This window comes from Phoenix dactylifera, chromosome 3, assembly GCF_051530095.1.
Source record: "Phoenix dactylifera cultivar Ajwa chromosome 3, Ajwa_hap1_PhDact_Kaust_v1.1, whole genome shotgun sequence".
Taxonomy (NCBI): Eukaryota; Viridiplantae; Streptophyta; class Magnoliopsida; order Arecales; family Arecaceae; genus Phoenix; species Phoenix dactylifera.
In genome coordinates, this window is record NC_143192.1 from 3,619,868 (window position 1) to 3,764,046 (window position 144,179).

The following is a 144,179-nucleotide window of genomic DNA, read 5'->3' on the forward strand; positions in this document are numbered from 1 at the left end:
ATATAAACTAGATCAATATTTCTTCAACACTCATTCTTAACATTGTCCATTGCAAAGTGAATATTCTTCACAAACTAATGAGTGGCAAGAAGTTAAAGCAATCACCTTCCTTGAAGACATGATCTATTGATACTAGATCTATGTCTTCTCATATGTCGTCTTATGGCATTCATTCTAGAAGTGCCACAAATTTGAAACTTGTGCTTTCACATACCAAGGAGTTCATCAAACATTCCCAAAATGCTCTCTATCACTTGACTCATCATTGCAAACCCTGGATGGAGTGATGCATCACCCATCAGGACTTTTGTTCTTACACCAATTTGAGCTAATCTAGGCTAGGATTACAAGTTAAATGGTCACAAAGATTTAGGTGTGACTGTCTAAATATTGATGGTAATACTATTCAAATCCCAATCGATAACAAAATAAAATAGAATGGAAGAAATTTGATGCAAAAAAAAAAAAAGCCATTTCCATGGTTCCCATGGTTTAAAGAAATTAGATGTTACCAGAACCTTTAACATTCTACCTAGAGACTTGGCATGAGTCTCACATGTATAATGTCATACAGCAAAATAACCTCCAAATAACTAAACACTGGAACCATTTCTTAGAAGTATCATAAGCATAACTTTCAAGCTTTATCCCAACTATTTTGGGTCAGCTTCACAGACCCTTATTTGCCAAGTATCCGAATTAGCACTCCAATATTATTTGAAGCTTTTCCACATCTTCTCACGACTTCCAATCATGTTACTTTTAGGTCTTCCTCTTCTATTTCTATATTTTTCAGCATATGTTAAAGTATCCATGGTTATTAGAGCACCCTCGGAACTTCATAGTACGCCCACACCATTATGATCGGTTCTCCTTGGTCCTAGGCCTTCATACGTGATAAGACATCGCCACATGTCTGATGCCTCATACATACCTTTTTGTTTATAAAAGTACATCCCAATTAGCCTAGCTCTTGATGATGAGAGACAAACAAGAGTAAACCAGATAAAAATGAGGGTGCATCATCAAAGTTGGAATCACACCCAACAATGCTTCCATTATGTGATTACAGTGATCCATGTGTTCCTTCACATTATATTTTCCCAATAATATCTAATTTGTGCAACTCTTGTAGTTTTCTAATATCATACTCATTTGTCGGTCCAAGGTCTGTTGAACCAAGCCGAACCAGCCGATTCGAGGCATACCAAACCAGACTAGTCAGTTACCTGCACAATTCAATCCATTGATTCAAAACAAAAGGAAAGGGAGGAGAGAGAGAAAGAGAGAGAGGGAGGGAGAGGGCGAGGGAGAGGGAGGAGGAGAAGGAGAGAGAGGGAAAGGGAGAGGGAGAGAGGCCGAGAGAGAGAGAGGACTTGAAAGCCCTCATACATGAAGTCGGCAAACCATTTGCCGACTTCAGTTCAAAATCAGCAAACGGTCTGGCGGTCTGCTAGTTCACTTTAGTGAAGTCCGCAAACTATTTGCCGACTTCAATTCGAAATTGGCAAAAAAACGGTATGTCTCGAAACGGAACGATATGAACCGTACTACACTGCATCGATCGTCAACCAATACAAGCCCCGGTATTGCTGCGAACCTTGTAACTTGTCACTCTATCCTGGCCTGACCACATCAATCTTAGTTTTTTCATATTTTATATATTTAACTTGCTTTCCTTTTAACCCACTCCATTGCCCAACATTATGAGTTATAAAACATTGTAGGCCTAACTGTTATTTCATAAAATTTTCCCTTTAGGCTATGTTTGATTTTCAGAATCCAAAGTTCAAGATTCGCTGGATTTAATGGAGTAAACTAACACTCTATTTGGATGAAATTAATAGAAGAGAAAACAAGAGAAAAGCGAAGGGAGAAAATCAGAGAAAAGAAGAGAATAAAATGACTCTCTCCTCTTGTTTGGGGAATAAAGGAAACAGAAAAAAAAAAATCGAGCGTCTAGCTTCTCTTCTCTCCAAATCTCTCAACTTTCAAAGAGAAAAAATTGTGGGTTTGGAGAGAGATGATTTCTCGCCATTTCTTTTCTTTTCTCACCACTTTTTCCTTTACTTTTGGGACCAAATGAGTGAAACTTGATTTCTCTCTTATCCTCACCTTCTTTTCTCTTCTCTCTTTCTCTCAAACCAAACAGAGCGTAAGGGAAAAGTGGAGGGTTGACTTGTCTCACATTTCTAATGAAGTTATTCTGTGTACCAACTTTCAAAAAATGCTTGTTTTGCCTTTGAGAAAAAGTGATTTAACTAAGGCGCTTAAAGGACCATTTGAATAAGGTGGACAACTAGGTTAAAGTGCTCTTTGTTCCAACATAACCCCTACCTAGGCAAGCCTATTTATATTTCAAAAGCAACTCTCCACTTCTTCCAACCAGCTCAAATTCCATTAGATATCTCTTCATCATATTGTATATAGATTTTAGATAACGAAACCAATTACTCTAGGGTATCTTTTTTCCATCAATATTAATTAAGGCTTCATCTTTGTTTTTGTCTTCTCTAAAATTGCATTTCATGTACTTTGTTTTTGTTTTGCTAATTTTCATTTATCCTTTTAGGCATTTTTCCATAACCCAATCTAAAATTTAGTCAAGTTCTTAACATCAATAGATTGTACATCTTTTTGAATGCAAGCAGTAAGTTCATTTGTAATGTGAGCAAAAAAAATATGGTCTCAACTAAGGAATACCGAACTGACCCGAACCGGGCATTTCAGCTCATATCGAACTATACCAACACTGGCCCGAGATGGTTCAGCCATTTGGGTCAGTTCGTCTACAAAGACATACTCAATCCCAAAGTTTGCCGACCCGGTACTGTGCCCATATGATGCCATGCCGGAATGTACGGAACAAGGAGAGGGAGGAAGAGAGAGAGGGAGGGAGAGGGAGAGAGGAGGAGAGGAAGAAGGAGAGGGAGGGGGAGAGAGAAAGGGATAGAGAGAGGAAAGGCAAAGGTGGAGACATCATGGCACCGTGATGGCGTCGTCCTCTACAGCAAACCCTGATCCAACAAACAAACGAAGGTGGAGAGAGAGAGAGAGAGAGAGAGAGGGGGGGGAGTCTAACCTTGAGCGACGTCTAACGTAAAGGCCTTTGCGAGGCAGACAGAGCTAGCAAGAGAGTACAAAGTGCGGGCATGAAAGCAGAGAGAGTGGGCTAGAGAGCGGGGAGAGTGGGCGAGAGAGCAGAGTCCTATGCATCTCGAAGCTTCTTTTGAAGGAATAAAACATACCAATGGAACGTTTAATAGCCCAAACCTGCAATAGCAACCAAACCATCCATGTCGGCTTCAGTTCGGTAAGGGCTGAACCATCCGGTTCGAGTCAATTCGGCATTCCTTGCTCAGTCCACTTTGATAAGCGTATTCAAGAAGCAAGTTAGAGTCACAAAGTTGCTTAAATGATCAAATTTAATTGTGCTTTTAGTCCTTCATCTTCAACTGTGTCCAGAGAAGACTTTAACAATTAAAAAAGGGCGTCTGACAACTGCATCTTAAATAGAGTTAAATTTTACATCCACATCCATGAGTTCCCTCACATTTTTCTTTCTTTCTTCATAAACAACTATCCTTTAGATCAATAAATGGAGCTTAATTTGGTTTCCAACTTAGTAGGTAAATTTGATTGAATACTAATTTGCTGGACTATTAAGACTCCAAAGGAAGGAACTATAAGGGTCATATGCTGCAAAAGGCCTCCATGGGCCAGCTGAAAAGCGGAATAGAATGAAGTGTAAAAACCTCTAAGAAACCTAGTTAGCTTTCACTCTTCCATGATGTCAAGGACAGAAAATTTCCTCAAAAACATTTCATTCTTCAAATAGCTACCTACTTTAACTCAACTTACCTAAACTTCCAGTAGACATGGGTTACATCATTCAAAAAAAGGATATTGATTAGTTTGGAGAATGCCTTATTCAAGTATCATGGATCATAACCCTCATAACTACTTGACACCACTTTTACCAAAAGAAGCTTTAAAAGATTTAGGTTGTTTCAGCTCAAGTAGGTCATATCTATAACACCCCATCATGACAAAACATTAATAATACTAATCTCTTCCCAATGCATGTTCCTCAAAAGTCTTGAACATAAAAGAACTCTAGTTTCTCGAATTGCACTTTTAATACCCAGTTACCTCCTTAACCTTCAAGATGTCACAAATATAAGTAATTCCTTATTTCCTGGATTCCAATCTTTCAAAAGAACTTTTAAGCAAAATGTTGAAATTACTAATTCGGAAGGACACAACACTGAAAAGAAAATAAGTATGAATTGAAGCTTCCAGATGCAGCAAGGGGGGGAAAGCAATGGGCTATAAAAGGGCTCAAGATATTATGCCAATTTCAAAGGTCCTACCTCCAAATGTTGCTTGTGGTCATTAAATTCAATGATTTAGCACAGCCAAGCGCAAAATGACAACATTTTTTCAGCCATCTGTGGGGCCCTTAATTACATGAACAACAGATCAGTCCAAGAGCATATTTACGTGTAGCAGTGGGAGGCAAGGACCTCAAAAAGAGGGGAAAAAGGGTAAAGAAATGCCTATGATGCAGGTGTGGGATTGAGCTTCCAGGAGTCTTAAATTGAGTGCAGCCCTTAAGTAGAAACATTTCAGCTACTTAATATCAGGATTGGCTCCAAATCTCCACTTTTTACTACCAAAGGCTGGGTACAAACTTTGTGAATCAGCAATGTGAATGGAAAATTTGATAGTGGAGATCCTGATGTTGCTAGGTTTCATCGTTTTTGGTCCAACTATAGCTTATTTAACAAGAATACATATATCACGATGCCATGTTCAAAAAATTTGCAATTGGTTATAGAGCTGGAGTCATCAGAGAAAGATTACATACATGTTGACTCACCAATCTAGTAGAAGATGATGAGGGCAGAAAGCAGGATTTCTAATGCAGCAACAAATAGGTATTTACATGCTGAACACTGAGTATGTTTCATCCTCTCGCTCTCTTAAGCTAGTAAGGGTATCTTGCCCTGCATGCTACCATATCCACAAAGTCCTTGGCACATTCCAAAAAACTGTAATCATCTTAGAAATCTATATATTAGTATATTTTTCAGCTTGTAGAAGGTCATATTACAGTTCCATTATTCTAGTTGAGTGTCACAGCTTAGGATTTTATTTTTTTAACAATAGCTTTGTTCAATTATGAAATTTATACAAATCATGGTATCATGTGGATTTTTTTCATGAAAGAATAGATGCAGATATTGTTTGACATAATGAACTAATAGGAAGTGATGAGGGCACAATCATTATGTATGCCTTGAGAGCAAGATCTGATAGCCAACAGCAATAGTTGGGGTATCACATGGTGGTCATGGTTGTAATTAGCTAATATGCTATTTACTCTCTTACAACTCAGCGACAATATATTTCTGCCACTTACTACAATATCCATAAAGTCTTTGGGCATTCCCACTATTTGAATAATTCCAGTATAAGAAAATTTTAAATTAGTAAAATAACATATTATAGTCTCTTTTTCCGTTGACTCTCCTGCAATGGATATTCCATTAGAGGTCTCAAAACTTGCTTATGTAACCAATTGCATATCCATCCTCTGTTGGTTCCTGATTCATTTCTTCTATGCATATATCTAGTCAATATCCTAGAGTTCTCATTTTATTTTTTTTTCACAATAAGAAAGATGAATTCAAGAATGAAACACGATTCCCACTCCCACCTCATATAGTCATAGGCAATTACTCATACAGTCTGAGTATACAATTTCTAAAGTCATTTCAAGAGAAAGTATGTTTTTGGCATCCATAAAGAAACTAAATTTATGGAAGAGAAAAATTCTCAACAACGATCCTACCTGGACCAAGTACGCAAACAAACACAAGATGTTTAACCCAAAGAGATGCCAAGACAAACATCATTGCATGCGCATTACATGTTTACACGGATAAAGATTACTGTCCATTCACTTACTACTCACAGCTTTCCGTACTAGCATCCATCAAATCAAGGCAAGGCATTACATTCTATGGTTCATGAACCAGAGCAAGCAAAGAAGGAATAAACAAACATACCTCATCTTCGCTATATCCTTGTCCCTCCTTAGGTGTAAACAACATGTCACCAGTTGCAAGCTCAAAAGCAATGCAAGCAAAAGACCATATATCAGCTGAAAATGAGTACCCTGCCCGGAGAATAACCTCAGGAGACCTATACTGCCTTGTCTGAATATTATCTGTAAACTGCTTATCCACCCAACAAGCATTCCCAAAATCCACAACCTTGCATCTCAAATCAATCCCATCCAAGCTCCTTTCCCGCTGTGTCGGCTGCAATGTTCCTCCCATTGATGATCTTCTCCCAGATATCCTTGCTGCTGCCCTCCTTGCTTTTTTCTTCAGCTTCTTCTCAATGCTACTGGCCACAAGTGCCCCATTTGCATTGCCCTCAGGCCTCTCAAGGATTGGGGAAAATCCAGATCGCACAGGATCTTTCAAAGGATCAATGGTAGAGACAAGAAGAACATTTTCCAGTTTCAAATCTGCATGAATGAGACCGAGCTCCCTGTGCAAGTAATCAAGACCCAACAAGATTGATCTGCATATGTCTCTAACCCTGTTCAGGCCAATGCCCTTATATCTGTTGTACCGGATTAGCCGGAGTAGGCTGTCACCAAGGAATTCAAATACCAAGCAAAGATGCTGCCCATTTGGGCCAGCATGCTTAAAATGGTCCAGAAGACGAACTATGCACTTGGAATTTGAGGGATCTCCTTTCGCAATTGCTGAGAGAATCTCAATCTCATGAAGAGCAGCTTGAGCAAACTCTGCTGCACTTTTTTGAATTTTCAGGGCTACAAATCTCTGCAAAACAAATTGATTTTAAAGAAATCTTTAGATTGGACATCACGTCTGGAGAGAGAGAGAGGGGGGGGGGGGGGAGATTTTCCATTTATTATAAAACTAAAGTGGAGAGGGTCATAAAGGCAAGTCCATGAAGGACTAAAACACTGATTCAAATATAACATCTAAAAGAAGATATTCTTGACGGTAAGCATCAACTTAAAGTGATCAATCTACAAATATAAAATGAAATGTTAGATGCGGCGAAATAAAGAAATTACATTGATCAAACTCATAAAAGCAAAGTGAAATAAATATGCAGTCCTCCATCAGCATCCAGCACGAATATTTAACACTGATAAAGGTGAAAATTGAACAAAAAGACACAAAAAGCAACAGATCTCTGCAATAAGAAAAGACAAACGCATATATCAATAAACGAAAGGAATAGAATTTATTGAAATTTGTGCATCTTTCTGAGAAATCGAAAGTAAAAAAGAAAGAAAAATATCACTATTTTATTTAAAATAGGATCCAAACAAAAAGGTGGGTAATAATCACAACAGTAAAACAAGCAGATCACTAGAATCCAAGGACAGCCCATACTACATAACAGATTAAGAAGACATAATAATGAAAGAACGACCCAGGGTTCTCGATTGGACAATAACAGTTGAAGCAGCTAATCTCAATCCATCATGAGCCGACACAATAATTTAATCAATTGTCGCACGATTCATGCGCATAGCAATTCAAAGTAAAAAACCAAACGGAAAAAGGACAGATCGTAAAAGATGAGATCTTTAAAGCAGAAATCGCGTGAATTCCCAGAAAAAAAAACTGCCGATTATAAAATGAGGAAATCCACAATAATCCGAATAAATATATCCAAGATGAGATCTTTTCCATCGTTTTGAAGCAATCGAGGAAGGCTTGGGGGGGTGGCGGATCGAGTACTTTGCATCGGGTGTCGAAGGCGAGCCAGACGGTGGAGAAGTGGCCCCATCCAAGCTTCCGCTGGGCGATGTACCGGCCGCCGGCGAACTGGTCGCCGACTCGGACGGCGTGGTAGCCGCCCTTCCGGTAGGCGTCGACGCCCTCGTCCTCCTCCCCCGACCCCGACGACGACGAGCACGACATCACTCTCCCTCTCCGCCTCTCCCTCGATCTCTCTCTCCTCTCCTCCCTTCGCTTCAATCCCACTCTTTGGTCGCTGGAGAGAAAGAATCCCACCACCTAAGAAGAGGCGGAAGGGGGGTTTTCTTTCTCTCTCTTTTTCTCTCTTTTTTTCCGAGTCCCGGGTTTCTCCTTTCCCCTTTCGTCGGTTGGGGAAACGGGGTCGTGGCTGAGTTTTTTTAACGTGACGCCGGATCCGACTGTGAAGCGATCTCAAATGCTATTTCTGGGTGCCTCTCTAGCTTAACATAATCTGCCCCACAGGACAAGGGATTTGAAGGTTTGTGGATGGTCCTTCTCAACGTTTTTATTAGCTGATAGCTATGGCTTGCGGCTGGGCGCGGGCTGGTGCTCATAGAAAGTGGGACCCAGTCATTGTGGAGCTCCAGCTGTTGCAGTTTGATTAGCCAAAAAGGATTGGCAGCCAACCTGAAAAGTATGAGTTACTGTTTGTTTAGGGTTGTGAGGGCAGGCTTCTCAAACTTTTTATTAGCTGATAGCTCTATGGTTTTAGTTGTATGAAATTCTTGCAATCAAAAAATATGGAACTTCTGGTCTAATTCAGAATCTTTGGCCTTTACAAGACAACAATGGTAGGAATTTACTGTAATAAAGGCTTTGTTGCCTGCCTCTCTTTTGAAGAACTCTTTATTGGTAGATTAGTATTAGTCAATTGCTAATTGGAGTTTTATTAAGAAAATAAGATACTTTGCCCTTCCTAAGCATGCAATATCACATCCTTTTACTGAATTTTATTATGTTGGTTATAACATATTTGAAATGGATTTTGTTTTACCTAAATGAACTAGTCAAGCTAGCCATCTTACATTATGCTGTTAAGAGACATGTAGATGCCATGAGGTTGGAGAAACACCCTTGATAAATCTGTAATTTATAGTAGCTTTGAGTACCACTCTAACCTTGGTGAAGCTAATTCATATTAATTTTTATTTATTATTTAAGATTAGGAAGGGCTATTCCTCGTCGTTTTTCTAGGAAGGGTTCACTTTAATTTCAATTGAACCTCTATACTTTGCTCCAGTGGCAAGAAGTGATACCACCTAGGACTAACAATAGGCTCATGTTAGCTTGAGGCCCATCGACCAGGCCAGCTTCAGTGGGGTTTTGGCCCAAACTGCAGCATATTCAAGTTAGGCTAAGGCCATAGTTTCAGCCCAGTCTAAAACCTAGCCTAGTTGATGTAGGCAAATGATCCAAGGCTGCCACATGCTTAAACCAACATTACAAACATCCAAAAAGGGGCCTCATAAGTGTAATGCATATGATAGAAGACTATCCAAGCTAAAGAGAATAACATGGCTATACTTGAAGCTGTGAGCTTGAAGGTTAATTGTTTGAGAAACTTGTAAAGAGCTTCAAGAAAGAACATAGGATGACACTTGACTCGCATTTGTTTAATGAGCTTAGATTTTGAAATTTACATCCAGTCTATTAAAAAATGAAATGCAACACATTTCAATCTAAAATAAAGCTCCACTAGCATCAGTATGGTCAAAACTTCCAGATGAAACATTATCTTATATATATTTAGTAGTCTTTTTTCGTTATATCTTGAATCATTCATAATGGAGGTCGAATAAGAAAAATATGGACGATTTATTGAAGAAATGCTAGTGATACCAAACTTTTGGATATTTATGAAAATACCATTACATGGTCAAATAATTTAAGATGATTTTTTTCTCTATGTTGCAATAGGGTTTAGAAAGTTATTTTCTACCATTTACTTTGATGTTTATCATTTTATCTTCTTTTAGAAAATTTATATTCTGAGAGCTAGAAAAAGTTTGTTGATTTTAGAAAATTTCCCATATAAATATCGCAGCCATGTATTTAGTTTTAACACAAAAATTAATAAAGCTTTTCTTTTGAGAATCTTTTTTAATTTTCTTATATGGTAAATTGAAGAGCTTGTGGTGGGATGTCATGGTTTAGGAGAAGACTTTGTAAAGAGGTTTGGATGTCTTTTGGTGAGACCCTATGAAGACCTATTATGTGAAACTGAAGGTCTAGTGGAACGGAAAGGTGGCATGTTTAAGGTAAACCCTAACCTTATTTTCATTGGGTTGATGGATTATTGTAGTTTTGGTACAAATTTAGGAAAAAACTTAGGTCTAAGTCTATGTCATCAACTATCTCTAGTGAGTGTCTAGCGGCATAGATTATACCTTTGGAGTCCACTTATTCTAAGGATTCCAACATGACCAATATCATAGTTTTTGGAGATGTGTTTTAATAATTACACACGATTATTATTACATAGAAAGCTCAGAACTAAAATTGACATCATTTATCAAAATCACTCAATTGGCCAAAATTAACATAAATTAGTTTTTCGATTTATTTGGAATATTTAAACTAATTTTTATTTTTTTGGAATTTTATTTTGTTAATTATGGAATGTTGAATATTGCATGGAAGTTTGGGGTTAATTAGCTTGAGAAATAATGTTGATTTTGATATGGTACTTAGGCTTATGCTAGGGCTCTAGTGGCTATACTTTAGTATACATGTGATTTGTAATTGTTAAGTATTAGAAAAGATTTGATTTGAGCATAGCAAGTCTTCATTGGACCTAGGTATTTGGTAACTAACCTCCTACCTAAGCTAAAGTTGTAACTCTATATTTTCTAAGGCATGCCCTTGCTAATTAGTCCTTAAGGTACTTGAAATAAAATTATAGTTGAATGCATGTGATAACTTATCCTCTAAGCATTCTATCTTGTTTTCTCATAGAATACTATGTTAGATAATTTATGATGTTTCATGAAATTGAGAATCATTATTATGTGAAACCCCGTTTTGGAATTACTTCCATCAATTTTCATTAAAATGCATTTATATCAATTAGGTTTCAAATACTTTGGAAATTGTGGATTTTAAATTATGAAACACTTCTTCTGAATGAAATGTATCTATTTGTAATAAATACTTAGATTTTCATACCAAGCTAGTACATATCGCGTCAAGATCTTATAAAGTCGGTACAAAGCATTGTTTGGCACAAAAAGTGTGCTATCACTGACACACATCACTATACGTATACTCTCTTATTAGCATGTACCATTCTAGTTGTGATTCATATGGCATTTGTGAGCTATTGGTATGATACTAAAACTTAAGCTTTAATCATTGTTCTAGCAAAATGTTTTTTTGTTTATATATAAGTTAGATCAAGCAAGTGAATACTATGATATCGTAACTTTGGATTTTTTTAAAAAAATCATGTGCAATTATAATTATGAATTTTATCGTGTTGTTTCAAGAGAATGTTAGGATTATTAGAAACTTTTGCTTGAAAACTTGAACTTATATTTTTGGAACTATTTTGAATTCTCTTTTGAAAAAATGTACCTTTGGATGTGCTTAGAAGACTTCCTTGGAACCTTTCTTACATGTTTGAAAGATATTTGAAACATTTTGGATACGCATATATGATTTGAGGTATGGATACTTGTGCAAGATTTGAGGTTTGATAAAATGTTTGAGCCATTATAGTAACTTGAAAACAAAATGAAATTGTATTTACAAAATCATTGGATTTTGTTTGTTTCTTTTGGACTCCCAATTTGGCTACATTTTGAACCCCACCAATGGAATTGATATATTAGCACATTGATTGTCGAAAACTTGATCGATTTAGATCTACTCCATAAGGGTTAAGTCCAATACTTTGAATCCTATCATGGGGTAATATGGTCATAGTATCACAAACTGATGGGTTGTGTAGTTCTGAATTTGAAAAATGATTTATAAATTGCTAATTGAAATTTCATGTGAAACATTAATTAGAAAATGGTTTATAAGTTGTTTTCTAGAAATATTCGTATAAGTGATATGTTGGTTCCAAAAATTGACTTATAATTGCCCTTTGGTATTATATATGAGTTATTGGTTTTGAAAATGGTTAGCATATTATCGTTTGAAAATTTTTGTATATGAAATATTGATTATGAAAATCCTATCTTTTTTAAAAGTATATATTTTTTTTATGCATCAATAGCTTTTAAATGCATTTTCTTGTTGTACATGCTTGATCCTTCTAACTAAAGCTTTTGGTTACTTACTAGGTTTTTAGCTTACCTTTTTCTTCTCTCTCTTCTTCAAATCCCAAGGCTTAGAAGGTTGATAGTACGTAGGGTGTGAGCTTAGAGCGAGGCTTGTAGACCTAGTTGGATTCAACCTTGCTATTGGAAGTAGGGTACATCCTAAAAGATATTTGGTATATTGAACACATCATTTTGGAAATATTTTATAGATATCTTTCCTACATATGGTCAAATAGTTATAGGGTTGTGTCACATAAGTCTTTGAGATAAAAAAGAGTTCATGAGTGTCATCGTTGGGCAGAATGATCAAGTGGATGATTATGTATTCCATAGGAAGAATTGGATCATTTTAGACCTTGAAAATTGTTTAAAACTATGAGTGAGTTTGGGCACTGTACTGATACAACTATTGTTATATGCAAAGTCGAATAAAAGATTAGAGTGCTATTTTCTAGTAGTCACCAAATTAGTTGGCTTTGTACCATCGTAGTGGATATGCTCCATACTAAATAGTCAACGATATGAAAACCATCTCTTAGAAACCATTACTAGGGTTGAAAATCAATATCATAGCAAATGGTTCCCTAACTTTAGGACACAACTATGTACTATGATTTTGATTTTCACTAAATTTGGGACCAAACCCATGTATTGATAATGTTACTCTAGATCTATCTTTGATAGGGAGCACACTAGTTTATTATCCCTTATCATGAATGGGTGTAAAAATTATCCAACAAGGAATTCACCTATGGTATTTTATCCATATTAGAACAGAGACGCGTTAGGCATGAAAATTCTGAATCTAGATGATGTTCTGATCGAATTGTGGTTGCATTATATAAATAGTTGAATATAATAGAATATTTTATTCAAAATTAATTTTACATGTGCATCAATTTTTGATGGTGTCTATCATATGATCTAGGATTTTGATAGGCTATGAAATTGACTAGTTATGGGTTTGATAATGCTAGTATTTTCTTGACAAGAAAATCGAGGATAAAGGGACATGAAGGGACTAGATTTTAAAAATAATTGCAATGCATGAAGAAAGATTTTCCTTTCCAATCTATCAACCAATAATTTGTGTAATAATACATCTTTATGCATGGGAAGGCTAGTCCATCTTGCTTCATCGTGACTATGGCACACTTATTGAGGAAGATAGAATATAGTATATTGAAATCCAAATTGATCTCGGAGTTCCATATTTGTCCATCATTCTTAGCCTTTCTCTAAATCTCTCTCGAGTGGTCATCACTCATCAAACTCAAGATCGATTAGGTTAAGCAGATAGATCGAATCCTTGGTATAGAAATTGGTCCTTGTGAGTTGGCAAGACCCAACTGGGTTGGTCTTGTCAACCACTATCAAATCCTGATTAGGATTTTCTAGTATAACTTGCTCCTCGGATTAGCCTTTAGCAACCAACTATAACTAGAAACCTTAAGTAGCTAACCACACACCTAGGGATTTCTTGGTGGTCGTTATATGCTTAAGGCTTCCTAGGATGGTGCTACATGGCCTGAGGATTTTCACAAGGCTAACATTTCTTAATATAAATAGGAGGGGAGGTGCAGAATTTTAGGTCCATGAATTACATGTCATATAGAGATCTCAAGAAAGAGATCCCTAGTTGCCCACAGACTGAGAGAAGGAAGAAAATGATAAGTACGAGACTGCAAGGTAATTCTTGGAGGGTATGCCAAGTGTGAGTGCTTTGCATGGAACCTAGAGAAGTCCTCATTCATCTTCTTTCATCTTCTTATCTCTTATATCATCTCTATAGGTATCAATCTTAGTATGCAAGTAATCTATGTTTTACTATGATTTCTTGATAAGAGTGATTTGAATTTTAGTATTCCAATTACATTGTGAGTTGGATTGTGTTGGTATCTATCAGCCACTACCATAGTTTTATTTTTCAAAACCTCTTGATAGTGGTTTTGTAGAACTTGTATAACCTTGGTTCATTTGTAAAATTTTGTGTTGGTTAAATATAAGGATTGTTTCGATGGTCTTTAAGTATTGTTTAGCTTGTGGTTATTTTTGGGATTGGCATGTGGTCGGTTCAAATTATTTGAAGTTAGAAAATTATGAAACTTTACTTTGCTTGCACTATTCCCTAGTTGTTAGAATTGGACTATTTTGGTGTTTGCCTAGTTGTTGCTTTGCATGCTCGTGAGGACAATCCTGGGCATGTGGGATGTCCCTCGACATGTGCCAAGCATCACATTTCTATTTATTTCTAATTAGAATTTAGGATATACACATACATGGTGGTTACATTTTGTGAGTTATGACTATGTCATGTGACATTAAACTTGTTTAAATATTTGACTATGTGACTCCATGTTTAAGTTATACAATGATATAGTTTTTTGTGTTTTGTCCTTTAGATATGTGTTTAATAGCTTAAGTATTATGTGATGTAAATTTACAAATACAAGGAATTGACAATCTTGAGTAATTACTTTTATAGAGATATAAGTTCTATACTTCTACTTCATAGAGGTGTTATAACTTATAGTCCTAGTGGGATTTGAACCCCCAACTTTGGCTTTTGGCAATCGTTTAAATGACGCAGAACTATCCTAAAGTTAAATTAAATGTGATAGCTATTTCACCGGCAATTCTCATAATCCGTATTTTTTTTCATTATTTAAAGATAAATACTAGAAAATCTTACGATCCATGATCGATCCAACTCTAACCTCTTTGTGGGTTAAGATCCAATTTCAATCTTAGAGACAATGCTCCTTAATGTTTCTTGTAATATAATGTTATCCTCATTTTTTCATGTGTACTTAAGTAAATCTTATCTTACGAGAGGAAAACAATAGGAGCAAATGTTAGATTAAAATAATGTAAAATTGTTCATGCATTGAGAGAGAGTAGATGAATAAGGTTGTAAGTAAATAAAAGAATGGCCAAAGAGTTGTGTCTATGGATTCACAACATGGTATTTTTTTTGAAGGTATATTTTTTGCAGAATGTAGATACACCGATGATGATCAAGAGAATCTACACAAAAAAGAGCAAAACAAGATAACATATTTATGTTTTATTTATAAAGTTATTTTTTATTAATTTGTGTAAAATTTTTCAAGATGTGAGATAGTTTTTAGCTAAAAGCAAATTTGATGAAGCCAAAACTTTTCCAAATGCTCCTCTAATGTTGCAAAAATAAGTCCATTATTCAACTCAACTCAACCGAGCCACAATCCCAAACTAATTAAGGTTAACTATATGAATTATTTTTCTGCATTTTGTTCTATTTATAGACATATATTCTAAAAAATTTACCTATATTAAGTCCTCCCTTACTCTTTTATCCTACATACTTTTTTATTTTTATTTTTTTTTCTTCTTATATGTGCATAAAACCAGATCAAAGGAATATAGCCAGTCCCAAATCCTAATAAAGGGGGAGTGCTGCGGTGGGTTAATAGCCAGTGTAAAACTACTGTCACTTTCTATAAGTATAAATTTGTATAAGAAATACAAGCATGTACCAACCTCAGTGCCAAACCTAGTCAATTTTAGTGTAACATGCCTGAAATCTTTTCTTGTACTCTATCTGCCCCAAAGCATTTGCCTTGCTAACATCAAAAAATAAGCCTATTTCTGAGCCCCATTGTATCCATAAATATATACAAATATATGCCTATCTCTAAGGCCCATTTTATCCACACAACTATAAAATTAGCTATTACCGTGAGAGGTTGCTGTACTTTGCGGTGACGTCATGAACCAACCTGGAAAAAAAAGCATGGACCTTCTCCTACCTTCCAAAGCGCTGCGGTGGCACCATCCTCATCACCCATCGCCATTGATCGGACGGACCACAGATCCCGTGCCTGTGCCCAACTCATTATTACATCACCTTCCCCTATTAAACCAAGTAACCACGGTAATTAACATAACAACCAAAAAAAAGTTAGCGTTCCTCTCCCTCTCACCATCCTGTCGTCCTCTATCGAGCGAGGAATACAACACCCCACGCGACGCATCGCTCCTTCGAATCTCTTGATCCCCGTGGAGATCCTCTAAACCCTCTCTTCTCGATCTCTTCCGGCCGTCGGCTGGGTAGTCGCTCCGGATCCGGCCAGTTTTCCGTCGCTCCCCGCCGCCGGAGTCGACTCCGGGCCGATCTCGCGCCGTGAGCTGAGGATTTCTTGGGAAAATGGCGGGAGTGCGGCCTCCCAACATGGACGTCTTCGATGCGTACTTTAGGAGAGCGGATTTGGATCGCGATGGGAGGATTAGCGGGGCTGAGGCGGTTGCTTTCTTCCAAGGGTCCAATTTGCCCAAACACATCCTAGCTCAGGTATCTCGTTTCTTTCCTTTTGATTTCTTTTTTTCCTCTCGAATCTTGATTGTTTGGTTGGTGATTGGGTATGTATAGCTATTTTTCAAGATTTTGCTTGAATTCTGTTGGTCTTTTAGGGTCTGTAGATGAATGGATGTTTAAATTGGCTGGGGATCAGCGTGGATTGATTGATTTGTTTTTTCATTTGTTTAATATCTTTTCATTGGAATTCGATTCAGTTCTTATGATCTGGCCTTCGGAGTCTGTTAGGCTTTATTTCATTATAGAGGGGTGGGGGGGTGGGGGGACAAGAAAGCTAAAACTTGAAGGTTCACATCTCTTCTGTTTTCCATTGCTTTTTCTCCCTCTTGATCTTGTCTAACTTCGCTTAGTTTCTTTTTCTTAACTTACTGTTACAGTTTTGTGGAATTTTTTAATGGGTTCAGTTTTCCTTAAAGGTGTATCTAGATGTGTTTCAATTTTATATCAATGCTTAGAAGTTTGTCAGGCCCGATATTTATTCAAAGTGCCTATGTGTGTCACATATTCGTACTGATCACTACTGGAGTATTTTACTGGTTAAAGTTTCATATTGTGTTTTGCTCTCTGTATCTGTTATTATCGCATTCTGGTCATATGTAGATATGGACGTATGCTGATCAGAACCGAACTGGCTTCCTCGGGCGCCAAGAATTCTATAATGCATTGAAACTTGTAACCGTGGCACAAAGTGGGCGTGAACTAACACCTGATATCATAAAATCTGCATTATATGGTCCGGCTGCAGCTATGATTCCAGCACCGCAGATAAATCCTATGTCAACTCCTGCAGCTCAAATGGCTTCAGTCCCTACCCCTCCACCGCAAGTAAATACTATGCTGCCATCATCCACCCAAATGAGTGCTATGGCACCTGCTGCACCTCAAAATCTAGGCTTCAGGGGGCCACAGGTAGCTCCAAATGCAGGCATGAATCAACAGTTTTTCTCCTCGTCAAATGCCAATATCATTAGGCCACCTCAAGCAACACCTGCTGCGCCTTCACTTCAGCTGCATGGAGTCAATCAAGGACTTTCTGTGGGTAGCAATGTTGCTGGTCCACGTTTGCCAAGCTCAGTTGCACCAAACATGTCAATAGATTGGCTTGGCAGTACGACAGGTGGAACTGCAGTTGGGGCAACTTCTCAAGCTGTTAGGGGCATTAGCCCTTCACAGAACCCAAATGGATTTGGCTTGACATTATCTGGTACAACCCCTGGAGCGCCTCCTAAACTGCAAACACAATCTGCACCAGCATCCTCAGTGCAGCTGAAACCTCTGGATCCAGTCTTACAGTCACATGGAACTGCTGCTAATAATGATAAAAAAACATTGGCTGTATCTGGAAATGGTTTGATATCTGACTCAGCTTTTGGAGGGGATGCATTTTCTGCTACTTCTCAAGCAAAGCCAGATGTTTCTGCACCAACTTTTTCTGCAAGCACTTTGCCCAACTCCTCCAGGATCATGTCACCTGCTGGTTCTCAAAATTTAATTAGGCCAGGTCATCCTGATCCTTTACAGCATACCATGGAACTTCCTTCTGGTAGTAGTCAGCTTCAACAGACTCAGTCAATAGTTAAGCAAGATCAGCCAGATAAAATGCAGAGCTCTTTAGCATTGGCTACAGTTTCGGCTGGATCTCTCAGTTCAACTTCCAACCAATCGCAGCCTCAATGGCCAAGAATCACTCAATCTGATATTCAGAAGTACTCTGCTGTATTTGTAGAGGTAGACAAGGACAGAGATGGAAAGATCACAGGTGAACAGGCACGTAACCTGTTCCTAAGTTGGAGACTTCCTAGAGGTAGGCATTGTTCCATTACTTTTTGCTGTGTTAAAGTATAATCATTCCAAGGAGTGAGTACGATTTACTTCAAAATGTTATCAGCACCTTAAAGATAAACTGGAATCTGTTTGACATTATCATCTAGATATGAAATTAGAATTTTAGCTCTTGCTCTTAATGCCGAATTCTGTAAGCACAAAGTCTCAAAATTATATACCCAGGTATATATATATGCTCAAATGATTTTGTCTCTTTATGCTTCTGGTACTATCTTGGGCCGCATGTTTTTCTTTCTTTCTTTTTTTTTTTCTTGTTGTGCATGTAAGCTAATTAAAAGGGTAATTTACTTAACTTTCAAAAGGGTCATGATGAACTTGGAGAGCTAATATATCGGCACTGCTATCTTGTTGCTATCTTTTTATGATAAACTGCTAATGCAGTTTGTTCTCCTGAGTTTTCAGAGGTCCTAAGACAGGTGTGGGACTTATCAGACCAAGATAATGATAGCATGCTTTCTCTGAGAGAATTCTGTATTGCTCTCTTTCTGATGGAGCGGTACCGAGAAGGGCGTCCCCTTCCAGCTGTGCTTCCAAATTCCCTTAGGTATGATGAGGCATTGTTACATGCCACAAGTCAGCCTTCATCTTCATATGGTGGTCCAGCTTGGCAACCAAATCCTGGTATTTACCTATCTTTGCTTTTGTAGAAGTAATTTGAGGTTAGGACTGCAGTGATTTAGAACTTCCTCTATTTTAACTTTTTCTTGCAGTTGTTATTATACCACTAATCTTCACCCATTTGTTGTTGTTTGTTTATGGACTAGGCTTACCTCAGCAAGGGATCCTTGGATCTCGTCCCGTAATGCCAGCCACTGGAATGAGGCCGCCAATGCAAACTGTCCCTCTGCAGCCTGATGGTGCAGCACAGTCAGTTCAACAAAAGTCAAGAGTACCTGGATTGGATAATCACCTGGTAAACCGACTCAGCAAGGACGAGCAGAAAACAGTGAACTCAAGTTACCAGGAGGCAACAGATGCTGGGAAAAAAGTATTTTTGTCATCTTTTTTTTGTTTCAGTTATTAATTTTAAGTTGGATGGATGCTATCAATAATTCTTGATATTTACAATTTTAGCTTCATTTCTGTACCTCTATAGCCCACAATTTTACCTGTAAATGTTCATGTTTGTATGGTTTGTTTACATGGCATCCAATACTAGGATAACAAGGCTAGTGGACATTGGGCACTTAATATGTTATGGTAGCCAGTACCTAGATGTTTATTAGCCACTAGTACGGGTAACGGTCAACTTGTTTATTAACTGCCCCAAAAATTGTATAAGATCGCTAATCTTTATTTTAACATTTTTTTTCTTAATAATGATCCTTGAGATGTGGAGCTAGAATAATGGTCAGGTAGTTGATGTAGTCAACTAATGACAGCAAAGACCTAATTATTCTGTTAAAGGTCGCTTGTGCACTTACCATCCTCAGGAATTATAAAAAATATTAGAAACTTCAATTTTATTTCCTTCTTGTTTCTGCATCGTCCATGCCTTCTCACAAGCTTATACTTAAGCAGATTACATGATTCATCGCTATCATTTTGTTTTCTGGTTCTTTTTTTTTTTTGGCCAAAACCAAAAATTGCGCTATCTGAGTGATCTTTTTTATAGATCTACCTTGAAATTCGATAATCAGAAAATATAAAAGCGAAAACTTCTTCATGGGTTTATTGCTTTGAAATATCATGGAGGGAGCGAAAATATTTCATTCATGAATTCATATGCATGTCACAACTTTGTTGGATTCCTCTTTTTCTTCCCCTCGCTCTATCTTCGTCGGAGAAAGTCTGCATTTTTTTTTGGCTTAAATGTTTGTTTTTTTTGGCTTAAATGTTTGTTTTTTTTGGGTAATAAGTTTGTAGGTTTAAAGACAGATTTTCTAGATTTCCCTTTGCTCTTCTAAGTGCTTTGCACAAATGACCTTATGCCATTTGACAAATGATTGCTTGATATGTATAAAACATGCACAAGCATGCTAATGCATTCACACAAGAAATTGCATTATTGTTGTATATGGATGTCTGGAGGGTTGCTGGATGTGTGCTAATATGATCATTCCTGAAACTGTCAAGATGCACCAATTTTTTACGTTCTCCATTATTTCCTTTTCTTTTGAAGTATCCATCTCTTAAAGATTTAAGAATTTAGATATTGTATTTTAATCTTGATGATATCTTGTCTCTCTTCGGTGCTTCGCATGTTTTGATAAACTGAGTGAATTCTTATTTTGTTTATGAAATAATCTGCATGGGAACATATTCTGTTGCTGGTTCTTCTTTTGTACCTTTTACTTCTTTTAGTTTCTATTATCATGTAGTTATGGGCATATTGTTCTTGCAAGATAGGATGTACTAATTCTTTTCTTGTATGAAAGGTTCAAGAATTGGACAAGCAGATCCTAGATTCTAAAGAAAAGATTGAATTTTACCGCACCAAGATGCAAGAACTCGTGAGTCCCCTGCTTATTCCTTATATAATTTTCAAACAATGGAACTGTTCTGCATGAATGAGTCCAAACAACTAACTCATACTCGATTTCTCATTTCATCTCTTGAACTTTTTAAACAGCCTGATTTTGATGGCTATGTGTTAATACTAGCTAATATCTCTGTTTCCTTTCACTTTTTTGCTTATTATAGAAGTAAACTTCTTGAATCTGAGTAGTTGGAAGTACATATATACTTCATCTACATATATAATTTCCTTTTTTCGTCAACTCTCAGAAAGGCAATGAAACATGTTTGCCTTCTGTGTCATTTGAGATGATTCAAATTTTACAAATAAAATAAAATTACTTAATAGGGGGCAGAAGCAACCTTTAATGCACAAGGTTTTTCAACGAAATTTCTGCTATCTAATATATTTACTGAATCTGGAGACATGCAAATCGAAAATATTAAATCTGATGCATTTTTTCTGGAATGAGTTTTGAAATATCTCACATAGACAATCAGTTCTATGGAAATTAGATCAGCATCTAAGAAGATTAACAATGGTATAACCATTACATGTCTAGAGGGTGAGTTCTAAATGTGGATCTAATTTGAAAACTTCTGCTAAAGTGATCCTTGTGTTATATCAAGGTTGTCAGAGGATGAATTGTACATTTAGAAGGATCTTTCAAAAGAAACACATTCTTAAGGTTGGAGTTGGAGGTTATATTATCATTTGGCAGGTTATACATTTTACTGAGAGGTACTGATCATGAAGTGACTCTCTAAAATAGATTATGATGTGGAGGAATTAACATATGTTGGTGTATATATATCTGAAAGTGAGTCTTTTTTTTAAATGAATTTAAGGCAATGGGATCTTCTTTGTAGGGTGTAATCAAGCCAGGCTTGATTGAGCCTAAGCACTGGCTATCATCACCTTGGTGGTGGACCATGCTTTATGCGCGACAATACTGGATGCCAAAAAATGTGTATCCTCAACGAAATTGTCAGCTATTGTTTAAAAAATTCTAATGTTTAGAGCATAGTAAATTTTGAATTTGAAATGCTTTGATTAGAAAAAGGTAGGTATAACCATGAAATGCTAAATATTAATTTGATAAATATTGTTAAGTGAATAAAATTCTAGCACTGTTATGTGGATAATTTAATATAACACATTTAGTTGCCTTCTTGCTCTGCACCCTTTTTGTTTGATAGTTGTGTTTCTACTTTCTAATAATGCAATTCTTCTTTGTGTGATTAAGGTTCTTTACAAAAGCAGGTGTGACAACAGACTGAATGAGATCACTGAAAGGGCATCTGCTGATAGGCGTGAGGTACTATACTATTAAAAAAACAAAAAAAATAAAGATTCTGCATTTGTGGATCTATGCTACTTATGTTGCTGTTATTTTGTATGTGGATTGTTTTGCAATCTTACTGTTTTCTACTTATATTTGAAACTTGTGTCAAGAGAAATCTCAGAGCATGGAGATGCTGTCACTAGTCTTGTTAAAGCTGTTCATATATTTGTTTGAAGGTGTTTCCTTCTTTCCTTTTTGTTTCTTTGTTTTATAATGTTTCTTCATCAATGGTTAGCTTCTAGTAATCCTTGCTTTGGAATTCTAATTTTTTCTCTTGTTCTGTGCTGAGTGATTTTGATGCATCTTAATGCTTTGTACAACTTATGTTGAAGCGCCCAAATCGTTCTCATTTACGCAATGTATCAGTAGTTTTTGGTGTTGAACTATGAAGTTTATAAACATTTTGACTGCTATCCCAATGTTCTCCATGCTTGAGGTGGTCATATTTTAATTTACACAGTTTGATTTTAAAACAACAGCTTGCTTCGAGTAAGTCACTCTGCATTTTTTCTTCATTTAAGCTGCTAAAAAAAAGATCTAGAGTGCCTCGGCCACCATTTGGACAGAAGAAATATTATATTGTTAGAAGCATGGAAGGTATATAAGATGAGAATAAGATTTAGTGCCATGAATCTTTGTCATGGTATTGATAATGAAAAAGTCATTAGAGGTCTTCAATGAATCAGCCATATCTTCTTCATCCGACTTTCTTTTAGGGTGATTCAAGATATTGTTAGAAAACTGGCTCGATGCTGAACATATTGTAAGCGGTCTCATATGATGATTTTTTTTTTTTGGTTTTGGTGTTGGTAAAGCTTCCTTTTGGATTGATGTGCATGAGGATGCCTTTTGCAAAACTTGAGTTTGTTGGTTACCTGGAAGTCAAGTGCCACCCATAAAATGGTACTTGAGGTTTGGTGATCGTCCAGACTTCAGAGTATGTTTTATTCCACCATTTGATCTTGGCACAAATCACAAAGTGATGGATTTCATGCTTTTTCAAACATAACTTTAAGTGTAGGCGTGCAATCCTTTGGAGCTTTAACGGTCATCCATTATGTTTTACTTGTATGAGATCCCTTTACAGACATTTGAATCCTCTTTGGCTTTAGTTTTACATATGATTTGGGCATGTGGCAACTAGAATGCCCCTCACTTGCATTAATAGGTTATGCATCTGCAAAGCCAGATCATTTTAGTTTCATCAATCTTTGTATTTGTATGTATAATATGGTTGCTAACATCCTTGCCTGTCATTTTTGTCTATTGCTACTTAAGATCACACTGTTTGAGTTCAGAGCTTTTGTTCTTGGTTGCAAGTTTGAAGTGATGTTAGCACAGGAAGCTACTCATTCCTTGTCTTGTCAAGGCCAATTATGGCTGGAAAATTAACTATCATCAAGGTTAAGGTGAAAGTTTATACTAGGGTGCATTTGGGTTTTTGGAGGTAGTCTTGAGGAAGGATGTTTTTGCAGTGAGTGGATTCTTCAGATTCTTGGTTGAATCAAGATGTTTCATCCTTGGTACTTGTTAATGAAAATGCATCAACTAGTTAGTTTCCACCTAAGATGCACCTTCCCTCCTTTTTGTTTATATCGTCTTTGCTGATGTCCTCTCATGAGCCATAAACTAGAGCCTTCCCTTGTGTTTTCATGGGTAGTAGGGATATGAGATTTTGAGTTTTTAACCACTCCTAGGCCAGTTTAGGTGAAAACAGAATCATTAAGGAGATTATTTGTAAACATTGCAGCAATTCTAGCCAAAGAATTGGTTGGTCTAGATGTGCAACCGACATAGCCTCCATATGTTGCAACTATGGATGGAATCTTAGATCGGGAAGAGTTTAATTAAGGTTTGCCGAACCAGTACTGTGACTTATACTAATCGGCTACTGGTATGATATGGGTCCATACTCCATACCATGCCATGCCGGAATGTACCGAAACATGGAGAGGGAGAAGGAGAGGGAGGAAGAGAGAGAGGAAGGGAGGGAGAGGAAGGAGGGACATAGAGAGAGAGAGAGAGAGAGAGAGAGAGAGAGGTGGAGCCACCATGGCATTGCTGCCGCCAGCGGAGGCGAAGGGGGGTTGATGGGAGAGGGGGAGGGCGAGAGAGAAGAAGAGGAAGAGAGGGAGTGAGAGGGGTGAGACATGGGATTCGGGTGGTGGGGAGGCTTGGCTTGGCCATTGATTGAGCGGCGGGGTTCGGCAAGGAAATTGGGGTCTCGCCGAAGGGGGGGAAGAGAGAGGGAGGGATGGGGGTGGGAGAGAGGCTTACTTAGGATTATCGTCAGTCGTGTCAGTTAGCAAAGGTGAGACAAGAACGAGCGAACGGGAGAGACTAAGAGACGAAGGAACCCTCGAATCGAACGACCTTGAACGAACCCACAAATCAAATGACCTTGAACAAACCCTAAGCCCTGTCTCAAATATGTAAGCTAAACTGTGGTGGTAACCGACTAGTCTTGTTCAGTACACTTTGAACTGACTAGTTTGGCAGGGTTTGGCAATCTTCGGTTTAATGGGACATCATTTCAATTAAATTTGAAATACCAGATTTTGATATTCTAGAACTTGCTGTAACTCCAATTTTTTCGAGACTATAACGGTCACTTTCATATATTGAATTTAATGGGATCCTCTATTCATGTCATGGGCAAATTGAACTTATAGGAGGTTGCTGACCTTGATGACTTACAAGTTTGCAGATTGTCTGCCAGGGTGAATGATTAATGGCTCCACTGATAACTGAACCGGGATGGATCCATCTTATTTGCTTCCTGATGAGGGTCTACCTGGTTTATAATCCCAAGGAATATATGTGAGACCTGCTTTCTTTTACTTGTTCTTGGAGAAGTGCAGCTAAATTAAGAGTTGTGGAATGAAGTCATCGAGCTTTATTGCTTTTTCTTCTATGTTAGCAGTATTTCAAAAAGCTGCTTCACTGATAAGACTAAAAATTGCGTCTGGTATGTTAAATTGGCTAACATTCAATCCTGAATCATGTAAAATGAGCTAATCATATAGTTTTCCTGACATTTATGCATCTTCTAAAAGTGAACGGATCAGTGCTTTCAGCACTAGTTTCCCCATTTTAGAACTTGTCCTGATGTTCTGGGTTTGCATCTTTTAATGAAGGTTGATGCTGCATTAGATGGTCTTGCATATTATGTTACCATTGAGGGTAGTGTTAATGAAGTTAGAAGTTTTTAACATCGTGCTTACCATATACTTCAATATAAACTTCATTTTCTTTGATGGCCGTGGTTCTTGTCATCATTTTTATGATATCTGGCTTATTATCAGTTTTGTGCATCCAGTCATCAAACTATGTTTGAGATGTGTATAATGGTTGTCCTTTTCCTCGGGATTTTCCTTGGGAAATGTGACTGAACAGTGTTTGGTGTCAGGTTGAGTCACTGGCAAAAAAATATGAAGAAAAGTACAAGCAAGTTGGAGAATTAGCTTCAAAACTGGCAGTGGAGGAGGCTACATTTCGTGATATTCAGGTAATTACAGCATAGTAACTTAAAAAGGTCGTACAAAAGTTATCCTTTTCATATCTTTGAGCTTCTTTTATGGAACTGCTCCAGCTAATTTCCTAATATCTGATAGACTGAACTTACCTGATTCACCTGTAGGAGAGAAAACTGGAACTATATAATGCATTAGTTAAAATGGAACAAGGTGGAAGTGCTGATGGTCTGCTTCAGGTAAACTTTACTTTTACTAGATTTAATCTTTCCTTGTTTGATAATTTTCACTCAGTTTCAGTACTTTGTCTGCAGGTTCGTGCTGATCGAATACAATGTGATCTTGAGGAGCTAGAGAAAGCTTTGAATGAACGTTGCAAGCAACATGGATTGCATGTTAAGCCAGCTACATCAATTGAGCTTCCCTTTGGTACTTCTGATTTCCTGCTGACACATAATTTGTTCTTAGTGCGAATTAAATCTTGATTTGATTTTGTCCAGTAGTTGTATCATGAGTTTAAAGTTTCGGAAGCATTAATAATTTTTGATTTGTTTCTAAGAGTTGTCAGTTGGATGCTTTATGTTGTTTATAACCTTCAAGTTAATCATCTGCTTCTGTCCAAGTTGTCACAAAATTAGCAAGGTTGATTATATGTTAGCACAAGTTTCAATATATATTCTTTTAGCAGGATGCTTGTTTCACTTGCAATTATTTAAATGGTTTCTCGTTGAATTCCACTCTTGTTCAACCATAGCAACAACGTCAAAAGAAAAATAGATATATATTGGACTGTCTACCGTATTTTTGCTTCAAAAAGTTTTATGAGAAACTGGGAAATTGTTAGACATATTGTAGATTAGGAGAGGTATCTAAATAAAAGACATCTTGATAAAAATAGCTGGATTATAACATATACATAGAAAATGCAAACCTCCTATAACATGCTGAATCTGCGATATGGGGGTCAGAATCCAAATTCAAATTTATGCCACACGCATGCAACACAATCATACCATGTGTTGAACTCTGTGGATTAGAAGGTTCACAATCTTGATACGGGATTCTGCACCGGTACTATGTTGATATATCGTTGGTATGTCCGAGTACGGGGATCGGTTTGGTGTATCAAGACTTGGTATGCCCCCCTGCTCTATACCAAGCCTTGGTTTGGTATTGGTACGGTATAGTATGCTCGGTATGGTGCGGTACGCATTGGTATTTTGAACCTTGGATTAGATAGTTTCCTGAAGCATTTCCTGATCTTGGTTTATATTTGGAGTTATCACTTTATTGCTTTACATTGTTTTCTTCCAACCAGTTAATCATCTTTTGTATCAAAATTATCAAAAAGAATTTAGCACCGTTGATTCTTGCAAAGGCAATAGTTGATAATGGCCAATAAGACAATGCCACCAGAAGTTTGCAATATGTATTCTCTTAACAGGCTATTCCCTCCATTTTAGTTACATCTTGGTTCCTTGTTACGTTCCATGCTTGTTGAATCACAAGAACAACACAATGGGAGAAGGAAAAAAAGGGTTTGACTTGTTTTGTTGTTGGAATAAGTCTTGTTTAACAAAAATCCATGAGCAATTTTAAGTTATTGGAGATATAATAGATCACGAGGGATTTCTGTTAAAAAAAAAATCTCAATAATGTAATATTTGGACGAGGTGCTTTTACATGATTACATTTGTATCAATTAATGGTCGACAAAAATTTTAACTGAAATTAGTCCCATTATTATAGCTTGTCGTTTGCACTTCTTGGCAGCAAATTTTGAGCTTAATATGCAGTACAGTCTGTTTTATCTAATCATATTATTTTTGGCCTTTTTATGATCTTCTCAATTTAATCTCCTTTTTATTTTTTCGTTAATGTTTTCTTATTCGCTTATCCACTCTTTTTTGATGAATAGCTCCTTTTCTTTGGATCTTGTCAAAGGTTGGCAACCTGGCACACAAGAGGGGGCAGCTGATTGGGATGAAGACTGGGACAAATTTGAAGATGAAGGTATACTGCTTTGCCTTGAGTATACAAATTTGGATGAACTTTTCTTTCTTTTTTTCTTACAAAAAAGATGTTTCAGTTTATAAGTTTGCTCAAAGTTGCCTATGATGCTACAATTATGGAGGCCCGAAAAAATCACTTGGAATTGTGATGCTTCCATCCACTATCTGAACTTGTTTTCCTAGGAAGAAAAGTTGAATATGTATGTAATTGTTTAAATCATTTTTTGTATGATTAGCCATTTGGCTCGTGCAATGCATGTAAATTATTTAAATAGAGGGATATAGGCAGTTCACCAAGGGAGATTTTTTAGGCGCTTTGGTAGGCATATTGCCTAGGCATCTATCACTTTCATGAATCTCATGCAAGTAAGGATTAAAGTATCATACTGAGCTAGTCCATATTGGATAGATATGGCCATGGTTTAGAGATATGCACCCTTGAATCGTGCTTATTGGTGTATGTTGTTTCAGCAAGCACATTTTTTGGTATGACTCGGTATGGCATGTTATGTAACATGCTAGCCCTTGACCAGTGTCGACTCAACACCATATGGTACTAGATGCAAGTAGTGCAGCTACCCTAGGTTGGGTACTAGATGCCTAAAGGCCTCCTAGACTCCTAGTTTTATATTGCTATGTTGATTATGGTTCAATACATTAGTGCAGCTCGAAAATGTTTACATGATAAAGCAACTCCTGTTATAGTTGCACTAGCGAACTTAGATTTTAAATAAACTTTAGATAGTTCAAGAATGATGGAACATAGTTAACATTTTTCCCTTTAGTATTGGTAAAATTCTTGAATTACTATTGACCTTTTCCTTATTTGGATGATTCTCTGAGTTATTCACAATAGATTGATGAATTATGCATGATTAATGCAAGGAGCCTTCGTTAATTAAAAATCAACAATGCTATATGTTGTTGGTGGTCTTATTCTTGCTATTTTATTATTCTTACTCATCTTATACTTTGCTCTCATGAATAAATATATAAATATATAAATATATCAGTAATATTAACGTGATGTTTGGCATCACTTTTATTTTTTCTATTTCCACAAATAGAAAAATAGAAAATTTGTTTCCATTTTTTTTGATGTTTAAAAAACAAACATATTTGCTATAGTCAATCAATTTTAAAAACGCAAACATGGCGATGCTGGCAGAGGTGATGGTGATAGTGACTGAGGTAGTGGACGTTCTGGTGGTGTTGGTGATGGGGACGATGGCAATGTGGAGGCAATGATGATGGGACTATCGTGATGATGGGGGCATCGGCAATGTGATGAAGGCGACTATGATAGTGGTGGTGATGTAGTGGAGGTGGTGGTAGGATGCCAGCATGGACTGTCGTACTGCCCAATATGAGGCATACAACTTGGTGTCGGATGTACCGTTTCATACCGGATGGAAACTGATATAAAATCTGAGTTCAGGTTGGTACAGGCCCTATACTGAGACGTACCAAGGTATGTACCAACCTATACCAAGATTTACCGACACGTATCGAGACGTATCAAGATAAAAAATGAGAAAATGGTTGGAGAGTTGTTTTGGTATGGGGTGCGTACTACACTGTACTGACCTGTATTATACCGAACTGATGAGGTACCGGTACGTTACCTGGTATTGAGGTTGCGAATAATGGGTGTTGGGCTATGTGGTAGAGGCGGCAATGGTTTGGCGATAATGGCATTGGAGGTGGTGATGATGGTGGCGGTGGTGTGGCGAAGACGATGATGGCGGCGATGGTGGCGGAGGTGGAGGCAGAGAACGATTTTTGAATATATTGAAAGTAAGGATTTCTTCCTTTGATTTTTTTTCAAAAAATAATGAAAATAAATTTTGAAAAATAGAAAAAAAAAGTAGAACCAAACATGTTTGTTATCTTGGTTCCTGTGATTTTGTTGTTAAAAATAAAAAACACGAAAAAAGTGATGCCAAACAAGCCCTAAGTGATTTATTTTATTTGTTTTTTCAATTAACCAAATTCTTTCCAACTTTTTGATGAATCTTCTACTTTTTTGAATTATGAATCTTCTAGCTGGATCATTTTTGAATCCAAACTTGTGGTCGTGAGTCTAGTGCCTACACCCTAATTTAGTTGAGTCAAACTGATGCATATCGCCCCATACCGGATGTACTGAATTGTAGTGGTAATGAATTGAGACTCAGTGCGGCGGGCATACCGAGTCTCGATATGCTAAACCGAACCCAGTACTAGGCATACCGACACTGTACCAGCATGGTACCAGTGTGCAATTTGGTATCAAAACTTTGGTTGACATACCATTTTGATGCTTTCCAAATAATGCTTTAAATAGAGAAGCAAGTACATAAGCTAAAAGCGTGTATATCTACTTGTCCACTTTTAATTAGTCAATGAGATAACAACCATCCGTCAGATACATTTTTTCCCTTTCCTCATTCCGATGCTATTTGTTTAGGTTATAGATGTCCGATGAGAAATTACTATATCTGTCATGTACGTAACCCCAGTTAGTTTGGGATTAAGGCATAGTTGAGTTGAGTTGACAAATTGCTATATTTGTGTTACATTGTTGCGTAACTTTGAGCTCAGGTACACTTAGCTGCCTACTCATTCAATTTAGGCCGTTAAGGCAGTCATTGTCTCGACAATTTGACAACATTGGATGCTAAATAGGTGATGATGAATGGTTCTGATCCCAACACATGTGTGCTTATGATTGATACTTGTGGAAAGAGTATTTAATGGATGGGGCAATCTTTTCAACCCATGAAATATCAAGATGTACGTTTTCTTAGTATCATTTTTTTTAAAATTGATGTGAATTATTTGGGATGCAATGCATGTCACTGATTCAAGAGAAGGGTGTATAATGGATGATTCTGACCCATCATGTTTGTTGCATGCTATTTGATTAAGTGGAAGGAATATTTGATGGTTGTCCATGTTCCCATGAATGCTTCAATGTTTTGGGATTTATTTCTTCCATGTTAAAAATGTTGCATGGGTGATTCCTTTGATTCATTGTGGAAGGTGCATCCAATGGATGGCTGCAATTCCATCAACCAGTGAAATGTCTGGAATTGGTTTTTCATCATCGTTATTTATTCCAGGAAACAAGATTTAACAAATACACTCATTTTTTAATATCTGTCTCTCTCCTGAGAAAGAATCAATGTGAATGTATTTGCTTAAAGAGGTGATGTGTTTACAGGGGCCACAGTCATGCGTATCATATCGAAACCTTATGCTATAGAGATGAATATGCATGCATATCATCATGTTGAAATATTAAAATATCTTTAATAAGGCTGAACATTTTGTGGAATTTATGTTAAGCTACAGACTTCATTTTGTGATGTTAACCTTAAGTTTGGTGACATTGAGAGATGCTAGTCTTCACAGTCAACTTCACTAGATAAATATTCTGGCACTTCTTCATCAAAGTAGACATATATTAATTTCTAATGTTTAATTTAGTTATTTGGTTCTCATTTGAGTCATGTGAGTTGTGGTTCTGTATCCCCGCATTCACATCATGGCTGAATATGTTTGTAGCATGACACAAGGTCCACCATCAAAATTGTGTTGAACAAGCCCATGATTTTGGTTATTGGCATTGATTGAGGACCACATGCTCATCCGAGATGGCCTGGATGGATAGGCACTTCATTTGTAGTTGAGTCCTAGTCAGTTTAAACATGTTTTATTAGTTGTTTTCTTTTCTGTTTCAGTTTGCCATGAGTCCTTACAGTAGTAGAATTGAAATTTGGAGAATGTTCCAAAGTCCAAGTTAGGAGTCCAACGGTAGTCCTCCTTAAATTAGGACAAACATTCTGCTATCACCAAGGATATTCTGCTATAACTCAGGTGGCAGAACAGAACCATTTGGTAGCTTATGAGCTTACCAATGCTTAAAGAATCAAACACTTCGGATATTGCATAGAAGATATATGACTGTTTTACCGAAAGACTGTCAGAACGCCCATTGATTAGGGTTTTGTCATTTTGTTTGTATGGATGACAATTTGGTTGATTTGACTTCTCTTTAAGTTTTCTTATTTCATTTATAATGTCTCTAACACAAATGAGAGCCCCTGGAGCACTCTTAAATCTACCTTTTCGTAGGCTAATGATGTTTTTTTTTAAAAGTTAATGAAGTTCCCTCACTTGTTTTAAAATTTTTATTGCTCACTTTTTCTGGTAGAGTGCTAACTCTTAACCAACCCTGCGGTGCCTGTTTTGTAGAATCTTTATGTCACCTTGGTATTTGATTCCAAGGAGGTAGGTAGGTGACTGCTTTGCTGGCCATGTTGTTGATGCAGCGGGGAAGTGAGGGATGGGTAGAACACTGTCTTATTAATCATTATCTTTTTCCCTTTTCCCTTTGGTTTCATATCCGTTTTATATTACCAAGATTGGAGAGAATTTTTGGACCCTATTCTGTAGCTTGACCTCAGATCGTATCTCGTTTCATTTTCAAGCAAACCCTACTGTGCATACATTAGAATTATCCACTTCTATGTGTCATTATTCTGATCTCACCTGACCTCTCATACTCAGATGGTGCAATGTTAGTCTGCTGTGTGTCATGCAAACTTTTTAATGTCATTTATCTACCTTCTCATGCATTTGTTGCTTTGGGATGAGCATTCTTCTAGGTAGTCTTTCCGCGCGCACACACACAAAAGACAAATACCAGCAATGCATTAGTGCTTTTATTGTCAGTCATGCTAAACAGAGTGCTGATACTGCTATTGTTTGCAGAAGTCTGAACATGCAGACTTTCAGATAGAAGCAAGATTCTTTATGCATAGCAGGGTCTGACCCTTTGCTTCTGCTTGCAGGCTTGGGATGAGACTTTTATTTGTGTTCTTTAAATTTAAACTGAGACACTCAGAATTAACTTGGAATAAACTTCTCTTTCTTTTGCCTTTTGTTATTTAGTTGGGCTTTCCTTAAGCCTGATGATAGCAAAACTTACTTTCCACCCCTAGCCAATGCTTATTTCCATATTATGAAGGATTGTATGAAATTTGTTTCCTTTCACATATTTCTATGCATGTGATGCAAATCTAACATGTTAGTGACTTCAAAAAGGAGATATGACCTACCTAAGAATGCAGTTAGTACATGCTTCTCTGTTAATCCTATGTAGGCCTTCTTGAATTTACCTCCCTCTTTCTTATGGTATGTAAAAACTTTTGGCAATCACCATAACCAACCAAGTCATATTCTCCTTTGATTAAAGCCTCTTTTAAGTCCTTTTGCATGACCTTTGCCCATGTTTTGTTTGTTCTTTTTGTAATGTGGTTTCAGATCTCTTGTTTTCAACTTTTAATTCTACATGTATCATTATTTTTTCTATGTCTAAGAGTGCATCCCTGCAAGTTTCTGTTTTACTGGCTACTCCCATCTCGTCCTTTTCACATTTGTTTCTTTGAAATCTTGATGTTTCTTTTTTTATTTTGAAAATGTTAATAATTTATAGTCAAGCTTACTAGTGCTTGCCATGTATGTGCCTGAGATATGTGCATACAGTGAATTGGAATCTTTTAAGCCAAGTGCAATTTGGCAGGAATATATGATGAAACTTATCATGGTCATCTGTTGCCTTATTTACACTTTCAGGATTCATGGTTGTAAAGGATCTCGGTGTAGAAGTAGAAAATTTTGTTTCTGCTTCAAATCCCAAGTCTCCCACAGTTTGGAGTGATAAAGCTTCTATGGATGAGTTTTCTCCTGTTGCATCTTCTTCTAATGCTAATAGCAAGAACGAGAAGCCTTTTAGTACTAGTGAACAGATAACTGAGAGTGGATCGGCCTATGATCAAAGTGATGAAGGATTAACAAGAAGTCCTGGCAGTCCTGGAAGGAGTACTTTTGAAAGCCCATTTCGCGCTGCACAGTTTGATGTGCATGATATTTCTCCTCGCACCAAAGAAAGTCACAGGTACAAGTATTTTGTTTTTGTTTTATGATACTTCTTTAATAAAGTTTATGGTTTAAAAGTGACCCTGAACCACATTAAAAGGAAAAAAATCCCATCTGCAATGTGTATTAGCATCTTATAATGAGATGTCTACTGTTCTGTCACTTCAATATATGACTTGAAAATTTTCTACTTTTTTCATAGATCTGCAATTTTAGTCATTTTTTATATAGCATCTTTTTCCTGATATATTTACTTATTTTATTTATTATTTTAAATTTTTTGTTGGTCATAATGTATTCACCAATGTTGAGCATTACAAGAAATTATTTAAAACTATCCCTAAATATAAACCTTGCTGTAATCTACTAAAATCTTGCATACTATCCTAGCCTACAATTCTATTGCTACACGTTGTTCTCTCACAATGTGTATTCAACCAGGGGTTGAAGTTTGCATTCTTCTTTTTCAAAAACATGTTATACTTTTTTTCTTTATTGAGAGAATCAAGAGAAGAATAAGTCTATATTTTCTTTATCAAAAGAAACAACACAAAATTTGCTTATGGTAAAAGTTTCGTTTGCATATTATTGCACAATTTCTGATGCTTTGTTACGCATTAATCCTCTTTTTGGCTTTTATGTTTTAGTTTATGACTTTTCAGGCATTATCCTGATGATCATACTTCTGTAAATTCATAATAATTTTTCACAAAGAATGGCTGGTGTGCAGCAAAACACTTAGGTTCTGTTCAAATGCTGAGAATGTTAGAGTAGAATTCCAGAGAAAAGTCTTCTTTTCCATTGTTTGGCTACGGAAGAAAATTGGGAAATGAAAATAAGGAGAAAGTAAATGGCCAACATACTCTAACTGGTCTAAAAATTTTTCTCTAGAAGATAGTGAATCAGGATAACTCCCCATATGCTGACCTCTTCCAATATGGTTCCTTCTCTCTGCAATTTTTTCAATTCAACTAGGCTTGAGAAAAATCTCTATTATCTTTACCTTCACATTGTTTTGTATTCCTCAATTGATCGACTTTTCCTTCCTTTCTTTTTCTTAGCAATCAAATAGAGCTTTATGTACATGAAATCATATATTGAAAAAATTTGTGGCCTTCTGAATCTTAAGCTATTTGTTCTCTTAGTATTTAATTCTATTTATGTTGCTTGATCATTATTATAATCTTACTTGCTCGTAAATATTTGGCATGTAGTGATTATGGTGGTGCTGAATCGTCTGTATTTGGTGATAAGTTTGCTGATGAGGCCTCGTGGAATTTTGATGATACTGATTCAGTATGGGGTTCTAATGCAATACATTTGAAGGTAAAAATGCTCTCTCTTTGACAAGCAGTTCTTTTTATATTTCCTCTCGCGTGATGCAAAGTGCTTGTATCTGATTATTGGACACACCTTATATTTATTTTCTTATGTAGGAGACTGATCATGAGAGGACCACAGAGAACTCTTTCTTTGGCTCTGAAGACTTTGGTCTAAATCCGATTAAAGTAGACCCCTTGAGTGCTGTTAGTGTATCTGGGAAGGAGAAGAAAAGTTTATTCTTTGAGGATTCTGTTCCAAATTCTCCATTTTACAACTCTGGTTCGTCACCGATGTTTAATGAGGGGCGAGGAGATGACTCCTTCAACAGTTTTAGTAAATTTGATTCCTTTAGGATGCATGACAGCAAATTTTATCCTCCAGGCGGGAGCGTTACAAAGTTTGACTCCATTAGCAGCAGCAGAGATTTTAGTCACATTCAGAAATTCGAATCATTTGATGATGCAGACCCCTTTGGCTCGACTGGACCTTTCAAGTCTTCATGAATCCTTTATCGTAGGTAAGGTTTGGATAATTGGGGTCCTTGCTGGAAGATATTGCACCAAGGAGAAGTTTCTGCTTTGTGCCATGATGCAAGGATACTATTTTTGGAGCAAGATGTTCAATTTCATATGCGCTAAGATCCCTTGACATCTTGGCTATATGCTTTGGACTTAATTTTCTTTTATCGGCATTCTTTTGTTTTTCGGTATTATATGTTGTTTTGTCTTTTAGGTTTTAGGTTTGCTTTGTCTGTGCCTCAAAGTCTTGTTTCAGTTAGCCTACTTGTTCACCTCGTATCATGTATAGGCTAATATTTGTGACTTGAGCATTGCAGAATGGTAGTCATTTTTGGTTGAAAATAATTTCACGGCATACAAGGGACAGATTGAAGCATCAGAAATCTTGTGTTTAGCATCCTCGGTTGTAAGGAAATGCACTGACGATTTTAAACAGTACAGTGATGAAATTGACATCCCTTATATTTGTGCGAATGATTTTGTACATATTGATATGGTAATTATCTTGGTTTGTCTTGCATTTATATTTTGTCAGTCTTTTGTTACTGGGAATTGAAAGTTTTGCTACTCTAAATGTAGGGTCCGAGTAGGTTCACAGTAATTCTTTGGTATCTTGGACTTTTGGCTAGACGACAGTCAGAGATTAGTAACCTGCTGAATCTAGTGAATGTGAAATATGGCATGGAATCAGCGATGTTACAGCAGGGGTATGTAATTGCAGTTGTGACATGACATCAATAACTCACCATTTCAGCACCATGTACAGTTTTTGGCTGTAGATTTGATTGACATCCCATATAGGCTTGTCAATGTTGATTATCTGTTTGCAACCATCAAAACTGATGTGATCAGGAGGATTTATCTGTTTTCAATGACTTTAATGGAGGCAAAAGGTTTGGGAAACGTTCTGTTGGGTTAAAATTTTAATGTAGAGGGAAAAAAATTGGGTAGGGCAGGAATAGGTCTGGTTGGGTGTCCTTGTTGCTCGGGCTGCAGGCTGGGTTTAGGTTTTGGAAATTTTTGCCAGGCCCGAGCCCATAATCCAATCAAGTTGTTCTAGATCTAAGCCGCGGGTTGAATTATATCCCACCGTATTTGTTTCCGTATTCAATTTGTATTGGATTTGGATACTATTTTTTTTATTTTTGATTCGATCGGATCTAGATAGTCAGTTCAAAAATCTTTCAGATACGGATATGGATGCAAATAATTTTCTCAGATTCTGATTCGGATATCCAGTGATTAACCAAACCTAAATTAAAAATAATCAGAACATGGGATGACTCTCATTTAAGATAATAATCCGAATATAGAATACTTGATTCAAATAAAATCTTTAGATTCACCCTGCATGACTAAAAGGCTCAAATTTCTCATTCATCCATTTCACCCCTATTTTCTTTCGTCGTCTTTAAGCAACTAGTATTTTAGGGTTTCGTCCACTTTCTAGTTTCCACTCAGCGATTGCAACCGACAACGGTTGTGAAACGCTTTGGAAGTGCTATAGATCTCGTCTACTGTGACGAGTAACTTTAAGCAGTATATCCTTTATGAAATTATTAATTTTTATTATTGATGAATATTTGGTAAAATTATATTTTTTTAATTAAATCTTTTCTTTATGAGCAAGTCTTTATTGATAGTTTTCATCATTAAATTTTATTCAAAATTTAATTAGTAACTCAGTCTGACTAAATTACGTGATATCTCAGACTGAGCCCATCCCAAACCAGCCGAGCCCCCTGTTAATTGCCCATTTGAGATTTGGCATCCTTATAGGAGGTGAGATCTTCAGCTTTCTTATTAAACTGACAATACTACCCATATAACAATGATCCCTAATAGAATAGATATATTTTCTAATTTAGCAAGCAAGAACCGCATATCCAAGTTAACAACAACAGCAGCAGCAGATTATTAAATATCTTAGAAGCTAAAATCATTGGCATGACAAACAAATATTTTCAACTAAAAAGATCTTTCCTTACTATATTTGAGACAACTTGCAACAAACCAACAGCGTGAAAGCTCCGATGGGATGCTATCTTCTGTCCGGAAACAAAAATAGAGCATTTGGAATGGCTGATACACATCCAACGACCCCAACCCAAACAACAATTCTTCGGATTTCCGAAGTAAGCATCACAACACAACACAAAAATTGCCAGTTTCAGCTAATAGAGATCAAAGAATGGATTTTTGAATCATGAATCCGACAAATCGTGGCAGGAATGACTCATGACACTTCCACCGAGGATAAGATCTCCTGGAGAGACGACACGGTTCCGGACACCGCCAGCGCAAGGCCCAGCACCAGGATCCCCAGGTCGGCGGCCACCGAGCCCCACCCCAGCTCCATCCCGAACACCTTCAGGTGGAAGGCCGCGGGCAGGACGAAGGCGAGGACGATGCACACGCTGCTCCCCACCAGCGAGAGGAAGTCGGCGAAGTTGGGCACCAGCATCGCCGCCAAGCTCACCGCCGCCACCAGCAACCACCGCAGCCAGGCGCAGTACCTCTTCCCGCAGAACCAGCGCTCCACCACCTCGTACACAGGATTCATCATCACCGGAAACGTGAAGAAGAGGTTGATGCAGAGGCCCAACTGGACCAGCACGGTGACGACGCCGGTGCCCAGGTTGGTGGTGATGATGTCGCGGGTGTCATCGCCGAAGGCGAAGTAGCCGAGGACGCCGAAGAGGCCGTACATGACGGCGATGAAGAACATGGAGAGCCCGAGGGTCCTGCCGAATTTGGCTTTGTCGGCAGCCTCGGACTCGAGGGGGAGGACCATGCCGATGCCCTCGAAGGCGTAGACGGCGACGCCGACGCCGTAGAGCAGGACGGAGGGGCCGGCGAAGGCGCGGAGAGGCGGGGGGTGGGCGAGGAAGGTGACGAGGTCCTCGCCGAGGACGACGGCCATGGCGCCGAGGTCGACGACGTCAGCGAAGATGCTGAGAGGAGCGAGGAGGGTGAGGGTTTTGATGGAGTTGAGGCCGAGCTGGAAGGGGAGCATGGCCCAGATGTAGAGAGCTTTTGGGGCGAGGAAAGGGGAGGGATTGGAGGGGAGGCGGAAGAGGTAGGCGAGGGTGTTGGAGATGAAGATGAGGTAGCCGACGCAGAACCCGGCCTGGCTGAGGACGATCATGACGTCGACGGCGGCGCGGCCGGCGGGGCCGGCGACGGCGAGGCCAAGATCGCCGAAGCAGGCGATGTTGGAGACGCCCACGATCTTGGATAAGTCCTGGTCGGGCTCGAGGCGGCGGCGGGTGCGGACGAGGAGGAGCATGCAGTAGAAGGTGAGGGCGGCGACGGCGGCGAGGAGGAGGGCGCCGGCGGCCCACCCGGTGCGCATGAAGGTGTAGGGGAGGCCGAGGACGCCGGAGCCGACGATCGCGATGAATACGTTCGCGAAGGTCTTAGGCTGGGAGGAGAGGCGGGCGGCGGAGGGGTGCGGCGGGAGGAGGGGGCTCGTCGGGTCGACCAGGCCGTGGGTCGACGAGCTCGCCTCGCTGTTCTTGATGCTCTCGAAACCCATCTCGATCGATCGATGCTTTTCTTTTTCGTTTTACTCTTTGGATCCTTTAATTCATGGGTTGGCTGGAGGAGGAAGAAAGAAGGGCTTTGGATGGGATTTAGATGGGCGTTTGAAAGCAAGGAGGGGGAAGGGAACTCCGTTAAGCTAAAAAAAAAAAAAAAAAAGGGAACTCCTCATATCACGTGTTTTTTATGGTTAGAAAAAAACTTGTGGGTCCCACGTGACGTTGGGAAAGGGCATCAATCTGCACCGTCAAATGGGTGATGTCTTTTTATCTTTTAAGCTGTATGCGATTCACGGCTGGCCACTGCGCGCCGGCACGTCGCGTCCTGGCGTATGTGGTAAGGAACGATGGGCGTGAAAATGAAAGCACACGTGGTTATGGGTGCTTCATTAAAGGTAGCGATTGGTGCATACATGTAGTCAATTTGGTGAGTCCAACTTTTATTTTTCCCTGCCTTGTTGCTGACGATGAAAGTGGATCGGATAATATCCATTCAAAGCAGACGCGTGACTTCCAGCTTTCCTTGAGAGAGACTGTCATTTGTGGCAAAGATATTCGAAATGCAGAAATTAATTTGGGCAATTATTATGTACAATATCTTCTCGTCTCAAATAATACTATTTATTTATTTATTTATTATTATTATTATTATGGTAAATCGGCTACTCACATGGCTCTAGCATGAGCATAGCCAGCTATATCACTAGCAAAAAGACTATACAAACTAGAAGGAGAAGTTTGCTGGGTCCATAGAAAATCTCTTAAATGATGAGCGGCAAATGAAGCGACCTAATCTGCAGTTCGGTTCGTCTTCTGAAGAACATGCTTGACCTGGACAGCACGGCACTCCCGCATCATCCGTCATGTGTCATTGAGAAACAGATGCTCTGGCACCTCCCATCCCTCCTCCCGTAATCGTTCAATCAACACAGCTGAGTTTTCCTCCAGAATGATGTAGTCAACTTCTAGTGCATATCTCACGAAGGAGAATTCCTCCCATACTGCTCTGAGTTCCGCCCTAAAAGTTGAAGCTAATAATACTATTTATCAAGTACAATTAAAAATGCTATGGCCAGTTATTGCCCCCACTGTTTTCTAATTTATATCAAGTTCCATGTAATGCATGTTCGAGATTAAATAGAGAAATTGAGAGAGATATCAAGCTGAAGCACCCCGTTAACGATCCTAGCCAGCGCCAGCAACATGATACATAATGAGAATTTGGCAAGATACATCTTTCTTTGCACAAATTTACTATTGGATCGCACAATGGCCACTTCAAAATAAGTGCAGATGGCCAAATCAAGAAAATTAGAGTATTCCGAGATTTGTGCATAATGCTATCTAATGGTTAATATCATGCAAAAAAAGGTTAATCTTTTTTCTTTTCTTTTGCACGAAACCTGCAACCCGAACTATTTACAACATTTCCGTAACAAAATGCTAAAATCACCCCTCAATTCACCAGGCTAACATAAGTTGTGCTAAAGATCAAATTGCCACCATCATCCACATGCATGCAGTTTCTCTCTCTCTCTCTCTCTCTCTGTGTCCGTGTGTGTGTGTGTGGCCTCGTTGGAATTTTTGACTCTTCTTTTGTTTTGCCCCTCTTTTAGCAGCTAGGCGAAGGGAGGAAAATAACAATGATTAGATGAAAGGACTGTATCATAATTAAATTCTTTTTGCTTTTCTCCAACACCAGAGTGGTTATACGTAGTACGAAGATTAGATCTTGAGATTTCTAGAGCCATATTTGACTCGGAAACTAGGTATATGAGTCAATCACATATCCAATCTCTCAAAAACTTCGCATATAGGTTTTCGTATGGTAAAGGCACATGCAATGCTCACTTCTATATTATAGTCTGAATTTCTTATCAAAATTTCTTAGTTATACTTTTGACTGTATGTCGTCAATTTTTTTACTTTTTAAGTAATAAAGTAGATAATAGAATTCATTAAATATTGCTTAATTTATAGAGCATGCATTATTAAAAAATTAGTAACTATCCAAGACCCAAATCCAAAACCAATTCGACAAAATCCGATAATTGTTGGTGAATCATGCTAGACTTGAGCCCAACATAAAGGCTTGGTGGGTAAAGTTTAGGTCAAACGTTTAGATGGTATGTCCAAGCCTAATCTAAGTTGGAGGTACCCACTACAAGCTCTAACTATGCCATGCATATAAGAAAACTGTTGCAAAAATCAAGCTGGAGAGCCATTCTTAGGGAACAATGATCGATCTGGATAAACTTTACTGCATATTTTTTCCAATATACATCAACCTCTGTTTATGTTTTTGATACCAACTTTGTTGCGAGTATTTTGAAAGCTTTTAATTTCCAATTAAAATATATGGAATGATGAGAAACTTATAGTTCATTATATGTTAGTCCTAAATAACTAAAGCCATAGATTAATAGTTGTTTGGTAATAATAGTTTTTAGCAGTTAACAGTTGCAGTAATGCTGCAAAGTCCATATCAGGAATTATAATAGAACATTTCAATTCAAATTAATAAAAGTGAACAAATTGAAAATGCGAGACAAGCACTGCAAGCTGAACCCAAAAAATGGGACAGGAATTAAGAGACAGTTTGATGTTGTGTCTTAGCTGTTTATGATTGGGGTGCATTGTTGGAAAAATTACTAGAGAGAGAACTGTGTGATTGGATGTTTAAAAGAGAGAAGGTGAAATGAGATCCTCTGTGGTGTGACTTTTGTACCATAAAGTACCGTACCATCATGGGTAGACTTTTGTTTTGCTCAACATGGCATCAAATTTCAAAAGGTTGGAGTTTGGAATCCCAAACATTTTCAATTTGCACCTAAGATTAACTTGACACAAGAAATGTTAGGGTGCTTCTAACTTATGCAAAAAATAAATGTTAAACAGACATTTTAAAAGAAGGGCCGTGCTGATTGATCAAATCTTTTGCAATTATCTACTCCTAATAGCTGAGTCTATATAAGGTTTATTTCACAAAAATTTATCTCTCTCTCTCTCTCTCTATCTATCTATCTATCTCTATCTTCTTTCTCTTCACTTCTCTCCAATGCGTTGCTCAAGCCCACAGCCTTTTAAGGCATTCTTGGGCCAAAGATTTTAGGCATGAATGGCCGGGCCGAGCCTAGAAAATAGATGCGTTTGACAAATGACAGAGCTCGAGCTTAGAGATTGAAGTCTTACCTAGTACTTATTTTTTATTTTTCTTTTATTATTTATTTATATTTGATGTATTTACCGATTTAATAAGATAACGAATATATTGTAGGTTGTTGGAAGTATTTAAAATATTTTAAGTTTTTTTAGTATTTTTTGAAAAATAAAAAAAAGTGGTGGTCCGAACTTAGAGTAAGAGCCAAACTTGGATCTGAAAGGTAGGCCGAAGGTCAAGCAGAACCTCGATAAATTGTATAATACTTTTGGCAAAATCTACTTCAAGCCTACCTTAGCCCGACTCATGAACAAGTCTACTCCCCCTCTCCTTACTCTTTCCATACACATATGGACACGCATACGCACAATGAAATGGCCTTTGTCCTTTGTTCCATCTCAAGCTTCGTATCTATCTCCTACCTTTTTTCGTCATATAGAGCACAGAATTCCCATCCTCCCCAATGAGCGCTCCTAGGTTTATTATGCACTTCTTCCAACATGCACCTATCCTACCATTCATGCTAATATCACAACCTTCCTCCTCGACACCTCTTTGTTTTATTTATGACCTTCTTCCTCCTATTACGTATCCTTTCTACACATCATACTAATGCTATAACTTCTCTCCTATCCCTCCCTCCACTCAGCATGATACCCTCTCTCCTTACTATGGTGTTCTTATGATTGGAACTAGGCTGGGCTGGTCAAGTTTCCTTGCAACCATAGCCCGACGTGAGAAATGTTTTGGACTTCAAGCTGGCTCAGGTTCGAACTAGCATGAAACCAAACCCTAGCCCAATTTGAAGCCCAAATGAGCCTGACCAAGCCAGGCCGAGCTCCATCACAGGGTCCGATACCTTGACCCAACAAAGCTCGGCTCAATCACCCAACGTGGCACTGTAGGAGATACTGGTTGAATCGGATATATAATAGATCAAAAATCTGTTAACCCGAATCCAACCTATTTATTGAACATATCAAAAAGGCATATCCGAGCCATCTAGTTTGATCTACAATGGGTTGAAATAAAATAAATGGGTTAAACGGTTGACCATCACCACCCCTACCATCAACAATGTCCTCCTCTTCCGTTGTTATCTACCTGTAGTCTTTATTGTTCTTCTTTCTCTTGATAGTGTGAACCCTTCTTTTGTATTTATGCCATTATAATTGTTTTTCCTTGTTTATTACCATTGCCCCACCTCTTTTATCCTTAGATTGAAAAGATTGCAAATTGAGGTGATGAAGCAAAACTAACACAAACAGTATGAAGCATACTTCTTTTGCATATATAACCTTGAGAAATATTTATTATCGGAAAAAAAAAGGGTTAAAATGTACCTCAAAAAACAAGGATGTCATGTTGTTACTGCCATGCTCCTTCATTTTCATTTAAATTACTTAAATTGGATTCAGCTAAAAAGACCAAATTGCTTCCCCCCCCACCAATTTTCATGGTAAAAATTAGTAGAGCACCAATGTAGTCTTTTGCACTCTTCACTTTGACAGGATTACTTTTTATATTTCCCATCTCATACATCTCTAATCCCTATTTATACACTTCCTGGTTTTGCCAATCATCGCCTGCACTTCCGTGGACATTTGCCCACATATAACTTCATGGATAAGATCCCATCCATTCTTTTCACTTCTATCTCTTTCATATCTTTCCAATTTTTATTGGGAGAAATGGAAGGAGCCCCACCGCATTATAATTATCTAAGTCCAGATTTTTAAGATGCACTATTCAAGAATCAAATCTAAAACCTTTGATTGATAAGAAGAGGAGTATAATTATAGAGGCAAGCCCCAATTCGATCTCTTTCATAAGGTTGGCCATCCCGCTAATACTTTAAATAAACCAACATAAGAGGACATTTCATATTTATGAGATACTTACAATGAAGTGCTTCAATTTGATATGGTGGAGAGCCAGCAGCTTTTACCTTGCTTTCATACCTTTTCAAATCAATATTATAAATATCAAGGATATAACTACTAGAGCTGATGCATATATGATGCTAAGTTTAACTTGACATTTAGATATGATAATTGGCAAACAATATTTGAGCTAATGTGCATGAAGCTTATGAATAAGTAGTAAAAGCCAACTTATGGGACTATTTTTCATTTTGAAGGTACACAACTTCCATTTTGACTTTGAGTTAATATGCATGAAGCTAATTAATACGGGTAGAAACCAACTTAAGGTACTAACTTTTCCGTTTTGGAGGTTTCAAACTTCCTTTTTGACATTACTTTGAGGTTAATCATCTAAAGTGGACTCTACATTTAAATTAATGCCCGAAATAATTCTAACTCACCATAAATTTTTAAAGACTTATTGATCCAGTATAACTTCAGCCTGCTGAACGAGTATAATTTTGCTCTACTAGTTGAGTACAACTTCGTTCTAATAACCGAGTATTTTGATTTGTTGATTGAATTTTGTGTCTATATCTTGGTACTTAACTGAAGATTAATATCCTTCCAAATTTTTTTATTGAGCCTGATGTCTTTTTTAAAGGCCCACCGACACTTGGTTCATGAACCATGGTCCTGTACCATGAAATGCCCACAGATGCTCCCTGCGGTAGCTTTCAATTTTTTATTAGACTTGTAGGAGACCAAACGAGCTCGTGGCCAATAAACAAGTACAACTTGCCCAAAAGGGTAGCAAGTTTAAAAAGTGGAGGCTGTAACATTTTAACGGCCGTCATAACCTTCTGCATGATAACTGACAGCAATAAAGAAGATAACTTCTCTGATTGGCCGGATCCAGGTCGCCCTAGTGGCAGTGAGGAGGGTCGTTCTTGTTTCAGAATATTTAGGCTACCATGGATGATGGTGTAATTTTTCAAACTAAGCATATATTTAGAGTGACAAATAAAGCAGTAGTTTTGTATGTATTTAATCACTCTGAAAATAAGAGAAGAAGAGTTGTCTAGAGCGCTCTAGAGCTTATTGTTTTTTGACTTCTGTAAATGTATCTGTATTCGAATGATATAAATTATTTATTTTAGTAAAAAAATAAATAAAATAATAGACTGTGGATTAGAGAAGGAGAGTTGTCTAGAGCGCTCTAAAGCTTATTATTTTCTGGTTTCATTAGATGTATATGTATTTGAATGTTATAAATCATCTGTTTTAGTAAAAAGTAAATAAAATAATAACTTTTCTAACTGCCAGTTATAATGCAAACATTGGTCATCAATTGTGAAGCAGTGAACTATACTTATGGAATAATATATTTTAACCAAAAAATAGAACCAACTGAAAAGGGTCATTATTTTGATAATTTTAATACTAAAAACTCAAAATCATGACGGAAGGACATAACGGCCGTTATAGTTGTTATGACGGTGAAAAAGCCGTTCCTCGGTAACGGTTAGCCGTAAAAATGGAAATGAAACAACGCCCCAACCACCAAACACCGATTGGCGCCGCCTGGACGAATTACCCGCTCCGTCTTATCCCACCTCTCATCAATTCGCTTCGTCTTCTCTACTCTTTTCCTTCTCTTTGGGCGAGTCAAAAACCCTCTCCCACTCTCGTTCCTCCGCGCTTCCTCTCTCAATCCCCACCCTCTCTCGCGCTCGCGCTCGCGCTCGCGCGTGCTCTGATCGCTTCCATCTGCGACTGTTCTGTCTCTCTTAGCTTCTTCCTTCGAGCGGCCGAGGAGTTGGATTGCGCCGCGGGGCTAGAAGGGCCGTCCGTGGAAGGCGGAGCATGGGCGGCGGCGAATTAGGGCTTCCAAGGGAAGATCGTCCGGAGAGACCTTGAAAAGAACTCAAAGTGGTATGATTCGGTTCCCTATTCCAGTTCGTTGGCAGGTTTTTTGTTGATTCATTGCCCATTTTCTTGTTTATTTTTTCTGGTTTAGGGTTTTCTAGTTCTGGCATTTGATGGATGCTTTGAATCGATGTGCATTGAGATGAATCTTTGTGGATTTTGGTTATCTATCCTTTCGTGGGAACTTCAATTTTTGGATAAATATCCTTATAATGAAGTTTGGAGTAAGAAGTAATAAATGCACCCTCAAAAGTTGAAACTTTTTTCTGGGAATTATGGGTATTGTGACCTCTTTGTGTTTGGATTCGGAACAAGGGAAGGAACTCCTTCTTTGAGATAAATGTCCTTGTATAAAGGAGTATCGAGTACACTCGAAGGTTGAACCTGTTTTTGGGAAGTTGGGTATATTGACCTATTTGTGATCAGTTCAAAGGTATCACGGGTCATCTTTTTATTGTTATGGAGATATGGTTGGTTGGTATTTATAATAGCTTAGTATATCCAGATCAGCCACTTGGCTTTTGCATTCTCTCACAGGGACAGTGCTGCGTGGTTCTTATAGCAAGGTTTTCTCACTCTTTTGTGAGTTGGAACATGTTGATGCCACTTATAGCATTTTTCTTAAGAATCTAACAATTCATTGATATTAAAGCATGTCATATTGATAACAATTGAAGATCAACTGATTTTTCAATTGAGTACGTTAGGATCTTACAAGGAAACATTTTTTTGACAAAACTAAATTGAGAATTTTTTAAAATACGGGAACAAATTCATCTAGTTTTAATGCTTTTAACAATGGATGGTTCCTAGACTTCTGGATATTTGGACAATTGGGCCCATTTTGATACCTCACAGGGGTTACAGCATGACCTGTTTAGAAAGTAAGATAAATCGAGAGCCTTTAAAAAATACATGAACAAATATATGAAGTTTTAATGCTTCTAATAAAGGATGATTTCTAGATGTCTAGATATTTGGACAATTGGGTCCATTTTGATACCTTATAGTGGTCACAACCAAGGTTTGCTGTACCGGTCGGTACCAGTCGGTACCGACCGTACCGTACCCGTACCGATGGGTACCGGTATCGGTACACCAATGTCGGTACGGTCGGTACCGAGCGTATGGTACCGTACCGACACTCGGTACGCCTATACTAGTGCGGCACCGGTACGGGGTTCGGTACCGGTACGGCGAACCTTGGTCACAACTGACCTGCTTGATTCTAGATTAGGAACTAAGGTACATGATCCACAATTTGGCACCTCGATGTGGATTGATCATGTTGAATAATTTAATCACCAGAGAACTAGGAATTGCCATTTATGGAGGGCGATAAGCAACAAAGCCTCTGCAGGAAAGAAATTGGTACCTTGGAATTTTTAAAAAATAAAAGATGCCATAAGGTGTCAGGTTGTGAAGCTCTTCTGTATCATCCTCATGCACATCCAAGAGTTGTTGTCCTGACATATTTTAGTTCATGTAGAATGACTTTCTTTCCAGTGAAATAGCCATTGATTGGATAATTGTGGTAGAGTTTGTTATTGTTCTGTGCCATGTGATTTCTTATGTAATGAGCATAAAGTCACATGCTTCAAGAAAAGCCAGGCCTCCTAAGATGAAATTTGTTAGGGAAAACAACTACCTGCATTCTCGACCGATCACTTTACTTTGGATATAAAAACAGTCTTTTAACTGCATGGCATCATGTTCTGAAATAAGACCACAACAAATTCTAAACAACTATAGACATCACTTGGCCTATTTACCATTCAGGCAGCGGCAACTGAAGTGGTTGGATTTTTAGGATTTGTTCTGTTTTGCTTTTGCCATTGTTTAAAATAAAGCTTTTGGCTTTATGCCAGGAGTCAAATGGCCAGGGTGGTCATCGGTTAACCTGACCAAAAGAGAACTTTTACTAGGCTATTGCCTTTCAGCACCTGACTGCCAACCTGGACCAGGCTAGGTCATTTGGAAAAAAAATTCTGGGCCTTGCCCAACCAGGCCCATCCCAATCATATTTTATGTCTAATAATATAAAACTCAAGGATATTTTTATGATTCACATGACTTGCTATCTAAAAACTCAAATCAAGTTTAAATCATGAGATACCAGATTGAGTAATTTACTTTGAAACAGGATTTTTGGTAGGAGAAAAATAGTAAAACTCCATATGTGAACTTTTAAAGCCCAATATAACATATCCTAATAAGAGAGGAGCACTTATAGATTGTGCTGATCAAAGGTTGTGAGATTGCAGCCAGATTTCACTATGTCAATCAAAATGATGCTGTAGAAAGAAAACCCTGAGAAAATGTTGGGTGACAGTGTTTTGATAATAGGTCTGGGAATAACGAGAATGGAGGAAGAGAAGGGTTTCATGAGATGGGGTATAAAGACTAGAACTGCCATGCCAAGACAGATTCTTCTTGCACTCCCTTTATGTGCATTTTGTAGTACCGAGGCAGTGCGTAGAGAAGCCCATAGAAACTCATACATTGGCAGGGTATTTTCTTTGTGAAGAGATGAGAGGAGCCATCTTTTATGGTAAATCCAAATTCTTAGGCATCGGTGAATGAGTGATTTGATGGAGTTGTCTATATTCTTAGCAAGTAAACTAGTAGGATAGCAATAAATTGTTCCTATAATCAAGAAAGTAATTGAATAATCTGATTTAGTAAAAAGACACATATATACACACTTCATTTATACTTTAGACATTCTATGGTCATGTTTGAATGTTTGCCAATAACCACAAGCAAATGAAATTGCAACTTAAGAAAATGACAAGGCCATATAATTTGTATGAACATCCCTGTAGTTTAGATTTATTATATATATCTAAAAAAGAAGTAAACAGGATGGTAAAATGCTGCATCAAAAAACAAACAACAACAAAAAAAAAAAAACAGGTTGATGGAATGATGAGATCTAGAGCCATTACCTGCATTTGAAATTATACTCAACTATATTTTACATTTGATGTGATAATCTACTTGATCATTGGACGGGACATATGCATGAGATTTGTGTGACATATAACTTGAATAATTTCCTTTGATGTTGATATGCTTCCACTTGGACTTTAATAATTATATTATCTTTTTGAGAATATGAATCAGTTAAATTATGAAGCACATTTGGGATAACAAGTTATAACATTGTGATAACTTTTTTTGTACTCTATTGGCACCTGTGCACATCATCGTTTATAGTCAGTGGATCATATTTGTATCCTTTGTGCGAAAGAAGGATTCACCTTCCTTCGCACCCATCCACCGTTGGATCACCCAATGCACAAATCTCAAAGTGCTCTGAACTCCATCATTCACACATGCATGGATCTCAAAGCATGCAGTGGATGATTCAGTGTGAATGAGCATGAAGGAAGGTGAATCCTTCTTTCACACAAAGGATACAAGTATGCTCCAGAATGAGCAACAGGATGTCACTGATTATCAACCAATACCTATGAAGGCACTATTGTTCAAGTCAGCAAATTCTAACTATTTATGATTCTACATATAAGGGAAAAAAATGTAATGTTATGTGCATTGGAAGAGATTATGCTGTTATCGTGGATATAAGACTATAGTGAAAGACAAACTAGATGGATTAAGAATTTAATTGTAAATCTAATTTATTAGTAGCAGAGAAATCCATTAATGGTTCTTTCTCTCATATCTATCTATTTGTCTATCTATTTATATCTATACATATATTTGCTAGATTTTACTGGAGAGTTGGAGGAGTGTGGAAATCACCACTTGTCCCAAAAGCTTAAGCTGATAGGATGAGATAGATTTATTTATATATTATATATTTTTTTACACTCCCCCTCACACGTGGGCCGGACTTTCCTTTTAATGGGCGAGGCCAATATATGAAAGTTTTTTAATAATGGGGTTAAAGAGTGCGGAGACAGGGTTCGAACTCAGATCCTCTGCTCTGATACCAAGTTGAAATCACCACTTGTCCCAAAAGCTTAAACTTTTAGGAAAAGTGGTGATTTTAACAAGAAGACAAGTCAACAATCAATTATTACATCCATTTTTGATTTTTTTTCAAACATCTTGTTTGATGAAGAAATTTGAAAAGGCTGAGACCTCCTTCAGCTCTTTAAGGGAAGTTAGTTTAAGATAGTAATGGGATCATGCAAAATATTAGCGGCTATAAGCACTGTCCACAATTCATTAATCAGTAATTACCTTTAAAAAACCAGTTGAGTTTTAAGTTTAGATTGCCCACCATGTATTTTGCAGTGACTAATATTTTAAATCCTACAGGCTGTGCGCATTATGTGCTTGTGTATATGGGATGTATTATCAAACACATAATCTTCTTAACTTTTATTGTGAAAATTATTAAAACCAGGGCATTGTTATCTGATTCACGTGTATATGTGTGTTTTATCATTGTTTTATGAACATTTCCTCCAAGGATTTACTCATAAAGTTGATTGCCCAGTAGTGGGTGCACTTTGGTGTATTAAACGTTGTACCATGACCAATTTAACAATATGTCTTTTGTTATTTTCATACTTTGATTTGTAGTTCACTTATACCTAATGTCTCATACTTTTGCATCAGTGGGTGCACTCTGGTGTATTAAACGTTGTACCAAGGCCAATTTAACAGTATTTCTTTTGCTGTTTTCATGCTTTGATTTGTAGTTTACTTATACCTAGTGTCTCTTTTGCATCTTCTCATTGTTTTTTAATCTTTGGATACCTGCATTGAAAATTTGGAGGGATTCAGAGTTGAATTCTTTTTGACTTATACTCATCTCTGAAACCTTTTTTAACATGACAACTATCTCTGGTGAAAGCATCCTTAGTTGTATTTGTATCTCACTGTTTCAGATTTTACACACACAGGCATATATATATATATACACACACACATATACATCTATATACATATATAATGTCAGTGTGTATGTGTCTTTGGAAGTCCATGAATCATTTTCTTTTTCTACTGGTCCTTGGAAGAAGATATTTTTCTTTTAATTGCCTTATGAACCTCTATGATCAATTCATATGTTTTTCCATCCCTTCTATGCGAGGCTCAACTCCACATGTGATTGGATGGGCATGTATTATTTATATTTGCATGGTTTTGTGTTTGAAATGAAAATTCCAAGGTTATATATGGTAGGATATGTTATTTTACATGTTATGCAGACAATTACTTTGAACCAAAGCATGCCACCTTTTTGACACATTAATTTAAGATTTGGCCACATTTGGAGCATCAAAAATGAGTTCTTTACTGAAATTTAGTATGTTAACAATGCCTTATCCTCTTTGATAAGAGGAAGATTATCTTATGCCTCAAGGATTACATCTCACATTATCTGAGTTTTTGTATACTCTCATGCCTTGACCTTTTTTGAACATTATAAGCAAGCAATATTGTCCCATGTCCCCATCAGATTCACTGGTATTGGAACATTGTAGATTGACAGACTGACTAATTCTTGTTTTGTGTAATAGTTGTTCTTTTTGATGTGGAAGGCCCTACCTTATTGTCATTGCAGCTTGACAATTTGAATCATTTTATACAGCTGTCTCATCCTGCTACCACAATTAAATGTTGTCCATCTTTACCCAACTATTGCCTGATCCGATATTAATAAACAACTAGTTTGGACAGAGTTCATCAGGTATTGGTCCTATCTTAATGATTGCAAGAAAAGTTAGGCCTGTAATCAAGGTTATTAGCAGGATGGAGCCTAAGGTTTAATTTTGCAGCTTGTATTTGGTTGGGTCTTGACCTCTGTTAGTGCAAGAATTTTCTATTATTGACTTTATTACTAAATAATTATGGTTCTGATCATATCCATGGTGCCTGGAACTAACACAAATTTGTTTGTTGCAATAGGTTTTTGTTAGCAAATGGCAGAAGATCGGGAGGGAAATTATGATTCTAGTAGCCACTCCAATGAGAATAATCATGAACAGTTGCACATTGAGCCTATTTATGAGGCCTTTCTCTGCCCACTTACGAAACAAATTATGAGGGATCCTGTTACACTAGAGAGTGGGCAGACCTTTGAGAGGGAAGCTATTGAGAAGTGGTTCAAGGAATGCAGGGGCAGTGGGAGGAAGCCAATTTGCCCATTGACACTGAAAGAGCTAAATTGCACTGACCTGAACCCTAGTATTGCTCTAAGGAATACTATTGAAGAATGGACCCAAAGAAATGAAGCTGCTCAGCTTGATAAAGCTTGTAGATCTCTCACTTTAGGAAGCGCAGAAAGTGATGTTTTACAAGCTCTAAACTTTGTCACTTATATTTGCCAGAAAAGCAGGTCCAGTAAGCATGTTGTAAGGGATGCGGACTTGATACCTATGATTTCTGGCATGATGAAGAGTAGCAGCAGGAGAGTGCGATGCAAAGCATTAGAAACTCTTCGTATTGTGGCTGAAGAAGACAACGACAATAAGGTTGTCCTTGGGCTTGTTGCTGTTTTTTTTTCAGCTGCTTTTGCATCTTTCTTGAGTTGTATGTTTCTTGATGATATATTTTTAATTTCCTTGATGTGCAGGAAGCTATGGCTGCAGGGGACACCATTCGTACTATTGTAAAGTTCTTGTCACATGAGCATTCCCAAGAAAGAGAGGAAGCTGTCTCTCTTTTATATGAGCTTTCAAAATCTGAATGTGTGTGTGAAAAGATTGGTGGGGTCAACGGAGCAATTCTTATACTAGTTGGGATGTCAAGTAGTAAATCAGAAAACATTTTGACTGTTGAGAGAGCTGAGAAAACACTAGAGAATCTGGAAAAGTGTGAAAAAAATGTGAGGCAAATGGCTGAAAATGGTAGACTGCAGCCCCTTCTTACCCTGCTCCTTGAAGGTACCTTCTACTTATTATATCTATATATTCTGTTTGAAACTTCTTTTCTTTGTTGCTTGTACATTGGCCATGGAGACTGACTATACAAGAGATATATGAATAATGCATGGTATGTAAATGCAAGGGGAGGGATGCTTCCATAAAAAAGTAATAAGTTATAGTAAAATCAATTGTGGTTTGAATATATCAGTGCATCTTTGCAGTATGGAGGTAATTTCTGAAAGTCTCACTGAGTGCAATGTATCAGTGAATTTTTGCATCTTGTGAATTTTGGACAGATGAAATGTTGCTGCACCAATTTTTGCAAGCTATTCACCTCAATGTATGCCATGAAAAATTTTGCAGGTTCACCTGAAACACAGCTATCTATGGCTGCATATCTCGGGGAGCTTGTTTTGAGCAATGATGTGAAAGTATTTGTCACCCAAACTGCAGGCTCAGCACTGGTTGATATCATGAGAAGTGGGAGCAAGGAAGCAAGAGAATCTGCTCTCAGGGCATTGAACCAGATTTCATCCTATGAAACAAGTGCCAAGATACTAATCCAAGCTGGCATTCTCCCCCCTCTCATGAATGACCTTTTCACTGTTGGTGCCAACCAGCTCCCCATGAGGCTGAAGGAAGTCTCTGCAACAGTTCTTGCTAATATTGTGTCTTCAAGTGCTGGTATTGAGTCTATCCCACTTGGTCATGACCACCAAACCTTGGTCTCGGAAGACATTGTTCATAATCTACTACATCTCATCAGCAACACAGGTCCTGCAGTTGAGTCTAAGCTCCTTCAGGTCCTCGTTGGACTTACAAGTTCTTCCACAACTGTTCTAAACATAGTGGCTGCCATCAAAAGCTCTGGTGCTACCATCAGCTTGATTCAATTTGTGGAAGCTCCACAGAGGGATCTCCGCATGGCTTCTATTAAACTCCTCCATCGCATTTCACCTTACATGGGTCAAGAGCTGGCAGATGCCCTTTGTGGTACTGCTTGCCAGCTCAGCAGCTTGATCAAGGTCATCGCAGAGAATAATGGGATCTCTGAAGAGCAAGCAGCTGCTATTGGGCTTCTAGCTGATCTTCCCGAGGGGGACTCACGCCTCATTAGGCGTCTTCTGGATGAGGGGGCCTTCGACATAATCATTTCCAAAGTTGTCAGGATTCGGCAAGGGGAGACTCGTGGTAGTCGTTTTGTCACTCCCTTTCTTGAAGGGCTTGTAAGAGTTCTCTCAAGGCTGACATATATTCTGGAGGATGAATCTGATATCGTATCCCTTGCTCGCGATCATAATCTTGCTGCACTTTTCACTGATCTTCTTCAGATGAGTGGGCTTGATAGGGTACAAATGGTCTCTGCTATGGCATTGGAGAATCTCTCAAAACAGTCAAAACATCAAACAAGAATTCCGGTTGTCCCGGAGCAAGGATTTTGTTGTTCTATATTCCCATGTCTCAGTAAGCAGCCTGTTGTAACTGGCTTGTGTCGAGTCCACCATGGGATCTGTTCTATGAAGGAGAGCTTCTGTCTGTTAGAAGGGAAGGCAGTGGAGAAGTTGGTTGCCTGTTTGGACCATACAAATGGGAAGGTTGTGGAGGCTGCCTTGGCAGCCCTGTGCACGCTGTTGGATGATGGTGTGGACATCGAGCAAGGTGTGATGGCGCTATGTGATGCAGATGGGATTAAACCAATACTTGAGGTATTGCGGGAGAACCAAACAGAGATACTCAGGCAACGAGCTGTTTGGGCTGTTGAGAGAATTTTGCGGACGGATGACATAGCTTACGAGATTTCAGGAGATCAAAATGTGGGGACGGCTTTAGTTGAAGCTTTTAGGCACGGTGACTATCGAACAAAGCAGATTGCCGAACGAGCACTGAAGCATGTAGATAAGTTGCCCAACTTTTCTGGAATATTTCCTAAGATGGGAGGTTGATGGGTGGGCGAGGACAGAAGCCTTTTTTGTACAGTAAGCTTGTATGTCTTTTTTCTTTTGTTCCCTCATATTTATCTGTTTCGCTCCCCAAGTTATTGAAAGATTTGACATTCTCGTATCTTCACTGCATTCTGTTTGAATTTTTTATATTGGGTGGGATTTTTTTTTTCTCTTTATTTTGAATCATTCAGTGTGTTGATTGTTAATGGTGCTATTCATCAGTTGAAAAATAAAATATCATGATGGCATTGGTCAAAGCTTTCAGGTATGGTGCTTACCAGATGAGGTAGATTAGTGAGCCATGTTTCATAGATTGCAAAACTCCGGGGTGACGGGTGGAAGAGGATGGAAGTGTTATTTTCTATCATGCATATTTACTTTCTTGTCCTTTTTATCTGCTTTGCCTTTCAGAGACTAGAGATTGTTTATATGTTCATGAAATTCTGTTTGAATTTTTTTTGGTGGGATCTTTTTTTGCCTTTCTCATTCTTATGAAATATGAAGGGTAATGATTGGCGTTGTTATCAATCTGTAACTGAATACAGTCGATCCAATTAGTAAAAGTTTTTGTGTGGACTTTACTCATGCACAAGGTTATGCATCTTACTTTCTGTTCGGTCATGTATATTAAATTGATATAGAGTAGAGATTGTTTATTTGTTGATGAAATTCTGTTTGAAATTTTGTTTGGTGGGAATTTTTTTTTTACCTTTCTCATTCTTATGAAATAGGAAGGGTAACAAATGGCATTGATAATACAATCAATCCAAATTATAAGAGCTTATATATGGACTTCACTCGTGCACAAAGTTATGCATCTCTCTGTTCTTCCAAGTAATGTATATGACTTTTTCAAGTTCTTTTTTTTTTCCAGCCATGTATATCACCATGATCAAATATTTACGAATGCTCTTGTTACTTGATCATCCATTCCAATTAGGAGTGTGCACATTACTTAAATTTGACATTCGAATCCAACATATTTCGAGAATGGAACAAAAAAGTAAAAAAAGAACTCTGACTGATAATAAAATAGTAAATACCACAAAACTGGGAAGGCAGGGTTGCCCCTGAACTTCACCCCTCAGTTACATCCTTCTTATCCATTCTAGTCTGCAAAACTGTGAAGGTGGGCTTAACCCTACGCTCATCACCTACATCCAACTAGTATCTAGTTTAGCCCGGTGCTGCACCCATCACTTTGCTTCTAACAAGCATATAGTCTACAAAATTGTGGAGGGAAGAGTAATCCTTCACTGCACCGAAGGCCCCGAAGCTGACGGCGGTGGCACCTCTGTTTTCATATTATCCCTGAATGTGTTGTTGGCCTTATTACCTATATCACCACCTCCCATCAGAAACTCGCTGCTTCTACTCTCTGGTGGGCAGCATGGAAGGTCACTGCGAAAGGCTCTGTTATTCTTCGATGTCGCGATACCGGTGGATGCGGGTGGCATGACAAGTGATGATGGCATGGAGGAGAATGCCTGAGAAGGATTGCAGAAGAAAGAAGAAGGATCGGCGACTCACCCACAATGGGTATGGGTGCAGCCCATAAGGTCAGAAAAAAGAAGAAAATACATAGGAGACGGAACCGAGATGTAATTATCCCAAACAAAATTTCTAGAGTGATGAGCCACGAAGGATGTCACCCAGTCTGCCATACTGTTTACCTCTTGGAAGACATGGGTAGCTCGATGGGAGGCGCACTCCCTCCAAACGACTGTGGATGTCGTGTATCAGTCACAACCTGCCAACCACACGACCCAAATCTTGGACCACTTGATCATCATGGCTAAGTTCCTCTTCAGGACAATATGGTTCATTCCCAGCACTTGTCTTGCATAGGAGACGGCCTCCCATGCGGCTCTGATTGCGGCACCGACCACAGTCTGATCGAAGAGCTGTCGGCTCCCAGCCACCACAAATCTGAACTCTTGATCAAAACCCGGCGCCACCCTGTTTTCGAAGTTTACCTTGTCTGGCATCGAAGCGAGGATCCCACAGGGCGTTTGGGCTGCCGGCTTGGGGTGCGAGGAGGGTTGGTAGGTCGAGGTCGTGCATTGGCCAGATCTCGGGGTGGAGGCTTCAATAGGTGACGAGGAGGTCGTGGAGGGCTCCTTGGTCGTCCGAACATGTGTCGAGCCGGCTGTTGGGACCGAAAGAGATGACGACAATGGTGGGGACGCCGCAGAGAGAGGAGAAGTGTGCTGGCCTCCTTCTTGAGGCCTTCTTTCCTCTACCTATATCTGGTTTTCTATCAGCTAGAATCGGCGCCGTTGACGAGCCATCGTTCGGTTTTCCTTGAAGCTTCTGTCAGGAAAAAAAAGGATATAACCTGCTTTAATATTATGTGGAATCCTTTATCGACAAGGATTCGGAGGGAGTTTGCCGTGGAAGGGAATCCTCTACTTGACTACTCCATTGGCGAGGATTTGGAGGAGGAAGTTTGGTTTTGAAGGCAATTCTACTTTGATTTTTTTTCTTCTTCTTCTTCTTTATCTATTGCGGGTCTTCTTGGGCCACAGGATTCGGCCTGAGAGGTGATCGAGTGATATAGGCTAATATCCGCATAGCCTGCCCAATCCATAAATCCAGCAGTAAATCAGTTCTGGACCAAACAAGCCTTTAGACTACTTAACATTAATAACATAGCACTAACATGTGCATCTAGTTACAATAGCTTGGTTTAACAAATTATCAAGGGCTTCGAACCACTGAGGTTCTTATGGTCATCATCCAGTTATTGAGGAGATAGTGAATTACGAGGTAGTGGTGAGAAAGAACTTGAAATATTGCAAGTGCAAGAGCTTACAAAAGAAAGGGAAGCATTAACAATAGCCTAAGCAAGCATGACCTAGGTACCATCCGTTTTGTAACCTTTCTATTTTGAAAGCACTTCATTCGTAAACCATGGATACATTACCTAGCTTAGAGATAATGGAAAAGTGCTTGAAAAGAATGATAAAAAATTAATAATGGCTCTGTTGCTCAGGTTCAGGCTGTGGCTGAATGGTGTTGGATGATGCTACTTTGTCGTATAACGTTTCGATGCAATTGTAAATCTATTATCGTGTTTTTTGCATACAAATTATATATATAGTATCAAGCAAGGTTTGCCATACCGATCAATACTGATGCATATCCACTCATTCCGTATCATACCCAATATACGGTGATCTACTGGCACTCGATATGCTGAACCAGTTTCCGCACCGAGTATACCGATACTATAATAAAATGGTACCGGTATAGAATTGGATACCGAAATAGCAAATCTTACTATCAACAATATAAGAGTTTTACTAAATGTATGAAAATAAATGCCTATGCAAAATTCATTCTTACATAATTATTATAAGTTTCCCTAATTTGTATTAAATATTATAGTTGTACTAGAATTTCTTTTAACTATAATTGGCTAATATTGCATCATTGGACCCTATTTCCACTTGTACAAGAATCATAATTCTTAGCATAAAGATGAGTTGTTCCAGTCCGAGGACAGCATGCCACATGTATAGCACTTTCACTATTTATACAACCACAATTCAATTTTTGTAAAAAATGCTCGAAAGATTTCAGTAGCTGTACAAGTAGTTGTTCAAAATCAAAACATCCTTGTACAGGGTGAGTTTGTACTTATTTTAAGTTTTCTAAATTTGTCCTAAATATTTTATTGATGCAAGATACTTTTGTGGTACATGGCTAATAATATACAATTTCCCTACTTATACAATGGTCACAGCTATTAGCACGGTAATATCATGTTTTGGTACAAGTCATTTAGTTGTATAAGTTGCTTGACATAGCCATGACACTTGATAGGCAAGTTTAATTGAAGTACAGAATGGTGCCTGCAAACGTTCAGTAAAACTTACTAGAACTATTCTCGGAGATCATTTTTTGTATTATAAATGTACATATGTTTATGTAATAATTATTATTTAGCTGTTACCGTATTATTTAAACTAAAGCAACTATTGTTTAATATTTTCTTTTCCTCAATTAAAAACATTTTTGAATTTAGATATCCATGCAAGTTTAGAAATGTTCATCTTGTTACCCTTGACATGGCAAAATAACATTGCCGTTTTACATTTTTTTCCCTTCATTTCTCATTTTGATATCGGCTAACAATTATGGTATCCTAAAGAAAAAAGCACTTTTATAAAAAAATATTATTTTTTATCCTCAAAAAAATTATACTCAAACTCCACAGCATAATATGGATATATTTCTAAAAAATAATCAAAAGCTTGATTATTATGCGAGGATATTAATGTAGTTGAGACCATAGTTTAGTTAGCATGAAAATTGATATAAGAAAAAGATGTTTTTTAAAAAAATTTAAAACAAAAGAATATGAGAATCGTCCCTTGTATACTCTTCTTTTAAAGTGAAAATTTTGAATGGGAAAACCAAAAAAAAAAAAAGTGCTGCAGCCCCTCAACATTAAACGTTACATTTTGATTATTTTATGTTAAATCAAAAGATAAGAAAGTCAACAAAGAACTCGGAATGAATCTCACCGGCAGTCAGTCCTACATGGGGTGTGGAGTCATGAAACATCGCAAGGGAATAGGTCACGCAAAAGGGCACGAAAGGATTGGTCTGGCCATGCAAATTGGGTACAATACACAGGTAGTTTGAATCATGAGTTACCATACCAGCAAATTGAGGGAAAACTTCTATTTTTATCCAACATCATTACACGCTTCAATTATATTGGCATAGAACTGAAGATCTATTTCATTCTGGTTTAAACTTTGCATGCATAGTTTAAACTTTAAACCATAAGCGCACATTTTTCTTCTGAGATGCCTACTTCTTAGTGTCTGGGCTTTGGGTTGCATCTTTCACGGGAAAGAATGATTGATCTTCTTTCACCATTCGGTTGCACCATACATAGATCTCAAAGCAATGCACACTCTTTCTCCGTCCATCTGTATATATCTTGAATCTGTTATATATATCGAAGCAGCTATTGTGTGATCCAATAGTAGATTTGCGCAAAGGAAGATCAATTCTTTCACACGAAAGATACAACCCCGTCCCTGTTGCTTATGGGGACACTTGGAATCTCATGAACCAGTATTAATTCAGAAGTCGAGCTTCCCCATCTTGGGAGAAGGAAACCATGCCGCCAGTTTTCTAGCTGGCTTTGATTGTAACGAAGTTATCTGGGACAGGCATGCACTAGCAGTAGCAGCATTTCCATGTTTTAAAACTCAAAAAGTATAAACCGCAAACGCATATATTATTAGTCTAAGCACAAAAAAAAAAAAAAAAATCAGCACTGATGTCACAGTGGATAATGTTAATACCACGGTCTCTTCGTTTAAAGAAAAATCATCCATCAACAAAGCTCCCACCCCCCCATTAACACTGCATCTACAGGAAAGGGGTGCTGTATATTTGGTCGCGCGGAGGTAGAAATCACTCACAAAAAGATGGGGGCCATGACCAATGTAATGGTCGCAAGCATTTTGATAAGGACGTGGAGCGAAGGCCCTGCAGTGTCTTTGAATGGATCACCAACTCTGCAAGTAAAAGAAGCTAATGTCAGTGCTTAAACAGCTCAAGTTTTTGTGGTGTTTGTCAATACATGCAGTTAAAAATGATCCAAGCTGACCATCAAAAGGTTAAAAAGAGGGAAAAAGATAATCAAAAGGACTACCAAAAAAATAACGCAAGCTGGAACAAAATGCACAATGCAGCTTCATGCAGACGAGGAAATGGGGGTGGGAGGGAGAGGGAGAGAGAGAGAGGGGTTGAGGTTCTTGGTGGAACTTTATTGTGGAATAAAATGAACAGAAAGAGGCTATCTGTAAGGTAGATAACAAGACCTGTCTTAGAGGCATTGGTATTCTTCTAACACTATATTACTATTCTAGTTTAACTAAGCTAATATTGTCAGTTAATTGGAAAAAATAAAGAACAAAAGTGAGAGACTCAAATTCCAAACTCTCGTCTCCTTTTATTATTGTTAATTTATGTTTATGGTGCATGTGCGACCAGTGCACCAGGCAGGATCTAATCATCTCACACAGACACATTGGGCATAAACGTATGTTATAAATAGAGCACTAAGCATCCATATATTTTATACATGTCCCATATATTACATAAAATATAGCATATTTTGTGAAGCTTACAATATATACACATATTAAAGTATCATATAAAGATTAATTTATAACAGTCTATGAAATATAATAAAGTATATCTGGAGATTTATGGGAATAAATATGCATTGCACATGCACACACAAATACCACTAGAATTCAATCCAACCATCCTGAATAGGATGATATTCTGCCTGCCTATTTTCTATCCCATCCTACTGACTCTTCCCTCTGGTATCTGTCTTCTAATTATACTTGACATGAACTGCATATGCCCATAGACACGAAACCACACTTTACCTCTGATATGCAAGCGCATACAACCAATTTTTTATTAGTCTTCATCAAATTCATCCAAATAGCTCCTTCAGATCACCTCACTTAAAAATTTAGGTACAAGCCATAACAATATCTTGCATCCATCTATTCAGCATGGAAGCTTCATTAGGAGTACATACAAAAGGGCACATACAGGGGTGTTTGGATGCCTAGCTATGAAATTTATGGGAAATCACACCACCACATTGGGGAAGCAATTGGAATGATGTGTTGGAGGGCATTCTTATAAGGTTATTGAGTTCGAGTTGGAAATTTCCCACCATATCCTATATCAGAAGCTGTAATCCATTAAGAAGGCAAGCATTCCCAAAAATCTTGGGATAGAAACAAACCTCCCAAACACATCCTACTTCTCCCTCCTCCATCCCTTCTCTCAACTTAAGCAAAATATTCAAGTTATGTTTTGTGCCTATATATCGGACATCACATGAATTGGGTGGTTGGGCATTCGAGGTGCTCCTACAATATTTCAGAAGCCTGCATAGTGCATATAAAATGTTATGGACTCTGCCCAAGAAAAATTCAGACTGTATGAAACACAAGGACGCTTCTTGATTTTTCACTTTTTTGGTTGAATTTGTCGACTAGGATACTGCAAAAACAGCACATGCAACTAACTTTAGGACTAACTTTGCACAAAAAGTAACAACTTGGGAATAATCTCATGAAAACACTGACACAACAAGTGAACCACATGCAATAATCACATATGGTTTATGTGATAACAAAGCTGAAGATGTGGAAAAATAAGAACACATGGCAAATCAAGTTTGGGAAACATACGTATCACCAGTAACTGCTGCCTTGTGACAATCACTGCCTTTCCCTCCAAGTACACCAGTCTCTATATATTTTTTTGCATTATCCCAGGCACCTCCAGCGGTGTTCAGAAAGAGAGCCATAAGGATACCAGCCACTGTTGCAAACATAAGCATCGAGGCCACAACTTTCGCCCCAAGTAGCGGTTGGCTAGTAAAGTGTCCCAAAATTCGGAAGAGCAATCCTGTCAACCAGAAAAAAATAGATCTCTAGAACCTCACTCATGCAAAGCCCTCTCCATCCTCTGTCCAATATATTACTAATAGGGTTTTTTGCATGTATACCCTCCAAAATATACAAAATTGTATGAATACCCTTGTAAAATTGCTATTTGCATGTATATCCTCATAAAATACTTATTTTGCATGCATACCCTTTTTTTTTCTTTTTTATATATGTACCCATATCATCTAATGCCATTAAAAAAATGATTTAAATTTGAAATGGCTGAAATACCCTTATAGGTAGACGCGCAAAAAGAAAATTTTATAAGAATACACATGCAAATAGCAACTTTTCAAGAGTATTCGTGCAATTACGCATATTTAGGAGGGTATATACTTAAAATAGTCCAATAAAAAATGATCAAAATTTGGTAAAGATAATTTAGTTGTCCTTATTTTACTAATCTAAGCATCTATAATTAATTTAAATTTGATATGCTTTAATCTTTTAAAAATGATGAAGAATATATAGATTTTATAGATTTAATAATGATAATTATATCAAAATCAAATGGAGAATAGCATTACCAAAATAATCACCTAATATTCCAACTTGACCGAGTCATGATCTTAAAAAAAGAAATTGACAATGTGGCTCAATCTTTTTTTGATTTGTCAATCCAACTGAATCATAAAACACTTAGCAAGTTCCAGCTGAATTTTGATTTTTTTTAATGGATTGTTTGAATGTATACTCTTCTAAATATAAGAAATTGCACGAATACCTCCGCAAAGTTGCTATTTGTGTGTATACCTTTATAATTTTTTTTTCATATATACCCATAAGGGTATTTCAGCCATTTTAATTTTAAGCCATTTATTTTTTAACGACGTTAGATGGTACGGGTACATATGCAAAAAAAGAAGAAGAAGAATATACATACAAATAGTAATTTTACGAGGGTATTCATGCGATTTCGTATATTTAGAAGGGTATACATGCAAAAAATCCTTACTAATAACAAAAGAATTGTATACTTTATGAAATAGAAATAGAAGAAATTTGCCTGGTTGAGTGTGTTGTGCTGTGTTCCCTCAAAAAAATAAGGGGTGTTGTGTGGGGTTTTGTGGGGGTGGGGGGGCGGGAAATCAAGAATTAAACAGTACTCACCAATTACTATAGGTGATATAATTGCCAGAGCACCAGGCTTTATCATTTCCCGCAAGGATGCTGTTGCCACAATGGCAACACAACGGCCATAATCTGGTTTTTCTTTATAGTCCTGGACAGGCATGTCAAATCAATGCCAGCAACACTCATTTAAGGATCACAACAATTACCTGGCATGGCATAATTGGATACTCACCATTATACCTGGCCTCTCAATAAACTGGCGTCTAACTTCATTAACAACCTCCTGAGCAGTTTTGCCAACAGCTGAACAGGCCCATGCACTAAAAACAAATATAAGCATAGAACCCAATAAACCACCAACAAAAACCTCTGGAACTGCTATGTCAACCTGCATATCCAGAAATTCAAAAATTTTAAAGAAATTAAACTGTTATTAGAAATAATGATAATAAGTGCATAGCAGTTATACCTGCTTAAAAGGAACGTGAGCAAATGAAGCTACTTCATCCATATATGCACTGAAAAGAAGGAAGGAAGCAAGTGCTGCAGACCCAATAGCAAATCCTTTTGTGGTAGCTTTTGTAGTGTTACCAACAGCATCTAGAACATCAGTGATTTCCCGAACGCTTTCTGGCTGCATGCAATTTAATTGCTTAGAATTAGGACAAAAATGATAATCACAAACAATGTCCCAGAATTATATAAGCAAATATACATTCCTTATCAAATGTCTCGATTATTTATACTATTTGCCAAGACCTAAGCTAGACCGGTAAGGATTTCGTATACAAACCTTTTAAGCACGAATAAAGAACTTTTTTTGTGTGAGAGAGATGGGAAAACCTCACCAATCCATTTCACGGATACAAAGAAACGAAATTAAAATTACATCACAAGTTGGCTTCTAAAAAAAGGAAAGGTCCACAGCAGATTTCGATGAAATACAAGAGGACCACTTGTTCCAAGTGAAAACAATCTCCCTGTGAATATCTTCATAACTTCCTTTAGTTCCTTGAAAGAAACTTGCATTCCATTCAAGCACAAACAAAGAACTATATTTATATTGTGAGAAGATGGTGAAAGTGGTCTTTTCCTTAAAAAGAGAACAGTGCAACACTTAGTGCATCATATTGAAAAAAGTAGCACCTGAATGCTATATTGATTAGATAATAAGTTTCAAATCAATTTCATGTGCTCATTAATCATGGTACCTGGTGGCTCATCTCTACAATTCCACCTGCATTGTCAGCTATAGGGCCAAACATATCCATGGTGAGAACATATGCAGCAGTACTAAGCATGCCCATTGTTGCTACGGCTGTCCCAAAGAGACCACCAGTTGGATTCCCAGTTTCATCTACCAAGCCTGATGTATGCCCCAGCCAGTAAGCTGCAATAATTGCTACACTTATCACAAGAACAGGGAGAGCTGTTGATTCTAATCCCAAACTCACTCCTGCAATAATATTAGTTCCATGTCCTGTGGCACTTGAGAGGGCTAACATGCGGACAGGCTCATGCTTGTAATCAGTGTAATACTTGGTGATCCAAACAAAAAGATATGCCGTTATGATACCGACCAAGCCGCATAAGGCAAAATTGAGCCATGCAGAAGGTGCTTGTTCAGTGTAAAGGAGCCACCGAGTAGACTGCCAAAGATGCAATGGCAAAAGGTAAACAAAGAAAATATCAGAATAATATAAAAATTGTCAAAGGTACCAGGACATCATAGTGGTTTAATTAAATGAATCCAGGTGCTGAATCATCATCTAAATGAAAACAAGTGGAAAAAAAAATAACACATGCACTAGGAAATGCCCTAATGGTCATTCCCATCTCTCCTTGAAGGAGATAAGTAAGTTCCTGGTTTGGGTGTTGGGCGGTAAATCCCCAGGCAGTTGGGAGCTGGGCAATTTACTTTGGTGGGTTCTCCTCCACACGTCCTCCCAACCTGAAAAAATAAAAAAAGAACCCCAAAAAACGACACTAAAATGTGAATTAAGATCTGTATTTATAAACAATATTAACTTACCAAACCAAAAGCTAAAACAGCAAAAAATATTGTCACAGAGTAGCCTTTCTGAAGTATCATCATTGGGTCCTCTATAGGGACAATTAGTCCAGATTCACGAATCCCTCTAATTGAGAGTATTCCAACTGATGATACCACCAAGTCAAAAGAATGGACAACAAGAGGAAACAGGATAAATCCAGATGGATCTGCAAAGAAAATTAATTAGTTGGTCATCAGATAATAATAGTAAAAACAAAGAAACTGTTCAGACTAGAATCATATATAAAGAACATTTAATTGGCAGTCTAAAAGCCAAATACAGTTACTTTCTGCATCCAAAAGAGCTGAACAAAAATTAAATAAGTATGTGTGTGTGTGTGTGTGTATTATGCATAATACTGAATTAAGCAGTTTCCCCAGAAAAAACACATCAGAAATGTTCAGATATTCACTGGGAACACATGGAACACTATATTAAATGTTGATGGGGACAGATGTACAGAAATGCTAGGCAAATAACCATTCTTTGATAGTTTTCACAACATTTTTATGTATTGCTTATACTTCTCCAGTATCTGCTATATGCCAAAGAATGTCGATTTTTGCTAAAGATGTTTCAATTCTTCTTGTGCTGTTTCATGTGCCCATTTTAAACCTGTCATTTATGCTATTAGTTCAGAAATCCGATGCAAAGGAATTGGTAAAAGTGAATTAGCATTCATAAGTTAAAATATTGAATGGAATGAGGGTATTGCCAATAGTGAAAGAAAAAAGCATACATATGACTGCAAATGAAACGAGCTGTCAAAAACAGCTTGGTCTCAGCTTTGATTAGGCTCAATTGGCTTGTTTGATTAGGAAATGAGCCAAAATCAAGCCTCATTTAAGGCTCAATGCATAAACAAGCTAAGTCTGTACACCCTGGGCTCACAGAAATAAACAGAAGGATGTGCTTAGCTGATTAATAGGCTTGTTAGTTAAAAATCTAATAAAAATTGAACATTTATAGTGAAGTTTTGTCTGAGCTCGGCTTGGCTAGATTCATTCACAATGTCTTTTTTTTTAGTGTAATTGATTCATCATTCACAATGTTAGAAGAAGCATAAATACTTAAATAGTAAGCAGTCCCCCCATTGGAAGACCTATTTTCAATTTCATAACCTTTTTCTTTATATGAACTATAAGCACCGGCGATAGTTCCGCTCTAGTTGGGCAAGGGTCCCTAATGATAAAAGTTTCCTAGCAAACTTGGTATATATTGTGTTAAGATGTACATGAGCTTTATATCAGCAATCGATGTTCTTCATAGTACCAAGGCAGTGAGCTTGGAAAAGTCGGCAATGCAAGAAGTGCCTACAAAAGCATTCTGATAAAGACTAATAGATGTAACTCAAGGAAATGGAAATGAAGAGGTTGTAGAACAAAATTTGCCAAGTGTCAAATAGTTACTGTACCAAGCAAGTGAAAATGTGTACTTAAACCCTCGAAAAAAAGACTTGATTGCTAAAAATGATGGAATTCATTTCACAAAAGATCTCAAGCAAAATTCCAAATACATTTCCCATAACGTATAAGCAGTCAGTAGTGCCAGCAAGAGAATGCCAAACAGAAACATTATCATAACCAACAAATTCAGCCAAACTTCTGGTGTGCCATCATGAATACCTTTTGCCAATCACTCCTATTAGGGGAAGACGAAGGATCCCAGCTCAAGAATATCCCTGAAAACCTAACAACCAGCAACAAATCCCCAGACCCAACAAACAGCAACAAATTGGAATAAAAATACACATTCACCCACTCAAAAGAAAATATATGCCAATATATACCAAAACACAGCACAAAATCGATGCCTAAAAGATGAAGGATGATTGTAGTGTCAAATCTTTTTTCTCTCTTTTGTCAAAACTCTTCCAATTCTATGGAATCCTATTGCTATTTAATTGTATGGACTTAACTATGTAGAGAATCCAATCGGTCTTCCCCACCAACTAGCATTGGAGTTTAATTATAGGACCCTCTTTGCCCAAAGGTTCTTTTGCTAGGAATTTGGCATCAATGGGTAGGCAGATGATATCTTGTTGAGAGTTGTTAATGGAACATTCTCAATATTTGATGGATAAGATCTTGATAGATAGAGAGCCAGGTTGGAATTGAGCTTTGTCTTCCAGGCACAGTCTGAACTAGAGCACCCCAGGCCAAAGCCCAATTTTGGACTTGGAATAAGACCAGACTGAGTCCAGAGTTTTTGATCAAAATTCAGACCCAAATAAAACCAGAATACCGTAAGTGCCCAAAAGTTTCTTCTTCAAATTGCAACTCAGCTTGCCATAAAGAAAAAAGGACTAATGGAGATTTGATATTGTCTGCAGTCTATGCAAGCACTAATCCTCGTAACAGAGAGCTTATTTTGGAAGCGAAGAATATCAATAGAATGGCTGAACAATATGACCAGTACCCATCGATGCTAGCAGGGGATTTCCATGATTTCTTTAGGTTGGAAGATAGAAGGAGTTTCAGAAACGACACTACGTCTAATCGTAGGAGAGCTGAGAAGTTTGCACCGATTAGTTAGTAGACAAGCCAAAGAAGTCAATCACATGGCACTATTTGCTTAATAAAAGAGAAGAATGTGTTGAGCAGGTGATCAAGGTATTTTTTTTGTGGGATGACATGTTTAAATTATTTAAATTTGATCTATGAATTTTACATAAAATCCAGTGGCTTTAAGTCAGCTAGCTATATCATAACCTTTGAGCACCCCATTCGCTCCAAGGCTTGGGAGGTACTGGCTTGAATTTATGTTCAGGCCTGGCTACTCAAGCCTGGGCTCAACTCTTGAGCCTAACTCCTGAGAAAATTTTAAATTGGGTCCTAGGACCAATTGGGATGCTCTTACCCATGGATAATGTTACTTGTTAGTTAAGATTCCGGAAAGTGAGAACTGAGAAGAAATAAAGATTGGAGTGTTCAACCACCACCCTCCTTCTAAAAAAGAAAAGAAAAAAAGAAGGAACAAATACAAAAATAGCACCAAAGTATGTGCAAAACAGGCATACAGGCTACAGAAAGTATCATTTGTTGCTTTAGAGTGATACAGAATGTAATCAATGATCAATTGAGTGGATTTGGTTCGACACATTAGAACCTATATGGACTCCCTAAAGATATATTCGATAGTATAGAGGCCATAAGAGGATGAAGGATGAGGTAAACTGAACCAAATTACTGCGTTCCAGATGAGTTTATATGCATGAATGAGATGGAGAGCATTTCAACCAAAATGGCACAGATGTCCAATACTTACCTGATCTTGCATAATTAAAATCTAAAGCTCTTCCAGGAGGTACCAAAACATCTATGATTCCATGCTACTTGATGAATGGCTTTTAAGTTAATGCAAGTATGAGCGTCATTCATGATGAGATCATGATTAGAGATTAAAATATGCATGCACATGGCACAATGAGATGTGTTTACTGCACATCTAAGCACATGTATTGCAGAGGATACAACACATTATTTATACATACCACATAGTGATAGCATACAAAAGCTTGAAAGTGTAGCGGTACCAATATGTTGGAAGAAAAAGCAATCATGTATAACGGCCATTTGAACAATTCATGCAATAGAATACTGACCCAAATCCATGACTATGTTTTAGAAAAGTTTATCATACCAGTGCATCTTGTGTAATATGCAACATATACATGTACGGATTTGGGTATTATCAGCAAAAATGAACTTTGACGTTTCACATGCAAAATGTGTAGCACTTGAAGCCGTACAAGAACAAACATTACCACCAGTGGCTACAGCACAATATGAAAAAAGAACAATTATAAATTCAAACCAAAATCTCAAACAAACAAATTTGCAAGCAAGGGAAATGATTTTCCTTTTTTTCCTTTTAAGATAAGCATATGCTCTTGCCTTCAATTTTGCAGCGTTGAGCCATTGTTCCTCCCAGTATCATAGCACTGATTATCTCTGCTGCTATACTCTCGAAAAGATCAGCACCACGGGCAGCACAGTCACCCACATTATCACCAACCTTCAGCAATCCCATTTAAGTTATAAAAGATCTCAAAGAAAGGCAATCCAAAAACTAACAGGAAATAACACAAGAAAAGAAAACCAACATTAAACTAAAGTACTAGGTTGCTAGTTTTAAACAAATAACGAAAAACTCAGATGACATAATAAGCCAGCTAATAAGAGTCATAAAAACCTGCAGACATGGTATACTTCAGGCTGAATGTCAACCAATAGAGAATATGACCAACATCATCCAACGAAAGCAGAAAGAGAGAGAGAGAGAGATGCTACAAGCTGACATGGGTAGACCAACAGAGATTTAAGAAAGAAACTGCTGATGAACGTACCACCGGTAGATTCCTAGCACCAGGACAAGGCCTAGGCCACCAAAACATAAAAAGAATAAGATACTGGCTGGGTCAGGTCGGCACTGGCCAGTAGTTCGGCCAAAACGATGCTCATAGTGGTCATCCGAGCTAAAATGGATCAGCAATGACTGGTACCAAACCCAGTATTACTGGTTCAAAGGTGTCCTAACCATTTTAAAGTGAAAAGGGGGGATGGGGGACCAATTGGGCAACATGCATTTAGGTATCTAGTGAAGGGCTTCCAAGACCTCTTTTAACCCATCTGGTGAGAACAAGAGTGAGAAAGAGAGGTGAGGGGAGAGAGAAGGAAAGAAAGAGGGGAAGAAGGGGAGAGGGACTTTTTGCTCTCACCAGGAAAGTTATGCTAGCAGATCAGCAAGGGAGGGCACTCCATTTAGGTGAGGCCCTCAATCTCAAAATTTTTGGCCCAAAGTTGGCAAAAATTAAAAAAAATAAAAGAAATACATGTCAGATTTTTTTTGTTTTACTTGACTTTTGGACATGTTGTAGGCTGGACAGCATCGTCAGTTTTGGATTACATGGATTATATATATTTCTGCATTGAAATATTAATAAAAAAGAATATATCAGATTTTAGCCTGAAAAATTTTAACATGTTTGCATCCATGTTATGCACATGCTACGAATTTTATGGTTGAAATCTTTTTCAAAATATTTATCATCATTTAATTATTTTTGTTATCAAGAAAATAACTAAAAAATGCCCAAGTTCCTTAAAAATCTAAACAATCATCAGCATATGTCCTAAGCATAGATGCGTTTCAGAAATTAATGGGTTTTTTTGTGATTTTTAGACTTTTTAAGGGAAAATAATTATAATTCTAAAAAATCTTAGTTAAATATAATAAATATGGAACATGCATCAATAATTAACCAGATGAGTTCTAAAGTTGTCGTCTTGTATTTTATTGATTAACATATAATTTTTTGATTTTCTATCTATTTTGTAGATTAAAAATTAAAAATTAATTTAATTCTAAAAAAAAGAATATGCATTTGATAATTAATAAGAAAAATTCTAAACTACTTATCTTGCATTTTGGTCATTGACAAAAATAATAATATGATAAAAATTCTAGCAAAGTAAAAACTGCAACAAAAATATCTTTCGTGAATCTTGATTTGAGTGGATGATATTCAGGGAGCACGGTTTTTTAGGTTGGCAGATGGATTCTAATAAGAGTCAAAAGGAGCCTGATCAGGATTTGTTGTGCCAGAATCGGAGCCCGATCCGGTTGTCCGGCGGCACAGAATGGTACAGGGGCGGAGGCCGACGACTCGGACGGAGGAGGCAGAGGAGGGCTCTGCAGCCGAGTCCCCTATTTTGAACGAAACAAGGGACCCGGCCACGGAGCCTCCTCCGCGCAGCTCACCAACCCTCCATCAGCCGGCCTCCACCTCTCTCTCTCCTTTCCTTCCTCTCTCTCTTCCTCCCCCGCTCGCTCTCTCTTTTCCTCTTTCCTTCTACTTCTCCCCCTCCGGCGACGAGTTTCATTTTCGTTGCCGAAACTGTCCAGTCTGCCGTCGGGACGGCTCGGTAGGACTAGAAGTCTAGAACCGCCCGATTCCAGACAGTTCTGCCAACCCAGAGCCAGATACTAGATGGTGCCATGGAAGGATGGGCTTGGAGAGACATCACTAGTTATACAATTGTTATGACATGGACAATAAAGAAGCTGAGGTCACCTGGTTGAAACATCTGGCAGGTGGCTATAGTATATGCAGAAGTGTACCGAGGTACCTAGAGAAGTCAGACATGTAATGAGGGACCATTTGCAGAGTCCAAAGGCAGTGGAGTAGGTAGCTAGATACGAGAAGGCTCAACAGGATTGCAAGGCAGCCGAGGTCAATGTTCAGCCTAGTAGGGACGACAAATGCAGTGAGTCTGAGCTATCTGATCTAGATGATATGGAGGCTATTACGATACATGAGACAATCTAGGCCTCTTCGCAGGCAATCTAGACAGTTCGGGTCTCCACATAATTGAAGGGATAGTGTTGCATCTAGGGGAGGGCATGCAGCCAAGGATAGCTCCGAGCTACATAAGACCTAGTCAACTAGAGGTGATGATGGAGGCATTATATCCCTATTCAGTGCATTTCAAAGAGGGAAAGAACACCAGATCAGGTCCCACCATTTCTAACATCAATATGACAACTTACTCAGACCCACCAGCTAAGTAACCCTGGATAGATGACTGTATCAAGAAGGACTAAGAGCATGTGATGGTGACTGCCATAGCTAAGTAGGTATCAAGAAGGACTAAGAGCATGTGATGGTGACTGCCATAGCTAAGTAGTTCCACTATGGTTAAATACTAGCTTGGGCTGCAGCTAATAGCTTCTTCCAAAACATGATTCTGAAAAACAGAAGCAGGGTCACGATATTAGCTGCCTACCTTGTATGAGATACAGGGCCATATTTGAAGGCACAGGTTGAGGGTCTAAAGTAGTAGATTGACAGATATAAGTAGCAATATTAGTACTAATGTGTGATAGCTAGTCCGAGCTAACTAGGAGCTTCATCAACTTCCTAGTGTATCGTCACAGGTGATTTTTCTCTCATACATTGATAGATGCATCTGACTGGATCAGGGTCTGATGAACGTATTTAAGGACATTGGGCCACAGTATATCGACCAAGTAGTGATAAATCATGGTCCACAGTACGAGCGAGCATGTAAGGATCCCATGGAGGACATGCCACATAAATACTGGACATCATGTACATCACATTGTATTGATTTGATGATGAAAAATTTCGGGCACCTACCATGGGTGAAGTCAGTTGTTGAGCAAGTGCAGGCTATCTCAAAGTATATATACAATCATACATGGATCCTTGCACTACCATGAGCACCTAATGTGAGTTAAGTCAATTGGGGTGCAAGCACAGGAAGTATATATACAATCACACATTGATCCTTGATGAGGCAGCATCTGGGTGGGGAGCAAATGATGCCGAGTGTGACACGGTCTGCTAAAGACTACATAGCTTTGAAGAGCCTCCTTGATAATCAAGCCGGTCTCAGAACTATGTTTACATGCAATGAGTGGGTGAAGAGTAAGTATAGCAAGTTAGCCGATGGCCAAAGAATTGAGAGGATTGTCTCTTGAGTATTCTAGGACTGATGTGCAACTGTAGTAAATGCAGTGTAGGCTGTTGTATCTGATGCTGCAAATGGTTGACTATAAGAAGTTTCCACATATGGGTTTCTTACCCAAAGATGACCGATGCCAAGCAACAGATATTGATGTGGTGGATGAGGGAAGGCATCCTCGTACCTTCGAATCATTACGGAAAGATAGGACCTGCAGATGCGCAGAGAGTTACACCTAGCAGGTATGACAAAATGAGGAAAAATATTCCATGAGAGATACAGAATGTTCGGGAAGCTCAACAATTAGTAGGCAGGAGTGTTTCCAGGTATGCTTAAAAAATTATTCTATTAGGAAATAATAACACTTTGTACTCACTTATAACCTTGAATTATGTGGTTGTAGGAGAATGGTGGGTACAGCGGGGCACCGATGCACCCAATCTGAGGAAGATTGCCATCCAAGTCCTCTCACAGACACTCTCGTCCAGCAGGTGCAAGCCAAACTAGTCTATATTTTCCCTAATCCACAACAAGGTGTGAAACCGGCTGACAAGCAAGCGGCTGCACAACTTGGTGTTCGCTGACTATAATATGAGATTAAGATAGAAGTATAGAATAGGGACAAGGAAGAGAGCCAGGAAGACCGTTGGCCAATGACTTTGTTGCGATGATGAAGATCCTATATCTGGATGGATAGCAGATCAACAGTCTCAAGACACAAATGCTAAATGAGCCAGGGATCCTCTACAACCAGACATACCATCATGGAGGAGTTGGAGGTGTGTGATGTAGACAGATAGGCAGAGAAGCATATCTCATCCACAATGAGTGAGAACAAACAGGAGACTTGACGGTTGTCTAAGGACTCCAGTTAGCGATTCCATCACCAAATATTCGGGCCACCACACGATGCATAGGCCTCCAAGGCAAAGCAGGACAGTAAGAAAAGCAAGTCCAAGGGAAAAGTGCCAATCATTGATCTGGTTGAGACAACCAACAACATACCAGTCCAGAAAGATGACAATGTCACTGTAGAGCCATCAGATCCTGACTTATCTGAATCATGTTGTGATAACAGCAATGATGATAATGATAGATTAAGTGACGGGTCAGAAGGCCAAAGAGGGCAAGATGGGCAGTCTGGAGGTGGTGGAGCTGGTGGTTATTTCAGGGCCTCACTCCATTCATCAACAAGGCAAGGTTTATGCATGCCGTGCAAGATAGGTACAATGGGGCCCGAATGAAAACTAGATCAAGCAGAGAGAGGTCCTACAAGGGGAAAGGATCCAGGAATGGTGCAGCCAGGGGCGCATAGGATTACGGATATGAGGATAGTTATGCACAGGTTGGAGGATCAATTGTGAGAATCCATGTTCAAGGATAGGATGATCATATGCGAACCTACCACATTAGAAGTTGAACTGATGGAAAAGATTAGGCAAAAGACAAAAGGAGATGAGGAGAAGTATCGAGAGACTCATGGGTTGTTACGTAGATTGAAGGGAGTCAACATTAATGACATATATCAGTGCATCGGATAGCTAAAATGGGCAACAAATCTCATCGTATGCTGGAGATGGATATCCTAGCGTATTAGATAGAATGGACATTATGCTCCATCCAAGATCCATTTAGTTTCTTCCAGTAATCACATAAGATCTAACTCTGCATATTATCTCACCTATGGATATGAGTATAACCGGAGATCAGAGAACAATGCTGCTTTCTACTACCCTAAGCACGGCTGGCCAAGCTCCAATGAGTACTAGATGTACATACATCTATTGTTTCAAATCCCGGTGGAACATCTTGAGGGACATTGAGATGGGTACCATACCAAGTATCGAGATGAGATTGTCCCGCTATTGTCCTAGCATCCCAATCTGTGCATCATAGGGCAGATCTCATACCCCTAAAAATTCGTATATGACCCCCAGGAAAAGAAATCTGTCATTTTTAGGAGGATAAATGGAAAGAGAAAAGATGACTTTGTTGGCTTTGCTAGGCTAGTTATCTGAAATCAAGATTAGAATAAAATTGTGACCCATCTTTTGATTGAAATCCTAGCTCCTTCACCATTCACAGTAGATAGAAGGGTAGGTCTTAGATTCATAATCAATCGTCATTGAGAAAGAAGAATTTTTCTCAATCACTTCAAGTCAGCGGAGCCTTCACGCATCCGAAAAATGCAGGGGTTGTAAATGGCATAGCATTCCTCATAGGAAATGATGACTCCTCCAGCATGAGCTAGTTTATGGATTTTTTGGCTTCAATTTACAAATAAAGGAATAGAGACTTGGCAAATAAAGCTCAAGGCCCATTGCTGCCATTTCATTTTTTCACAATTATCTAAATTTCCGTGTCTATGATGTAGCACCAAGAAGGTAGCATCAAGACTACCCATTGATTGATTTAGTCCACACCTATGTTGTGCCATATCTTTAGACAACATCAAATTGAACCACCATTTTTATATGGAGAAGACTTGCCCCTATTTGATGAAAATACAAAAAATGAATAGTCATTTTACTATTTTATTTCCTATCAGGAATTAAGCATATGAATCCAATCATTAGGATTAGTCCCACGGGATTCAAAACCTTGCACACATCCACAGCATTAGGGGCCATCACCAGGCCATTATCCGGCATCTCAGGAGCATCATGGATGGGGGCAATATCTTGGCTGGTATATCACATGTTACCATCTTATAAATAGAGATCAGGTGTGTTCACAAATACATAAAAAAGAAGTGCCTATTTTATACACCTGCCCTCTTTATAACTCAGTATATAACCTGCCCAACATAGTTCTCTTCATAGAAATTTTTCAGATTTCATTTGTGGGATCTCAATTACATCCAACAATCACACAAGATCACCTCCCCCCTCCATTCACCCAAGTCTAGTCATATTATTATTTTTTTAATCTATCTCTCCTTTTCTTGTTTGATGAGAATGATTCCTCTTCAATATATGGGCCATGAATTCTAGCTTGGCCTCATGTTCGTTTGTATTCCTACTAAACTTGCATTAGATGAATTTCCATCTCATTTATTTCTAGGGCCCCTTCTCCTAAAGTATTCATTATACTTCCAATCTAACAATCACATTTCCTCATCAGAAAATTTGCATTACATTATCAGCAGATCACCATATAGCTTCCATTCAGAGACTCACAAAGAGCTCAAAAGTGTAATGAATGCATCAGTTTTTAAAAATTGCCTTATGCTTTACAAATGGAAACACATCAGCCCACTAGAAGCTATTCACAGTTCTCACTGGTCCCATAAAGCATGTGTGGCAATCTTGATACGACCACTAATGCACTTTAGTTATTTACTTTCACAAGTTGCTCTCTCATATATTTATGCAAATGCTAAAGTCTAGCAGACATCTTAATAAGAACTAGATTCAACAGCCACCACCTATTGAAATAAAGCGCATTTAATAACCACCTTACTTATACAGACACCTTTCCACAGGTCACTAGTTTCCATGATATTTGCAAGGAATAGCATTACGAACTGCCACTGTCTCATCCTTTCTGACTACCAGAGGCCAACATCTCCACAAACCTTTTCTCTATTTAACACCTAATTGACCAACCGGACAAGACTTATGTTCCCATTACCACTGCTCCACAATGATCACCAGCTAATTATTACCAATTTCCCAATCACCTCATCTGAATAGCAGAATAGTGCATTTTAATATATCTATATCTTGTAAAGTCATTCAATTATTTAAACATCTATCATTTACAGTGCTGGTGAAGTAGTCAAAAGTAATGTCTGTGGGTCAATGAAGCATGCATTTCTGGACAGTAACGAATGGTAAAAAAAGGATCAACAAGACCTACTCCACAAGATTTAACTAGTATTATTGGCAACGATTATAAAACTACAACTAAGAGCATTTTGCACCTGAATTAGATTATATACAACATTCAAACGGTATGGTGTGACAAGGAGAGAACCCTACGACAATTAAAGTACAGCCCTTTAGAATTTCAATTACAAAGGCATATTTGACTGAATCAAGCTAGTTAATCTTTAGCTTTCCAACCAGCAATCTACAGATCCGTCCCAAGGAGAGACCCAAGCAATCCAACTTTATGTTCTCAAACTAGGCTAAGAGCAATAAGTGTATTCTTAAATAGTGTTATATTTGTTTATATTTATGGATACAACTATTATATTAAGTCTGCAAGAGCATATCCATACATTGTGATGACTGGGCGGTAATGAAGATTATCTAAATTTAGATGATTTTGTTATTTTTCAACTAAAATATTGGATCAAGTACAGGACAGAAAGAAGCACAAGCAGCATTTGCCCATGCGGGTACAAACATCCACGAGATGCATTTATAAGTCAATCTGATGGATCAGATCCTAATTTTCATTTTTATGCTATTCAATCTATGAATTTTAACTTGAGAGTACAAGGAAACAGCAAGAAGAGGTGCCGGTTGAAGGAAACAATATAATAAATTGAAGTTTCGCACCACCATGACATTGCACCGCATTAGCTCGATCCTTTTCCGTTAGAGTCAGAACTAGAAAATGCTTTCTTTGTCTGTATAGATGAAAACTGGATTTGCTTCACATGTTGTGAGAATTATATGATGCAAAGGCTCATACCCATTTAGTGGACTTATCCTTACTATAAATCCTCAGATCATGTTAAATTGAGTACTATCATGAGCCAAACAAGATATCATGATTCAAATAGTAACTATGATTACCACAATAGGGTGATGAATCACTAATGACAAGTGACTTGCAAGTGCAGCTAGATAGGACGAATATGTGAAAAACATAACTCTTAAGTTACAATCAGAAAACATGGGAGTAGAATATAAACAACAACAATAAATTGTCTTCCCAATGGTCTGTGAACTTTACATTAATGGCAAAAAAACCTCGTATGACAAGAGTATGACTCAATGATTTGTAATCAAATTCAAGATGAATTTAAGATAGTGTGTTAGAACTTAGAAATTGACACTGAATCATGAACTATGAGTTTAATTAAACTATCAAATGCATCAAGTCCAGCAAGAAACTAGCTGAGCAGAGTATGCCTTCAAAGCATAAAAAGTGAGCTTAAATACCAAGTCTGCAATCACAGCAGGATTTCGAGGATCATCTTCGGGTATTCCCTGCTCCACTTTACCAACAAGATCAGCTCCAACATCAGCTGCTTTAGTGTATATTCCACCACCCAATTGGGCAAAAAGGGCAACAAATGAGGCACCAAAACCATATCCAACAAGGAGAAGAGGCACTGCATACAAGCATACAGAATTCATAGCTCATACCAAGTACAATAATCAATTTTGTTCCAAGATGAATGCTTCCAGCAAAGCATTCATGAATATTTTTGATCCCACAAACCAAAATGGGGTCAAAGTTGAGCTTAAAACTTTAAATCAGCAATGGCCACATTTTTATCATGTTATAGATGATACCATATTTTCTTCATATCAAACATTAAGTTACAGCAAAATAGTCAAACTTCACCTGGAAACTACACATAAAACCAAGCAGATAGTAATGGGTCACAATACAGGAATTCTACTCTCTCTTTGCAACTACATCATTGAATAATAAGTCTTTTAATTTTAACTTTTGGACATGTGAAAGTTGAATCTCTGTACATTATGAATGTCTCAGTTCCTAGTTAATATGGATTCAATAAGTAATGCTTATATATTGATATTTACATCCCCAACTCTTAAGGTATATCTGTATGTCCTTGTGATTGGATATAAATTGCCCTAAAGGAAATATTCTTCCATCTATATAAACATTTGTGATGTTATCAACAGGATTAACTTGCCGTTTTCATTTCTAAAGTCTCCATAGTTCAACTGGTAACCTGGTCAATACCTCACATTCTATGCATGACAGAAACATGTCTGCTTCTTTTAGATTTATGACACAGTGTCCTCTATTTCGGGCACTATTATCTGTGGATCTCTAAATTTGGGGGATAAAAGGAAGTGAAATAGAACTGTCCTAAAAATCCATAGGGTAAGCTCTAGTCAATAACAATACACGTTCTGAAGCTTGTGAACAATCAAAAAGATATTCAACATAATGAACTGCTTGTCCAAAATGACTATATAATGGTAAAGAAACTTTTAAGTGGATATTCAATCCTCATGTAGAACCTTAGGAAATTAAGCGGGATTGAGAAATGATTGCACAGAAGGAAGAAATATACAACTTAAACATATGGCCACAGGCCAAATCAGGACCTCAGTTTCTTTTTAACAATATCTTCTTGATGCACCTCAAGAGATGAACTTCAGTGTTTCCTCAAATGAGGTTTTCCAGAAAGCACAGAAGTTTGCAAGGGTGCCAAATTTAAAAAGCAACAAATAGGGGAGTCTGTTGTAACACCATTTTGCTGAAGCTTTAGCAAATAAATTTGTAATACAGCTAGCAATTTAATAATAACAAGCCTAGTTAGCAGACACATGTATGATCTAGACAAACTTAAATAATACTAACAGAATATGAAGTCTCAAATTTCATATCTAAGTTGAAAGGTTTACTGCAATCATTGTTAATTTACTAGGAAAGGACTCTTGAAAAAAACAACCAACGAAACATGTTGAAATCAGCATCATCAACCTTCTGCAAATGCTTAATTATGTGAATGTAATTCAGAATTTAAACAAGAAAGGTTAGTTATCACTCTTATCATAAAAATGACATGCCCAAAAATGTAATTAAAGGTTTCTAACTAGTAATCTGGTACACGTCTTAACATATTCACAAGCATGGAGTTACTGGCATCCTCATGGAACTTATTTTGTTAAATATACCTAAAACACCAAAATGAGAAATCTGACATGAATGATCCTGTATTAAGAGCTAAATTGGCTAAAGGAATGGGGCATAATTATTATGGAGAATCTGCATGGCCCAATGATCTTTTATATATTTTTCCAGTATATAAAATTGTTCATGGCTTTATATTGCCAATGTCATTATGTCTTGTAAAAAAACAAAACAACTTTTTTTGTTAAAAGACTTACAGTCTGTAACCTTCATTGAACCAGGTGAATCAACCCCCAGCCAAACGTAAAATGTCGCATATAAGACTGCCACACCTATTACAGCCATGCCAACGACAACAATGGCTGAGAAACCACCAGCACGTACAGCAATCTGTTTTCAAAAGCTGCATAGTTAAGACAGAAATCCTGTAGTGATTGAGTAATATCCTGCAGCATGACAAAATGATTGGAGAAACCTGCAATGCCTCCCTTGCAGAACGTCTAGCAGCACTGGAAACTCTAACATTTGCACGGACCGACACCCACATCCCGACATACCCAGCAATACCTGAACAAAGAGCCCCTAGAAGAAAAGCAGCAACTGTAATGTACGCAGATGTCGACCTACAAAATGGTAAAAATGGTCAGCAGATAGAGTGAGATAAAAAAATATACAGAGACATCACACATGCAAGCCCACAGTCACACAAGGGGGTGAGCACAGAGCACCTTCCTAGGCCAGATGACTCTTGTTGTGGAGTAGTAGTACGAAATAGATATATGCCGAGGATCACAAGGGCTAGTAATATTGCCATCTTGGAAATGGTTCCATATTGTGTCCTGAAAAAACCTTCCGCCCCATCTCGTATGGCATCTGATATCTAAAGGAACAATGGACAGGTCAAAGGTACTATACCATAAATTTGATAACATATTATTTTAGAAAGCTTATAAGAAATAATGAAGTAATATAACTCCAACAAATACACCCATATGTTGAACACTAAATACAAATCATGAAGGAAATCTATCATTGGATAAAGGCCTGAAATTCAATTTAACAAAACTAAGCATATTATATGCAATTTCAATGGAAATGAAAATCAAGGCCCCGGTCAAAACTGAAAAACAAGGTACTGCATTCAATTAGTTTTTTATCTAGGATATATATATATATATATATATATATATATATATATATATATATATATATATATATACAAAATAATGGTGAAACAGCTGATAACACTTCTGATGGGGCTAAATAGATTAAGTGGTGCTTTCTGGATGTTATGTTACCAGCAAATTCCTTGGTTATATGCATGAAGCTTTTAATGAAACAAAAATACAGCTACCATTGTATAGTTCATAAACATCTTGGGAAATGAAGGTTCAAGCAAACAAGATCAGTGTGGCAGATATAAGAATATTGATATGGATGTACAATAAAATTAGGAAAGTTGGAATAATACATTGAGATGTATTAGCAGAGGCATAAAAAAGTCGCAGCATTTAAGGACAAAGTAATGGAAACTTAAGATGGTATGGGCAATTGCAACAAAGACATAAAGAGGCCTCTGGGTCTAGAATGAGAAGTGGAAGAACTATAATAACATGGATGGAGTTCATGTGAAAGATTTGCAAAAGATCACAACAATATTAAGATAGCACTTATTAGGAAATGTTGGTTCACACCAGAATAGCACGACACATTATTATACTATATCGTACCGCTAGCCTACTGGCATGGGTGCCAGTTCTGGTACTACGGACTTTAGTTTATATGATCTAAAATTTTTGTAACCCTTGCTATTGGCGAATTCCGTGCAGTCTTTTCTTTGCACATAGGCTAATAAGACCACTTGAATTTTGCGATTATTCTTTTTGTTATATTATCTGTTTTGCTTGCTTCAAAGAAGAAATAGTTGGAATATTCTTCTTCTAAGGTTACAATGGTTTTATCTTGTAGATAGATGTCTTGATTAGAAACACAGTAGGATAAGGTTTGCTGATTATATCGGTGACTATTATGCTCTAGAAGTACATTTTCTTTTGAAATTTATTGTTATGCATAAATGATAAATCAGTTTGAGGTACAATGGGTGTAATCCTTTACGGCATAAGAATTTTGTTGTAATCAATGCCTCTCCCTTCCTCTTTTCCTTTCCTTCCTTCTCCCTCTCCCCCTACCTCACCAGTTTCTTGATATGAAAACCAAAACCGTCCCGGTCTGCCTCCAATATGGCTCGATACACCCTGCACCGAGTGGTTTGGGATGGTACCACCGACCTTATTACAGACCATCTCTTAGAGAATCAAGACCATCCTCACTGCATAAGCAGTCATTCCACATCTCATCTGATTTATCAAATGATGGAAAAGCAAATGGTATATTATATTATTATGCATGCAAAAGCCAGCAGAGACCGGATATTAAGACGTAAAAAAGTGTGCATATGGTATTTTGTCCAAGCTTTCCACAACTAAGATGATTATAAATTCACTTTGGCATAATACTCACGATAAGGTAAAAATGAATTTTTCAACAATATAGGGTAAAACATCTTCTTCAAAGAGCTAATTTGAAACACAAACCCTATAGAATAAAGTGACTAAAAGTGATTGTCAAACCTATATTCCATTAGACCACAAAGAGTAAGGATAAAAAGGCTTTAGACCAATGGATTTTAACAGCTTGGGTATGTGATAAAAGTGATTAATTGAATGACATGAGATGCAATGATGTGTAATTTGGACCAACAAAGCCAATAAAGTTACCTATGGCACAGGCATTTAGCAGAGCATAAAGCTGAAAGTGCAGTGCAGAGTAAAAAGATGAAAAAATAAGGATAATAGAGTACCTGAGACATTTCAGGGGGGCCCTCATCCTTTGCAAGAACCCACTTTGCGAGATAAATGGAGAAGAAGAAGCTGATGATACAGATAGAAAGCACGAAGACAATAATTGGTGAAGTACTGGCTCCAACGTAAAATACAGCTCCAAATGCCAAGAGCAATAGAACAAATAAGCCACGGGGATTAATTCCCATAAATATCCGAACAATCTGCAGAAAACAACATATCATTAATTAAAAGACAAAAGAAAATTAATGGACAGAAAAGCAACATTTGTTGCATATGATCTTTAAATTTTCCGTCCATTAGTATGATAGATTAACCTGAGTTACTTTACTCCTGCATTATGCCCCTCCCAAATTAATTTGCATAAGATAATAAGAGAATTGTTGTAAAAGAAACTTTCTCCATTAGTATGATACATTCCCATGGATTCCTTTCTTCCTGCATTATGCCCCTCCAAAATTAACTTTCCCGAAGCTGAATTATCTTAGCCACTGTATATGGAATCATAAACCTAAGCTCGAATTGAATGTTTATATATAACCCCAGACAAAGTAGTTATCCGACTAAAGGACAGAAGTCGTCATTCTGACAAGCTAGTTTGCTATCAAACCTTTGAGAATTTCACTCCAATCTACAAACCTGAATAAGTGATAATTACAAGCATATTCGTGCATCTAATTAGAAAGCAAAACACTTTGCCCAAAGAGTCAGCAAGAAGAAACCATTTAGCATGTCTTCAGAGTTATCTAAAACCTAAGATTTTTCTCAGGGTTCTCTTAAAGCAATTTTAAGCAACTTTTCCCTCTTTTGAAAGATTTCTCTCAAAACAAGTAAATGGCATGGTGTATAACTTAAAATATATGAGAAAAAACCAAAATGCACTTAATAAATAATCAATGAGTGTTGTGGAAGCCATCAATTAGAATCAGACTTATCTTTTCCTCAATTGTATAGGCAAAATTATAAGGAAAGCAAAACAGCTAAATATCCATGTATAAGAAATAAAGAGACAGGATTAACTATTAAAAAAGGTTTTAAACACCGGTGGACTATAAACGTTTAAATTACGAATGGCAATTAGGTTGGGTCAGATGAAATACGGGTTAGGTCAGGTACATAATAGATCAAAAATATGTCAATATGAACCCCACATTTTTAATAAGCCAAACATGAACATAATCATTTTATGATACAGGTAACCTGATCCGATCTACAATGGGTTGAATCAAAGTCTACCATACCGCCCCGTACCGGGTGGTCCGGTATGGAGCGTACCATACTGTATCAACAGAAAACCAGTACGAAATATACTTTCAAGTCAGTACAAGCCCCATATCACTCGTACCAAGACGTACCGAGGTGTGTACCGATCCGTACCAAGACGTACCGAGATGAAAATTAAGAAAAATAGTTAAAGAGCTATTTCAGCATAAACATGTATCGTATCGTACCAAACCGATTGGGTGGCCAATACCGATATTGCAGATCTTGAGTTGAATCATTATTTGCCAAACCGAGCCAAACCACTCAATTCATCTCAAGGTCTGTTGTACCATCCCGTACGAGGCGTATTGTACCATATCGGAAGAAAACTAATACGAAATATACATTTAAGTCAGTACAAGCCCCATACCTCCCGTACCGAGGCATACCGACCTATACTGACATGCGTATTAGTCCGTATCAAGGCGTACCGAGATGAAAATTGAGAAAATGGATAAAAACACTATTTCGATACAGAGATATATTGTATCGTACTAATAAGGTACCAATACAGTACCTGATACCGAGATTGCGAACCTTGGTTCACCTTGTACCAAACTGAACTAGCACAGTTTGGCGTTGTTATCCGAAAAATAATGTGATCCACTCCGAACAAGGCAGTTCGAAGCGGAATCGATGCAAACTGCTCAGTTTGCACTGATTGTGCCCCCTTTCAATATCTCAAAAGGCTTGATGATGATTTGTTGAACCGAGATAAACCGCACGATTCACCACGTACCAAACTAGGTAGCTGACCGGCATGCATCCTAGTACCAATTCAACTAACCTTGGGTTGAATCATGTTAAATGGGTCAAACGAGGTGTCCCGCCATCCTGAATGTCAGGACCGGGCACCATCTTGAGTGTCGAGACATGACAACTCAAGAAATGGACAAGGACACAATGGGACATCCATGATCTTGAGAAACAAGATGTGAGGGTGTCTCATTACACACAAAAAATACCAAGATGGCCCCATCCCATGGTATTTAAAACCTTAAATTGAAATTACTTTATAAAATATATAAAATTTATATTCTGAAAAAATAAATATTTTCATGGGCGTGGTCTCGGATAGGAGCAATGGTGAAGTGGGAACTCAAGAATCACTATAACAAGTTATAGAATTGTATGGAATTATAAACTTAGAACGCCTAATCCATCCTATGTGTGAACAAAAAAGTAGATAAAGTATATATTATACAAATCTATATAGAACTATGATTGGTGGCAAGAATATTTCATCATAGGTACAGCTCACAACGATAAAATAGAAGGCCACTAATGAGGATCCATTATTGGAACGAAGCCATTTCTCAATTGACATTAAGGTATCTTATTTATAGGTTGAGATAATGCAAAAAAATATAATGGAAATGAAACCATAAAACATTATCATGTTGCTACAAGATCTCTCACTCAGTCCTAAATAATGGATCTCAAGGTGAACCAATGGGAAGCTCAATAACATTGTAACGTCAACAATTACTTCCATGAGAAGCAAGTATACGAAGAAAAGAAGCTCGGTTAAATATATGACAACAAATGCATGGTAGCAAAGCAACAGATATGATGATACCAAATTCTACCATTGACCCAATAAATAAGTATCTACCACAGTTCTTAGTCAAAATATTGAGGATAAAATAGAGCAGAATGCCATTATAATTTCAAAGTAAAAACATCTGATATAGCAGCAAAGCATCACTAATGTATTAGATAGGGAGATAGGATTAACTAATACATAGAATGCAAAACCACATATCATATGAATATGATATTTACCCAAGGGGCATATGATTTACTCCGCATGGAGGGAAAAGTCCTTGGCCTCTCCTGATATGACCCCATTCCATTTTCCATTTCATCATCCATTGCAACAGCATGTGAAGAATTCATCCTCCGGGTCACAGGGAAAGGAGCAAACTCCCCAACCTGGGGTAAGTCGCTCCCTGATCCTGGCCGCTGAATTTTGAACAGTATCTTGACACACTCAAACAGAGAGAAGATATTCTAACAAATAAATAAACCATATAACAGTGCAGCCTATCTTATTTGCTCTGTGGACTCAAGCTTCCTTTGTGTTCCTCTCAAGAAAAGCTGTCCACTGCGCCCAACTCTACAGGAAAAGGAAGGAAAAACACCTTTCTTAAGCAATGCACTCTTGGTTGAAAAGGCATAAAATGAGGAACTTAAAAGAAAACATAATGCCTCAAATACAAGTTATAATAACAAATACCACATATACTGCGACATCTATGTTTTCAGTAACCAAAAAGTAGCTTTCATTTTTTTCCTTTCTAAAGAAATTAGGAGCCTGCAACATGTAACTTTATTTCAAATGTAAGCTTAAGATGATATAAGAACTGAAGGGCATGCAAGATACTCCTTTTGTGCATGAACTATCCAAATCAAGGATGGAACAGCCTCTGGATCCTTATTTTCTGAAAAGGCATCTGTGTCAGAAAGAGACCTGTCCAGAAAATCTTGTTGGATTTCCAAAAAATGCCATTCCAACTTTGCAAGTTGATCCAAAGGTCTTGTCTATACTTTATTTTGACCAAACAATATTTAAGGCTTCGGCAGCCTCCCCACTTCGATCTTAATCGGTTAAGTCTGCAAGAACTGGTGCAAATATTCATAAACTCATCTCTTCACCATCTTAACCTGTAACTTTACGTCAACTTTAACCAAAATTGACTACATTTTTCTTTTCTTGCAGATTTGTTTTGTTGTTTGGTATCATATTTATCATTTCTTCATTATTTAAGCACATAGGTTATACAACACCAATTCCCAATTCTTTTTTCTTGAGTTGAAAGATGGGACATATGATAACCATGACCCTTGGTAGCCAAGACCTATGAAATGGCCTTTGTCATAGTTCCCAAATAGCCCAGGTGACCCTAGGCAATGGACCCTCCAATGGCCTAGGTGATATCCCAAGTGATTTGTTGGTGCAAGATTTAAAAAATAATACACATCTTCATATATTTTACTTAATGATTAAAACTTTTCATTATGCTCAATACACTATGTATATCACATGACCCAAAGTATAAACACCCTTGTTGTCTTAGATCAAATGACAGAATAACATCCTCCATTGGATGTTGATGTGAATTCAAATCCCATAAACAACACTACAAGAAGATAATCAATCAATATAGACTAAATGTGCACATATAAAACAATTTAAACAATATAAAAATGTTTAATAGACCATGCAACATTATTAAAAATTCACTAACAAATAAAGTAACATTTAATAAAAATCCAACACTGGCAAGTAAAAATCCACACGAAGACATGTCATTTCTAACACATGAAAAAACAAAAGAAAAAAATTATTAGCACATGAAAATTGATTACTACTAAAGGCAGAAAAAGGAAACCAAACATTCATATTTCTAGAGGCTGGAGCAAAATAGAAGAACAAAACACAAAATAAAAATAAACTATTTTGAAATAAAAAGGAGATCATCATAACCAATCTTCTTTATGTTTTCCTAGACCCTAGTCTACCATATCAAACAGCAATAAAGAAAAAAAGACTTCGAAAAATTCCCAATAGAACTCATCTACAGCAGAACTTTCAAAACTTTTCCTCTTTTAACAGTTACCATTTACGACTGTGAAGGAAACACAAAAACAAACCAAAAATTAAACAAAAAACGTCTAAAATATGAAGAGGAAGAGAGGACAGGGACAGAATCATTACAATTTGCGTTTGCTATCTGAGAAATAACAACCAGGGAATAATATAATAACCCTAATATTAACAACGGAAAAAGTCCCGACCCCTTCTTGGTGAACAGAGGAAAAGCACTGTAGTTGTTTCTTTTTCTTCCCTTTTTGGTGCAGCTATGACAGTTGTGCTTCACGATCTAAGAAAGCCACAACTACAACACAGATCAGTCCCTAAAAAAGATCTTATGCTCTTTTTAATAGATCATTTCAGTCAAAAAAAAGGGTAAAAAAGAACGACATAGAGAGAGAAGCGGACATGCCTGGATGCTTGAGGCCTCTCGGATCCCCGCCGATCCCGGCCGTTCGACTTCCGTCGCCGCCGACGGCCGCTTGTCGCTTTCGGACTCCTCCTTTCTTGCGCTGGCTGGAAAGGAGAGCGGAGAGATGGGAGAGATCGGAGCGCAGAGATGGGAGAGGCCGCGTTCCACCTCTCTCTCTCTCTCTCTATATCTCTCTTCTTTTCTCCTTTTTTTTTTTTTGTTGGTTTGTTTCCTTAGCCCTCGAATTGGGATTAAATCGGGGGGCTCGAGGGAAAATGGGACAGCCAATCGGCTCTTTTGTTGGGCTACGCGAGCTCCCGAGGGAACTGGGCGAGCCATTCTGGGCTGGGCGCCCGTGACAACCATGCCACTGAAACGTGAAATTTGGTGTTGAACTAATCAAACCATGTTTGATCGATGTATAAAAATATTACGGTTGATGTTATAGCAATAAATAATTTATCCATGCAAGATATATATGAATCTCTCTCTCTCTCTCTCTCTCTCTCTCTCTCTGCTTCATGGCCAATAATCTGGAGGCATGCTATTGTTAATTGATATTTTATAATATAACCCATCCGAGTGCATCCAAGTTCTCATCTTCCATATGTGGTACGGAGGCACGTGCATATTTGGTCGAAAAAAGTTGGAATCCCAACGATCAATTTTGATTTATACTCTAAAATTCGATCTCTACTCTTCTCTAGTATTCGAATTCCATTTCCATTCCAATCCAGATTCTAGTCACAAACCAAATGCATTGAAAAATATTATTCCGAGTTCAATTTTGGATGTCCACCGAATGCAACCTAATATTTTCTATAAACTTTAATACTTGTTGTAAGGAGTAACATTCCTTTCCCTTTAATTTCACAATGAAAAAGGAAAAAAAAAAAAAAGAAGCTGAAAATGCCCTTGCTTAATGGTGAATGAGGCTTGAGACTCTTCTTGCGCACTCAAATTAGTCTATAGTTTATTATGCTGAAACTTGAGGGTTATGTTTAAAAAGAGATTCCTATTTTTTTTTTGTGGAGCTGGAATAATAATTGAAAAGATGTATATAAAAATTGATACAATGGATTTATATGTAGTACTGCATCTTGATTATAGCCCTAGTACTATACTAGCTTAGAATGTGGGAAAGGCATTAGTTAAAGCAATTAAGCTTGGGATAGTTAAACGAGGCAGATTGCCAAAGAAGCATGTAGATAAGCTGCCAAGCAATTTTGGAAATACTTCCTTGGATAGGATGTTGATGGTTGGAAGAGAATGGAACATTGTGTGTATGGTAAGATTGTTTATTTATTCTTTTCTTCTCATATTTATCTATTTCTGCTCCTCAATTATTGATTAAAAATTATGAGATTGTTAATTTTGAGTTTCAATGAGAGTGAGATTTTTTTGAATTACACAATATGTTTTTAATTATTATATTTAAGATTGTCATATTCAAATTTTAATTTGGTTGGATGTTTTTTGAATTATAAAGTGTGTTAATTGTTGATGATGGTAATTTATTAGTGAGAAAATATTGGCATGATATTGGTCATGCACTCATGCTCTCGTGAGGTGTTTACCATATATGGCACGTTATAGAGGAATATTGAAGCATGTTCGATAGCTTGCCAAATTCCACCCATGGCATTCACTACATGAGGCTACTAATAGAGGAAGCACTGCGAATTTTTATAAAAATATGGTGAATGTGATGCAGTTTGGAACTCTTATTTATGTCACATCTCTGACCTGAGATCATTAATTGATGTAATAGCAACCGCCGCATACTCATAGTAACTCTTTCACATGCATGCAAAGTTCTCATCATGATATCATAAATCAAGCAGCAGAATAAATAATCAACTAAATAAATTCAAAATTTAAATAACTAAAATTCAAACTTTAATGTCTCACAAAATTTTAGTAATATTCAAGATCTTATAGTAGATTTTAAGAAACCCTAATCTAGAATGAAGAAAAATCAAACTTTGCTTTTAATCACTCTTCCGAAATATATTCTCGTGTCGTCTTAGTTCTCAAGATTGAAATAATGAGCTAGATAATCCAGTAAATAATAAACACTTTATCTAGACTAATCAAGAAATAAATTAAAAAATTATTAACATAAAATCAGCATATAGAATTTATTAATTCAAAACCAAATCCAAATATATAGCATTATCAAAATAATATACCTGCCAAATTCAATCTTTCTCAACATTTAAATTTCGTTCATAATTTTTCATTCTTTCAAAACATCAAGTTCATCCCATCAGCTATCAGCTCGGACCATATTTTTTTTGTTTTTTGTAGTGGAGTCATAATACCATGTATCTTCTTGTCATCTTGTGGCAAAATTCTTCGGAACCATGTATCTACTTACGGCATGTTTCGCATCTTCTTGTGGCATAAACCCAACCAAATGCCAACATATTAGCCTTCATTGGTGAGGTCCTTAAAATAGTCAGGTTGAGAGTTCAAAATAATCATGCAGTTTCATATTTTAGTTTGATAAAAATATAATAAAATCATGCGATATCAAAATCGATCAAGCACAATTCATAACAAGACCAATTCCGATTATGCATCATTATAATATTCCAAAACAAAGTATAATCAATAATAAAGTACCATTCATCGTATTCATACATCATTTAAGTACAATTCAAAATTTATTAATATAATAATTTTATAATTTGCCGATAAATCTAAAAAAGATGAAGCATTACAGGTAGACTAACGAGTCCACGTAATCTCAAAAAATGTCTTCTTAAAATCCTCAGCTTACAAACCATCGTATCCCTAGGAGATCGTGTCCAATGGCATCGGTCAGTCTGGTCTAGTAATCTAACCAATAAATCATAGAACATGAGTTAAACCACTGTATAGATAACATTACAAGGATCAATGATATATAGTTGAGTCTAGGAGTGCATGGCTAGAGCCATGGTGTGGACCGACGGTCTATGTGGTCTTTAGAAGTTCAGGATTCGTTGACTGGGGACCTGGGGTTTACCCAAATCGGAGGACAGGGATTGTTGCTAGGATTCACCTGACTCAAATAAATAGATTGCAGGGAGAGAATGACAGAGATGAGATCTTCTTTTTTTTTTTAACATGATGGAACATTGGAGAGGAGAGGCCTCCTAATGTCTTCGAAGGAAGAAGGAGGAGGCAAACAAGTCAAGATCTGGCTGTGACAAAGTGGGGTATGACAGTGACGAAAACAACCAGGTGGCCGACTGATGGAAATAGGTGGAATTTAGAAGACAGTCCCCTCAGCCTCAGTCAATCCCGATTTCAAACCCTCTCGCCAATAGCTAGGGCTCTATTGATGATAGGGGTGCAAATGGGTCGGGTCGGATCTCCCAAAATGATCCGATTTCTTGTTCGGATTCTAATTTTGGATCCAAATCCGACCTAGTTGAAAATTGGATCGGATTGGGTCGGGTCCAGATCTATAATTTTTGACCCAACAGGTCAGTCAGGTCGGGTCCATATATAACCCAGACTCGACCCAAAAAATTCGGGTCTGGATTGGGTCTAGTCTGGTTTGGGTCCAGGTGGGGTCCGGATTAGGTCTAGTTCGGGTCGGATTGGGTCGGGTTGGGATGGTAAAAATCACGAAAGCACAAAACCACAAGAACCAATTTTGACATATTCAATAGATCCACTTACAGCTAAGTATGATCTCCTGGAAAGTTGTTGCCAACCAAATTCCCAATACCAACAAGCCCTCTGCAAACATGTGAACCAACAAAGCCATTGTTACCCAAATTCCCAATACCAACAAGCTCAAAAAAGAATCCAGCTAAAATCAAGGCAAGCAAACCAATACAACCAGATGTCCAAATCCCAAACCACAAAAGATTGAAACAAAATGAACAACCAGTTCAACCATGCTCTCCCCCTTTCCTCACAGAACCCATCAATTCAGTCAATGGAATGGCTTAGAAGAGCTTGTAGGTGGACGAAGCTTCCAAGGGATGGATAAGATAGGTGAGGATTAGGGCCACCAGCATCAGCACATAGTCAATTCCTTGGTCAATTGACATCCCTGCAGAGTAGCAAAGAAACAAATTATTCAACAACAACTTTGAAAAACCACCATATAGAATCCAATTAACTTCATCTCTTGAGATGTCCAGATATATTTCTTATTACAGGATTATTTAAAGCAAAATTCTACCCCATATGACAATCCAAATAAAGGGTCACAACATCAGCATCACCACAAAATGTTGAGATTGGGTTGACCCCAACCCGACTCGAAAAATAAAACAGGTCCAAATTGGGTTGTGTCTACTCCAGGCCGATCAACCATCCAAATAGACTAGGTCTTTAAGGGCCCAGGTTTTACAACTTATATCTTAGGCTTATATTATTCTTTTTTCATCATTTGGTGTTCTATCAACTTTGAGCTACAATTTGGGGCTGCTGTTGTCTTCCATTAGAATCATGACTTCTTTCACGACAATCATGCTGGCTTTCTAGTAGCTAAATTCTTATATAAAAATATTTTATAAGAAATTATATTCAGAGAATGGCCCAAGAGGGTTTTGTTTTTCTCATGGGATTATTGAATTATAAGTTGCCAATGTTACCTACAGTTTGGCCAATAAAACTTTCATGTGGCAGACTTGTCTCCCAATGGATTTACCTTGTTGAGGGTTTCAGGATAAAAAAGATATTTTTGGTTTTTAGAATCTTAAATGTATATATAGAACTATAACTTTATTATGTTTTTGTTTTTTTACTTCTATAATGTCAGCAAACCATAAAAGAGCGACTAATAGATTTGACAAACATTGACTATTATAGTTAGTCGCAAAACCAATACAATTAGTCTTGCAAAATAGCTCGAACGCTTTTATTGTTATTGTGATTTAGACATTTTCTAGTATCAATTGCACCAAAAGCCTAAGCAAAATCTAAAAGAAAAATTTGCATGGCATTTCATTTTTTTACGAAGAAAAATATAAAAAGGATAGTTGGAAAAAATGGATTCATTTTTTCTTATTTGCAAGAATGGAATGCATATTTCGCTATCAGTTATGCTCTTGAGCCAATAGTTGAAAAGTTCTCTGAAATTTGTGCAAAGACCATCACAACCAAAACATGAATCATTTTGCATAACATCACTTGAGAATTACTTTTGAGACTTTACATCAAATAATGAAGAACCTACTGGTTTGGATCATAAGATGTAGATAGATGGCTAAAAGATAGAACAAGCAAGGAAAGAAATCAGCTACAAACAAAGAAGTAAATATCAAGTTACAACTTGAGTAATTATGAGCAATCAATCCTGAAGACAATGGCTTATGAAATTGATCATGAAGATCACAACAAGTATTTTCAAGTATAAATATATCCTAGACTTGATAAAACCTCTTTGCAGAAGATCGTAAGAAGACACTGGCCCTGCACAAAATCTAGTTAAACCAAAATATAAAGTGGCAAAAACCTTGAATGCATAAACGTTGCTATCTGGCACGCTTTTGTTATGTCCATGATTGCAGTACAAGATTCTCAATGGATTCTCATTTTTTTAAAAATGTTATATGATTTCCCCAAATTCTACTTATTTTTATCAAAATAATAACCTAAAACTTCAAACTCTAAATATATCATAAAATTCATATCATTGAATTTGAGGCTTAGAATAAGGAGGAGGGAGCAACCATGAGAAAGAGAACCATTCACACCACCGATCAAACATAACCTTGAAGTATTTTTTTTGTTTCCTTTTTCACAACGAATCAATCTCAGGAGAAGAGAAAAAAAGCTGAATCCCAATTTGCTTAGAATCCTATTTGTCATATAGAATTTAGAAAAATCCTCCATTGATCTGAAGCAATTCTTCCAGTAATCTACGCTAGCATCTATTGCTTCCAATTTCCTATCACCTTTCATAGCATGGAATCAAACATACATGGACTCCACATCTGTTCTAGAGAATACCTCTTGATGCACAATAAAAGATTACTGCTAGAATTACACTTTCAGAAAATTGAAAACTCATTATGTGTCTACGTCTTGCAAAGAGAACAAAAGCAAATGCCAAAGAGATTGAACAAATTACCTCTGAAGCATGGGTACCTCGAGAGGAAAACATTTAACATGAGATTCACAACCATTGTAGAGGGGGAGCAAGAAACCTTGCATCATGAGGTTTTAAGAGCTTTCAGACAGAAGGAGCTTAATGAGAACCAAGTAGAGAGAGAGAGAAAGAGAGAACTGCCGGGTAGGCTTGGGTTCCAAGGCTTTGGGGTAGTTCTAGATCGGTGGGGACTTGAGGGAAAAAAACTTACAAGTTTTAAATGTTGTGTGTGAGAGAAGAGGGGGCATCGTGCCACTAGATTTGGTGCGAATAGGTGGAATTTCAAAGATCCCACAAAGTATTTACCAAAAAAAAGATCCCATAAAGTAAAAGATATTGTTAGAATCATTGTAGAACCATTGATTGATTGATTATGCCAAATTTGGTCGGCCCTACCAAAATTCATCTTGATTGATTTATGATTGATTTTGCCAAACTTAGTCGGGCTTACCAAACTTAGTCAGGCTCCTAGTACTATATAAAGACTGCTCCTGTACATTGTAACAAATAAACAGGAATATAATTCTCTTCTCTTATGCTTCTTTTTCAACGTGTATCAACTAAACCCGTCCTATCAAAGTTGTTTTTTTTTTTTATTTTCTTTTGGTTTTTTATTGGTGTGGCATGACATGGGAAAACATTGGCCAAGAAAGGCCAAGGCACAAGGGTCAATAGTTCAGAGTGGCCTATGTGGAGGTCTGTAGGCTGCGGATCCTAGGGGAGGGGGAAGACAAAACACAAACACCATGAATGGGGGGAAGTTCTAATTAAGATACCAAGGAGTATTATAACATGACTCTCTAGTCCATGGACTTGTGTAGTTACCCAAATAGATGTAATGTAAATATCAAAATGGGCTAAGAAGGAAGCCAAATACATGTTGGGCAAGTGCATGGTACTATTGAGCTGAGTTGAACACTGCTTGGGGTTTAGATGTTTGGCTCGAAAACTCATAAGCCTAACTAAGGTCCATTAGTAGAAGGTTTAAATGCAAGTAGTCTTATATTTTGCATTTATAGGTCGATTATGGCTTGCCCTATGATCTAATAATCTTCCACCAAAGCCAAATACTAGTCCATGGCTGTAGAATGTTGCAAAGTTACTAGGCTTAGATATCTCCACACTGATCTTGGGTTGTCACATACTAAACTAGTGTCTTTCTTTTATGATAATCAAGCTATACTTTATATTGTACTTAATGCCATATTCCTTGAGTGCATCAAACATTTACAGTTGCATTGTCACATTTTTTATGAAACATTACAAATTGTTCTAACAGCCACAAAGTATAGTCCAACTAATCACCAACAGATGATCATCTTCAAAAAACCACTTGGCAAAGCTTAATTTCAATTTCTATCATCCAAGTTAGGAATTTGAAATCTTCTTGCACCTACTTAGGGGCCATATTAGGAGATAAGAATGATCTAGTGTTGGTTAGGAGGATGAGATTGACCCTATGAAGATTTATTGTAACGTTCTGCAACCAATTTGGTTGCAATTATCACTACAACAAATGTGGGTTTTGCCGACTCACTTTTTCCGTTGCTAGGAAAAAGCGTCGATAAAGTTTGGCTCAGCGCCAAGCTTTGCCGACGCTTTTACTTAGCGTCGGGAAATCTCAAGAAACAACGATGCTATTAAGCGTCGTTAAAACTTTTACAAACGACGACGCTTATAAGCGTCGTTAAAAAACATAAAACCCCCAACCGCTCGCTCGGCCCCCTCTCGAGTTCATTTTCTATCAGTGGATGCCCTACCTGCGCGCCGACTTCCCTGCTGCCGTCGACCTCGCCCTCGGCTGAGGTAAGCTTCCTCCTTCTTCTCCTCCTCCTCCTCCTCCTCTTCAAACTAATCTCACCTCCATCCCTAGCCCCGATCGACGATCGAAGATTCCGCTTCTCCGCCGCCGTCGACCTTGCCGTCATCTGAGGTAAGCCTCCTCCTCCTCCTCCTCCTCTTTGTTTTCTTCTTGTCTTTAACTCTCTTCCGGCCCGGTCTCCTCATCCTCTGCCGGTCGATGCCCTAGCTGCGCGCTGATAGCTCACCAACATCCCGAGCGAGCTCTAGCTACTCCGTCGCCATCGACATCGCCGTCGTCTGAGGTAAGTGATCCTCATACTCTCCGTCTTGATCCTTATACAGATTTTCCTATTATTGGGGTTAGACAAAACAATGAACAATGGAAGAGAGAGCGCTGAGCAGCAGATGAGAAAGCAAAGGGATTTTGGATGGTAGACTAGTATTATTTCTAGACTAGATTTCTTGTATCTTCTTCTCTCTATTTCCCCTCCATTCCTTTCCTTTTCCATGCCTAGACTCCTCTTTTTTGAGCTTGGATTTGCAAAGAGTGGTGTTAGATTCACCTTTAGCAGAGTGTAACAATTCACTGACTCAAAAATCCTGATAGGCATCGCATTTGGTGCGTATCCCATGTGTCTGATAAGTGCTTTAGGGTTTAGGAAACAACAAAGACCTGGTTTCAGTTCTGAAGATTGTGGTGGAGATGAAATCATTGCCTGATCTTGTTATTGATAGAACTGCATATACTGCAATGATTGATGCATTGCTGGCTTGTGGGTCGACCAAGGGTAATATGTGTAACTTCTGAAGTGTTACCGTTGGCCTCTTTAATAATGATATTTTTTTTCATTCTTTCTTTTACTATCAAATTTTAACTTAACCATTGCATACATAAATTCAGCTTGTTGAGCTTGATGGAACAAGATATTATTAGTTAATTGTCTAAAATCTATTTTCTGTGATTATGAATGGAATCAGAAATTGTTAGAGTTTGTATAGAAGAGTAAGGCTGTCAGTTTGTTTACAATATACATTATTTGTTTATGTAGATAAATGAATCTATTCCTATAAAGTATGAATACAAGAATTGGAAAGAGGAACTTCAAAGATTACTTCAACTTTTACAGTTCCATGAACTTGACGACTACTCATGAGATGAATTCATCAACAAAAGGAAATGTGGACTTATAGCAACCAACAAATAAATAAAGTGATCGTTCATCTTAGGAATGACTGACTTGAAACATTAGCATGCCACTGCAACTTGATCATTTACTCAATCAAATTTGTCAACACTAACAGCCACTTAAACACCAAAGCAGAACTCGATTGAAGCATGAAGGTTTAAACACTAGGAAGCCATAATATGTTTAGCTGTACAAATATTCTCTCAAACATCTAAATCACTATTTATTTTTTTAATTCTTTTATTATTGATTTAACGCTGGAATAGAAACTAAGTGCATAATTAGATACATAAGATTAAATCTAACATAATGCAATCCACATAACATAGAATATGTTGTATAATTCTCTTATTTCTTCATTAATTTGATAGTTTATAAACTTATAACTGTTTCTCATAGAAACTATGTAACTTTTAAAATTCTATAAATACTTACTTTAAAATTGAGAGCTCTTAGAAACCATTTAAGTGTTTTGGAACCATGTTCTGAAAGCAAAAGCCTATAATGATATGCCTTCATTTTTAGTGCTTAAGAGTAATCTTGTAACCAGTTGATTTCTTAAAGCTTCTACAAGTTGAGGAGGAGCAAGATGAGACTGCTGATTTGGTTAGCATCCAACAGCATGTGCTTCTGAATGAGGGCATAGACAGGGTGACTTGGATATGGGATCTTCCTTGTGAAAGGTTTCTATGATTCTTCTTTTTTTTTCCCACTGCGGAGGGATCTGTTCCTCCTATTTTTATGCTACTTGGAGGAGTGCAATTCTGAAGAAGCTTAGAGATATTGGGAGGCTGTTGTTGATTAAAAAGCTATTAACAGTAGAGAATGAAACAAAGAAGAACTGGAACTTGCCTTTGAGATGTGTTCTGTGCTGAGCATTAGGAAATCGTGGGCTATTTGTTCATCAATTGGAGAATGGTGGCAGGTTCTAAGCATTTCTGGCATTTCTATACATTTGCTTAATGTATAGAAATTACTTCTATACATTGAATTAATTAGCAATTTATTTAGATTTTATTTATTATTTAACTAATATTGCTTCTTTTTGTGCATACTAAGTAACAACATGCCGCAAGGAAAACGATTCAGAGATGTTGAGTTTCAGCACACATCCGTGGGATCTTCTTCCGATCAGTCCCCACAGTCTCAGCAGCCCGACGAGCCCCGTCAGCACGAGTCTCATTCTGAGCACGTGTCACCTGCTGATTGTCCAGACATGGATGACGTGCACATCCAGGGTAATTTGATTTACATTTTTTATATTAATTTTGCTTACAATCCATGGATATTTTATTTTATTTTTATAGATGGACCGGGGAGAGTGAGGAGGACACGAGGACCCACTCGAGCATAGGACGTGTGGAGTCTACGTGAGGATAAGAAGATCGTCGTTCAATGCAATGAACTGGGGCAGCCTATCAAGAGGGCTGCAAGCATTTTATCGACTTTTCTAGGATCGGTTGCACGGAAGGGTCAGTTGTGTCCGCTCAACTATACGAAATAGAATTAAATGCTTCCTTCGTATAAGGTTGAGCTTCTTAAAGTTATTGAGGTAAAGAATTGAATTTGCTTACTATCATAATTTTATTTTTTGATTTATCATTATTATAACATTCTTGACTTTGGTGTAGAAAAAAGTTTGTCCTTCCTGCAAATAGCCATGATTGGGTGTTGAAGTCCGTCAACCGCAAATGGAAAGAATATAAGGCGAAACTAAAGGCGGACTGAAAGCACGTGGGCATGACTGAAGAGGAGGTGGCTCGTGTTTGTCCTCCTGATGTAATCCCTCATCAATGGAGGGGGCTTGTCCACTACTGGTTTTCAGAGAAAGCTCAGGTTGTGTATATTTTTTCAATACCTTAGATTGTATTTACTAATAATATAGATTACAAATTTACACATTAAATATATTATATTGTTTATTCTTTTTTTGGAAAAACATATTTCAACATTGGTAGAGCTGCACGAGCCTCTCAGACTGTTCCTCATACTTTAGGCTCGATGAGTTATGCTAGGCGTAGAGCTGAATTCGTAAGTTTTTTTGAAACTCTTTACAACTATTTTAAATTGTTCTATCATATAGCATGTATCATGATAACTAGCTTGTCAATATACTTTTTGTTGTAGATGGATGATAATGGGAGGGAGCCTGCTAAGGTGGAGTTTTATAAGATGACTCATACCCACCAAGATGACAGTTTTGTTCGGAAGGAGGCAAGAGATATAGTTGTATATATTAATCTTTGAATCTTTCAACGATATTATTATCAGTTCTATTATTGCCATACATTAATATGACTTTTTCTTTTGTACATTATAGGACAGGGTAACAACTCTTATTTCAGAGCGTGTCGGATAGTCATCATCATCCGATGCGACCAGTCATGTCGAAGCTCAGGTGCTCGCCGAATTATTGGCCCAGAGCGTTATGGACGAGTGAGGGGTTATTGTAATATCCGGGCCCAATTTAAGCCCAATACTTTTTTGGGCTCGTACTTGAGTATTGGGCCAGGACACCTAATGGGCCCAACTGGGGCCCATTGTTGGCAGCTATTTGATGGCTGCTATCTCATAGCCTGAGGATGGATGTGACTAGGGTAGGGCCAGCTGGGAAGCTGTGGAAGACCCAGCTGTTAAGCCTTTCATGAGGAGGAAGCTGGGCGTGACACCTCGCACCCCACCTAAACCACTTAAAAACCTACTAGTTCTCCCTTCAAAAATCTCAAGAACCTGTGAACCGGCAGAGGAGGTGTCGGAATGGAGGCACTGGAGCACGGGATACTGCAATCTCCTTCGGAATCAAGGTAAATCCCTCCCGGCTACCTCCTTTCAATTGTTCAGCGTATGAATTAAAAGAAAAGAAGATGAAGGGGGAGGGGGTTAACCATGCGCAGCCAGGGACGTCGCCGACGGCGTGAACGTTGCCGGCCTCGGCTCGGCCGCAGGCACAGGCTGCGGACCGGCTGCGAGCACGGCCACGGACACGGCCGCAGGAGTCAGCCGCGGGCGCCGCCGGCCGTGGCGTGACCCCAAGCTCGGCCTCTCCCAAGCCGCCTCCTCTTCTTCCTTGAGATGGGAAGGGGAGGAGATTAGAGTGGGATAGGGGGGGGTCTCGGTGAAGAAGAAGAAGGGAGGAAAGAAAAGAAAATGAAAGAAAGAAGAAAAAGGAGAGAGGGAAGAGGGGACTCACCCGTGTGCGGCCGCGAGCGTCGCCGGCGCCGTTGGTCCCCGCCGCTGGCTCTTCCTCTCCCGAGATCCCTCTTCTCCATGGGAAGGAGAGAGGGTCGGCGACCACGGGCCGCGGCTGCTACAGGCGCCACAGGAGCCGCCTGCCGACCTCCATTCGGCCCCCCTCCCGAGCCCCGGCATGGGGTCGCCCCCTCTATGGTCACGGAAGAAGAGAGGGAAAGCAGAGAAGAAGGCAAGAAAGAAAAGAAAGAAAAGAAAGAAAAGAAGGAAAGAAGAAAAGGAATGAGGACTCACCGGCTTGTCATCGTGTGTGGCGGCCGCCGGCTTCGGCCGCGAGCACCGTCGGCACGATCGTCGACTGCAGGCACGGCCGAGAGCACCGCGGGCTCGGCCGGGGACGCCGCGGGGCTTGGCCGTGGGCATCGGCCGCAGGCGCGGCCGAAGGCGTCATGGGCCTGGCCGCGGACGCCGCCGGTCGTGGCCTGTCCCCCTTCTGCTCGCCGTCCTCCCTTCCGCTCGCCGTTCCCCCCTTCGTCGGAGAAGGGAGGAGGAGATCGGGATGAAAGAGAAGAAGGGAGGAGAAGAAGAAGCTTCGGGAAGGAGAAGAAAGGAAAAAAAAAAAAAAAGGGGAAAGGAAAAGAAAAAGAAAAGAAAAAGAAGGAAAAGAGAAGAAAAAAAAAAAAAGAAATGGGTTTAGCCAAATTTGACTAACCCAAGCCCAATTAGGCAGGGCTAAGTCTAAATCCGAGCCTAATTAGATTGGGCTAAGTCTGGGCGAGTCTAAACTATAAGTTGGGTTAAATCCGAGCTAATTTAGGTTAAATTGAAATGGGTCCGAACCCAATTAAGCAGAGTTGGTCTCAGCAGATCTAATTGATTGTGAATCAGGCTCAATTCAAGCCCAATTCAATTGACAGAAGGTCGAATTGACCTTGGGCTAATCCTGACTCAGGCCCAAATGAGCCACATTGACCAAATCAAAGGGCCCAATTGGCTGGACCCAATTATTAACGAAGCCCAATCCTTTAATTAAAAACCCAATCAACCCATGTGGACCTAATCTGGTTTTAAATCGAGCCCCAAAGGCTCTAAATTGGGTAAATTGGACTTGGGCTAGATCCTTGGATGGGATCCAAGCAAGTAAATTCATAGTATGATGAGCTAAGAGATTTTATAATAAATAAATGGGGAATAATGTAAACCCTATGATGTTGTTTTAGGTGATTAAGGATTTGTCACCTGGACTTGAGCAATTTGGAAAGCGAATTGAAGTAAGTAATCTGCCTTAATCTTATCGTAGATCTTGTATTACGTTTTATAAGATGAACCAGCGTTTTTCATACAATTTGAATTGTATACATGATTTGTGAAGAAAGTAAGTAATCTATCTTAATCTTATCGTAGATCTTGTATTACGTTTTATAAGATGAACCAGTGTTTTTCATACAATTTGAATTGTATACATGATTTGTGAAGAAAGTAAGTAATCTGTCTTAATCTTATCGTAGATCTCGTATTACGTTTTATAAGGTGAACTAGTGTTTTTCATACAATTTGAATTGTATACATGATTGGTGAGAAAAGTAAGTAATCTATTTTAATCTTATTGTAGATCATATGAGTACTATGTTTGTTAAGTTTTTAAAGTGTTATTCATGCATGATATGTTATGATGGATAAGCAACTTGCCTAATCTCATAAACTATGGCCATGTATGTACCATGATTATACTTATATTTTAATCATGCATGCAAGTTAGTATAACGAAATACTATCTAGCCAAGAGGCACTATAATGGGCTCAAAGATGCTACCGATCGAATGCAACTGAGCTGGCCTTGCTAGTGGCCGAGAATAACTTCGCTGGCCTTGCTAGTGGCCGAGAATGACTAGCTGGCCCCGCCAGTGGCCGAATGGACTTCGCAGTAGCATCCGAGAGAATGGACCACGACATGCCGGGGGCACGGTTTCATATGCATACTTTATGAAAATGATATTTGAAGCATGATCATGAGGCTCATTTCAGAGCCTGGGTATATGAGGCGGGTGTTTCCAAATCCTGCAGATGCGTTTTGGGGAGAAGCAAAATCGGTGAGGGGTGAAGGACGCTTGCGTGAAGCCCCGGAACCGGCCAACATCTGGCAGGGGAGCCCCGTGTTTCCCCCTCATGTAGGCCCGATAGTCACGTGCCCTGCGAAGGCGGGCCGTGACATTTATGAACGTGCCTCGCCAAAGCATACATTGTTTTACAACGGGTTTTTGAATATATCCTTATGAAATGTTGTATTTTGCTAAAACCGCTATCTCCTTTAAATGATGCTAATCGCATGAATTCTTATGTTTTATGAAAATTTTGTTTGACTGAAAATACTGCTTTGTTTAAATTGCATACATATTATGCCATGATGATTATTAGATAAATATGCATGTCAGCTTCTCAAAACCTGATTTACATGTTTAGCCTACTAGTTGATCCGGTAGGATTATGCAGGATTACTTACTGAGCCGTGTAGCTCATATCCGTTCATTTACTTTTTCTTTCAGATCCTTACCACTGATAGCTGCCAGAGACACGTTAATTTGGTATCAGGGCTTCTTTCTTTTGGGGTAAAGCAAGTATACTTTTGTGTACATAAACTACATAGAAGCTCTGTATTTGGGTACTGACCAGCATGTTGTACTAAGAATGCTTTCACATGAAAAGATTCGGTTGGTTTGACTACCCTGTTACCCAGGTATGAGGCTGCGTGCTATTGTGGGCGGTAGTCGGCAATAGCACGGCCGTGTCACGGATCCGGGTCCGGGGCGTGACAGTTATGGCGTTGGAGTTACCCCCACTCAGTTGTCTGCAGTGGAAATGTATAGAAGAAATGCTGGAGAAGATAGTAGCAATGCAGAAGTTAGTAGACTTCGGGCAACAATTGAAGATATGAAGGATCGCCATTAGGCAGAGTTGGCGGAGCTGAAGCAGAACCAACAAACTTTGCAGTCTCAGCTTGAGCATATTTCATCTATGTTGCAGCGATTTCTCCCTCCTCAAGTAAATAACTATATATATTTGATGACTTTACATAATTATCACTTATTTTCTTTAGTTAATGATTTTCATATTCCTAACTTCTAAAGTTTTTTTTTTTTTTTTTGTAGATTTCTGATACTTCAACAACTCGTAGAGATGATGATAGTGCTGAATCCGGTTCCTGATATTTTTGAGACAGTTATCTAAGAAGTTTTATATGTATTTTTCTTATATTTTTTAAAATATATTGTAATTCTAAACTTATTATGTAAATTTCATCATATATGACAATATGTATTTTTTGAATGATCTGAATGTTTGTTTTGATGTAAATGTAATGCAGGTTCATATTGCTATAATATGTTTCTTAATGTGTATTTGTTTTTCTAATTTTTTTTCAATAAAAAAACCACTCTCGACGCTTTAAAGCGTCGTTAAAAACCTCGTTTGGCACAAGCTGGCACGCTTTCGCCGACGCGAAAGCGCGTCGGTAATTACCGACGCAAATAATCGTCGGTAAAAACATGCGATAAGCGTCGGTCAAAATACAGCCACTAACCGCCACGCGACTGTTGTAGTTTATGCCGACGCTTTTTTGCATTGGAAAAAACCATACACCGATGCTTCACTAAGCATCGGCAAAGCTTGACTTTTGCCGACGCTGTTACTTAACGTCGGCAAAAACTTTCCCCACTCGGGTATCTCCGACGCTTTAGCGACGCTTGTCGTTGCGTCGGCGGTACTTTAGCCGACGCTAAAAAGCGTCGCTAAAGGTCAAAAAAAGCGCCGGAATAGGTCCTTTTTCCTGTAGTGTATTAGAATTGTCTTGAATCCTATTAATCATGGGAATTCGCTTACATAGATACTTATAACTCATTCTAATTGATTAATACAAACAATACTTTCAATTTTGTACAGTAGAAGATTTTCTCTCCAATTTGTGGTTGGATCGGAGAGAGCCAATTGGCCATCCTTGACAGGCACAATGGCCATGATATTTAACTCCATACAGAAACATAGGGCCTCTTTACGGTTTGGGAGAAAAGAGGGGGTATTTCATGGGAACATGGCATCCATCGCATCAAGATCTATCTTTTGGAACGACAATTTAGATAATTGGAACCTTCTTTTTTTTTTTTATCAAATGGGCCTTCCCTTGAGTAAGTTTGTGGTAGTATACATGGTGCATTCCCAAACAATAAAAAGGTCAGAGCCAGGTAGTCTCATTATTTAATTCTATTGATGGTGTCAACCTATTTTAGCAGCTAATACTGTTGGATTAGCACCATCTTAAAACCTTTTAGATCTCCAAAATATTAATGATATCACTAATATGCTCTTTATTGTGGATAATAAATAGGAAATAGCATTGTTGATAAAGCTCTTTATTTTGGATAATAGATAAGGTTGTTTAATATGGTTCTCTAATAAGATATTTATTATCTTATTAAATCATAAAGAACTTTTTATTAGTACTATAAAATAAATGCAGAATTTATGACATTATTAATACTCTTAATGTATGCTGATATTAATAACAAACACCTTTTATTAGTACCTTGAACATATCAATCATTAGATTACACTAATATTTTATTAATTTTTATTAATTCTAATGATCATAATCTTACTTAAAAGTGAATGTACAATCACTAATAACTCCACTATATTGTATTTAAATATCCACGAGATGCAATCTTCTTATTATATGCAGATTTGATCATGATTTTATTATTTCATAATAACATATTATTTTACTATATCGGTAGATATATATACTATTAGAATTTTCTATAGTGATAGCATGTCATAATACTAGTGTCAAAATTTTATTTTAGAAAATAATTAGGCTCTTATATCTACCCTATTCCATTATATTTCTATTATCTGTTCTATATTGCATTTTAAGAATAGCAAAAACAATGTAAAAAAATTGCACCCATACATCATGTGTTTAAATATATATACATACATGCATACATACATACGTACATATAGAATGGTAAAGAAGGAAATACTTGGTGAAAGAAACAAAAGAAGAAGGCCAAGTTGTTATTTCAGGAAACGAAAGGACAAAAGAGGAATAATATATCAAATAGAATGATGGTTTCTCATGCAAAAGGTGGAAAAAAAATAAAAATTAGTGGATCTTCTCTTTCCAATGTAATTGGTGGTGTTCCTTCATATTCGTGTGCCCGTAAATTCCGTCCAAACACGTCTTATGTTAGAATGTATTCCCTTGTTTTTTGGTATATAACATCTCCTCCTCCACCATCTCTTCTCCTTCCCCCTCCTCCCCCCTCCTCGCTTTCTTTCTTCCAAATATTGTAGGGGGATTCTTCAGCTTCGACCATGGCAGGAGGTGCGATCATAAGCAACAATGGAAGGGTAGAATACCCAGGGAAGATGACGCTCTTTGTTTTCCTCACCTGCCTTGTGGCCTCCTCTGGGGGACTTATCTTTGGTTATGACATCGGGGTTTCTGGTAACTTTAGAGAAAGAACACTCCCTAGTAATTTTGTATCCTTTTTAGCAGTTTGGACTAAGTTTGATGGATTTTTGGAATTCTCTTTGCTTCACTTCAAGGTGGGGTGACGTCGATGGATTCATTCTTGCTAAAGTTCTTCCCGTCAGTTTACAAGGAGGAGAAGGAGAACGTAAGCACCAACCAATACTGCAAGTTTGACAGCCAGCTTCTTACTGCCTTCACATCATCTCTATACTTAGCAGCGCTCATTGCTTCATTCGTTGCATCTACAATGACAAGAATGTATGGGAGGAGGTGGTCAATGTTTGTGAGTGGAGTTTCCGTTCTCGTGGGTTCTGCCCTTAATGGTTTAGCAGAGAATGTGCTTATTCTCATCGTTGGTCGCATCCTTCTTGGTGTTGGTGTAGGATTCGCGAATCAGGTAAGAAATGATCCGAATCATCTTTTGCTAGCAATAATCATGATTACTTGAAGAATATTTATATCTTGAATATATAAACATAGAATGACATCCTTCTACAATATTTAACCTTTTAGATAAAGTTTTTTTAAAAAAAGTTTCCTAGTTTTGAAATTTGGAAATTATCTACAACTGCTACGTATCTTAAATTTCTCTAAATCCAACTTCTATTTATAAGCATTTCAAGATGATGATGATGATATGGGTGAATGCTAATCTTTTGTTATCTTGATATATTAATCATTTTGTCACTATTGAACAACATTCTCTTGCGCTTTTATTTATATATGCAGTCTGTACCAGTGTATCTTTCTGAGATGGCACCTGCGAGGCTTCGAGGCATGCTCAATATTTGTTTCCAACTCATGACTACAATTGGGATATTTGTTGCCAATGTTGTCAACTATGGAACTGCTAAAATTAGTGGTGGGTGGGGTTGGCGCGTTAGCCTTGCGCTTGGTGCTGTTCCTGCTGTGATTATAACCATTGGCTCACTGTTTCTCTTTGACACCCCTAACTCCCTTATTGAGCGTGGCCATAAAGAGAAGGCTAAAGTTGTGCTCTCCAGGATTCGTGGCACTGATGATATCTATCATGAGTATGATGATCTGGTGGTAGCGAGTGAGGAGTCCAAAGCTGTGAAGCACCCCTGGTCTAATATACTAAAGAGGAAGTATCGACCGCAGCTCACCATGGCCATCCTCATCCCCTTCTTCCAACAAGTCACTGGCATTAACGCTATCATGCTATATGCTCCTGTTCTCTTCAAGACAATTGGTTTTGGCACCGAGGCCTCCCTCATGTCTGCTGTAATTATTGGTGTTGTCAAAGTCCTTTCGACGTTAGTCTCCATTGCCACCGTCGACAAGCTCGGTAGGAGGGTGCTCTTTTTACAAGGTGGCACACAAATGATCATATGCCAGGTAACAATGAGCATGAATTCGTAACTTCGATTAGTAGCAAGGTCATTGTCGATAGCTTCATTCATTGTGAGCAAGTTGAACATTTTGTTGTTTTTTCTGAAATTGCAAGCTTGACGCTTTCTCGATTTCCCTAACAACCTTTGCAATGAGATTATTAATAGAATTTCTTATAAATTATTCTCGCAATTGGCTTTAATTCTAGAAATTTTAAAACCAAATCGTTCTTCTTCTTGGGCATCAGATACAAGTTCCAAGTTACTATTAAGTTTAGGAAAGATTTGTAAACAGGTTGCAATGTGTTGGCTCTCTCTAATCTCTTCAAGTATGCAACCTGTAAGAATGTTAGACTTAGAGATAGTTTGATGCGCTGTAATTTAGTTCTCCTCCATTCTTGATGATCAAGCATTTTAGAAGTTCTAAAAAACCTTCTACTCCTGCTTCAAGACCTGCCACATTCTAATCAACTGGTTTCTTTAACCTAGTTGGGCACTACTGTAGCCAATTCTCCATAGTCTTCTTGATCATCTAGGAATTTTTGATCCCTCGTCTCAGTCCTTTTTATGGCTTTTCCCTGTGCACAAGATTCAGGATTTTTAATTAGCTCCTTTGCATGAACAAGATCTTGAAAGCAGAGAATATGATGAAATAAAATTGGAACTACTAGAAATATTCCAGCCACTTATGAATATTCCAGAAGAGATCATTGATCATTTCTTTTTTTTATTGGTGCAACTTCTCTAAATCTTTTTGGTTCTCTTTTAGTTTTCTCTTGCTTCGTCCTCTATTCATTCCCATGGATGTATTGCTTCTTTGGAAGTTGTGGAGAATTTTGACTATTAGTGCCTATTGCAGACCTGATAGATAAAAACAACGTTTTTTCTTCATCTGTTCCCTGGGTTCTTTGGCTAATTGAGAAAGAGCTAATTAATTTCCAACAACTTGTTATTGATAGAATCCATTATTCTTTCTCTTGTCTTTTGTAATTGTTTCCTTCCTTCTCCTTTCCTTCTTCCATTTCTTTTCTTTGCTTTTGCAGCTCTCATGTTCTTAATGAAAGCAAGTTGGGTCCTCCTAACTCTTTTCTCAAAAAAAAAAAAAAAATCACTTTTTGAAAATAATGAAAGTTGATAATTTGGTATTCTTCTTTGAATAATTTAATGAAGCTAATGATTGATGCTTGAACTTTATATTTCAATTCTTCTATATATTTTCTTACACACATATTGAAATATTCTGCTGTGACGCAGATTATAGTGGGGACATTGATTGCGATCAAGTTTGGGACTGAGGGACATGCAATTGTATCAAAACCTTATGCTATCTCTGTGGTGGTGTTCATTTGCCTCTATATGGCTGGCTTCGCATGGTCATGGGGTCCACTTGGATGGTTGGTCCCTAGTGAGATATTTCCTCTTGAGATCCGGTCGGCAGGCCAAAGCATCACAGTCTCTGTCAATATGTTTGTTACCTTCGTCAATGCGCAAATATTCCTTACTCTCTTTTGCCACATGAAATTTGGGCTCTTCTACTTCTTTAGTGGGTGGGTGACCATGATGACCATCTTTATTGCCCTATTCCTACCTGAGACCAAGAATGTGCCCATTGAAGAGATGGTCCTTGTGTGGAAAAAACATTGGTTTTGGGGCAAGTTCATTGCTGATGAGGATGTTCATGTTGGAAATATTGGGATGAGCAACAGCAAACCATGAGCCACTGATGGATGATCTGTTTAGAATTCTTTTCTTTCTTTTATTTGTTGTAATCGAGCTTAAAAATCTTGACCTCTTGTGGCCACCTATATCACTCATGAAGACTTCGAGCTGAAGAAAGCAAATTATGAATGAATAAAGCACAATTTGTACGCTTTGTAGCTCTTTATCTTTGTATGTTGCATGAGAAAATACAAGTCAAGAAGGAACACAAGATCCACATTAAATATAATTGTAATGCATCAAAAAAATCCACTTAATTCTTATATAACATTTTTTTGGGCGACAATATAATTAAGCGAAAAGGTGATTGTTTTTGAAATAAAAGAAGTTACTAAATTTGAACCATGAGAGAGATGCGTTGAAATGTCACCTAGATATAATTTCAAATAGGTACGTCGATGTTTGAAGATTATTTGTAGCATATAAGTTATAGAGAATGGTTATATGTAATATTAGAAGATTTGGTGATGTAAAACTTCCTCTCCGGCTCAAAACAATTTCCAAGATACCATTATCTTATCTTCTAGCATGCGGACACCCCTACAAGGAGGGCCAGAACATGATCTAGAGAGGCCGTGGAGTCGCTATTGGCTCATTAAAGAAAGAAAAAAAAATGAAAAAAAGGCAAGGCAAAGGTTTGATAATGGTGGTCAATGAGCCTCGAGCCTCAATAAGAGTTGGGTGTACTGTTGGGGAAGGTTTGAAGGTCAAGGCACTCCTTTAATCCTGGACAAAAAAAGTCTAGGCCTAGAATTTAGGGGCTTTGATAGTGATGGGCTCTACAAGGGGTTAGGGTTACAGATCTTGGACCATATCAACATACCTAAATGCCTTAAAAATAAAAATATAGCATAGATTGATCCACGAGGATTATCAGATTTGACGTGGATCACTCTGGCCACTACAGAAGGATTGGATAGAATCTAGAAGTGAGATTTGCTACATTGGCAAGCCGAATTGCTTGCCAAAGTTCTAGAGGCCATACTTGCTTAGATTGTATCTATTTGAGGTGCTCTCTTTATGAAATCTAGTATTCTTTCAAGCTCTATGACATTGCTCCCTAAATGATCAAGGCTAACTTCTATTGTTTGGATTTTGAAACGAGTTGGTTAAGTAAAACTTTTTTTTTTAGGGATACTTCGATTGTGCATATCTTCCAATTTAGGAATAATTAAATGAAGTAGCTAGAGACAAAGTTGAAGTTGAAGTGGAGATCTACCTCATGTAGGATTTTAGGAATAATTAAGCATCATCTCTGCTTCTCGGCTTTGTTTCGTTTTTGCATTTGTTTCTCCTCATGGCAATTATAGCATTCATCCAAAGAAAGGGAGGGCAAATCTCACCTGAAGATTTTATTTAGAAGATCAAATCAATGCGTTTTTCTGTTTCCTAAGCATCATCTCTGCTTCTCGGCTTTGTTTCGTTTTTGCATTTGTTTCTCCTCATGGCAATTATAGCGTTCATCCAAAGAAAGGGAGGGCAAATCTCACCTGAAGATTTTATTTAGAAGATCAAATCAAGGCGTTTTTCTGTTTCCTAAGCATCATCTCTGCTTCTCGCCTTTGTTTCGTTTTTGCATTTGTTTCTCCTCATGGCAATTATAGCATTCATCCAAAGAAAGGGAGGGCAAATCTCACCTGCAGATTTTATTTAGAAGATCAAATCAAGGCGTTTTTCTGTTTCCTAAGCATCATCTCTGCTTCTCGCTTTTGTTTTGTTTTTGCGTTTGTTTCTCCTCATGGCAATTATAGCATTCATCCAAAGAAAGGGAGGGCAAATCTCACCTGCAGATTTTATTTAGAAGATCAAATCAAGGCGTTTTTCTGTTTCATAAGCATCATCTCTGCTTCTCGGCTTTGTTTCGTTTTTGCGTTTGTTTCTCCTCATGGCAATTATAGCATTCATCCAAAGAAAGGGAGGGCAAATCTCACCTGAAGATTTTATTTAGAAGATCAAATCAAGGCGTTTTTCTGTTTCTTAAGCATCATCTCTGCTTCTCGGCTTTGTTTCGTTTTTGCATTTGTTTCTCCTCATGGCAATTATAGCATTCATCCAAAGAAAGGGAGGGCAAATCTCACCTGAAGATTTTATTTAGAAGATCAAATCAAGGCGTTTTTCTGTTTCCTAAGCATCATCTCTGCTTCTTGCCTTTGTTTCGTTTTTGCATTTGTTTCTCCTCATGGCAATTATAGCATTCATCCAAAGAAAGGGAGGGCAAATCTCACCTGAAGATTTTATTTAGAAGATCAAATCAAGGCGTTTTTCTGTTTCCTAAGCATCATCTCTGCTTCTCGGCTTTGTTTCGTTTTTGCATTTGTTTCTCCTCATGGCAATTATAGCATTCATCCAAAGAAAGGGAGGGCAAATCTCACCTGAAGATTTTATTTAGAAGATCAAATCAAGGCGTTTTTCTGTTTCCTAAGCATCATCTCTGCTTCTCGGCTTTGTTTCGTTTTTGCATTTGTTTCTCCTCATGGCAATTATAGCATTCATCCAAAGAAAGGGAGGGCAAATCTCACCTGAAGATTTTATTTAGAAGATCAAATCAAGGCGTTTTTCTGTTTCCTAAGCATCATCTCTGCTTCTCGTCTTTGTTTCGTTTTTGCATTTGTTTCTCCACATGGCAATTATAGCATTCATCCAAAGAAAGGGAGGGCAAATCTCATCTGAAGATTTTATTTAGAAGATCAAATCAAGGCGTTTTTCTGTTTCCTAAGCATCATCTCTGCTTCTCGCCTTTGTTTCGTTTTTGCATTTGTTTCTCCTCATGGCAATTATAGCATTCATCCAAAGAAAGGGAGGGCAAATCTCACCTGAAGATTTTATTTAGAAGATCAAATCAAGGCGTTTTTCTGTTTCCTAAGCATCATCTCTGCTTCTCGTCTTTGTTTTGTTTTTGCATTTGTTTCTCCTCATGGCAATTATAGCATTCATCCAAAGAAAGGGAGGGCAAATCTCACCTGAAGATTTTATTTAGAAGATCAAATCAAGGCGTTTTTCTGTTTCCTAAGCATCATCTCTGCTTCTCGCCTTTGTTTCGTTTTTGCATTTGTTTCTCCTCATGGCAATTATAGCATTAATCCAAAGAAAGGGAGGGCAAATCTCACCTGAAGATTTTATTTAGAAGATCAAATCAAGGCATTATAAAAAAAAAGGAAAGAACAGAAGGAGCGATAAGAAAACAAAATATGAAAATATGGGGAAACAAAGAAAAAATTATAATCAAGATAAGAAGTTTGCTTGACACCCAAAGGATTAAAGTGGAAATATCGATCCTTATTAGATGTTCGAAGATTTGATTGTTCCGCTCCTTCCACCACATCCAAAGGATTGTAAAAGTAAGAGAGGCCATCTCCATTTGTAGGTCCAAGCTATAACGCCCCAATGGTGAGCAAATAGATTCAACATCTGATGGGTTGTAGTAGAAGTTGAAGTATCCATTTATGGTTCTCCAAACTTGTTAGGAGAGTGGGCAATTGAGAACAATATGTTTATGTATTTCTTGGTCAGCATTGCATGGGACTCATTGATTTGGCATAGGTCATTTGCACTTTGCTAAGTTGTCTAGTAAGGTGAAGAGGATTTCTTTGTGAGGTAATCATAATTTCAGGATTTGCCTTGCCCAAAAGTAGGAGAGACCACCTGAATTTAGGAATTTGTAGTAGGAATTCATAGTAAAAGTATTGGTGGTGGTCTATTTGGAAGAATAGGTATGAGATTCTACCATGTTGATGGAGTCCAACAGATAGTAGTGCAGCTTTGAGTGCTCATTCTGGATAAATTGATCCAATGGCATGTTGACTAGATGGCTTGAGGGGAGATATTTGAGTCCCTGATTTGCTTTGATCCTTTGACAGGAGAATCCCAAGCAAAGGCAAAGAAGGGAAGTTGGTGGCAATGGTAGTACTGGAGGGGAGCTAGGGATCTTACCAAACTCTAAGGTGAACACCATTCCCTAATTTAATTTGCAAGCTGCATAGGAAGCTATTAAAGCATTGCAGCATAACTTTCCAAAAATGGGATGCAAGAACTTCTAGACTCTTGGAGGTGAAGAATGGAGAACTTATTGCGTAATAATAAAGGTTGGAAATGTCCAAGCCATGCCCCTAAGCGAGCCCATCCTAAATTATTTTGTCAACCTTCAGGCTGGGCTTAGATCCAAAAATTTTGGGTTTTTCTGGATGGGAGCTGGGTGCAATTCTTGGTGGCCGAAATGAAGGAAAGTGTTTGGAAGAAGGAGAGACTAAGGACACGCATTCCTATTTTCTAAGAGTGGGATTTTAGAAGGAAATTCCTTAATTGTGGGCGTGGGAATTAGTTTAGGAAGTTTACTTGCTTATGGAGTATTTTATTTTAGGAAGTCTGGTTTTAGTATACTCCTTGATTTAAGGAGGATTACTTGTCTTTAATTTAGGAAATTTGAAATTGAAATTTGAATTGTCCATTAATTTAGAAAGTTGTTGAGGTCTTTAGGAGGTCCTTTAAATATTTGCCTCTTATATTTTGTATGGACATTTTTGTATCAATGAAAAAACTTGAAACACTTTGCTCAAACTTTGTCTTGAAATAGTTTAGATGCTAACCCAAGTTAGTCCTAGCTCTATCTATCATTTTTTCTTGATTTTAGGTGCTGCCTTGAGGTAGTCCTTGAATCACCAACCACCCAACATGCGAATTATACTTAATTTTTCTATATACCAAAAGAGAGGCTTCCATCACCCTACCATGGTCCTCCACTGCCCTACTTCCCTCCTCTCCTCTTCTTAATTAATCTCATGGGTAACTGCCCCATTCTTTGCATCTTCCCTCCTCTCCTCTTCTTAATTAATCTCATGGGTAACTGCCCCATTCTTTGCATCTTCCCTCCTCTCCTCTTCTTAATTAATCTCATGGGTAACTGCCCCATTCTTTGCATCTTTAGGGCTCGTTTGGTTCGCGGGAAGTATTTTCCCTCCTAGGAATATGATTCCTGGGAATCAGATTCCTAGGAAGAGGATACCTAGGAAAGTACTTTTGGCATGTTTGGTTAACCATGGGAAAGTGACAAATTTCCAAAGTGCTTATGTTTGGTTGACCATCCACTTTCCTAAGAAAGTTATGTATAATTCCTATTATGCCCTTAATAAAAATTAGGTCTTTAATGCCTCTTTAATGCTTCTTTAATGCTGAAGGGTCTTTTTGGGAAAAAATAAAAAAGGAGTGATTCCCACCTCATGGGAAAGTAACTTTCCCATGTTTCTCATGGAAAAGACTTTCCCATGAAATGTGGGAATCATATTCCCATGGGAATACAACTTTCCCATCTCTCTCCTTTGAAAACTCCAACCAAACAAGAGGTATTTCATTACTTTCCCGTTGACCACACTTTCCCCCCTCCTTTTCCTGCGAACCAAACGAGCCCTTAAGCATTAGCTGTAGCCCTACCAATTCGCTCTCCAACTCCTCCAGCGAGAGCCCAGCTGAAAATGTACACGAGCCCTAATTCTAAGCCCAACCTGATCTAAAAATTCTTAGGCCTACCCCATAGTCTGATCCGAAGTTGGCCCAGCTCGACGGGCCTCAGGATGGCTCGAGCCGAGTTCCAGCTTTACATAATATTTCTCCAAAATCAAATTCTGCCGAGGTCACTAGGTTTGTTGTAAAAGTCGCCATCTCCACTTACTCAAAAAGCATCATTGCCAGTTTTGCCTTCACGTTTAGGTTTGTAGCTTTATTTTTAGAGTTGCTTAGAAAGAAGCCTCCAGATAATATAGTCTGAACAGTATATGAGCCAAGAGGATAAGGAGAAGAGAAACATGAAAAATTATGGTAATATAGGTACAACCGCGTTGACGAGGACTAAATGTCCTACCGTAAAAAAAGAACTTTCCATCGAGCAAGCTTGTGATCAACTAGGTCTACTCACAGAGGAAGACAAATGATGACTTTGAGTAATTAATATTTTGCCCTAGGAACAGCTCAAAAGCATAATGAAAGAACTGTATACTAGCATTTAACTAAACTATTGCTCATAGAAGGAGATGATGCCTTTGGAGTGATTACACCCACTTCCTAGGCCTCGTAAAAAAAGAAACAAGGAATATGACCATCTAGAAGGAAAAGGGTGAGGGCCCAGTCCATTGACCGGTCCATGGTCCAGCACAATTATTAAGGCATGACCCCCCCTAAAAAAAAGAAAAGTCACGTGATTGGCACGTGACGTAAATGAGGAGGACTCTCAATGGGAGTCCGACTCCTCCCCGAGTCCGGCGAAAGGAAGAATTCCCAGGGCACGCTAGATTCCGGTGAACCCAAGGAATCGATCTATAAAATCCCTCTTCCCTTTCCTTCGAGCACCTCGCCGTCGAGTTCCAAGCAACCACTGTTTGATTCTCTTCCTCCTTGCAGCATCGCAGTCACCGTGCTCGTCGGGGAGTGCAGCCGAGTACCTCGCCAGAGTTGACCGCCATTGACGGCCTGATTAGATCTACCGGCCGTCGGATTTGGCTATGAGAGGTCCCCCTGTTTTAAATTTTTCTCCCCTGTTCCGGTGTGGATCCATCATTATTTGGGGCCAAGGGTCCTGTCGGAGCTCTAATGGGGTTCTCGTCCACCTCCATGACCTGAGGTAGAGCCATTATCGGCCGGTGAGCTCCGTTCTTCTCCTTTTTTTTGAGTCGATCTAAGGTTGGTTTTCCTTGTTTTCTCCCCATCACCGGCCACCGTGGTCGATGTTGTTGCTGCCATGATCGTTGCCGGAGCCGGCCGGAGCTGCTGCCGTCGGGGGTGGCCGCCGTGGGGGCAGCCGCCGTGACGGTTCTCTCTCTTAGATGGTTCTCTCTCTTACTTTCTATCTCCTTCTCTGTCCTGCTCTCTCTCTCTCTCTCGTGTTTCTCTCTCTTTATCATGACCCTTGGAGGATTACCAGGATAGCATCGTGCAATCAGGGACCCTGAACGAGTATTGGTACTGGTTGCATGACCAGGGGCTCCGAGGGCACGCAATACATAATTATTCAATTTATCAACTGAATAATATTGGGACATGAGTCATCATGTATATAAACTATTTTGTGCATCAGTTATTTTGTTTTGTATGGTATATGATGACTTCTTATTATATATTTATTTGTTAAGTATATATAGATCTTTATGAAAGAGTGTATTATGTATTACGATTTTTGTGAACTTTGGTACTTGCGTGTTTCGAATTTTGTAAAAGAGTATGATGTTTAGTTATACTCAGATAACAAGCATGTAATTGAATTATGGGTTGTGGTACTCAGGACTAGCCACGCTGTTGATGCCCCGCCATGGGTCAGAAAAGTGGGACTTGTTGATACTTCGCCACATGCTGGAAATATAGTATTATTGATGCCCCCGTCACAAGTTTGAAACATGGTACAGTTGATGCCCCGCTATGGGGCAGAAATATGGTTATGGTAGTATAGAATTGAGAATCTAAATATTATCAATCCGATATACTAATTTGAAATATTTATTTTATGTGATTATTGCATTAGAATGATATGTGTTTGCTATGCTCATTTTGTGATTATAGTATTTTGTGGCATGAAATTTATATAAAAATGATTTGATATTTCTCTCATTTGTTATTATAAAGGTGTGGATATGCGGAAATTTTTATTGGGCTAGAAAAGCTCAAAAGGGTGGGTCTGGAGTCCAAGCTTTAGAGCCATAAGTTAGTTTATTTTCTGATATTGATGAACATCAAAAAAATTTGTAGTTGAGCAAGTTGGTTATATTTAGTCGAATAAATTGCTCATTAACAGCTGATTTAAACTTATGGAATTATTGAAATTTGATTATCTTAAACCTTGCATGGTGTTTGAGACATCGCTGTAGGGTTCATGTGGCCGTATCACGCGGTCGACTCAGATAACGGGTTTAGGGCAGGACAAAAGAGAGGGAAATGGGAGGTCCAGTTATATATGGATGGTTACGATGATGAGTTAAGCAAGGTCTAAGTCCATTGTTCAGAGAGTACAAAGATTATTAGGATAGCCTTGATCCAACCGCACAAATGAGGTTTAGCTTTTCCAAGATGGTGAACTGAAAATAACAATTCACCTTATCAAAGGCCTCTTCAAATCTAGTTTAAGCAGTGCCCCTTCATCCTTTTGGGATTTGCAGCGGTTGATGGTCTCTTGTGCAGTGACAAAACTATCAAGAATGAATCTCTCACGCAGAAAAGCACTTTGGGAAGTGCTGATAATATTATAGATTACACGTACCCTTCAGACGGTTGGCTAGCACTTTGGAAATGATTTGGACGATGCCATTAATAAGCATAGTCGATGCTCGTTTTGTTGTATGAGGACGTAAGAGTAGTTTAAATGACTGGGATTCACCAAGCCCTCCAAAGAACTATGAGATAGAGAGTTGAAGGCAGCAACTTTGGTCCGCCTTGATGGCCGACCAAATGGTCAAAGTGGAACCCATCAGGGCATTGGCCTTTATCTTTACCCAACTCGGAGACTGATTGCCCGGTCTCTTCTTCAGAAAAAATTATCATCTAACGAAGAAACGTCAGGGTTCCGTGGATGTAGTTATGACAACTATGATCTCAATTAGGGCTTGTTTGGTTCGCGGAAGGAGTATGATTATTGGAAAGCAGATTCCTAGGAAGAGAATACTTAGGAAAGTACTTTCGGCATGTTTGGTTGACAATGGAAAAGTAACAAATTCACAAAGTGTTTATGTTTGGTTGACAATCTACTTTTCTGGAAAAGTTATGTATAATTTCTATTATACCCTTAATAAAAATTAGGTTTTTAATGTCTCTTTAATGCTTCTTTAATGCTGAAGGGTTTTTTTGGGAAAAAAATAAAAATGGAGTGATTTCCGCCTCATGGGAAAGTAACTTTCCCATGTTTCTCATGGGAAAGACTTTTCCATGAAATGTGAGAATCATATTCCCATGGGAATACAACTTTCCCATCTCTCTTTTTTGAAAACTCCAACCAAATAAAAGGCATCTCACTACTTTCTCATTGACCACACTTTCCCCCTTCTTTTCCCGCGAACCAAACGAGCCATAAATGTAGGAATCATATTCCCATGGCAATACAACTTTTCCGTCTCTCTCCTGTAAAAACTCCAACCAAACAAGAGGCATCTTATTACTTTTCCGTTGACCACACTTTCTCCCCTTCTTTTGCCGCGAACCAAACGAGCCCTTAGTGTTGTTTACAGTCTTCCCCATTCTCTCCTAATTGGTTTTTTTTTTTGGCTGAAAGCGGAAGTCTTATACATAACGTGTACGGATATAGATAATAAAATCAACAAACAATACATCATGGAGAGCAGTAGGTAACTCTGGCTTTTCCTCTCATAGGTGGTCCTCTAAGTGGTTAGCAATAAAAGAAGCTACTCAATTTGCCGTCCCATTAATCTCTTTAAACACATGTTTTGCTTGAAGCACCAGTCCATCAAAAATCATGGTCCAGAAATCTCTCACCAGCAGATGGTGATTGGTTTCTCTTCAAAAAAGAAATCAAGAGTATTGATAGCTCCTTATAATCTGGCTGAAGCATCACAATGACGCTAAAATTTTCTCCAAATGATATGTTTCTAGTGTTATCGAAGATGAAAAGATGCTAGTAGCAGCCAACTTGCAGTACACGCGTTATAAATTGAAAAAGTGGGAAGCAGCTAAGAGTTCCGATCGCCTTTAATAAGTTAGGAAGCGACTGGATACACCAACTAACACGTGTATCCTAACTTAAAATCATTCAATACCTACGGTTGGCTGATGGACATGGACCCAATGCATGCAGTCCGCGAGAGACGTAATTAAACCATCGCCCGAAATTTCAAGCAGCCAGAGTGGCTTTTTTTTTTTTGACCTTTGGGTGTTTCTCCAGGTGTCAACAGTTCAAGCTGATGACCCACCCATCAGCCCGAATTTAATTGCACCAACACCAACAGCAAACCATCAACCAAGAAGCGAGACAGAGAGACGGATACTTGTACGCATCTAAGACCGTTGGGATTTTAATTTCCTCTCTTTCCCGGTAGTTGAGCGCTCCCCCGCCCCCTTCGCAAAGTACTCTCATTAATAGGCGACCAGCCCCACCTATCCATCCATCCAGCCCTCTTGTAGCCCAGCTGCCTCTTGACCTCGCGGCCACGCCTTCTTTCCTCTCTCTTTGTCATTCATAAACGCACCCTGCAGCTTCGTTTTGAACAAACTAAGGCGTTTCGCTTCCTATAGATATATCCTCTGATGTTCTCCCCTTCTCAACTTCTCTATATTCGATACTCTCTCCATTGGCGAGGATGGAGGTGACTGAGCCTTCTGTGATGGACCGAGAACAGCTGACCGCCGAGATGGACTTCAGTGACTCGTCGATCGTCATCAAAATCCGCCGCCGCCTTCCCGACTTCCTCCAGTCGGTGAAGCTCAAGTATGTGAAGCTCGGCATTCGCTACACCAACCCCTATGCCTTCCTCTCGGTTCCTCTCCTGGCCCTGGCGGCCACCTCCTTGCTCCGGCTCGACCGCATGCTGACCATGCCGGCGCAGCTCTCTGTCGACCTCGCGACCTGCCTCGTTTCATCTGCCGTCATGGCAGTCCTCCTCGCCGCCTACTACTTCCAGCGGCCGCGCCCTGTCTACCTCATCGACTTCGCGTGCTACAAGCCGGATGACAAGCACAAGATCTCCAAGGAGGGGTTCCTCGAGATGACGGAGAGCACGGGGAGCTTCACGGCGGAGTCCCTCGACTTCCAGACCAAGATCGCCAAGCGGTCCGGGCTCGGGGACGAGACGTACCTCCCGCCGGGCATTCAGGCGCGGCCCCCCAGGCTGTGCCTGGCCGAGGCCCGCCTCGAGGCGGAGGCCGTCATGTTCGGCTGCCTCGACGCACTCTTCAAGACAACCGGCATCGACCCGCGGCGCGACGTCCGAATTCTCATCGTGAACTGCAGCCTCTTCAACCCGACCCCATCACTAACGGCCATGATCGTCAACCACTACAGGATGAGGGAGGATATCAAGAGCTTCAACCTCGGCGGAATGGGGTGCAGCGCCGGACTGATATCTATCGACCTAGCGAAAGACCTGCTGCAGGCCAACCCGGATTCGTACGCCATCGTGGTGAGCACGGAGAATATTACACTGAACTGGTACTTCGGCAACGACCGGTCGATGCTGCTGTCCAACTGTATCTTCCGCATGGGCGGCGCGGCGGTGCTGCTCTCGAACCGGAGAAGCGACGCGGGGCAGGCCAAGTACCGGCTGGTGCACACGGTGCGGACGCACAAGGGGGCCAACGACGGGTGCTATGGCTGCGTGTACCAGCGTGAGGACGGGAACGGGGCGGTCGGGGTGTCGCTGGCGAGGGAGCTGATGGCGGTGGCCGGCGACGCGCTGAAGACGAACATCACGACGCTGGGGCCCTTGGTGCTGCCTCTGTCGGAGCAGCTCAAGTTTCTGACGACGCTGGTGGCGCGGAGAGTGTTTCGGCTCAGGGGGGTCCGGCCATACATCCCAGACTTCCGGCGAGCGTTCGAGCATTTCTGCGTGCATGCCGGGGGAAGGGCGGTGCTTGAGGAGGTGCAGAAGAACTTGGGGCTGGGGGAGCGGGACATGGAGCCGTCGAGGAGCGTCCTGCATCGGTTCGGGAACACGAGCAGCAGCTCCCTATGGTACGAGCTCGCGTACGCGGAGGCCAAGGGGAGGGTGGCGAGCGGGGACAGGGTGTGGCAGATTGGGTTCGGGTCAGGGTTCAAGTGCAACAGCGCGGTTTGGCTGGCGATCCGGGACGTGCCGCCGGTGGGAAGCGCCGTCGGCGGCCGCCGTGGAGGCGGGTGCAACCCTTGGGCCGACTGCATTGATAGCTACCCGGTTAAATGACACGCTGGCTGTGACCTACCATCTACTGCTGTAATGTTGGGAAAGGCAAGAACATAAGTTAATTGCCTTTTACTTGTTTATTTTTTATTTTCCTTTTTTCAGCTTTCACATAATAGCTGTGCTAGGCTGTAAACGTGTGGCTCATTCAATACGATGTTTAGTGAAAGGAAGCTTGAAGTTATAATATAGATGAGATTGTTTGATTTATGGCATGTTTAATGAAATTAAAGCAAGCTTGAAGTTAGCTAGAGATGGCATTGCTCTACTCATATTATTGCTTGTTAGTTCCACTTCCATCCAGAGCTAACCAGAGCGAAAGGAATAAGGAACTCAGAAGACTCGTTTGGTCCGCAAAAAAAAGAGGGGAAAAGTATGGTCAACAAAAAATTTTAAAAAATATTTTTTGTTTGGTTGGAATTTTTTCTTTTAAAAAAAGATAAAAAAGTAGCATTCCCATTGAAATAAGATTTCCATATTTTATAAAAAAAAACTTATGAGGAATATGAAAAAGCTACTTTCCCACTAGTTGGGAATTGAGGTCTTTTTTTTTTCAAAAGTACTTTTTTTTTTGATAGCAGCAGTACGCCCCTGAAAGTTGTGGCAGTCAGAGCTTTATTGCATGCTTCAGAGTTCACCACTGCTGCTGAGATTTCACCCTCTAGCCTGGCCAGGGACATCTGGCCCCCCCTCCTGCTCTTGTAGTGCCCGGGTTTGTGTGCGTATCTTGGGTGCCCCCACCCCCTGGCTTCCTGAAGGTAAATTTTGATGGCAGTGTGGCGGACGATGAGAGATGTGGAGGTGCAGCTTTTGTCATCAGAGATCATGAGTCCAGACTAGTGGTGGCAGGAGGTCAGCGGATCTTCGATACCTCGGTGGTGTGTGTTGAGCTCAGAGCGGCCTGGGAGGGCATCTTCTTTGCCTATCGGACCTTGGGTGTAGATCAGCTTATTCTTGAGGGTAACTCAGCTACGGTGATCGACTGGATCTAGGGCCGGGGGCGTGCGGGGAAGGGTAGGCCATTGCTTCTCGATATTTGCAGACTGCTGTAGGTGTGTGTTAACCATCAGGCCACACATACCTACAGAGAAGCGAATGGAACAGCTGATTGGGTTGCCTCCTATGCAACCCACCACTCTGGTGATTTTGTGTGGTTGGGGGGTGATAGATTGCCGGTTTCTTTTTCTGCCTTGTTGTTTTCTGATTTTCTTGGTCGTGTCCACACCCGTAGAGTGTGAACTGCCGTTGTACCAAAAAAAAGTACTCTTAAGCCATCAAAATCTATAGGTAAAATCTTTCTCTTTATCAAGAGCATAATAGGTATTTCATATAAGTTTTCTAGAAAAGTAGATGCTCAACCAAATATAAGCCATTTTAGAATGTGCTATTATTTCATGATAAACTAAATATGCCAAAACTATTTTTTCAGGCTTCATATTTTTAGGAATCATCTTCACAGGAAAAACATTCCAATGAGAAAAAATTCTTCTGGTGAACCAAAAAAGTCTAGAAAATTTATTTCAAAATTTACCCAAGCTTGATGTGGCTCCCTATCAATGGTTTAGAGATAGGTTCACATACAAGTTTAGAGCCATGCCGGTTTAAAGACAAGTTTGATAGCAACACACTAGAAGGTATATATGGGTGTAACCTTTTTATTGGTGTGTAACTAAATAGTATGCTATGCTGCTTGCATCCAATAGCCCATATATGTGGTGCTTGTTGAAAGGGCGCAGATGGTGATCGCATTCATATTTTGTTCAAGGTTGCTACAAAACTTCACCTTTTTAGTACCAACTTTTTTGTGATCTAGATTCATTACTAATGTTGTGTTTTTTGTGATGACTGTTCAAAGTTGTTCCTTTCTTGTGACAACAATTCTTATTGCCACAAAATATCAAGTAATAGCGGCAACTGCACATATAGTCACAAAAAGACCACCACTAATATCTCATTCTTGTTAGTGGGTAAAAGAATTTTGGTGCTGATCTGCATCGAAACTGACCACAGTTCATACAAAGAGCCGTCCAACCAAAGGTTGCCATAAAGCCAGCATACCACTAGTTAGGCCAATCACTTGGCACGCCCAAAAATGCGCTGCTAGGTTCGAATTTTAAAAGCTCCTTAAAGCTAGTGACACTATAGCTAAGATCTTAGGCGATCTTCGAAAACACACCAACCTAACAGGCGGAGCGCGATGCTCGTAAGAAATGCCTGTGCTCGATATTCGGAACATGCAAAGGCCTGCCAATCTTGGGCGATCCACATGCCCATATTTCATGGCGACAGGCTCTCGCCTTTGCTTATACAACCAACTCTTCGGAGGACTTTCCAAGTAATTGCTTGTGTACCTTGATAGGCTACTAAGAACCTCCTCCTATTTTTTGAGTATTGATCTGACTTAGGTATCGAAGGGTCCCCCACCGGATACACCCCGATAAGAGGACTTTCTCGTTTTTGCTATTTTAAGTCGGAGTATGGTTGCAGACCAGCATCCTAGCAGCTGCTGCTCACATCAAGTCTCAACCCAGTATGATCTAAGCAGCCGATCGTCGAGTCTTGTAGCACCAACCCCTCACTCACTCGATGCCTAGGATAGGATGATTTTCAGCAGTAATAGATTGGAGCTAGAAGAAGGGCTTATCCTACTACAGGAGGTCTCATTCACCAATCATCATGAAATCTTGAAGGGCACAACTAGTACTCTCCAATGCCCAAAGAAACACACCAGAGGAATCCTACGGCTCTTTACAGAGCCCATGGAGGGCAAGCACCACCTCAGAGTGGGGGGAAAGCACTGCCTGATCAGCCTGCTCGCCATCGAAGCTCTAGCAAGGGTCTGCACAGTCACCACGCTTAGCTGCAGAGTCTGGCAAAAAAGGGCCGACCCTGATCCTCTGACTCCCCATCTTGGGAGGAGTCTGTTGGGAACCCGCCCATGCCGCTGATATTTCAAAAATTAAATCAGGTGGCAGCGGAATCGGCATGCACGGGTTCGACGTTCATCGCATGAACGTTGTTTCGAGACCTTTCATAATTAGGTAAGAATTAAAACTTTTAAAACTAATAGGAAGATCAAATCTTCACCTTGCGCGGGTAGATGATCACCGCAAATCTGAATTCGTGGTTTTGGAAGAAGGTTCGCTTGAAGCCGTTCAAACGTCCGGCCTCTACGGGTATCCACACGAAGCAGGATCCGATCCAAGCTCTCTATCTCACCGGGGTGCTAGCTCCCTTGCAGAGATAGCTTTGATGGCTGATGTCCTCTCTTTCAATCAACTCTTGATTGCACTAGAGAGGAGGAAGAAGAAGGATCTTGAAGAAGAAGAAGAAGATCAAATCCCTTCGCAGCCTTCTTCTCTTCACACGCGCTGAAGCCAAGGAAGAAGACCAAGAGGAGGGAGACGCCTCCTCTTCTTTTCCTTTGCTGATGGCGGCTGAACCAAGGGTGGAGAGGGAGAGGGTGGCCACGGCTTGGAGGAAGAGGGCTCATCTACCTTGGGGCCGGCCCTAGTCCTCCTTTTATAAGGAGTGGAGCTCCTAACAATTAGGAGCTCCAAGACAATCTTCCAAAGAGGGAAGGGGGGCGCCGGCCCCTCTCTTCATGCCGCACACAAGGAGAGGAGGAGGGGCGTGATCCCTCCTTCTTGTGTTGCCCTAATCCTCTTCCAAAGAGGATTGGGTGCCTCTCTTATGGTTAAGTCCTAATCTAATTAGGATTAGCCAATTGGGTTCAATCTATGTTAGTCCTAATCCAATTAGGACTTGAATGAACCATGACTCAATTGAACTCTTCAATCCTAATCCAATTAGGAGTCATGTTGATTCATTAGATTATTAATTAATTTAGACTTAAGGAATCCTAATCTAATTAGGATGTATTTAATTTTAGTCCTAATCCAATTAGGACTCTATTTGAATCCAAAGTCCTAATCCGATTAGGACTCTAGGAATCCTACTCCAAGTAGGAATCCAATTTTGATTCAAAACTCCTAATCTCATTAGGATTGAGGAATCCTATTCCAAGTAGGAATCCCAGTCCTACTCCAACTAGGATTCCCAGTCCTAATCCAATTAGGACTCTAGGAATCCTACCCGAAGTAGGACTCTTGTTTCAAGTCCAATTAATTAATTCCCTTTGTTCCTTCAACTTCTTATCAATCAAATTGATTTCTTGTGATTCCTAATCACGATTTCAACCATCGGATCGGTCAATACTTCTAGTGTGTGTGACCCCATAGGTTCTATTCTGACTGGTAGTGAGATATATTATGATCTCTATCTCAATATCATTGAAAACTCCTTTCAATGGGTTGGAACGATTCCAACTCAACTCATTAGGGTTTATCGATCATCAAGATAATCCCTATGAGTCCCACCATCCACCAGTGACACCTAGCAGCATGTAGTGGCTACCCAGCAGAATGGAATGATGAACCTCTAGGTGCAGTTAACGTGTGATACAGTCCTACTATCGTGGATCCCTACAGGACGGAGGTCATGGACAACTCGTCAAACCCCATCGTCTGTCATATGTCAAGATTTATTCGACTTGAGTTCGATAGTGGAAAACTCTTTTTCCACTTTATATTACTGCCCTGGCCAAGGTCTTAGAACTCAGTCTAACAAATCACATAGGATCACTCCTCTTCTATCAAGGTCGATAGATTCCTTATAGGTGCATACCCTACTCCTACAGTGAACTTACTGCAGCCAATCTACACTGCATGGACCCATATGGCTAGAGACCATGTATGTGTGCAGTCAAACTACAATAACCTCACTGTGAGTAGCCGAAGCACCGCAGGTCAAAGGACCAGTCACACTACTGCAACATCAAGCAAGTCACTGACGAGTGGATAGACATCCAAGTGACTTCTTGTCTTGGTCACGCTCAGTACCCTTGTTCTCTAACAAGCACCTGCACTATCACTTCAGTGTCCCTACACTGTGGACTCAAGTCTCGTCCATCCAGAAGAAAAGTGATCTGTGCACTGATCGGATCGATCACCGTCCTCGTGATGATCCATTGATCAGGAGCATTTAGAAATTAATCACCAATGATACATGGCTCAAATTCTCAACTCTTGAGAATATGTATCATCATCTTATTAATTTCTTGGACGATTCATAGACACATAAATAATATGAATGAAAAGATGCCTTTTATTTATTCAATAATAAATAGTCAAGTACAAAATTATGTCCCTAGAATCAACAATGTGTCAGCCAAATTGGCTTCTAGGACATACATCTAACAATCTCCCACTTGCACTAAAGCCAATTGGTCATATATCTTAGGCCCATCTTCTCAAGGTGGGCTTCAGTCTTTTGCTGACTTAGCTGCTTAGTGAAAGGGTCTGCCACGTTATCCGCGGAGTCTACTCTCTGCACCTCTACATATTTCTTCTCCACATAGTCGCGTATGAGGTGAAAGCGCCGCTCTATATGCTTAGACTTCTGATGAGACCTTGGCTCCTTAGCAAGGGCTATGGCGCCATTGTTATCGCAGTAGAGTGTTATGGCATCTGATGTCATCACATCCAGCTCTGCAATGAATTTCATGAACCAGAAGCCTTCCTTAGCAGCTTCAGAGGCGGCGATGTATTCGGCTTCCATAGTAGAATCAGCAATGATCGGTTGTTTAGAACTCTTCCAATTCACCGTACCACCATTGCACAAGAACACGTATCCAGATGTTGACTTCCTGTCATCGACATCAGTCATGAAGTCTGAATCTGTGTACCCTTCTACCTTTAACTCTGATGATCCTCCAAAAACCAAGAATAAATCTTTAGTTCTTCTCAAGTACTTAAGAATATTCTTCACAGCTGTCCAGTGTTCTTCACCTGGATTCGACTGATATCTGCTTGTGACACTCACAGCAAGAGCTATATCAGGTCGTGTACATAGCATGGCATACATGAGGCTTCCTATTGCCGATGCATAAGGAATCTTGCTCATGCGTTGAATCTCCTCAGATGTGTTGGGGCACATCTTCTTGGAGAGATGAATTCCATGCCTTAGGGGTAAGAGACCCCTCTTGGAGTTTTCCATGCTGAACCTCTTCAGCACCTCCTCTATGTACATCTTCTGTGAAAGGCCAAGCATCCTTTTAGATCTATCTCTATAGACCTTTATTCCCAAAATATAGGATGCTTCCCCAAGGTCTTTCATGGAGAATTCTTTTGACAACCAGACCTTGACCGAGGTTAGCATGGGAATATCATTCCCAATCAGGAGAATGTCATCTACGTACAGTACGAGAAAAACGACAGCACTCCCACTAACCTTTTTGTAAACACACGGTTCCTCTTCGTTTTTGATGAAATCAAACGTTTTGATTGCGTCATCGAAACGAGTGTTCCAACTCCGAGATGCTTGCTTTAGTCCATAGATGGACCTTTGCAGCTTGCAGACCTTGTGATCTCCATCACTGGAAGTGAAACCCAAAGGCTGTTCCATATAGATATCTTCATCAAGATATCCATTCAGGAAAGCAGTTTTCACATCCATCTGCCAGATTTCATAATCATGAAATGCTGCAATGGCAAGCAATGTTTGGATGGATTTTAGCATGGCTACAGGTGAAAAGGTCTCCTGATAGTCAATGCCTTCGCGTTGACTATACCCTTTCGCCACAAGCCTTGCCTTATAGGTCTCTACCTCTCCATCCGAACCTATCTTCCTTTTGTAGATCCATTTGCATCCAATAGGTACAATACCTTCTGGTGGATCTACTAAGGTCCAGACTTGGTTGGAATGCATGGAGTCTAACTCTGACTTCATAGCTTCCAGCCATTTCTCGGAATCGATATCAGATATCGCCTCGTTGTAGGTTTTGGGATCCTGTATGTGATCCCTATCTCCCACTAGGAACATTTCCTCGGTATCCTCTTCTAGTATACCTAAGTATCTATCGGGAGGATGGGAGACCCTACTAGATCTACGAGGTGGTTGAGGGACATCGTGTACTGGCTCCTTATGAATAGGTTCTATAGGATCCATGACTCGTTGCTTTTCAGAGACTTTCTCTTCAAGCTCAATTTTCCTCCCACTGCCTCTATCAAGGATAAACTGATTTTCCAAGAAGATGGCATGACGGCTCACAAACACATTGTGATCCTCTGAGACGTAAAAATTGTATCCTAATGACTCTTTAGGATATCCTATAAAACGAGCACTTATGGTCCTAGCCTCTAACTTGTCCGCCTGTAGTCGCTTGACGTGGGCCGGACACCCCCAAATCTTGAGATGACCCAGACTTGGTTTCTTACCATGCCATATCTCATACGGTGTGGTAGGAACGGATTTAGAGGGAACTCTATTCAATAAATAAATCGCTGTGAGTAAGGCATCTCCCCAAAGAAACATAGGTAAATCAGTGAAGCTCATCATGGACCTGACCATATCCAATAGGGTCCGATTCCTCCTCTCTGACACCCCGTTGAGTTGAGGTGTACCCGGAGGTGTCCATTGTGAGACTATGCCGTTTTCTTTGAGATAGTCCCGGAATTCCCCACTAAGGTATTCTCCTCCTCGATCTGATCGAAGGGCCTTAAGAGGTTTTCCAGTTTGTTTTTCTACTTCATTCTTGAACTCTTTGAACTTTTCAAAGGATTCAGACTTGTGTCTCATAAGATACACATACCCATACCGTGAATAATCATCGGTAAAGGTAATGAAGTATGAATAACGTCCCCTGGCTAGCACATCGAATGGGCCACATACATCTGTATGTACTAGGGTAAGTATTTCGGTGGTCCTCTCCCCATGTCCTACAAAGGGCAGTCTAGCCATCTTTCCTTGAAGACAGGACTCGCAAACTGGATATGACTCGGAAGTCAATGAGCCTAAAAGCCCATCTTTATCCATTTTGTTCATTCTGTCCTCTCCAATATGGCCAAGCCTAAGGTGCCACAAATACCTTTGGTTTATCTCATCTCTGGATCTTTTGGATCCTTTGGCACTCACATCTTGCTCGGTAACATTCACAGATACATCCATATGTAAATGATAGAGACTGTCAATCATGAAACCACGTGCGACTATTTTATTTCTCAAATAAATAGAACAGCAGTCTTTGTCAAATGTAAAAACATGACCTTCCTGTGCTAGACATGAAACAGAAATCAAATTTCTGCTAGCAACAGGTACATAATAGCAGTCTCTAAGTATTAAACTAAATCCAGACGGTAGTCGCAGATGGTAGGTGCCCACAGCCACAGCAGCAACTTTTGCCCCGTTGCCAACCCGAAGGGTTACTGCACCTTCCGCCAGCCTTCTACTTTCCTTTAGACCCTGCATGGTAGTGCACAAATGAGCACTAGAACCAGAATCTATAACCCAACTAGAAGTAGAAGAAACCGTTAGATTAGTTTCAATAATGAGCAAGTCTATACCTTCTGAAGGTGTGTCACCTTTCTTGTTCTTCAGGCTCTCGAGGTATGAAGGACAGTTTCTCTTCCAGTGGCCTTCGACATTGCAGTGGAAACATTTTCCTTTGTCGTTAGCCTTTTTCTTTTGAACTTCCTTCTTTGGCTTCTTGTCTTTCTTCTGCTTCTTTGCAGGCTTCTTTTTCTTCCAAGTAGACTTTCTCTTGGAACCAGAAGTCAACTCAGCAGCGAGGACATTGCCCCTTGAACCTTTCAAGGCTCCCTCAGCAGTTACCAACATGTTGATTAGTTCAGTCTTAGTGCATTCAATCTTATTCATGTGGTAGTTTACTATAAACTGACCAAATGAATCAGGAAGTGACTGTAGGATCAAATCCACTTGCAATTCCTTGTGCATGTCCATACCGAGCTTCTCAAGCTCCTCTAGGTCCTTGATCATGGTCAGACCGTGATCATGGACAGACTGCCCCTCGCGCATCTTCGCTTTGAAAAGCCTCTTGGACACTTCAAAACGAGCTGTGCGACTTTGCTCACCATACAACTCTTGCAGGTGTGCCAGTATGTCCCTAGCAGTCTTTATATTTTCATGCTGGCATTGGAGTTCATTAGACATAGATGCCATCATATAGCATTTTACTCTAATGTCATCGTCCAACCACTTTTTATGCATCTCACGCTGAACATCAGTGGGACGTGCTGGTAATGTGGGGATATCTGAATCGAGTATGTAGCCTATCTTCTCACAGTCCAAAACTATTTTGAGATTTCTAAGCCAGTCTTTGTAATTGGTTCCGGTCAGTCGGTTGGTCTCAAGAATACGGGTCAAAGGGTTTGAAGCTGACATTGTATCTGCAGAGAGTAAAGATTCTAGTTAGACTTTTGTACTTGATCCTAATCTGTTCTAAGGTCTTTTAGAACAAATGTAACTCCCACTATTTTCTCGAATCCCTCACACTCCCCTGGTAGGAAAACGGAAATTCCACACGACTAGGGTTTCTAGTGGGTACTGCGGTCCCACCGATTTACATGCCACCTCACCTAACAGTTATTGGTGACACATAGATGGATGAGTGTACAACTCTTGTACAATGCTTCTCAAGCATGTTGCAGTGCAACTTGGTCTCTAAGCCATGAAGACCTCACCTAATAGTTATTGGTCCCATTTCTTAGTTAAGTCAGACCCACCGTATAACCATAGGAATAAAGTCGTCATTGGGTCCTCACCTAACAGTTATTGGTGCCCAACCCCACCTTTACCCTACAACATCTCATGTCTATAGAGAGGTCCAGCCCCCCGATGCAACTTGACCACTGTGTCCAGCCGAGACAAATCAACATCAGAAAGGCCTTAGCAGCTCTACTACAGTGGAAGACCTATTGACTTAATATTGGTTAATCAGGTTTTAGTGTTTGCAACTTGAGCCCTTCATAAGAGGTAATCGAACAATTGGCCAGGTAAGCAGGTGGGAGGCTCCCCTTACTCAGAGAGTAAGGTCCTAATTAAGTAACCACCTTTCATGCTTTCCTAGACACCAATTAGATCAATTAATCTAATATGACTTGCTCATGTCGGTTCACTCTCGACTTGATTGAGGAGGTTTTGATTTAGGTCTCAATTGGGTTTGCTACATCACATGTAAACCTATCTACCCGACTCGCATTTACATCACATGCAAACGGCACATCACAGGCAGTTATAATCGCAGCATCAAATTAAAGCTAAACTTTAACTAGGTGATGATCATGGATTCTAATTAGGTCGTATTACAAGCACATGCACATCAATCGATCAAGTGGTCTTCAACTCTTGAATTGGTTCCAAGCCTCCTTGATTCGATCCTTGATCAACCCTTGATCCCATCGCCATCAACCGCTTGGATCACCTTTCATCTCATGCCTTTGCTTCAACTTGATCGTTGATGTACATCACATCACAGAAATACAACCAGATGTAAAATAAAAATAAAAATAAATTACATCTCCTTTTAGGAGGCACGCAGGTCTCTCAAAACATCAAATAAGATGCATGCAAGCATCTGAAAAATTACATGACATCGCAGATCACATCGCAGGTCATTACATTTGATACCAAAAAGGTTTGAATCCTATGATCATCACCGTATGCAACAATTATAATTTTCAGATCTGAAAACTAACTGATTATATCATGACATAGGTCGCTGATCATGCTAATCATGATTCTAAACTTTGTAATCCCATTAACAATGCAATTAGAATCATCTTTTTATCACATAAAAATCAGCATGTAAAAAATCAGCACCCCTGAAAAATCTGCATGCAGAATTTTTCAGCATGCATGATCATTCAATTTTCAGATCTAATAAGCCTTTAGATATTTAATTCTTACCTTAATCTACGAAGCCTAGGCTCTGATACCACTGTTGGGAACCCGCCCATGCCGCTGATATTTCAAAAATTAAATCAGGTGGCAGCGGAATCGGCATGCACGGGTTCGACGTTCATCGCATGAACGTTGTTTCGAGACCTTTCATAATTAGGTAAGAATTAAAACTTTTAAAACTAATAGGAAGATCAAATCTTCACCTTGCGCGGGTAGATGATCACCGCAAATCTGAATTCGTGGTTTTGGAAGAAGGTTCGCTTGAAGCCGTTCAAACGTCCGGCCTCTACGGGTATCCACACGAAGCAGGATCCGATCCAAGCTCTCTATCTCACCGGGGTGCTAGCTCCCTTGCAGAGATAGCTTTGATGGCTGATGTCCTCTCTTTCAATCAACTCTTGATTGCACTAGAGAGGAGGAAGAAGAAGGATCTTGAAGAAGAAGAAGAAGATCAAATCCCTTCGCAGCCTTCTTCTCTTCACACGCGCTGAAGCCAAGGAAGAAGACCAAGAGGAGGGAGACGCCTCCTCTTCTTTTCCTTTGCTGATGGCGGCTGAACCAAGGGTGGAGAGGGAGAGGGTGGCCACGGCTTGGAGGAAGAGGGCTCATCTACCTTGGGGCCGGCCCTAGTCCTCCTTTTATAAGGAGTGGAGCTCCTAACAATTAGGAGCTCCAAGACAATCTTCCAAAGAGGGAAGGGGGGCGCCGGCCCCTCTCTTCATGCCGCACACAAGGAGAGGAGGAGGGGCGTGATCCCTCCTTCTTGTGTTGCCCTAATCCTCTTCCAAAGAGGATTGGGTGCCTCTCTTATGGTTAAGTCCTAATCTAATTAGGATTAGCCAATTGGGTTCAATCTATGTTAGTCCTAATCCAATTAGGACTTGAATGAACCATGACTCAATTGAACTCTTCAATCCTAATCCAATTAGGAGTCATGTTGATTCATTAGATTATTAATTAATTTAGACTTAAGGAATCCTAATCTAATTAGGATGTATTTAATTTTAGTCCTAATCCAATTAGGACTCTATTTGAATCCAAAGTCCTAATCCGATTAGGACTCTAGGAATCCTACTCCAAGTAGGAATCCAATTTTGATTCAAAACTCCTAATCTCATTAGGATTGAGGAATCCTATTCCAAGTAGGAATCCCAGTCCTACTCCAACTAGGATTCCCAGTCCTAATCCAATTAGGACTCTAGGAATCCTACCCGAAGTAGGACTCTTGTTTCAAGTCCAATTAATTAATTCCCTTTGTTCCTTCAACTTCTTATCAATCAAATTGATTTCTTGTGATTCCTAATCACGATTTCAACCATCGGATCGGTCAATACTTCTAGTGTGTGTGACCCCATAGGTTCTATTCTGACTGGTAGTGAGATATATTATGATCTCTATCTCAATATCATTGAAAAATCCTTTCAATGGGTTGGAACGATTCCAACTCAACTCATTAGGGTTTATCGATCATCAAGATAATCCCTATGAGTCCCACCATCCACCAGTGACACCTAGCAGCATGTAGTGGCTACCCAGCAGAATGGAATGATGAACCTCTAGGTGCAGTTAACGTGTGATACAGTCCTACTATCGTGGATCCCTACAGGACGGAGGTCATGGACAACTCGTCAAACCCCATCGTCTGTCATATGTCAAGATTTATTCGACTTGAGTTCGATAGTGGAAAACTCTTTTTCCACTTTATATTACTGCCCTGGCCAAGGTCTTAGAACTCAGTCTAACAAATCACATAGGATCACTCCTCTTCTATCAAGGTCGATAGATTCCTTATAGGTGCATACCCTACTCCTACAGTGAACTTACTGCAGCCAATCTACACTGCATGGACCCATATGGCTAGAGACCATGTATGTGTGCAGTCAAACTACAATAACCTCACTGTGAGTAGCCGAAGCACCGCAGGTCAAAGGACCAGTCACACTACTGCAACATCAAGCAAGTCACTGACGAGTGGATAGACATCCAAGTGACTTCTTGTCTTGGTCACGCTCAGTACCCTTGTTCTCTAACAAGCACCTGCACTATCACTTCAATGTCCCTACACTGTGGACTCAAGTCTCGTCCATCCAGAAGAAAAGTGATCTGTGCACTGATCGGATCGATCACCGTCCTCGTGATGATCCATTGATCAGGAGCATTTAGAAATTAATCACCAATGATACATGGCTCAAATTCTCAACTCTTGAGAATATGTATTATCATCTTATTAATTTCTTGGACGATTCATAGACACATAAATAATATGAATGAAAAGATGCCTTTTATTTATTCAATAATAAATAGTCAAGTACAAAATTATGTCCCTAGAATCAACAATGTGTCAGCCAAATTGGCTTCTAGGGCATACATCTAACAGAGTCAACATCCATCCATTCTTCTTCTCACCGACTTGAGTGGACTTTTAGGAGGGAAGCCAACCTCGATCATAAACTCGAGGAGATATACCGACACCTCGAAGATCTGAGGCAACACTAGGCCGATCAAGGAAGGGATGTGGAGTTCACCACTGAACCCCCATTCTCGCCAAAAATAATAGAGAATCTCATTCCTCCCCGCCTTAAAATGCCGCAGCTAGATGTACGATGGCACTACAGACCCACTAGACCACCTGGAGAGCTTCAAGGCTCTCATGATGCTCCATGGGGCCACTAATGCGGTACTATGCAGTGCCTTCCTGGCCACCCTTCGCAACATGGCTCGATTTTGCTACATCAGGCTGTAATTGGGCTCAGTCCATTTGTTTATGGAACTACGTCAGCGGCTTTAATGTGCCACTATGAAAGTACATAACCTAAACTATTCGATTGTGATGTCCACCATGAGGAGCGGACTAAAGACCTCTCGGTTCTTTTTCTCTTAAGAAGAGATTCCTGAGGGATTATACTGAGCTCCTTGGCAGGGCGATCAAGTTCATCAAAGTCGAAGAGGCCATGACAATGCAGCGAGAGTCGGCTAGGGGTAGGCTCGGCACAAAGGGAAGTAATAAGCGGACCCACGATGATTTAGTAACCCCCACCAAGAAGTTGAGGAGAAATGATGAAGGTCTTTAGCAGGCGAAAACCTTCCTGGAAGGTTCGAGAGATACACACCTCCAAGTGCCTCATGGTGGTAGATTCTCATGGAGATTCACAACCATAATTATGTGAAGTGGTCTTGAAAAATGAAGGTGGCTGCTTGCAAGGACATGACACAATACTGCCAATTCCACCGCGACTGCAAACATGACACCGAGGACTGCTTTTAGCTGAAAAATGAGATCGAGGCCCTGATTCAAGGGGTTACCTCGGTGCCTACATCCGAGGCCTGTGTGACGAAGCTAAACCCGGTCGGGAGTAGCCCCATCCTGAGGCACAGGTTGACAATCGACCAACAGCTAGAGTCATCAACAATATAGCCGAAGGAATAGCTGTTGGCGGAACCAGTTCATTTACTTGAAGTGCCTACGCACTAGCCGCCCATATAGAAAGCTTGTTGTCAAAGAGACCGAGGACAAATGAGGTCATCTTCTTCTCAAATTTTGATGTGGAAGGGATACAAACCTTCCATGATGATGCCGTTGCAGTTTCTCTTACTGTTGCAAATTATAATATAAAAAAATTTACTTCATAATGGAAGCTCGACAGATATCTTATTTTATGAGGTTTTTTCTTGAATGAACTTGCTAGTTGATAGGCTCAGAAAGATCAGCTCTCCTCTGGTCAGTTTCTCTAGAGATCTGATCCTAGTGGAGGGCGTCATTACCCTTTCTATTACAACAGAGCAGACCCCATTAACAAACCACCATTATGCTAGATTTTTTGGTCGTCAAGGTCCCATCAGCTTATAATGCTATCGTGGAGCGGCTAGGCTTGAATGCTTTGTGCGTCGTGGTTTCCACCTAATACCCGCTGATGAAGTTTTCGACTACAAATGGCGTGGGAGAAATCCAAGGAGAGCAAGCGCTTTCTCAACAATGCTATATAGCTATGCTCAAGGGAAAGAAGCCGAGGAAGATTCTGCCCATCGAAAGCTTCGGCACCCGCGATGACCAGAGCCAACAACATGGAGAACCAGCCGAGGAATTGAGTTAAGCGATCCAGATCAGAGCTCGTCTTGATGATGTCGTTAGAACCCAACTCATGGAATTCCTTCGCAAACGCTGATGTCTTCACCTAGTCATCATCTGACATGCTAGGCATAGACCCGGGGGTCATCATCTACAAGTTAAGTGTAGACCCAACCTACCAGCCTTTCTGGCAAAAGAAGAGGAGTTCTGCCTTGAAAAGGCAAAAGGCAATCGAAGAGGAGGTGGAGAAGCTTCTCTAAGCATGTTTCATCCGAGAGGTGGACTACCCTGACTAGTTGACCAATATCGTGTTGGTCAAGAAGCTGAATAAAAAGTGGTAGATGTGCATGAACTTTATCAATCTTAATAAAGCTTGCCCGAAGGAGAGATTTCTCCTACCGACAATCGATCAGTTAGTCGACTCCACCTCAGACCACCAGCTTCTTAGTTTTATGGATGCCTTCTCGGGTTACAGTCAAATTCAGAAGGCACCAAAAGATGAGGAAAAATTCTCGTTCATCACTAACAAAGGGCTTTATTGCTACAAAGTCATGACTTTTGGATTGAAGACCACCGGAGCCACTTACCAGCATCTGGTCAACAACATGTTCAAGGAGCAGATGGATCATAACATGGTAGTTTATGTTGATGACATCCTAGTGAAGAGCCAATAAGTCGAGCACCGTGTTGCTAATCTAGATGAAACATTCCGGACCCTAAGGAGATACCACATGAAGCTTAACCTGAGTAAGTGTGTGTTTGGGATTTCTTCTAGCAAATTTTTCGGGTTCATGGTGACTCAGCATAGGATAGAAACAAATTCTGAGAAGATTCGAGCTGTATTGGACTCAAAGAACAAGAGAGCGGTGCAATGCCTTGCCGAGCGCGTAGCGGTTTTAAGTAGGTTTGTTGCAAGGTTTACTAAGAAGAGCTAGTCTTTCTTCAAAGTTCTGAGGCAACCATAGGGTTTCTGTTGGATAGAGGAGCGCTGATAAGTGCTAAATAATGCATAAATTAATATCTTATTCATAGCACTTATCATTATTTTAATTCATATATTTTGTAAATTTAACTAAAAAAAATGTGTTACCCTCATCATTGCATTTTAATAAATTAATTCGAGTTTGATTTACTCATTTACTGATTGAGTCTAATGTATGCAGGTTGAGTCAAGTTCATTAGGGATTATTCCTGGACCTAAACCACATGCACCCCGCAAATCAAGACCCTTTGATTCAGTCACTTAACTCTTTTTCCACATGATCCAATTCTCCTATTTTAATAAAATCCTTTCAATTATTTGTCTTTCAGATCTCAAAGCATACCATCGTAGTTGCATAGATCCCAAAGCTCCATCCACTTCTCACATCTTGTTCAAACTCCCAGCCCCAATATCCCAACTCACAGATCCGTTTCATTACTTTCCCACATTACAACATCTCTCCGGATAGATTCCAGCCTATCAATGGATGAGTCCACGCGTTCTTCCCAGCTTTACTTCAACCATTCCGAGCTTCACGTGAATCACAACCAGCAGTAGCCGTGGATCAACCTCCTGTGGATCAACACCTTCAACCATCCAACCTTCCTTCCACGTCTCACCCCACGTTCCCTTCATTCCGCGTCAACATCCCAACATCCTTATCTCCTTCTGCATCCAAACTTTCTAGCTTCAGCCGTTCATCCCATTCCGAAGCCAATCTAACACACTCGTTTCATCCCGTGATGCATGCAAAAGATTCCATCTTTCTCATCGTCCGTGATCAACCTCTTCCGGATTTTCCCCATCCGCGATCGCATCCGTTCGAGCTCCCTTGTTTCACGCAACAGCAAGCTATCCCCTGCTACCAGCTCCTCTGTTCCCAGCGGAACAAATCTTATCCTATTTACAAATCCACATCATCCTCTGTTACCAGCCGAATCCAGCCGTTCCCGAGCCTTCAGCCAAGTCCAACTTCCTCTGCTTCAGCCACAGAATAGACCAAGAATCTCCCAACTTCCGAGATCTTCTCCACGAACAGAACACGTTCAAAGCTCATCTTTTCATTCCCCAGCCAACACCACGAATTCCCAGCCAATCCCGTTCGTGATAACATCGTCCAAGATTTTCTTCCAATCTTCTTTCAGCCGAATTCCCATCAGCTGTCCGCATGTAAAATCCCAGCATCCTCTTCCTCCGAAATCTTCTCAAACGCTCACAGGATGAACTCAAATCCCATGCTCATCCCGCTCGGACGAAACAACTGATTCATTCAAATCCCCTGCTCCTAAATCATCTCATCTTCATCTTCCAAATCAAGCGAATCCCAAGCTCATTCCACGTCATTTTTCTTCCCCTGTTCTGGAATAAAGTAGCATGACCCGTGGGATAAAATCAAAACCCACTTCTTCCGGCTTGATCCCATGGAATCTCCCAACGTTCACATTGCTCCTCTGCTTCAAGATCAATTCAAATCCTCCCCATTCTTAACGATAAGATCCAGCTCCTCCCAGCCAAGTCCCAGCGTCCAAACCAACCGTTTCCAGCCATCGTCCAAGCTTCTCCTTCGCATTGAACAGATCAGGCCATATCCCATGATCTTCGCATCCAGCATCTAAGCCTATCTCGTCGACTTCCTCCATGCTTCGGTCATCCAAGATCTTCATTCCTTCCGCAACCCCTGCTTCGGAATAGAGTCCGAGTCTTCATCGATCCAACCACCCACGGATCTGTCTACCCTCCATGGATAGCTCCAAATCTCAGCAAAACCAGCCAACCGTGGGTGATCTCCCGCTTCCAACGAACAGGGCTCTGTTAAACTAAATCCAAACCAGCAGCATCCATCCATGAATCGATTCCAACCACTGCCAGCAGTTCCCCTGTTACGAGTATCCCATTTGCATCTTTCCGAATGAATCCCAACCATTTCCTTCCGTGAACTAACTCATATCTTTCCCAACGGCATCTTAATCTTATCCTCCCATGATCCCATGCTTTCGTGATCCCTTCCCTTCATCCACGTCAAAAGGAATCCCAAGTAAATCAGCTTCCCATGTCTTCCGAAGCTCCTGCATCCCAAACCGATCAGTTCTTCATCTAACTGGATCACTTCAAATCTACCTCCCGAGATGATTGTATCCCAAACAACTTCATCCCTTGGATTAACAGCTTTGAACTTCATCATGTTCTCCTCATCTTCCCGAATCCTTTGCGATTGAGCTTCATCTCCCAGCCGTGAACATTATCCGAACATTATCATCCCCTGTTTCGGAAACGGAACAGAGGATCATCCTGATCCTCTTCTTCAAAACAAAGCTTCACCGTTCCAGCTCCTTCCGCATCCGAGATCTTCTCCGCAGCAGTTGCAGCTCATATCTTCTTCATCACGGATCAGGATAACAGCTTCATCACGGATTATCTCCCAACGATTAACCACTCGTGAGCCTTATCCTACTTCCTGTCATCTTTATCTTCCCACGACGTGATGAGATAACAGCGGCTGTGAAGGCTATAAAAGGGAGTCGATGATGAAGGCTAGAGGCATTCTCTTCCATTCCTCCTCTTCCCCACCAGGGGAGGGGGCTGATCCCATTCCTTCTCCCCCCACCGGGGGGGAGGCTTCTCCCATCTCCTCAGAGGCCAAATTCACGACGGGAAGAAGAAGAGCTCGGGTTCACAGCTATGTTCCCACGGGAGAATTAAAAAACATGAGAGAAAGAAAAAGAGAGAGAAGATTTCTTGGTTATTTTGGGAATAACTTCCCCTAAGAGCTAAGAAGGAGCCGTTCTCAAGGGAATCGCAAGAGGGAGAGATGGGAGCCCGCTGCTGTGCTGCTGCTGCCGTCTCCAACTCCATGCAGGGCTGATCTTCTCTTTAAGGGCTGGATGCAGCCCTAACAAAGGGATAATGATTTTATATTTTTAATTTTATATTCTTGGGGTTGTATGAACCTATTGTTTTTAATGGATATCTTCTTTTGAATCATATTTAATTTCTGTGATTTTAAGTATGATGTTCGTACAACTGTTCTTCATGATCACTAAGTAAAAATAAGATAGTCCATGCTTAAGGAAGATGCAGTGTGCTACCACCTTAGATTAGGGTAGACATTTCATGCCAACTGAAGATGGATTATGCCCAAATTACTTTTGTGAAATTTTATTTAAATGCTTATTAGGCTTGTAACCAATTTGCATGTTTATCCAAGAATAAATTAAAATATAAATAACCCTTGTTCTGATGTTAGTGGTGAATTCCTTGCCTTAGGTTCTCCCAAATTGATATCACTTTAATTGCATTTTCTTTTATTAAATTGCTTAGTTTAATAGTCTTCACAAACTCATCCTTTTAAATATTTTTATTTTTAAGAAAAACAACTATACCCCAATCCCTGTGGATCGATACCCGTAATCACTATCCTACCAGATACGTGCTATTGCGTGGTCTTTAAAGTTGACTATCAAGCGCCAAGTTGCATTTGAGCAATTGCGAGGCTATTTTAGTGCCCCATTGCTTGTCTCAGTGCGAGGTTATCTTAGTGCCAAGTTCATGGATGCTTTACGTCGATGGATCCTTCAACATAAATAAAAGTGAGCCTGGGCTGATCTTAATGAGCCTGGAGGGAGTTGTAGTTGGGCATGTGCTACACTTTAGCTTTAAGGCATCAAATGATGAGACAGAGTATGAGGCCCTCCCGATCGGATTGAAACTCGCTAACGCAGTTAGGGTGGGTTGCTATAAATTTTTTTTCTTTGATGATGATGATGATGGTGGCTAAACCTTTCTCCTTTTCTTTCTTGGTAATGGCAATGGAGGCTAGGGCTTCACGTGGATGGAAGGGAGAAGAAAGGTGGATTGACGATAATCTTGATTTGGGCTCAATTGGATTAGACCAAGTCAAAGGAATTGGTGCCAATTGAAGGGTGGCGGCTGAATTTGGATTTGGCCTTTGGATTTAATTTGGTTCTTGATATGAATTGAATGAGGACGTGGCTGATTAGGATGAGTCCCAATTGGATTAGGACTCTATGGAATTGGTCAATGTGGTGGTAATTGGGTGGGATATTTATGAAAAATTGAGGAAGAGTCTCACCTCTGCATAAATCTCAAGGGGCTGGCGTGAAGAAGGGAAGGAGTCACACCCTCTCAACTTTAGCCTACCTTGGTGTCTCACCTCTCTCAAGCTTCATATGATTTCTGAAAATTAACTCTCTAATTCATTGCTTTATTCTTCATACCTCCTCTATTTATAGTGTAAGAGGTTGGTGTAAACCTAAACTCTTATCAATGCAGAATTTAAAAGGAATCAAATCCTACCAAAATAAGAACTCCTAATTTTCTTAGACTCTTCCAAGCATTCACCAATTCGACAAGACTCCTACTTTTATTGGACTCTTCATGCCACATGGACTAGAGTCCAAGTGGGCTAGAACTCCTTCCCACACGCCATGGAACACAAATAAAAGACTCCAAACTCATAAGGACTTCTCCAACACACCACATCATAAAAATAGACTAGACTCAAACCAATCTAGGACTCCTAGGACAACTCAACTTTGAGCAAGTCAAAGTATCCACATCATGCTTTAATCTTCACACCATCTAATTGTCACTTGGCACTCAATTACATAGACCCAATCATCAAATACAAATCAGCAAATTACAAACCTAAATTAAGGACCCAATATAACTAGGTGCTGAAAATATTAGATCCATTATGTTTCGTGCACATCCAAATGACGATCCAAATACGACGCACATCTAGGATGACTCGGGCTCCTGCTCCTGCATCAATTCTCTCCGGCTAGGGGTACGAATGGTTCGGGTTGGGTCGGATCTTGAGTGACCTCGACCCGACCCACTTTCTTGTTCAGATCCTAATTTTGGACTCAGACCGGACCCGATCTTGAAGATCGGGTCCGGTCGGGTCGGGTCCACGACTATAATTTTGACCCAACGGGTCATTCAGGTTGGATTGGGTCCATGTACAAAGTGTGAGCATGACCAACTCAAGTGTCACTTGGTTACTATATTAGAAGTGTCTAAAGCAGACAAACCCCATTGAAAAAGTTATTGACCATTATAAAAATTATAATGGCTATTATTTATCACAAAAAAAGTAGCTTTCCAAAATTTTAATATTAAAATAATTATTAAAATAAAAGCTATTATAATGGTGTTAACTTAAAAAATAATAGGCTATAATGAAAAAAAGTGGTCCTACTTTTTCTTCACTTCTCAGACTAAATTATATTACTTTTCGAAACATACACAACTTTTGGAAAGAATTTTTAAATAAAAAATTAATTTAATAATATTAGTAGCCATATATTATGCCATTATATCTTTTTGATATTATTTATTTTAATAATATAATTGAGAGTGTTTTAAGCAGTCATTACAATGGTTATAACATTATTATTTAAATACATGTGCAGGGCATACGTCCTGATAGCGGAATCTGTACAATGACGGGAATGTAAGGCCCGGCTACTGCAGTGCCGACTATAGGGTATAGGCCGTGTTAAACGAGAAGCAGGAACGTTGTACTTGTCCATGATGGCATGTTGCCAAGAGATGCTAAGCGGCCCAACAAACTTCTTAATTATTGCCACGCTGCATGCGCACCAACGCAACAAGCCGTTCATTTACATAAACACGTGTTACCATAAATATTTGATAATTAAGGCTCATAAAATGAGCGGCTGTAATTAGATGCGTGAATGGCTATACATTCTTTTCTTCTTTCTTTTTCTTCTTCTTACACTTTGTAACAACGCAGGACCTCATCCAAAATGGCTAGCCGAAAGGTATTATTTGGCTTTCTTAATCCTGTATAAATACCCAAGATCTATCCAACAAATAACCAATGTGGGACTAAACACACGCCCACACGGATCCTCACGTACTGTTCCGTTCAAGCCCTAACGTTCTCGTTAGGCTAAAAGTTCAAATCTATTCACAAACACCATGATCGGCCCATGATCAGCCTCAATAAATCCGTGCTGTAGTGTTCTCTAGTCCACATAAGTTATAAGCATGATCCACTCTGATACTATTTGTAACAACTCAAGACTTCACCTAAAATGGCTAGCCGGAAGGTATTATTTGGCTTCCTTGATTTTGTATAAATATCCAAGATCTATCTTACAAATAACCAATGTAGGACTAAACATACGTTCGTACGGGTCCTCGCACACTTGGTAGCCAGATTGTTTACAAAACTAAGAAAATGATTGGCTTCGGCTCATAATTGTTAGGTTTATTTCTTCCTCCTCTTATTTCCAAATGTCCGTACACCTGGCAGCTCATCACTTCTCCTCGACAAAACTAAGAAAATGATTAGCTTTCGCTAATTGTTACTTTTTCTTCTTCTTCACCTGGCCAGCCAGATTGATGACAAAACTAAGAAAATGATTGGCTTTAGCTCATTATAATTCTTCTTCTGCTAATTGTTACTTCTTTCCCAATGTCCTTACACCTGGCTTGCCAGATTGATGACAAAACTAAGAAAATGATTGGCTTTAGCTCATAATTCCCAAGCCAGCCAGATTAATGACAAAACTAAGAAAATGATTGGTTCTAGCTCATAATTCTTCTTTCTTTATTTATTTAAGTAGGAAATAGCCCAGTATATATATTCTAGACAAATTTGAGCTTCTTCTTATCCCCAATAGGTTTTTTTGGTTTTTTTTTTTTCAAATCTTTTTCTTTGAGGATGATAGTGATAGAGATTGATGGGTGATCACCTACCTAGTTTTTAATATATATGTCGCAGTTTGGAACAATGTCCTTACACCTGGCCAGCCAGATTGATAACAAAACTAAGGAAATGGTTGGCTTTAGCTCATAATTGTTAAATCTGATCCCTTTGTAGGGCTGTCAAACAAAAACAGTTATAATGATACTTACAAAACCTAGATTTCTATTTATTTTTTTATTTTTTTTAAAGTAGGGAATAGCCCAGTATATCTATTCTAGACAAATTTGAGCTCATCCTACACCTAAGAATAAATAAGAAAATCTTGTAATTACTATTTTGAGCTCCTAATGGATATGCTTTACTACAATAATATAGTGGGAGCCTCTTATTATTCCATGAGCCATAAGTTATATGAGTGGAATTTTGTGCATGCCCCTAACAAGCCCCTTGCCCTTAATTTTTCACTAATTTCTAATACTTAACTATTTAGGCCCAAGTGCATGCTTCTGCTCTCACATCCTCATAATCTCACTATTTTTAGCACTACAAGAAAAAGGAGCTTTGGCGACGCTTTTTGAGGCTTTTACCGACGCTTATAAGCGTCGGTAATTTTCTTCCCGACGCTTTTCAAAGCGTCACCAAAGCGTCGGCTATGTCGGAGTGGGAAAAAATGCTGACGCGTTTGAAAAGCGTCGCTAAAGTTATTTTTAGCGACGCTTTTAAGCGTCGCTAAAATTCCTCAACCAGTTCAATTAGCGATGCTTTAAAGCGTCGTCATAAGTTTTTTTACAGAAAAAAAAATATAAAAATACCCAAGAAAACCGCCGCCGTCGCCTCCTCTGCTGCGCCCGATCCGCCGCGGCCTTCGCCTGCTCCTCGGCGGGGAATCGCACGGTCATTCGCCCTCTTTGGGCGGCGGGTTGGCCGGGGGCTGGTCGGAGGCAGCAGCGGAGCCCTGTTGCTGCTGCTGCTGCTGCTTCTTCTCCCACTTCGACTTCGACTTCGACTTCCTACAGAGAGAGAGAGAGAGAGAGAGAGGCGATGGGTAGTGGATGATCTGGAATCGTACCTGAATCCGATGTTGTGCGATGACCACCATTCTTCCTTTTCCTTGATTGTGCTGCACCAAAGCAGCAGAACCTTCTTCCCATCCGGGCATTTCTATACACTTCCATTCGCTTACGTCTTTGTCGCTTGGCATTTCTATACACTTCCATTCGCTTGCCAGAAGCTACCGAAAATTATATCATGG

The 144,179-nt window shown here is 39.1% G+C and overlaps 7 protein-coding genes and 1 long non-coding RNA gene across 33 annotated transcripts in view; 4 read left to right on the forward strand and 4 right to left on the reverse strand.

The window, feature by feature from the left end:
• The window catches only part of LOC103720112 (uncharacterized), a 12,900-nt gene extending 4,632 nt beyond the window's left edge, over window positions 1-8,268 (reverse strand). For all 5 annotated transcript variants that reach the window (XR_606075.6, XR_005509141.3, XR_606076.6 and 2 more), the window contains exons 1-2: window positions 7,800-8,268; window positions 6,075-6,863 (exon numbers count right to left, since the gene is read on the reverse strand). Coding sequence is in view for 2 of the 5 variants with exons in the window: in XM_039120472.3 (XP_038976400.1) it covers window positions 6,075-6,863; window positions 7,800-7,982 (972 nt within the window). In the remaining 3 variants the exon portion in view is untranslated. The remainder of the gene's footprint in view (window positions 1-6,074; window positions 6,864-7,799) is intronic.
• A 7,725-nt stretch (window positions 8,269-15,993) lies between these two features.
• Window positions 15,994-35,864, forward strand: LOC120107260 (uncharacterized). Its single transcript, XM_039120471.3, has 13 exons — window positions 15,994-16,421; window positions 17,046-18,249; window positions 18,693-18,911; window positions 19,055-19,278; window positions 20,669-20,743; window positions 21,995-22,066; window positions 25,503-25,601; window positions 25,734-25,805; window positions 25,881-25,995; window positions 27,511-27,579; window positions 33,201-33,522; window positions 34,718-34,829; window positions 34,940-35,864. Exons 1-13 carry the CDS (start codon window positions 16,278-16,280, stop codon window positions 35,327-35,329), a joined length of 3,117 nt encoding a protein of 1,038 aa, XP_038976399.2. The 5' UTR covers window positions 15,994-16,277; the 3' UTR covers window positions 35,330-35,864.
• Window positions 35,865-37,305: 1,441 nt separating this feature from the next.
• On the reverse strand, window positions 37,306-39,040 carry LOC103720110 (amino acid transporter AVT3B-like). Its single transcript, XM_008809670.6, has one exon. The coding sequence runs from the start codon at window positions 38,880-38,882 to the stop codon at window positions 37,581-37,583; it is 1,302 nt and encodes a 433-aa protein (XP_008807892.3). The 5' UTR covers window positions 38,883-39,040; the 3' UTR covers window positions 37,306-37,580.
• Window positions 39,041-45,492: 6,452 nt separating this feature from the next.
• Window positions 45,493-54,885, forward strand: LOC103720109 (U-box domain-containing protein 44-like). 2 transcript variants are annotated; one of them, XM_008809669.5, is made up of 4 exons: window positions 45,493-45,846; window positions 51,727-52,292; window positions 52,394-52,703; window positions 53,049-54,885. In XM_008809669.5, exons 2-4 carry the CDS (start codon window positions 51,741-51,743, stop codon window positions 54,626-54,628), a joined length of 2,442 nt encoding a protein of 813 aa, XP_008807891.3. In that variant the 5' UTR covers window positions 45,493-45,846; window positions 51,727-51,740; the 3' UTR covers window positions 54,629-54,885. The 2 variants fall into 2 exon arrangements, with proteins under 2 accessions (XP_008807891.3, XP_008807890.3); XM_008809668.6 differs by having other exon boundaries at window positions 45,539-45,881.
• A 4,984-nt stretch (window positions 54,886-59,869) lies between these two features.
• Window positions 59,870-88,047, reverse strand: LOC103698431 (pyrophosphate-energized membrane proton pump 3). Of its 12 annotated transcripts, none has more exons than XM_088717506.2 (16): window positions 87,683-88,047; window positions 87,478-87,563; window positions 85,462-85,795; window positions 82,413-82,616; window positions 80,281-80,432; window positions 80,028-80,175; window positions 79,810-79,942; window positions 77,875-78,047; window positions 69,164-69,284; window positions 65,246-65,433; window positions 64,425-64,862; window positions 63,683-63,847; window positions 63,446-63,601; window positions 63,250-63,361; window positions 61,879-62,098; window positions 59,870-60,171 (listed from the first exon to the last, which is right to left on the reverse strand). In XM_088717506.2, the coding sequence occupies exons 3-16, from the start codon at window positions 85,573-85,575 to the stop codon at window positions 60,072-60,074; spliced, it is 2,424 nt and encodes an 807-aa protein (XP_088573632.1). In that variant the 5' UTR covers window positions 85,576-85,795; window positions 87,478-87,563; window positions 87,683-88,047; the 3' UTR covers window positions 59,870-60,071. The 12 variants fall into 12 exon arrangements, with proteins under 12 accessions (XP_088573632.1, XP_038976401.1, XP_088573637.1 ...); XM_039120473.3 differs by having other exon boundaries at window positions 87,687-88,027; XM_088717511.2 differs by having other exon boundaries at window positions 87,398-87,563; window positions 87,687-87,948.
• Window positions 88,048-91,432: 3,385 nt separating this feature from the next.
• Window positions 91,433-100,617, reverse strand: LOC148714200 (uncharacterized). Its single transcript, XR_015976059.2, has 3 exons — window positions 100,260-100,617; window positions 99,967-100,158; window positions 91,433-91,740 (listed from the first exon to the last, which is right to left on the reverse strand). It is a non-coding gene; the product is annotated as an uncharacterized LOC148714200 (long non-coding RNA).
• Window positions 99,024-108,724, forward strand: LOC103722924 (sugar transport protein MST3-like). Of its 10 annotated transcripts, XM_088717521.2 has the most exons (7): window positions 99,024-99,580; window positions 101,186-101,236; window positions 102,509-102,571; window positions 105,315-105,468; window positions 105,570-105,892; window positions 106,225-106,854; window positions 108,102-108,724. In XM_088717521.2, exons 4-7 carry the CDS (start codon window positions 105,336-105,338, stop codon window positions 108,561-108,563), a joined length of 1,548 nt encoding a protein of 515 aa, XP_088573647.2. In that variant the 5' UTR covers window positions 99,024-99,580; window positions 101,186-101,236; window positions 102,509-102,571; window positions 105,315-105,335; the 3' UTR covers window positions 108,564-108,724. The 10 variants fall into 10 exon arrangements, 4 of the variants coding, with proteins under 4 accessions (XP_088573647.2, XP_088573648.2, XP_038978907.2 ...); XM_088717522.2 differs by lacking the exon at window positions 101,186-101,236; XM_039122979.3 differs by lacking the exon at window positions 102,509-102,571 and having other exon boundaries at window positions 99,025-99,580.
• Window positions 108,725-118,635: 9,911 nt separating this feature from the next.
• On the forward strand, window positions 118,636-120,631 carry LOC103722923 (3-ketoacyl-CoA synthase 1). The gene has a single exon (XM_008813657.6). The coding sequence runs from the start codon at window positions 118,847-118,849 to the stop codon at window positions 120,422-120,424; it is 1,578 nt and encodes a 525-aa protein (XP_008811879.2). The 5' UTR covers window positions 118,636-118,846; the 3' UTR covers window positions 120,425-120,631.
• The last annotated feature ends 23,548 nt before the right edge of the window (window positions 120,632-144,179 follow it).

Coding starts and splice junctions, on each gene's coding strand:
- LOC120107260 (XM_039120471.3), top strand. CDS start 16,278: ATGGCGGGAGTGCGGCCTCCCAACATGGACGTCTTCGATGCGTACTTT. Junction 22,067..25,502: donor CATCTGCTGATAGGCGTGAG/GTACTATACTAT, acceptor GTTTGGTGTCAG/GTTGAGTCACTGGCAAAAAA. Junction 25,602..25,733: donor CTACATTTCGTGATATTCAG/GTAATTACAGCA, acceptor ATTCACCTGTAG/GAGAGAAAACTGGAACTATA.
- LOC103720110 (XM_008809670.6), bottom strand. CDS start 38,882: ATGGGTTTCGAGAGCATCAAGAACAGCGAGGCGAGCTCGTCGACCCAC.
- LOC103720109 (XM_008809669.5), top strand. CDS start 51,741: ATGGCAGAAGATCGGGAGGGAAATTATGATTCTAGTAGCCACTCCAAT. Junction 52,293..52,393: donor AAGAAGACAACGACAATAAG/GTTGTCCTTGGG, acceptor CTTGATGTGCAG/GAAGCTATGGCTGCAGGGGA. Junction 52,704..53,048: donor TCTTACCCTGCTCCTTGAAG/GTACCTTCTACT, acceptor AAAATTTTGCAG/GTTCACCTGAAACACAGCTA.
- LOC103698431 (XM_088717506.2), bottom strand. CDS start 85,575: ATGAATTCTTCACATGCTGTTGCAATGGATGATGAAATGGAAAATGGA. Junction 80,176..80,280: donor GAGTCATCTGGCCTAGGAAG/GTGCTCTGTGCT, acceptor ACCATTTTGTAG/GTCGACATCTGCGTACATTA. Junction 65,434..69,163: donor TCAACGCTGCAAAATTGAAG/GCAAGAGCATAT, acceptor TTTTCTTTGCAG/ATCCATCTGGATTTATCCTG.
- LOC103722924 (XM_088717521.2), top strand. CDS start 105,336: ATGGCAGGAGGTGCGATCATAAGCAACAATGGAAGGGTAGAATACCCA. Junction 105,469..105,569: donor TTATGACATCGGGGTTTCTG/GTAACTTTAGAG, acceptor CTTCACTTCAAG/GTGGGGTGACGTCGATGGAT. Junction 105,893..106,224: donor GTGTAGGATTCGCGAATCAG/GTAAGAAATGAT, acceptor TTATATATGCAG/TCTGTACCAGTGTATCTTTC.
- LOC103722923 (XM_008813657.6), top strand. CDS start 118,847: ATGGAGGTGACTGAGCCTTCTGTGATGGACCGAGAACAGCTGACCGCC.